Consider the following 136,266-nt stretch of genomic DNA (forward strand, 5'->3'; position numbering starts at 1 on the left):
AAAGTTAATCTCTAAGGATAGTGTTGTTGTTCTGTACAATAAAGTCTATTTTAGACATAAAACTCAGATATCCTATGTTTATTTGTTCCTTTGTTGTAGACTAGTGGGTGGATGTCTTGTGCACGGCTGTCACAGGACAAGATAAGAGATCGAAAAAGTTCTAGTCAGGTCAAGCATGTGTTATCTCCATAGGCCCAAGCATGCACCTTTACCTTTTCGTTTAGGCTATATCCCTACGATAAACACGGCACTCAACAAGAAACTGGTTGTTTTACACGTATGAATGGTGAAGTGCTTCTTTCCGATCTGACATCCTGAGCTCAAAAGTAGTTCGGCCGTCGGAATAAATTGGCCCCTCTCTTTCAAACCCTCATATGAGAACGTGTTCAGTCTATGTTCTGTTTTTTTTTTTTATCTTTTCACACTATTGGTGTTCTTGGTTAGTGTAGCCTAGTCTATGCTTTGTCTAACACATGTAGCCAAGCTTTATAATGTGACTACATTTAAGCTATAATATATTACAAATAAATACAAATAACATACATTATGAGCAAAGCAGCTGTCAGTCCGATATTTTGTCTTGTTTCGACAAAAACGTCGAAACGGCATCAGTTTATGCCAAAGGACAAAAAAAATCTACGATACAATCGATAAACATTAAACCATTAGAGAAGGTGTCTTTAAGAAAAACCAACTACATGGACACTAAAACACAGACTGTGAAGAAGATAACTTAAGAAGTATCCATATAGGCTACTATAAATCATTTGGATAGCCTACTGCATGGACCTATAGGCTTATTTTCAGTGCTATTCAGATAACTACACATTTACATTTTGTCATGCTCCGGTGAAGCATGCAACTTTGGGCGTCGAGGAAATTATGGCACACAAATTGCCCAAAATGCACTGTTATGCTACCAATTCGAATTGATAGCTGCCTGCTCAATCGCTTTGGTAAAGTAGGAAGCGCTGGTAGTCTGCATCTCGCAGTGCTCATCTACTGACTGGAGTTGCTGGAGGAGAGTGCAACCGAAGACAAAAAAAGAGACCCTCCTCCGGGGTTGGGGTATTGATGATCTCCAACACACCGCTTCTAATTCCCAGGCTACCCTCAGGAATGGGACCACGTGACAGCGCGGGGCGGTCGAACTACAAGCCATTTTGGGGACGGTGTCAGTTTCCACTGAACCATCAGATACGGCATTTTTTAAACCGCTGAATTGGGCGATAGACCACAACAGTTCGATGAGAGAAGTGAAAAAATTGATTTGGAGATCAAATCATTCCGTCACCAAGAATGTTCAAGGCTAACCGTGGCGCGTAAAAGGCAATTGCGTAACTACAATGAACTCGACGGTGGTGCGTTAGAGCTCTTGCAATTGACAGCGTCTGCAGCTCAATCCAAGATGGCCGCTTTGGCTGCATTCATTTTTCTCTGATCGACTTTCAAGTTTCATTGTCTATAAATATCGCTTGGATGCCATCTTAGATAAACCTGGTGAGTACGATGGAATTCGCCTTAAAATTCTGACGAGCGATGAAGATATAGCCTAGGCTATATAAATATTCGTACCGCTATAGGGAGTAGCTGTTGTTGATTGCTTGGTTGGTGCGAACATGCTCTTTGCTCTATGCAGAAATGTTTAAAATTGGTCTGTCTTTGATACATTTCACTGTAATTCTCTCAAAAATAACGCCGCGAGTACATGCGCATCTTATCCAAAACATTCTAATAGTGATAGAATTATGTTTCGCGTTCTTTGACACGAGTAGAAGACGTCAGGTTGAGGAAAGCCAGTGGAGAAATGAGTTAGATCTCAGGATGGATCACATTTTTAACAGTTATTTAAGTCCTACTACTCAACATGATGTGCTGATATTATAGGAATGAGAACTCTTGGTGATGTAGTGATGGGCAAAATTGACAGCTGGACATTCGATGATTCTTTTAGCATTTTAGGAACTTATGTTCGTAGGCAGAGGTTTCTCGTTAGATGTGGATGCAGTAGGAAGTAGTGGTTTCCAACAGTGTTAAAGAATATGCTTTTTATATCAGCCTGTTCGCTCAGGTCATTTTGTATAGATTAATATAGTTGCCCCATATGTTTTGTTTGCTCGTTTTAGGACGCTTTTGCTTCTTCTTATAGACTATTTGTAGGCTACTGACGATACGTTATCTTATGCTTCAGTCAAATGCCAGCTTCCACAATAATTTTGTATCATGCTGTTCCGTTTTCACTTTACAATCACAACAATTATTATTGTTGTCACAACAATAATTTATTTGTGGGTGATGGTTTTGGCACTAGTGTTCTGGTCATAAACGCTTTAGAGCTGTGACAAATCATGTCACACAAAAATCACACAAAAATATTTGGAAAACATGGGGTCATGGCTGTGGTAGGCCAGTTATGTAGGCCTAGAAGCATGTAAAAAAAAACAAAAAACAGTTTTGTAATATGATTGATTTTATCGGTAAACTGGTAGCCTAGTCGTGCGTCAGGTCTTACGCATGATTTTAATAATAGTGTCGCCTTCTCAGACGGTCATCCAATCATGTTTAAGTCTACAACAGGATATTTCATCATGTATCTGGGCACACTTGTGTCATTCTTATCAGCTGCGTGTGTAGCCTATAACTTAATGCTGAAATTCTAGATGCCCCTCCTCGAGAAACACTACTATAGTTTAAGCTACTGTAGGTTATTGCGACAGGAACTTTTCAAAGATGGCTATAGCCTTTAACAAACGCCTTCTCTGTCCGTTTGTTCCAATCAACATGTGGATAATCTGAAGAAATCTGTAGGCTATATGTCAGTCATTAACATGCCTTTGTTGGGCTGAAGTGGTGGCTATTGGTTGACTGCCTAACAATAAGTAATTGTTTAAGACATTACAGTTAATTGCATCTTATTTCTTGTCTTAGTTTGACAAGGCAATAATGTTTCTAACCTTATAACCCTGGTCTCTACAACCTTCCACCTCCCTGGAAGGGGAACCAGAGTTGAGGCTACTCTTGCCGTGTTCATTTTCTAAATCGATGGGAGATTAACATAACACCAAACCTGATTGCGAGTAGGCTACTAACGCTTGTTACAGTAAAATATTCACTATTAGTTTGTTGAACATTCTCTCAAAGTTATGGTTTTGGCGCCAATGCTGATTTTTTTTCTCTCCGTATAATACAGCCGTGCAACTAAAGCCAGTCATTTTCCTGTTACGCTACTTTTCTCGCCAGAGTAATGCTACCTATACATCAAAACACTTTGACAAGATTTTGGAACGATTCTTGAAAGATTTGAGTCTTTTAATGCCCCCCATTCAAGCTTTACTCAAAAGACTAGGCTACAATCTTTCAAAAATCTTTCCCAAATGTTGTCAAAGTCTTCTGGTGTAAGGATGGCTCAAGGTGCGATACGGGTCTTGGTTAAAATCTGTATTTCTAAATGGTTGAAGGGCGTCTTTCTTGGAGAAAAAAAAATTGCGTCTCAACTTCGGATCTAAGCAATTGAAACCCATTGCTTAGACATGAGTCTGCAAATAGGCCTAATAGGCTACGTTGCCAAGGCACTAACCCGAATTTAGTTAGGGTTTTGTTTTGTTTTTTAAATTGCGCTGAATTCGTTTATCAACTCAGGAATATCCTGTCCCATAGTAGGACTGTATAATTTGGCCTTCTTCACAAAGAGAAAGACTGTTTTCTGGAGAACCAGTCAAGGGTCAACATTGTAACAATCTGAGCTTTTGATACTCCCTCCTTCCTGATGGGAAAACCACCCGCTGAAGATCGTTATGTTTTAGATAGGCTACTTAACTCAATCGTGGACTTATTTCTGAATTCAGATATATATTGACAGTAGAACATCCATCTTCCCTTATGGCGTAGGATATGTAATGTCTATGCATCATTTTAGGAATATCAGGAAAACCTTGGATAGGCTATCGTGCTCGCACACTCACGTGAACAAACTCGCGCATGCAATGGGCAATATGGCAGCCACTATGCGCTGCACGCCGAGTGTGACTCCGAGAACCATTGCGTGTGTCGATAAAATGTAACGGATTATGTGGCAGATATGGCATTATGTGTCGTCACATTGGTCTACGCCATTAAGACAAAACCCATACCTCCGAAAGACTCACCCCTCAGTTGGCATGGTGCCAAATATTACCGGTTGCTATAGCAACTGTTAGTGCTGGTATTTTGGCATCTGTCCATTATCCTTACAATATTGGTGCCTTCCTACTTTGCTTCCTACCTTGCCTTATCCAGGTAGGCTAATATTTTTGTTGATGGGTGTCTTTGCGCAACTGATGTGTTTAGGATTTTTAAAAAACATCAGTTTACACTGCTTGATAGCTAAGCTAAGATTTCGGGTTGTTTAAGTGCGTTTTCATACATTGCTGGACCAGTTTAAAATGATTGGCAGGCCATTAGAATTGTAACTGGAAGAATATTTGGCACATTTTAATTAAATATATTTTCTGCAGCAGACTTTCTGATTCCATGATGCACAGAACAACAAGAATTAAGATAACAGAACTGAATCCCCACTTGATGTGTGTGTTATGTGGAGGTTACTTCATAGATGCCACCACCATTGTTGAATGCCTACATTCTTGTAAGTTCCTCCTTTCAACTCATTTTCACTGCCTGATTTCTCATAGGCTACTTGACTGCAATGTAAAGTTACAAAACAGATAAACCCGTCCTAATTAATTATGTCTGTGCCCCTAGTCTGCAAAATGTGCATTGTGAGGTATCTTGAGACCAGCAAGTACTGCCCTATTTGTGATGTTCAGGTCCACAAAACAAAACCTTTGCTGAATATAAGGTAGGCCTACAATGTATCCTGTTGAAAACATTTATTAAGTTGTAGCTTTGAGAATAGGATATAACATATAATTTACAACAAAACAGAAGGGACTGTTTTTTTTTTTCTTTCTCTTTTGGAAGGTCGGACAAGACTCTTCAAGACATTGTGTACAAGTTGGTTCCAGGTCTTTTCAAAAGTAAGTTTGTGTTTTATACAAAAACTACTGTTCTGGTTGTCTGGAAGATAAATAACTGCAGTGTATTTTCTCAGATGAAATGAAACGCAGACGGGATTTCTATGCTGAACATCCTTCAGTTGATGGTAAATGAATCAAAAGATTTCACTTGCATTAGGCCTACTTTAACCTGCATGTGTGTATGGGGTTAAATTGTTGTGTGATGTATGTTTTTTGTTGTTTTTACTGACCTCCTGCCACAGCTGCAAATGGATCGAATGAAGACAGAGGAGAGGTGGCTGACGAGGACAAGAGAATAATTACAGATGATGAGATTATCAGCCTCTCCATAGAGTTCTGTGACCAAAACAAGTAAGGCTCATCTGGTTTTGAAACTTTCCAGTCAGCTTTTATGTCAGCAATCACAGATGTCATTGCATTAGATTAGAAAAAGGTGTAAAAATATTTGGGCCATGTAGGTGTTCATTGTGTAGGAGGTTATTTCTGTCTAAACCTTTTTTGCTGTTGTTTACAGACAAGAAAGATCTGGGGAGGCTAAAAGTGTCACTAAAGAGGTGAAAACACTTATTATCTGTTCTCAAACTCAAAACTCAAACTGTTACTGTTTTAGTTGGTAAAATAAGACTGATGTGCTGAAGGTTTGAAAGTCAGTGTTTGATTATGTATTTCTATTACAGAGTGTGAAAAGGTACTTGCAGTGTCCAGCTGCAATGACTGTCCTGCATTTAAGAAAATTTCTGAGGAGTAAGATGGACATACCATGCACATTTCAGGTAGGATTCTCGAAATCATTCCCTTCACAAATGAGTTACCGGTACATATGTTTTTCACACGTTTTATGTGTGTATTATGTTAAATGAGCCAATATTTGTAGGCCGTCTTCTAGTCAAATGAATGTGTAATAGTAGGTATTGTATCTGGCACACAAATTTGTGTAGTATATATTGCTCATGTTTTTCTCTTATTTCCCTCCAGATTGATGTTATGTATGAAGATGAACCACTTAAAGATTATTACACATTAATGGACATTGCTTATATCTACACTTGGAGAAGGGTATGGAAACTGATTTGTCCACTTATCCATGCATTTTTGGTTTTGAATGGTTTGACATTTCAGTAACAATTTAGATACTGTCCATCTATACATGTTTTACATATTTAAAAATATATTTTTAATATGTTATGACACCTGAATGACTGCATTCATCTTCCAGAATGGACCACTGCCCCTGAAGTACAGAGTGCGGCCCAGCTGTAAGATGATGAAGCTCTGCAGTCCCAGAGAGGAGCTGAGCAGTGGCAGTGCTGGCAGCCGGCCCGAGGGGGAGAGTGATTCGGGCAGTGATAAACCCTGCAGCCCTGCTGCCAGAGACCCCTCCACCTCCACCTCCACCACCCCACCCACCAACCCCAGCACTGCGCTGCAGTCGGCCCAGTCTGGACTCCTACACACCTCCACGATCAATGGCCTGTGTTCCTCCTCCTCCGCCACCACCACCACCAACTGCAGCTCTGGTCCAGCAAACAGACAGCTAACCCTGAACAGCAAAGCCTGCAAGCCCTCGGCTGTGAATGGCTCACCCCCTCTGGGATGACTTGACCAAAGACTGACCCCTGTTCTGTCCTTGTCCATGCCAACAGAGCTGATCTTTTTGTTTGTTTGTTTTTTTAGTAGTTGCATTCATTTGTGGGAGAAAAAAAATAATTTGACATCACATGAATAAGTTTGTCAATGTAGGCCCTAAATGAAAACTGAAGTGACCCTGGTGTTGTACCCGCACATATGGGTTTTTTGATTTTGAAGTTGAAATTCTGAAGCTTTTTCTGAGTTTCAGTCAAGTTTGCTGATTTTGGTTTTAATTTGCCTTTACATAGATAATTTATATTTAATTTTGGGACTTAAATTAAATCCTGGGACTTAATATCTTCTCAAAAGATTTTGATCCAGTCAGGACCCAGTTTTCCCCCAGATAATTTTAAGTTTATAATATAGCCTTATTATTGAACTTTAAAGACAGTATTATGGTTTTTTTTAGACTTTATTGTGAGTGAGATATCTCTTCAGTTTTATTTTATTTTTACTAAACTGAAAAGATCCGTTATCAGATTATTGGACATAGATTATTGTCAGATTGGAACATCAAGAAGAAAATAAAAGAAAGGTTGCAGTGAAGGGGTCACCATGACATTTTGATAAGATACATCTGTGTAAACATTTGAGGTGATTGCTCTCTCTCTCTCAGTGTTTAGTGTTTGCTGTCATGAATACTTGTACCCACTAGTTATTTGTTAAATGTATTTACTGTTGCTGCATAGAGGGCGAGGAAACCTGTAAAATAAACATTTTACATTTTGTTATGAAACCCTACTGCTTGTGTGTTGGCTTCCATTTGACCCTTTCTGGGAATAGACCAAAATAAAGCAATGGATAATCACTGTGTCCTAAAATTGCAGTCATAGCCTAGGCTAAAATGACAGTAACTGACCACTTCTAACACTTCCTGGTCCTGTACACATGGTAACTTTACGAGAAAAACAAAACGTTTGTGTTTTTTTTGACTTAAACAAATAATATAAATAAGTTGCAGTGTTTTATCTAATCCCCACTGGTAGGATCTGAAGAATTATGAGATATTGGCCGTTATTTTCATTTCGCTAGGCCTAGCCTATATGCTGCAACCAACAGCACCAGTTTTCAATTAAGCAGCATAATAGGCCTAAACTCCATTGGTAACGATTCACTTGCAAGTTTTTAAGTTGCTCAATAAATCCGCCCTCCTTTGTGTGGCGCCTCTTATGATTTGTCTTTGCTGGTTTGTTTAGGCCTAATATCTGTTTAATTAAAAAAAAAACTTAAGTTTTATATCATGTTTTTACCTTTCAGATGGACGATGAGCATAACCTGAAGCGGCGAGGCTGTGCATGTTACGTCATCGATTTGAAATCAATCTGCTTCATATTTATTTGATAAACTATCGAATACAAATAATCCACAATATTTTATCAGCCTATTTATATGTAACATAGGTTAGCCTATAAGGTAGGCTAATGTATGTAGGCTATTTTATATTAATCAGGAAGATATAAAATAGCCTAAGTGGACACTAACATGTGGTGAAGACTTTGTAGGCCTACCTATTTATTCATCAGATTATTTTATTTTTAAGACATTTTTTTTTATTTTGGCCTCATCGGTGCTATAGCCGTGATTCAAATAGGCTATAGCCTGTTGATATCAGAACAACCTAATCATGCCCTGATATTCTGGTGAAAACGGGGTGTTTAGGTCCTCCACATTGAGCGTTTGGCTCCTGCGATCGTGACCTATAGGCTAGGCTATGGGGTAACCTCGTAGAGTTCCGAGCGGAGGGGATGTTCACTTTGGTAAATTTAGCCAATGTTTTGAAGTCAAATAGTGCGTCGACATATTCACCATTAAAAAAAAAAGTCCGCGGGTCTGACACAAATATACGTTTTCACCAGAATATCAGGGAATGATTAGGTTGTTCTGATATCAACAGACAATATTTGAAACACGGCCGCAAAGACCACAGGGAGAGATCCATTTGTTAATCATCCATCAGTTGGTCCGTCTTAATCCACAGCCTCCCAAGGCCGATATGTCTCAATACAGCCTATGTATTTTAGTGTAGGCCTAGGCCTGAACGGGAAATGGAATAACCTGTTTAGCCCAAACATTTTATGGGAAATTATGAAAATATGTGACAAACGGTCTAGCCTTCACCGTAAAAATAGCTGTGGCATTATGATTAAAATATAGATCACAAGATGTGTATAAATTGTTGTTCATGTAGGCTAGGCAATGACTAGACTAGATTGGGCCAAAATGTGGAACAGAAGTCATTCGGTTGCTTATAGGGTCAAGCATGACCCGTCATCCCCAGTCTGAATAGTTTTGGCTAAATAGTTAATTTTTTCATCTTTACATTTATCTGCTGTAGTAGAGAAACACAGATTAATGACTCCTTTCTGGTAACTCCTATTTATGCCTTCGGGCAAGGGCATGACGCCAGTTTGCGCACTGATTGACAGCGCTCCGGCCTGCGCACGTGCCATGGAGCGCTGTGGAAAAATCTGTGGCATGTCGCCTCCTGGCGGTAACCAACACACCTTGCATGTAGATCAGATTCATTGCACAAAGCAATATACAGTATTTCGATCCGTTTGTGGCCATACATTTGTCATTTTCACGCATTCCATTTTCAGAAAGAGTAGTCTAATGTCGCCTAATGCAATTCATTTGGATCTTTTAAAAGACTAAATGACTTGATTTCAGGTATTGTGGCCATACCATAATTTCTTTATGTAATTCTATTTATGTAATATGACAGACATTACAGATGATATAGTATGCTTGCAGTGTTATTCTCATCTACAGTCGTCAGGACATCCAATGTATGACACTAAAGAATGCAGGCATTCAAAATGCCCCAAATCACTTGAGAAAAAAAGAGTTGGCAGAGCAATGATCAGTTTTATTGAGTGTCTTGAGAATGGGGTGCATTACAGCACATGAACATGAGATTGACACTGGCTCCCACAACTGAATTCACAACAACTATGATGCATAGACAACAATGGATTACAATGTTCTACCTTTCACCAGATAGATGATGTACATCACCTCATTATCATTTACATGCTCCTCCTCAAATTAAAACCACAAGTTACTATCACCATGGGGGGTGGGGTCAGTTTGATGCTCCTATTCAATGTGAACTTACTGTAACCTTTTATAAATTTACAATGCATATAGGGTTACAAAGTCAATTACTAAAGCCGGAGCTCACCTACTGCTAAAAATGAGTTCAACTTTGAGTGATAAGTTCTTAAGTCAAAGTTGAGAGGTTCAAATTTATGTATAAAGACATTTTTCCCCACAAAGACCTTCTGGCAAACCCATTGCACCTGACATATCTGAGGGTTTCATTTTTGTATGAGCTACACGTAAATGTAAATAAGTTTTGAAGGGGTAGTGCAAGCTTTAAACTCTTCAACGTCCAATGGGATTACAAACACCAATGAACTCCAACAATTCGGGGTTCAATAATCCAATTTTAGACAGCCATCGGCAGAAGCAGCAAAACAGGTACAAGCTGTTAAAGTAGACTAGTAACGGGCAATGAACCCACAGCAATTAAAGTCAACATGTTAAAGGTTTGCTTGATCATTGAGCTTAAGGAGTAACATTCAATGATAAATCACAAAGTTAACATACACTATGTCTACACCAGAATAGCAGAGCAACCTCAATATTCTTTCGATATATATATCCATTTTTTAAAAAATAACATATATTCAATCTTTTATTTTTAAAAAAGAAATATAAAATTAAACAATTCAGAGTAAAAAAAAAGGCACACCCCTCGCACAGTGTAAATATTTAGAACATTACGTAGCGTATTTTTAGGATTGCTTAGAATTGCAAATGAAAATGCCGAGGAAAACAAGTATATCCACATACTTCACTTAACACTATGTCAAGACTACACCAGATTATAACTACGTAAAGAGAAACATGAACAAATCCTGTTGTTTTAGGCAACATTCTCTCATTCTTTGATGTGCTGCAATGTTTCACAAAGCATTAGAATTCCTTGAAAAGTTTTGCATTCCCATCAAGAGAATGGCACACATATTAACACTTGTTCTTATGGTATTAAAACAAAGGTAAAAATATATATTATATTGTATTATATAAGACCAAAAAAAAGCAAACAAACAAACAAAACAGCAACGCAACAGACCATATCTCTTTTCAACTCTCTAGACTATACTATGTGATTTTATGCCAATATGGTATGTGGATTACAGCTTTCTATGAACTAATACACATAGTACAGTACCACTACTATTGCATTTCTTTTAGTTTTGTTCTGCAACCAGTTTCATTTGCATAAACAGTTTGGTGCGTTAGAATAAGTGCAAAGTATAACATTGTCATTTTTGGAGTCCATTTCAAATGGGCACACATCCATAAAATCTACACTCTGAGTGTAAGCCCTCATGACACAGAGGGAGTTTAGTTTGACAATGTAAATCTCTTTCTCTAATATTCCCTTCTTTCCTATTCCCAAATACAAAATATACTGAAATGTTTAACTTAAAATGAATATCACTTAGCTATTTCAATTCCACAGGCAAACAGCAACATGCTTGTTCATTTAAGATACACCATCTCAGCAATATATATTTTTAAAAAGTAAACAAAAAGAACATAATATAAAGCAGCTTTGACAATGCCAGTGAGGATGTCAAATACAGTAGAACTCACAAGAACATCACTCAAATTCCCACTCAACAATATCTAACATACAGGTATATATTTGACACATATTACATCTTCCCACCCTTATAGTTTGAAGAAACTATAATAATAATAATAATAATAATAATAATAATAATAATAATAATAAAACACAGGGAAAAATGTAAACGGCCCTGGGTTTGGGGTCCAAGGTGATGGGTGTGTGCCGGTTCCGTCCCCCTGGGGCAGAAGCTTGGTTGCTGGGCTTGCTGCTTGCACTCTCCCCATCCAACCCTGCTGAACACCACTCACAGTTCTAGCTCACGCCAGGTTAGGACATGATGGTGCTGATGAAGTCGTAGAACCTCTTGGAGTATTGCTCAGGGTTGACGGTTGAAATCTCTGCCCCAGACTGCATTGAGAGAGGTCAGTACAAATGAAAATTGTGGTAGTTTCTACCACCAGTCAGCTACCTGTTTGTGAAATTATTTAATCTCAAATTTTAATGGTTCATGTATACCACTATATCCCTTCTAGTTTGGCAGATGAGCTATGGCATATTACCTCATACACTTGCTGCAGTTTCAGAAGAACCTTTCAAATGACCCGAACAAGGCACCTTATACAGTATGTCAGAAGTTAAGCATCAATTCATTAAAGCAAGTTGATACACTATTAAATTAGTATTTGACACAATATTATTGTCACAATTTAACATTGCTTTACCTCCTTTTCACTGTCAAAAGCACATTCAACAACTGACAATAAACAGTAATCTATGACCTAACCATACTGATCTTCTACTTTTGATTAAGTGCTACTGGAAGTGCAAGGAGTGCTCGGCTATCTGCTTCACCGAGACCTGGCTGGATGAGAGCATCCCAGATGCGGCCGTCTCACCTCCCGGCTTTACAACATCAAAACTTTCTCAAAAGTCTAAGGGCAGTGGTACAGTATGCTTCATGATCAATGATCGCTGGTGCACCAACTTCACCATTGTACAACAGTTCTGCTCTCCTGATCTGGAGTTTATTACTGTCACATGTAGACCCTTTTACCTTTCAAGGAAGTTTGCATCCGTTGTGCTGATCGGTGTTTACATTCCACCGCAAGCAAATGCTGATGTTGCCACCAGTGAACTAGCGCAACATATACCTACAGTCGAAAGACCACATCCAGACTCTACTGTAGTACTGGGTGACTGCAATCATTGCAATTTGTCCGATGATCCCCAACTATCTTCAACAGTTGAAATGTCCCACGAGAGGAAATAACGTACTCGAACATTGCTATTCCACAATCACTTCATAGGACAGTATAGTCCACAGATGCCATTAAAACTCTTAAAGCATGCCAAGGGCCAAATTATGTCAATCATGCCAAAGGGGGCATAAGGGGCAAAGCATCCAGGATAAAACGCATACACCCGCAAACATTTAAAAATTGAAAAGTAATCATCCTAACAGTCACGCAAATTTCTGTCCTTCAGCAATAAGACTCTTGAACACAACTAAACTGAGATTAAAATGTTTTCCTCAGTGACAGCATGACATGGCTATTAAACTATGAGTGTAGTGCTGCCTGGTTTGATCTGGATGAAAATGACACTCACCCCATGCTTTACTGTTTTGGCTGCATGAGCGGCTTTCTTCTTTGCGTCATAAGGAGTGAGGATGTCAATCACTCCCATGAAGTAGACCTCTCGTTTAGGAGCATCTGATGGAAAGAGAGACAACCTTGTAAAACATGATCTGTCTGAATAGATGTCACAAACCACATTATTAACAATTGGACTGAGTAATTATAAGCATGATCTCAAACCCTTGCTCTATGCATAAATAACATATTTTCCAAATGTACTACATGTATGGTGGATACCATTAAAAACCACCTCAAATGTTTAGTCATACCTGTTGAAACCATCAAGATATGCCATGAGATTACTGAGCACAGCTGTCATGTTGTTCCTCATAGATGGACATGTGATTAACTTTTTCATCAGTGTAGTTTTTGAGACCATTATTAACATGACTATCACATAAACAACTGGATGAATCAACCTACACTGTCAAGTTTCCACATTGACAGTTTATCTACACATTCATATGTAAAAACACCTTAAATATTTACCTTCCCTGCACTTAATCATTAATTGTGCTCTTTGAGAATCAAACAACTGAAAATTGGTGCTAAACTTTTTTGTGGAACCTTTGTGCAATTTTCACATTTGAAACCATTGCAGCATTTTGTCATCCAAAAAAGGTTTATTCCCATGTAACAATCTCGATAGAAAACTTTCAGAAGCTCTACAAATTTAAGGAATTTGATTAACTTTAAGTAATTGAAGCTAAACCTTGGACTTGAAAAAGCAAAACCCCCAATGAATCACAGCATTTTCATACGGTACCTGTGCTGGGAAAAAAAACACAAAGGACTCAAACTCAAGCTGGACTTCACTCACTGTCATGACTCCGGATGGCATACACATCAATGGTGGGGTCAAACTCGCCGGGCCCGAGGGGCTTGTTGCTGTCCAGGGTGTTGCTGGGGCTGTCCGGGGGAGTGCCTGTGGCCCCACCATCACTCTCGGCCCCCTCCTCCTCCCCGGCATCGTTGTCCTCGCTCTCTTCCTCGGGCTGCTCCTGCTCACCACGCTCCACGTCATGGATGCCCACCAGCAAGCTGTAGTCCATCAGCTTCAGCTGGGACAGGAACTACACAGAGGAGGAGCGAGAGAGACAGACAGGGAAGAGAATGAGGTGCCGTTAGGGCCAAAGGGAGAAGACAGGGTGCAGTTCAAATAGTTCTGGAAGGTAGTTGTAGTTGTGTGGAAGGAGGGGAAAATGAGGGAAGGAAGGAAGAATTGATTTCATGCCAATGAAATCAGGAAGCGGAGGAATGCCAATAGAATTCTAATGTCACTTGTAGTGAAAGCAAACCTCAACATCATTCTTTAGCTTCTCCAGGAAATTTCTTTTGCTTTCTTCGTCAATGTAGATCTTCTGGCCATCATTGATGAAGTCATTGTCTTTGTATGTAGGGAGCTCTTTAGTCTGGACATAAACAGAATAATACAAAGCATACAAAAACATCTAAATTTGAATATGAAGATCTTTTTCATTAATTCTAATTAAACAATGTGTATCTGTGGTGATACACTAAATTATATTAAATTCGAAGATATTGTTGATTTACACTGAAAATAAAAGAAACTACTATATGTTGTTGACTGAACAGATCACTTTTCTGAATATAGCATGGCACACATTAGTTAACCTTGCAATGAAAATATATAAAACACATTCAGGTTATAGACCATGAAAGATGCTGGTGAGATCATTGGATGAGAGCTACGTTATCCGCTCCCAACACTCAGTCACCCAGGAAGCTGAACAGAGACACTGTGCGGGGAACAGGAACAGTTTCATTAGTGGCCCTTGGCCTCACATGTCCTACACACTCCATAGCTCTACAGATCTAACAGGCCACATGGCTCCCAAACACACGGCTACTTGGTCTGCTGTGCTGTCCTCTTACTCGCTACTCTCTAAAGCCCAGCAACTGGCAAAGCCCCCTCCAGGAGAGAGGCAGGCAAGCCTGGAGACTGCAGACACATCTGAGTTGCTTCTATGTGGAGTAAAGGTAAGGCAGCTATGAGGCCTGAGCCCAGGCTAGAAGCGTGAGGCTTGCTGGGGTGGGGGTGGGGTGGGGGAGGCACACGTCCTGCCGGCGGGTCCTTACGTGTTTGATGGCACAGTAAAATCGTGTGGCGATCCGGATGGTTTGCAGCTTTTGGCTCATGCGAGACTTGGGCGCAGGCGGAGCACCCTCCTCGGGTTGGCGTGGTTGCTAAGGAAGTTGGGGGAGAAGCAGCAAGCCTGGTTCATTATCAACTCACAACCTCAGGGGCCTGTGCTGCCTGGAATCCCATATGGAAAATGATAGAACCAAATATAAACAGCTAGGAGTGCATCTCGTTTAAAATAATTCCCCAGTGTTTGTTACCGTACTTTCAAAGGGAATTCAGTATTCAATATAATGCTATTTGTGCCTAAAAATATCCATTAGTTTGATCATGAATACATTGTGATTTTAACATACGAGTTGGAAATATTCTATTTGTGGTAAAAAAAATAATATTCCAGAAAGCACAAGCTTGAACAGCCAATTTCAGCATTGGCTTCTTGCAAATAAGAAAGCTTAAAATGACAGTGGGTATAATGTAACATTATCGTATACAATACTAATCACTCTATAATGTGCTTTATAGTTCTGCATTTGTTTGATATGGTAGTTATCACAGCATTAATCTTTAGCGAGTTTTAATTGCACTTTCCTCCTAAATGATTTCTTGCATAGGCCTACATCATCACTCACTTTCAACACTAGTACAGTCAGTTTGCAGTAAAAGTCTTCTTGTGAAATGAAATATTAGCATTATTGGCCTAATGGAATACATTTAGCACCATGTCTCAAACTTCAACAGACTGTAAAATACATGCAGTATTGTTAATGATCACCTTTGCACCCTGACTGCCATTTTCAAGTTATTTGAAATATTTAATATGAAGTATTTTTATTTATATGATAATTCATGAAAACTATATAATGAACAAAAACATGTATGGCTAAGCATGATGAGTAAAAATGTCATGCTTGGATTTTTTTCTGAGACAGAATATACACAGACCAGAAAACAAGGAACCAAAAGCAGAGTTGCAATTTTCCATTCCTTGAATTTTGCACTAACATAGTAGTTTTATGATTTCAAGCAATGCAGATAACTGTATGTGACACGGTAAGACAACAGAAGTAGTACATGATCACTGAAACTTTGAGTGTAAACTTCAACAGACCTCAGTTCTAATTTCTACATTTAGATGCTATTTAGCTTATATTATTTGTTAATGCCTGGTCTGTCTGTCTATTATATCAATATATAGGGGTACAGAAACATTTTCAATCATATCAAAAGGGTACACATGCAAGATTTGGGGAAACAGATGCACATGCATTTCATCCACATGCCCATACATGATGCATGTATGAGAGAAACACTTAAACATTTCTGCTTCTGAGTAAGAGAAATAGCAAGTTAATTGTTGAAGGACCTTTACTGCTTATATATGTGTGCTGGTCTAGCAGTGTTGGGTTGGCAATAATATAGACAAAAAATATTCTTGCATTTCAATAGTTGTGTAGTTAGATCATGAAGACATTCTAAAAGGACAATTTATTTTGAGTTTTAACAAGAGAACTCATCCAAAAAAGCGATATACAGTGCCCTCTACATTTATTGGCACCCTGGTATAAAAAAACTGGTATAAAAATCATCTTTGGCAGATTCTTTTTATTTTCAAAATGGAAACTATGAGGCCACAGCACCCCCCAGAAACAACAAACAAAAACGACAAAAACGTGCCACAGTTGGGCTCCCAAGAAAATGGTTCTTACTCTTCTATAGCATCCCATAACACTGGAAAATAAAAGACCATTTTGAGACCATTCTTCTTTACAGAATCTCTCAAAATCGTCCAAATTCCTAGATCCTCTCTTGTGTATTCACCTCTTTTGCTCATTCCACTGGTTTTCTATGGAGATTAGATCAGGGGACTGAGATAACCCTGTCAGAAGACTCAGTAAACCTCATTGGATCATTGACTTGATGGGCGATCCAATCATGTTGACTCACTTTTAGTATCTTGGCAGAGGCAGATTTCCAACTGTGCAACTGGTTACAGTGCCCATACCCCATTCGAGTCCGACCCAGGTCATTTCCCAATCCCACCCCATCCCTCTCCCACATGTTTCCCGTCACTTTCTTCACTGTCCTGTAGAATTAAAGGCATAAAACAAATATACAAAAAACAAATATATAAAAAAGTCCCGGTATTTCATGGAGTTCATGATATCATGCACCATAACTAGGTTCCCAAGGCCTTTGAAATAAAAAGAGCCCCAGAAAATCCTCCCCCCCAGATTTATCACTCGGCATGTGTTTCTCTTCAGTCATTCTGTAGTCATTCTTCTTTGTTTGCAAAACCCACCTTGAGTGTGTGTTGCCAAATGGCTCTGATTTAAGCTGACCATAGACCATAATTCAAGTCCTCCTAGCATTAAGCCACGCCAGAGAGCCATTTACATGGCATACATATTGACAAAAAAGCCCTTTTCCCAACCTATTAGCATGGCGGTCACTTCTGATGTTTGTTTTAAGCCTTGGTGACCCCAAGATGCATTTATTTCAGTAACTCTCCAACAGGCAGTATATAATGCCTCTCTTACCACCCTCCTCACCTGGGGGCAAGATAAACATGGGTTCCTTTCCATGCAAATTTGTCACAGTACCAGTTGATTGGAACTTCTTCATTACTGTTTTAACTGTAAATATGGGCCTTCTCAGGTGAGTGCCTATTTTGTATTTATGTATTTATTTATTTATTTTGTAAAAAGTATTTTTTTTTTTTGTAAAAGCATTTTTTCCCTCCTCAAAATAAATGTGCTTGGCTGGATTTTCCCTCACTGTTTTCATTGTGGTGCCAAGATGAATTGTCAAAAGATGATTTTTAATACCTCTTTTTACTTGAGTTTCCCAGGGGTACCAATAAATGTAGAGGGTGCTATATGCTCATTTGTAGATGTCATTTTCATTTTCATTTTCATATAACGGAATGAGGGTTACAAATCATTCAATATGTGCAGCTGCAGAGAGCTTTAGTAGAGGGCATACTGTATGCTACAGCAGACATAAAATGTCCCACTGTATAGTCACACACCATCTTTCCTGTGTCAGGTATCATGTACTAGTTAACAGGTTTTCCGTTCAAGGCTTTACAAATATTACCAACATAGCAAGTGTAAACCAGAAGTAATGCCAGGATAAAAACAAATGAAACCAACAATGGAAAAGAAAGACAAAGGAGGAGACGACAAAAAGAGAATGATCACATTATCAATTTTGTTCTTCTGCGTAATGTTGTTATCACAGGAATGGAACAGGGGGTTAAGGGGTACCCTCCCAAAAACAGATCTCTTACTGGCCACATCACCAAAAGCAGACATGCAATGGATCTCACATGCAAGTTTCATGCCCTATATCTGAAGTGTTTCCAGATGCATACATGCAACATAAGCTGCCTCTGTCACAAATTAATTTTGGTCAATTTTCAAATGAAAAAAAGGTTTACCTTTTCCTTGTCACTAGCCTCTCTGGACACAGTTGATCCCTAAGGCAAGAACAGAAACAGATCACTTGGGAACTCATTTCATAGGTATAATTCATTGCAGTTTTATGGCCATGGAATATTGTTTATTTTAGAATACAAGATTCATTATATTAAGGGAATCAGCACTGTTGTTACAGTATTTTGGTGCTGCATCCCCGATTTTCTTTACCTTGAGGTCGTATTTTTTGTAGACAGCCAGGCGGTGGCTAAACACATTGCGTGTGACGATCATGTATGTCTCATCACCGTCCACTGTGAGGCGGTACATGCCCAGGAACTGAGGGAGCAGTGTGTTGCCATGGCACTCAACAATGTACTAGAAAGGATGCACACACACACACACAGACAGGCACACACGCACAAACACAAACACACACCGAAAACATGACTAAATGACACCTGAGATGGAAAATGCCTGGCAGCCTGCAGCAGATGCCCGTAAAGCATGGACGTTCCATCTCACCTGGTGGTACTTCTTGAGGATGTTGTGCATCTCAGCCACGTCCTCGCTGGTGATGATCTTGATGACGTATCTCTTGTTGTAGGACGTGTGGAAGCGAGCACCGCTGCGGCCCTGAGCATCGCTGGGGATGGGAGCGCTCCGAGTCAGAGAGTTCTGCCAAGGGTGAGAGTGGAGGGCAGAAGAATGGTGTGTGCATGTGTGTGTGTGTGTGTGTGTGTGTGTGTGTGTGTGTGGGGGGGGGGGTACAGGGAGAGAGAGAGGGAGTAAGAGTGAAGGAAAGATGGAGATTATTCAAAATCATATTCCAACCCGACATCATGAGCGAAACCAAGAGAGTATTAGCCATCACATGAATAGATTTATGTAAATGCCACCGAGCGAGAGCTTAATAATCGGCAAGGCCACCAGAGTGTTGTTATCCCGCAGCTCTGGAACACAGATGGATTAAAGGTTACTGCCGCGGAGGCACAGTGGGACATGCCATGGTGTGTGTCCTGAGGCATTCTGGGAGAGGAGCCAAATCCACCGTACATTTTCTGTTTGGGCATCTGGCTATGAATTTGGGGATTAATTTGCTGTCCACCTGCACAACCCAAGCTGCAGACTGAGTCTAATGTTGTACACATTATACATAACATCTGACAGTAATGCTATTATGAAAGACAAGACCTAATCTGTCCTATTTCGGGATAAGCTGTAAAGGTAAAAGTTATGGTTTACCCCTGTGGGACAAATGCCAGGTGTCACAAGCAAAAACACCAGGATGAAGCAGTGCAGCCATGGCTTCTCTGTGCAGAGCGGTTACCCTGGCAGCCTACGCACTTGAGGAGACTGGGAGCTTAGCTGACAAACGACAAGCTGACACTCCTTTTCTCTGTGTGGCTCAGGCTGATGAAAGCTCTCCTGCTTCAAGGCTGCTGCTGCTCGCCTTTGATTTAGAAGTACTAGTGCATGTGTGTGTGTGTGTGTGTGTGTGTGTGTGTGTGAGAGAGAGAGAGAGAGAGAGAGAGAGAGTGTGTGTGTGTGAAAGACTGTGTCCTTCTTTCTGCATTTTTCCATGCATGCTTTTCTTTGATTTTGAAGAATATTGCTTGTGTGTGTTTATGTATGTGTGTGTGACAAAGTATGACATGTCATGTCATGACAAGTATGACAATGTACTTTTTTCCTTTGATTTAGAAGAATTCTGCTTGCATGTTTGAATGTGTGTGTGTGTGACAAAGACAGACAGTATATGAGTAAGACTGTCTCTTTCCTTCGTTGTTTTTTCTTGTGTGCTACTGTGTGTGTGTGTGTGTGTGTGTGTGTGTGTGTGCGTGTGTGTGTGTTTGCTTTGTTCTACCTGTGTTTTGCATGAAAGAAGAAAAAAGCAAATCAAGCTTACTTGGAACTCCTGGTCATCGATAGAGAATTTCTCCCTGAGATTCCGGAAGACAAGGGGACAGTACTCCTTGAATTTGAAATGGCTTGGCATGTTTTCCCTTGGGTTTTCAACATCACAAAAACATCCATCACAATTTGCACGTCACAAAATAGTAAATCACAAAATTAGTACAGGAAAAATAATAATTGTTGTTAACTGTTACACTAACATAATTCAAACTGTTCATAATGCATTGCAGAGTCTGGACATTACTCACTACCACACCTCACCTGACACACAAAACTATTCAAGAAATCTGTAATATCAGAGCAATTCTAATTTTCTTTTCAATTCTAAATTGGTTGGGAAAACTGTGATGGGATAAACTAGTTTCTCACTTGTTGAAGAGGTGGTTGTCCACCTTGATCTTCGAGTTGGCTTTGAAATCATCAGGCATCAGCATGATGGGAATCTGTATGTGACTGAGTTCATTAATCTACAGAGAAAGAGAGAGCGAGAGAAAAGAGCAGAACCAACATGTTTACCTGCTGAACATATACCAAATACCTCTCACCAAAGATTCAACATGCTGTAAGGATTTACGTAATTCATTAATTCCCTAATCTGAGTCAAAAGAGAAAATGGAATTGTAAGTGCTCTTATTCACAATTATGGTGTTTGAGATAACAGGGATGTGAATGACTGTGTCCCTGACCCTGTCAACGTGTCCTTGTGCAAGACACTAAACCCCAAACTGCTCCCGATGTGCATGTTGGCGCCTTGCATGGCAGCATCCGCAGTCCACTCAATTAATCTATCAAATGAATCACCAACTATTTTGGAAATCAACTGATTGGTTCTAATTTGTGTAGAAAAAAGTTCTCTGACTACAGCTTAGTAAACTTGAATCTTGGTTTTTGGGAAACACTGATCAACATGTTTTCACCATTTCATTTTATCAACCAAGCAACTAATTGAGTAATCGAGATACAAACCAACAGATTCATCGACTAAGAAAATAACCGTTATTGCAGCACTAGCACATCTATACTAGGCATTTCTATTTCTACTCCACTTGTCATGTGACTTTGCATGAGAGCATCTGACAATGATGTCTTGGTAATGCAACAGTTTCAGGCTTCATGCTCAACAGTTATTTCCTGTCATAACGGCTAAACTGTCTCTGAATATATAGGTGATGACAAAATGCTGCTTTCAACTAGCAGACAGCAAAGATTTACTGTCAGCAGACTAGGAGGTGCACTGTTGGCCCAGAGTCAAAAAACACCTTCTATTTCCATACAATACTTCAACACACAGGCAAAAAACAGCAAACACAATGTGCAAGTACCAATGACAAAGTCCTTAGTGGCCAGGCAAGATATAAATATCTCCCTTCATAAACAAAATGGCTTCAACAAAAAGGTCAAACCCTTCTGAAAATGTCACATATACGGAGAACTGAATCTTCTTATTTGCCAAGACTGATATTGTCTGAATGACCTCTGATAAGGGTGACTGCTCACTTCGGTCCATCTGGCACACACAAACACCGGTCGAGCAAGCATTTCCCCACCGGTGACTTTGGTATCCAACCTGCTCCTGACATGCTCTCCATCAAACATCCTGAACACACACACACACACACACATTCATGTGATGTGCTATTTCGGCACTTCCTGTAGCCTCCATCTGTCTGCGGCACCAGGGGGCTCACTCTCATCTGTGAAGTAACCACTCCACCAGCCCTGGCTCTTATGGCCGTCTTAACACTACAAACTGCTGCTGCTGGAGCTGACGCAGCTACAGATTATTCTCACTTCCTGGACAGCTTTCATACAGGCAGCATGAAGGGCCAGCATTTTTATGTCTTCTTTGGGGAATATGACTCAGACTTAGAACCTAGAGGTGACTGTATACCCAGATTTTTGAGTATGCTTTTGAAGGCTGTAGCCTAGTTGTAAATAACAAACAAAGTCTGAAAGCATTGTTAACTCAAAATTCAACAGCAGTAATTCACAGCACAACTTCACTGAACACAGATCCTACTGTGTGTGGAGGTAATACAAACACTAATGTTATGGTGAAGTGTCTCAGTTGTACACTGATAGCAAGGTATAGTAATATAGTATCGCACTTCTTCTTCGCACTTCTTCGCAGTGGAGGCAATAAAACGGTAGCAACGGCAGCAATCAAAGAACTGCAGTCATAAGAATGTGTAAAAAATGTGGTTTATTATCAGTTTGCAAAAGTTAGTGGCGAAGTAGGCAGTAACGTTAGGAATCCTTGATCAATGCAATTGGCTAGGCTGGACCAATGATTTCAAAGTTAACATAAAGTCTATGCCCATTAGAATGCTACGATTGGAGCAATCACAGACCCTTTTCCCGAAGAGAATGAATTTGGTAATACCGGAAACAAAGAGGCATAAAAAGCATCTTCCCTTACACAATCAATACATACCAACAGCATTACATGGTAGTAAAATGTGATACAAAAAAACTGTACTCTCATCTAATTAGTCATCACACCCCAGAAGATACCTCCTCACTTTGTTTGAGGCTATCCATTATCTCTCATCATCACCATCTTCCTCTGTGTCTCACCTATAGCCTGACTTATGAGCTGCTCATGGGACTTGTGGTTCTGGCTGCAGTCCCAAGAAATGATTCAGAGGGTCTTCTAGTCTTCTGACATGCTCCAGATTTGCTGTGCCACAGACAGTATAGGATAGTAGTCTTTCACCCAACCACTCACATCAGGCCCACATACACAAATTGCTGCAGTCATTCCCATCCCTTATCTCTAACACCCCCTCTATGAATGTGAAGTGGAACACTTCAAATTTGATATCCTCTCTCGTCTCATGGAGACACATGAAAACACACTCCTTACAGCAAATAGAAGCTTTTTGTATCTTTAGACAAACCTGCTACAACTCTATCCTGCCTGTGGTGTCCAATGTCAAAATAAGTCTATACACACAACCCACACAAAATGGTAAAACATCTAATATCATATCTGGCCACAGTCACACTGGTGTCCCTTTGCGTTCAGTGTGTTCCCTACAGCTCCACTAAAACACCCACATACTGGCATAATCTCACATCAGGGAACACATTAACACAAGACAATAAACACAAAACTGCAGACAGAGGGAAGGGGACTGGCAGCAGTGCAGCAGCAGAACCATGAACAGATCAGCAGCATCTCTGGGAGGCCAGGCCTTTAAACAGATAGAAAGGGTGGCTGCGGACAGTGATTACATTTACTGCTAAATTATGATGGAGACCACCGAAACTCAAAGATGATAAATGTTCCACTGTGGTATATTTTTAGATTGTATGATAAAGGTGTACATCAGCACAGGAGGTACTTGCATTTGTATAAGACAACTTTGTCATCAATTGCCTTGAACTGATTGATTGCCAAGTGTGGTAAGAAGTAGTTTGAAAATGGATGCGTTTAGCATCGGAAGTGAACTCTAATTTTGGTGGTGTTGAGGAGTAGGTCATTGTCACAGAACTTTGCTCTACATACACTACGTTTTCATGCAGCCAATAAACGGTTTCGAATCAGTTTATTGGGAATAAACCAAATATGCGTGTCTTGTAAACACCTTATTCTGATTGAAATAAACAGAAAAAGGCCATATTCGGTTTATTAATAAACCGTTTGCACACCCTAGCATATACCTGTTTTAAACAGAATATTGGGTCATGAAAACACCTTAAACAGAATATGCTCCCAGAAGGAAGAGTGTTGTAGGCCTGCACATGCTCAATTCCCACAGAATTAGGATGAAATGAACCAATTGTCTCTCACGCACTTTCCTAATCAAACAACGCACACACTTTTGGAAAGACGAGGAGACAAACTTGCGATCATGTAAGACTTAAATGTCATGGAGTTCATCGATGGGAGAAAATGCCGTAATAACGTTTTTAAAAAGATTTGTGAAAAACGTTATGAGGCTGGCTATCGACGTACGCCTGAACAAGTGAAATATAGGTGGAAGACCGTGGAGACGTTGTATTATGCAGCCAAAAGAGGGAATTCCACCAGCCTCCGGTTCAGTCAAAGATTTACGTCATGACTTTGGGAACCTATTTGTAGGCTGCGTCGCTGACTTATTCGGTATAATGTCGATTGCTATGTAAACAGGAATATGCTCAAAACATGACATTCTACTTGCTTGTAAACAGGTTAACGGAATTTGGGCAATAAACTGATTCAAAACCATATATGGTTATCCAAAATGTATATCCAAAAGCCATGCACGTATTAATGAAATTCATATTTGTATCACCATCATTAGTATCATGGGTTTTATTCAAATAAACAGAGGTTTTAAAATTGCTAGACAACCAATAGAGACATCTTCTCAGACTGTATAAGGCTACAAACTCAGGCCCTGTTAAACAGCCATGACGTGTCTGTGCAAATTAATTGTCTTGTATAATGTCAGTTTCGCAACGAGACCATAATTAACCTATTTGTAGAGAGACTCAAGTATCTCATGTGTTGGCTGACACCACCTCATCTTTGTGCTACAGGGAAAATTGGAATATCGAGTGCAAAGGAGTTGGACTGGTCTTTGTCAGCCCATTTTTATAATGTTTTGATGTGACGTTCCAAATTAGCATTTATCACTTCTCAAAGTGATGCTGTTTTAGAAGTGCCTGTAAGGTTTCATACAGAATTAACTGTATATTAATATTGAGTGAGAGGATGAATCAGAGCCAACAGCTCCACCCCTCTTGGCTGTTTGAAGCAGGGCCTGCCATCTCTGATTATGTCAGTGAGCAGGGAAGCTGGACCTAGCACACATACACACACACGCACGCACACACACACACACCAAGGCCCACAGGGAGCGGTATTCAAGCTGCAGCTGCTTAGGCTGAGACAGAAGAGGACAATCCAGGGTCAACCTTTTTTCTACCCCTCTCGCTGATTCTGTCCATCTCTCTCTCTCTCTTTCTCTAACAAACACACACACAGAACAAGAGAGAGCCCTTTCCACAGAACATTTTAACATTCATTGCAGCTACCTGAACATTTATGCAATCATTGCAGACTGACTGAAATGAGTCAGCTCTTCATTTCAAGAGTACAGTAGCGGTGTTTCATTTCAGTGCTGTGGGCACTCTATTCTTTAGCCTGTACCACAGTTCTGTGCCCATTAAAATATCCAACTCCCTGGATATCTACACATACTGAACGCTGACTACTGTATGTCAGGCAAAATTCTCTTTCAGCTAAATCCAAATCCCATGTAATAGTCTAAATCCTGTCTGCATGGTTTCTGCATGAATTGGTAAATGTTTATGCACTAGTTCCCTTTGGTCACATAAAGTTATGTAATCAACATACAATGTGGTCTGAATGAAGCAATTGAAATCAAGCAGACTGGAAAGGCACAGAATGGCCAGCGACACCATCAGAGTAGAGTGGCATCCTAAACAGCCATCAGCATGTTCAGCAGGAGATGGCTCGGCACCTGCTGCCCATATGGACCAACCCACCATCTCCCACAGGCTGTGTCGTCAAAACAAACAGACGAAAACCACAACACTTATGTCCATTAAAGGCAGGCATACCACAACAACAGAGTCACTTGTAGCCGATTAGCTTTTCACAAATGAGTTATTAGAAAGCATCAGAGCAGATCTGTGATTGTGAATAATTGAGCACAGTCTCTAGTATTTTAGTCAAGTATCCACACTCCAAATGATCACACATCAAGAGTTGTAAGAAACTGCAGCACGTTTCTACAGGTTTTCCCCCTCTTGTTCCTTTAGAGGTTGCCTAGGGCTGCTGGTTTTGGTCACCAGACGGCCTTTAGGTTTTTCCCCTCTTGTTCCTTTAGAGGTTGCCTAGGGCTGCCTTTGGTCACCAGACGGCCTTTCCATATTCTCATCCTTTCCAGAATGCATTTGCCCTTGACTCACCACCACATGCTCCTATTCTCTCCAAGAAAAACAAAGAAAATCTGTGCCAATACTCCAGATATTCTCCATCAGAATGCAGCTGCCATCTGTTAGGTGCACAGGCTCCTTCCCTTTGCTGATTTCCTGCCTATCCACACACAACTTTTTGAGGCATTTGAGGCCTGTACTTTCAAACTATTTTTAGGTCCTTAACCCCCTTGGGTACTGCTCTTCCTATGGATCTTCAGCTCAGGTTGAGTTGGCTTGTAATTAGGGCAATTCATTAGCATTCATAGGTCGCACTCCTTTTAAAAAAAAAAGGAAAGACAAATGAGGGTCATGGGATGTGGATAGAGAAAGCGGAGGATGCACAGAACAGGCTTAAATGAAAATGTATAATGGCAGAAAGCAGAGATAACAAAGCCCGCATGTCACCCACCATCAGCATAGATAAGATGAGAAACAATCGGATTCCAAGCCTGATATTGATTACATGGTTTCCAGCTGTAGCACCGTTGGAGCAACATAACCAACAGGATAAGCTGAGTCTGCAGCATTCAAAACATGTGTGCTGCCATCTGGGAGTATCCAGCTGTTTGTTTTAACAGACAGCACTACCACTAGTAGTAGTAGTAGTAGACTAGGGTAGTAGTTGCAACTAGAAAAGCATTTCCTGAAGGAAATACAGTGCATGAAAATGCAAAAATATGATGTAAAATATCATACAGACTAAAAACAAACTATATTGGTTGCTAAGTAGATAAGGTTTAATATAGTTGGAATGACTGAACAGTTAAATAGGTGGATAGTTTAAATGGTTAAATTATTTAGGTAGATAGTTGACGATAACTGACAGTTGGAATGGCTCTAATGTTTGCTAGCAGTTATGCTAACTATGTTAACAAAGATAATAATGTTAACAAAGTTACTATGCTAACTAGCATGCTAACATGCTTGCATGCTAACTATGTTAACCATGTTACTTAGCTAACTTAGCTAATCATTTTTAGCAGTTTTGCTAAAAATACTAACTAACATGCTAACATGCTAGCGCTAGCATGCTAACTATGCTAACCACGTTACTTAGCTAACTTAGCTAATCGCTTTTAGCAGTTTTGCTAAAAATGCTAACTAGCATGCTAACATGCTAGCATGCTAACTATGCTAACCACGTTACTTAGCTGACTTAGCTAATCGTTTTTAGCAGTTTTGCTAAAAATACTAACTAACATGCTAACATGCTAGCGCTAGCATGCTAACTATGCTAACCACGTTACTTAGCTAACTTAGCTAATCGTTTTTAGCAGTTTTGCTAAAAATGCTAACCAGCATGCTAACATGCTAACTATGCTAACCATGTGACTTAGCTAATCGTTTTTTGCCGTTTTGCTAAAAATGCTAACCAGCATGCTAACATGTTAGCATGCTAACTATGCTTACCATGTTACGTTACTTAGCTAACTTAGCTAATCGTTTTTAGCAGTTTTGCTAAAAATGCTAACCAGCATGCTAACATGCTAGCATGCTAACTATGCTAACCATGTGACTTAGCTGACTTAGCTAATCGTTTTTAGCAGTTTTGCTAAAAATGCTAACCAGCATGCTAACATGCTAGCATGCTAACTATGCTTACCATGTTACTTAGCTAACTTAGCTAACTAGCTACAGTGGGTAGGAGTCATAGTTGATGACAAGTAACAGTTACAATGGCTGAACAGTTAAAAAGTTCAGTAGTTTAAAGGGTTAAATTGTTTAACAGTGAAATATTGTAGTGAGGACTTTTATTTTGAAACAGTTTTTGGCAGAGGAAGCAGTTGAACAGGATGTGTAGTCTTAATAGGGCCAGTTTGTATGCTTAAAGCCTGAGACTGGCAGTTGGTCCAGGTGGCCTGAACACCTGCCATAGGATTCTAATTGCTTAACGGCTCTATTGTGATGTCATCAGCCCATGTTAAGTCTATGGGGAAATTTTGAACAGTTTTTAATTAATAGTTTAAAAAGTATAAAAGTTACAAATACATAGCACCCATGTCCTAAGTAAGACCTACGTAACATAGTTTGAATGAAGTTTCTACGTTAAACGGTTGAAGCTGCATTAAACGCGTTAGAAGAAGAAGAAGAAGAAGCCTAGGAAGAACAGTACAGTGCATTTTCATGCACTGTAATAATACTACTACTACTACTAATAATAATAATAATAACACTAATAATAATAATAATAATAATAAATATAATGTTATTATTGTTGTTAACACTCATAAAATGCAAATGCGAGGGCATCTGTGCGCTAGTCTGGTTAATTAGCACTGAGTGCTCTCCAGAGAGGTCTGAAGTGATCCTCCTCACCCCCTCCAGGCTGGAAAAGGAGGGAGGATGACTCAGCCCGTCCTCTCTGCACACACGGTACACTAATCCCCTCCAACTGGTCTAAAAGGAGCGGCTAGCCCACTGGGGAGAACAGCCAAGGCCAGAGCACAATCAATCTGAAGGGGACGGGGGGAGCAGAAACAAATCTGTCTGTTTTAGCAGAGCAAAGATTTAATCCGCCAAATGGAAACCCAAACTCAACAAGCCCTGTCCTTAGGTTAAGGTTGAAGGATAGAAAATTAAGTATTATGTTGTTTTGGGGTTGGTTGGATGAAAAAATTACTTCTCATTGTCTGTTATGATCCGAAACGGCTAGAATAGGTGAACATAAGCACAAATGTCATCTATGTATAATTTAGAAACAAACAAAAGGGAAGCGGAAGCTATACAGTGTTAGCTTTCGATGATTCCAGCAGGCTAAGAAACAGCACTGTTGTCATAAATGCATCTTGCAGTTAATGAGATTAATCTTGCAAAGTCCAATGAGTCTTGAGTAAATATAATCACTTGAAATTAGGCCTGATGCTGGTCTGGTGCTTGTAAAAATGTAATTAGCAAGGCATTAATGCAATTGTATGACTGGTGATGAAACACTTGTGTTCCTTCTTGCCACCACATGGTTGCAAATGTTACTTTTAAATTCACATAATAAATTATAGTTTGCTTACATTTTAATTATAAAGCTGCATACTAGATAAAAAAAACCTTCATGCCTCCTAGGACAAAAAAATGCAATTCATTGCTGCTGTGTGATTTGCTGCTTGAACTCTGGGTAATCCCCTATCGTTAAACACATAGTGTAGTCTATATGTTTCTCTGTCTGGCACATGTTGTTTTGTTTTTGTTTTTGGTTTGGTGGGCACCCTCTCTAACCAGACGCAGCAGGTTTGTAGATTCCTCTCAGCCCCGTATTCCTCCAGAACCGCAGGGGGAAGGGGGTGGTAGTATCCAAATCAAGCTCCTTTTTGGTAAACTCTATTGTTTAAATTCCAGCCCTCAATTTCCTCAAACTGAATAATTCTGATAGCCTAGAAATCTAGACGCAATGCAAATGTAATTTGCTGCCCGGGCTAGTCTAGCAACTCTCCGTTGGCTTGCGAGCTTGAAAAATTAAACTTTGATAGGGCCAATCACATCGTGTATAGAAACATTAGGCAGGCTTAACATAATGATTGATGGCAGAGTTGCAACGGTTTGGCTTGAATTCCCTGCTACTTGAAAACAAAGAAGATGGATGTTGCTGTTGGCGAACAGTGTGACACGAGTTAAGCTTTCTTTAAGTTGGCAAAAGTTTGAACTAGCCAACTAGCTCCGCTGGTGGGAAAAAACGCATAGGACTCATAGCGCTGTCCTATTGCGTGCAGAGTAAATTTGAAAGGCAACCGATTATCCCGCCCCTCGGACTAAGCACTGCCAACGGTGAGTGCCCAGGCCCTACATTTTAATGTGGGTCTGGCTCGTCAGGCTATAATTCTGGTGAACCAACACGCAAAGTTAGCCTGTGTTTTTACTCCTTACCGGCAGAGTTCAACACTGGGTCCCCATTGCACCACACAAGGATTCTTGAGAGGACTTGTGGCCATTTTTTCACAGGTTTATTGGGGAAGATTTAAGATTAGCTCGCTCCACTGGACCTTCCTACAGATGTTACTTCTCTGGGTTTTTTAGCCAATTAACATTTGATAACCCACAGATCTGCTATGGTTCTCCTGTGACTCCTGGAGAATTGGGTTTTTGGGGAGATTATGTCCAGAGGGTGCGGTTATTGGATTTAATGGCAACCAGTAACATCCAACCATCGAAGGTCAGAGCAGTCACAGAGTTGTTGAAACCCACCTCTTGTAAATAGCTAAAGGATTCTTTTGGGTTTTGCCAAGTTTTATAGATGACTTATACATGGCTATAGTTTGATTGCCACACTGCAATACTCACAGAGCATGTATTTCAGAGCCTCATGCAGTGCAGTTTCTGCCTTCAGTTCTGTTTTCACTCTCCCAGACTGCAGTCAGCAGTTCATTACTGAAGTCAATACTTCTGATGTGAATGGGCGCTGTGCTCTCCCAGTGCTCAAAGACTGACAAGAAGATCCATCCTCAAGCTTTCTTTCTCAGAAAGTGTCATTTTGCTGCAAGCAATTATTATGTTGGTAACTCAGGACTGAACACAAAATCTGCTTGCTTGACTGTGTGATACCCTGCTTGCCTTGCTGTGCATGACCTCTGGATTACTTAGTAAAATTATCTAAACTTCACTAAACCTGTCTGGTCCATGCACTTGAGTCAATTCCGTAGTTTCAGCTGTTGCAACTTGAAAACACATTATGAATAAACTTAAAAAGCATTATAAATAACACTTTGATCCAGACCAATCAGCGACGAGAGGGGATGACATTAGTTTTGAAAATCGAACGTGGCTGTGGTAAACGGTAGTAGCAATGCCTGCAAACATAAAAAGTCGTATGAATGTGTAAATTTATACAGCAAAGGTAAATACATTGTTTCCTGACTGCGACTGCTCCATTGAAGTCTATGGGCATAGCTCAAAATTTCACCACATATGCTAAGGTCTTGGTTCTATAGAGTTAGGAATGTGAATTTCGGGCACATTTTCATGATCCTCAAACCCTTCTGATGATTTCAGGTACATTTTTAGCATTTTTGAGCAATCCAGTCTGGAGAAAATCAACCTTATATCAGGTGTGCGCCAGTTATTTATGCCGCTGCTGTTGGCCGGTTGCAACTTACGCTCGTCAATACGTCATCGACACGCCTCTTTATGCAGACAGGATTCGATCCCCATTTCACGCCTATAGACATGAACTACGACGAAGTATCTTGCTCCGCCTTAACAATCTTTCCTAGCGATCATGGGCTTCGGAAAAACCTTTCTCCGAGTGAAAACATCATCATTCCGGGTCATTCACGTCACTTAATGTGTGAGTCAGAGGTCGGAAACTGGGGCTAGATTTTGCTAACAGAGTTGCCCAGTTAGGGGCTCGTCATCACTTTTGTCGTCACTTTGTAGTTCGTTTGTAGTCCATGTGGCCTTTCATGTCCAACAGTTTTAATGTGAACTTGGGAATTTGCCGTTTTTGTCACTTGAAAGCTGCATATCTTTCTTTTACGAGCATCTTACACTATATTTTAAGCAAATACAGTTGTTTGTTTAGGATAAGTGAGTGTATGTTTTAACCTTTGTTGTGGCATCCGTGTTTGTCACACATTCTGATGGCAAAGCACATGAACACTTGCTGTTGGAAAAACAAAGTACAAATGGGGGCAGTCCTTGTCATTCCGAGGTGCTCTGAATGCACCATTAGATACAGCACCGAAGTGTGATGTTCGGTTTCCATGACTGCAGAATCACTGGATCTAAACAAACTTTCGAAGTGTTTTAAATAGCATTGAATGTATACATGTGGCATCATTTCTAGCTAATAAATTGTTTTAAATGTAGGCTATAGCCATTTGAACGTGTTTTACCTGCTAGGCAGCAGCTTAGCCACATAACACGGATTCCCTGGCAGGTGTAATAGAAAGAAACAAAATTCCAGTGGATATTTCAAGTCTTCTCAAAGACTGGCGGCTGTTGAGAGTGACGTTGACTCATGTAATTCACCAGAAGTTGCTGTAGATCTGTAGAACATTTACTTCCGTGCTTTAACATGGTCTGCTACTACATACGCCAGTCGTTACTTTTATAATCATGGGTCAATGGTTTGGGCGAACAAGATGTAACTTAATTCACAAATGAAAAAGCCATGAGAAAGGTGATTTTCTGACGTTTCAACGACGAAACCGAGTTTGCCATCATTGTGAGAAGTTCCAAAATTTGTCGCTAATCGCTAAAAAGGTTTTCTATCGTTGGAGATGGCCAAACGTCGCTAAATAGGTAACACTGACAATACGGGGGAACTAGTTTAGAGCTTCAGATCCCCGCTCCAAGATGGCGGCGGTGTTGACGCATGCTGAGAAGCCGAAGGCGACATCTAGTCAGCATATATGCACAGGTGGGACTAAAAAGTTAGCCCATAGCTAGCTATCATGATGCTTTATATTCTGATCTTCTGACTAAGTTTGCCCGGTAGCCTACTTATCTGAACTAACGACATGATCACTATCACTAGATATAAAGAAAATGTTGACTTTCACTCGGTGCTGTTCACTGATAGTAACAAAAAAAGTGTCGTAACGTTATAAGCATAAGCATGGAACTGAATAGGTGCATTATGTAGCCTCATAACTCACTTTTCTGGTCCCGGTTGACTTGTGCCTTGAATTACCCATATGATGTTTGTCAATTTTAAAGACAATTTTTCATGTAAAGACATTTGCAGTTTGTTTCGTAACTATTGAATTACAACATTGTGAAAGATCGTAATATCAACGACTACAAACCCATCAGTCGCGCTAGTGACGTTAGCTCATTCACAGCCACACTAGATTGTACAAGCATACCAGCAACAGGTCTTAATTGGGCTTTCCTTGCCGAAGAAAATACCATGAGTCAGAGGATTAAACACATCAGGTAAGTTGTATTCGTCCATAGACTGTACATTACATACTGTTAAGTGACATAGCAGGCAGCAAGATGCAACCGTTAACTAGCATAACAGCTCTTATCGTTTCATTACGTTGGTGACGTACATCGTTCGAGACGAGAGATGTAGTCCACTGAGTGGATTCGCACAAAACTAACATAACTTTTTAAGTCTATCGAACAACAGTACTTTCTTGACGTGAAAAATTATCTTTTAAATTCACACACATCATATGTGAAATTTGTTGCACAATTCAAACTGGACCAAAAAATAATTGTTATCTCTCCATTAACTCCCGTTCATAATTTTTTGAAAGATAGGTCCCATGGACCAAAAGTAGAAGGGGCGGGACTTCACCACTCTATTACCATTGGTAGATCATAGGGTAGCTGTGATATAAATGCTGTGACGAAATTCGAAGTGTAAATATACAAACTTTATGTTGAAAGTGTAACCGCGATGTCCATTGAAATGCATTGAAATGAATGAAGTGCAGATCATGTAGTCCCCAAAGTGACGTCATCACCGAATTGCGTAAAAAAAACCCGCTAATGCTAAAAACAACAAAAACTGGCATTTAACACCATTTGGAGACATTTTTAAAAATGATATACATGTATTTGAGTGCTTTATGTACCCATTAATCAACAGTGGTGGTTAACCTGCAACACAGGCTTTAAGGATTTTAACCGCATGCTGTGAAGTTACATGCAGGTCTCTTTTACGGAGAAAACCCATGGTAAAATAAAACTCTGTAGTCACAAATTTGATCATGTTGGTATGAATATATGTTGTAGTATGTGATTCATACAGTGTAAAAAAATATATACTTACGTCTTAGAAACGTTGTAAAATTATTGAATTAGATTAAGAAAGCCACCGCTATGGTGATTTTAATGGTTAGATTGATTTGTTTAGATCCAGTGAAATTGCTGCCTTGACAACGCTACGTCATGGCTTCGGTACTCTATACACGGATTTCCCGTTTACCAACAAAACTAGATGCGCGCGCAGCCGTGAGGCAGAAGACGCTTGGTGGCCGTCCACAACGTTATAAACTTAACCTAAATAGTCGGCTACAATCGGATTTTATTGTATACCCCTGTTGTCTCAATGATAATAACATCTCATTTCAGACTATATTTCAAAGTTTGCCGTTCATTTGCATTATTAATATAACATCGTATTTTGTCATTTTTGGCGAAGACATGCATTCCGTTAGGGATATTGAACATATTTAACATTCTCTAACCATCGTGATTTCAAATTGGTGCAGTTTTCATTTTATTATTTTGCTCTTTTGCATTGCTCTATGCTGTTCTATGGTGCTTTCTGCCTCTTAGTCTGCACAGAACCTCTTGCGTCAAACAGAATAAATAGGCGTCTCTTCTATTCTCTAGCTGGGTCGCGGTTGTAACGCGGTTCAAGCCGCACCTAGACGCGGATGTGAACACACAAGTCATATAAGAGTGTGGACGTCTTACATTATGCAATTTTCCTTTCCAATCACACAAAGGATCACACTGTTTAATGCTGTTAACGATGATAAAAAGCTAATGTTGACGTTTTTACTGTAAGTAAGCAACCACCCCTCCCCACCAATAGGAATAGGCCTATAAGTAGAAATTGGGGATGTCCTCATTTTGCCCAATTTGTCCTCACTTTTAGACACAACTAGTCCTCCTTTTCCAGGTCTGGTTGGTGGTCACCCTATTTTTGCTACTTTATAGTACACATGTAGCCTCCATTTCCCCTTTTAGCAACACCAAAGAGTTTTTTGTACCTTAAAATAATGTTTCCAAAATCGTTTCAGTGGTTCATCAACTTGTAACAGGGTGAACGGCACTTCTGCATTCGCTTCACAGCCCTCTATCGTCTATAACCGCACTATGTAAGTTTGCCAGATCGGGTAGCGGATCTGTAGTTCGATGGAATGAGACATAAGAAACTACAAATTTGCGTTTGATGTCGCAATACATCGTACTTTTACATCTAAACTATTACATCTTATTTTAAACTATTACATCTTATATTTTTTTATGTAGTGTGTAGGTCTAATTGAGTACGCATTGGTGGTGTGTGTGACTGAGTGCCTGTCACTAAGAAATACGTGAGCGCATTTAGCCTTCAGTCTCATGGTTTTAGGCTAGTGAAAAATAGTTGCGGATAGACCATAACAAGGATATGTGGATGCGATTTGTTATGTTTTTGGTGTCATTAGATAAAATTAATTCAAGTCAAAGAAAATCTTTCTGGGATCATAGAAGAGATAAGTTGTCTTGCAATGTTCATTTACACAATACACAAATTACAGACATGACCTGAGCTAGTGGAATAGTTAGCAAGGAGCTCTCTCCAGATGTAAAAGTTTGCCAAGGTTTCGTCGCAAGGTTTCTGAAATGACATTAAACCCAACAGTAGGCCTAGATGACCTAAATCCCATAGCCTAGGAAGGTTATCAACATAAACTTCAGAGATGTAAGTGAGCAAATCAACTTGATATTAGACTATTATTATGTGTTGCTGTGTGGCCACAGCATCACTTAAACTAGCAGCCATGTCTCGCTGTTTATGGCACGACAGCTAAACGTGTGTGTGAGGAGAAAAGACGCGCAGGCTAGGGGAGGCACTAGAAGCATGTTACTTCAAAAGAACACGATCATTTTTAAAAGTATCAATAGTAAAATTAAGTATTGTGACCTTTTTTATTTGAGGGTATTGCGGTACTTTTGTAGTATTGGTGCACCGTGCAACACTACTGTAAACAGTGTGCAAAATGCCATCATAAAGCATACAGTAAATACCTTGAAGGTTATCGTAACATTGGTGTTTAAGGATAAGTACAAAGGCCTGATGCTATTATTCATAATAATTATTTTATTGTATAAGAGCCTTTCAATAGAATACCAGATAGCCTATTTAAACACAATGACCCACATTGATCAGAACTTTTCAGTATGCTAAATATTAGAATACATTTTTACATTGTGTTTGTTAGAAATAAATATCAGCTGATTAATCATTTATTCGAGATTTTTTAAATCCTCTAATATCGAAAGGTGAACCTAGGCTACTTGAAAAGCATTAGTGAAAGTCTGATTGAGGGAACAGTGTTGGACAGTCTTGAATATGGTGGATGTGTTCTGAAAGAGGTGAGGCAGTCAAGGACACAGGATGACCGTGAGCGGTCTGCTGACAGTGGCCTTTCTGGTCTGCTGCCACTGGGTCAGTGGCTGACTCACTGTAATGCTGCTTTGAGATCAATCCCGCTTATTCCCCCCCTGGTATACTTGCTTCACTTATTTACAAACAGGAAAGTGAATGGGCTCTGCTTCTAAATTGGTGGTTGATGGATTTGTGCTGGTGCAGAGAGCACTAGTTTGTAAGCACTTGCACTAAATCAATACATCGCTAGATACAAGCTTTGTGTGTTATACAAATGGGCTTTGCTATATTGGTGGCAAACCAGCTAATCTATCTTTTTTTATCAGGTGCCTCAATTTAGTGAAAAGCATGTGGAAATGTGAATACAGTATGCCAGGGGTCTTTAACGTTTTTCAGCCCAAGGACCCCTTGGCTGAGAGAGACACTGAGCACGGACCCCCCCCCCCCCCCCCCCCCCCAATTAGGCCTGATATTTGGAACTAAGTGTCAAACACACACATACACACACCCCATGTTAACATGTACATTATCTGTAACATGGGTAATTTATAAAACTAAATTTATTCTGTTTATTATTGACATTTTTTCTACCTTAAGGAGATTAATCATGGGACAACAATTTGGGCTATTGCTGAGCGACACTCGCATTGAGATTGGGCAATATAATTTCTATCTGAACGATTTGGATATTTATGGGCAACGAGACCATCCAATCAGAGTGCTAGCAATGAATCACACAACCAACCATCTGTGAAAAAAATGCTTCAGATGAAATAATTTGGCGGACCCCCTGCAGTACCTCTGCGGATATCACAGCAGTATGCTATTGCATCACCTTCCTGGACCTTGATTACATTTTTAGAGAACACAACACTGTTGACCATTTAAATAGTGTTCTATAGATGGTTCCAGAGGTTAAAGCTTAAGGAAAACAGACCACTGTCTGATCATCAAACAGTTGGCTGTGTCCTCTCTGTGCACTCATGCCTCAACAATCACAGTAATCCCCGTTTATGTAAACCCATGAGCTGCATTTGGGTTAAGAATATCACCAGTTCTCAAAGAAGACCAGATGCTTTCTTAAGCTGCCTCATCTGTGGGAGTTATACCTAGCTAGTAGCCAAGTAGATAATAATATGTCAGTTAGGTAGATCAGGTTGAATCTCAACAGACCTACGATGCAAGCTGCATTCTATAGTCAGTTTGAACAACGTTGTTTGAAACCTCTGCAATGCTAAATAAACAATTGGTTAAAGAAGTAGGCATGCAGCATTTTCTTTACTCCAGATATATTAAAGGGACACCAGGCAAGCCTGATGCTTTTTCTCTACGAAACTCCCCCTCGCTCGGTCTGAAGCTCTTTTCCTTTTCTTTGCATCTTCTGTCAAGGGTTTTCGCTGCTTCTTCGCCAGCTCTGCCATTACACGTTTGCAACAATCGCTAGCGTTTCGTTAGCCTGCCTCTGTGCTGTGGATGCAGGATGTAAACTGATCCTGCTTCAGTCGGCGGGTACGATACACTGAACTTACAAGCGGGATATTCTTCCTACAGGCAGTAGGGGCGGGCGAGAGAGTCTTCATTCACCCTGTAATGAGTCATTTAACCATATAACGACTTACGAAGATGAGTAATTAACACGAAAACGTTGCCTGGTGTCCCTTTAACTTCATGAAGGGAGACGTTTTTTCGGAGGCATGAGACGTGGGAGTGGAGAAGAGTGCAGGGGCACTAAACTAGGCTAAGGTAGGATGAAGTGCAGTTCAGTTAGTGTAGTAAGCTTTACATCTTTTATAACAAAACATTTCGGCAAGATGTATTCAGGAAAACCTGTGCGCATACATAGGCTAGCAAGAATGTCACCTAATGTGATGTGCCTATTCTAAACAATGATAAACAAAACACATGGCCTATTTCCACTTTAGCTGGTAAAAAAACCCGGTTAAGTCCATTTAAACTTAATTTTGGCAAAATGTGAATAATATGACACATGCAAGCGAATGACCCATCATGACAATGAAGACCCATCATACCAACAAAGTGGATAAAATATTTTTTACAACTTAAAATAGGCTAAATCTTTTTTCCATTTTTGAGCGTGTGTGTGTGTCAGCTAGCCTGACGAGCCAGACCCATATTAAAATGTAGGGTCTGGGCACTCACCGTTCGCAGTGCTCAGTCCGAGGGGCGGGATAATCGGTTGTCTTTCAAATTCCCTCTGCACGCAATAGGACAGCTCTATGAGTCCCATGTTTCCCACCAGTGGAGCTAGTTGGCTAGTTCAAACTTTTGCCAACTTAATAAAAGCTTAACTCGTGTCACACTGTTCGCCAACAGCAACATTACCTTATTTGTTTTCAAGTAGCAGGGAATTCAAGCCAAACCGTTGCAACTCTGCCATCAATCATTATGTTAAGCCCGACTAACGACTCTATACACGATTTGATTAGTCTAATAGAAGTTTTATTTTCGAGCTCACAAGCCAACGGAGAGTTGCTAGACTAGCCCTGGCAGCAAATTTAATTTGCTGCCGCTAGGGTGCGTCTAGATTTCTCGGCTATGTGTCAGCGACATTGAGAAAGAGAAAAACAAATGTTCAATGCACTCGTAATTGACTAACCCCAATAACTCACATTAGTTCATAAAAGATACAAATCCCATCATGCCCTTGAAACAGCTTGTACATCTCTACTCATCCCCTGCTTGTAGCGTGGAGCTTCAGTATGAGTGTCTAAATGGTCTAAACCATCAATTTACAGAGCGCCACAATGGCAAGTTCTAAAATTGTAGTAGGCCTAACTCAAGTCACGCACAAGTTCATCCATCAGAGTATGTATGCTTTCTATTGCTTTGTACAAGTTCATACATCAGAGTATGTATGCTTTCTATTGCTTTGTACAAGTTCATACATCAGAATATGTATGCTTTCTATTGCTTTGTACAATGTTAGAAATGGTAAGATAATATGAACGTGGGTCCTTGGGAAAACTACTTGGTAAATTAAATGGTTTTCGGAAACTCCACCCCACAAGTTAGTCAGAATTGAGTTCCATCGATTGTCATCCAACTATGGACTGTTCTGATTCATTATTCTGAAACGTCAACTAGTGCAATGCCCATCTAAACCAGAAATACTCAGACCTGGCATTTACTGTTTATAAGGCTATTGGTTATTTCTGATGTCTTTTTTTTTTTTTTTTTTAAACTATATTTTTTGGGCTTTTTATGCCTTTAATTAGATAGGATAGTGGAGATTGACAGGAAGTGAGTGGGAGAGAGAGTCGGGGGGGGGGATCCGGAAAGGACCACGAGGCGGGAATCGAACCCAGGTCGCCGGCGTACGGTGCAGGTGCCCCAGCCAGTCGCGCCACTGCTGGGGCCCTGATGTCTTTTGACACATAAGCAACACCTTATTGACATGTTAAAAAGGTTAAAAATGTGGTCTCTTGAAAGCATATCTTATCCCCTTAAAGGAGAATTCCGGTGTGATATTGACCTAAAGTGTATCGAAACATGATACCGAGTGTGAACGTATGTCTCATAGCCCATCTCGGCTTGTCCCCTGCACTCCAAAATCTGGCGCTAGTTAGCCGATGCTACCAACATCTTTTTCAATAGTGGTGCTTCGGCATCGGGCTAGCCATGCAAATAAATCACTGTTTTACACCCATTTACGAGGCTCAATGTATCTCCACACTTCATTGGTAGACTTCCGAGGGCCCTGACATTTAAAACGAGACATTGAGAACTTTGAAAAAGCACTGGTAGTTTACTTACAAGACGATTTATACAGACAGTATCTTCACGAAGTTTAGCGTTTGCAGCCATCTTGAATTTAGTCACGATAAGTCGAGCAACGAGTAAGAATGAACAGCTATGATAAGAGATCAGATTCCAAAAATAATTCAGTGGAAATGCATGGATTCCAGTTGCTGCTCCTGGAAGAAACTGGAATCCATGCATTTCCACTGAATTATTTTTGGAATCTGATCCCTTATCATACCTGTTCATTCTTACTCGTTGCTCGACTTATCGTGACTAAATTCAAGATGGCTGCAAACGTTAAACTTCGTGAAGATACTGTCTGTATAAATCGTCTTGTAAGTAAACTACCAGTGCTTTTTCAAAGTTCTCAATGTCTCGTTTTAAATGTCAGGGCCCTAGGAAGTCTACCAATGAAGTGTGGAGATACATTGAGCCTCGTAAATGGGTGTAAAACAGTGATTTATTTGCATGGCTAGCCTGATGCCGAAGCACCACTACTGAAAAAGTTGTTGGTAGCATCGGCTAACTAGCGCCAGATTTTGGAGTGCAGGGGACAAGTCGAGATGGGCTATGAGACATACGTTCACACTCGGTATCATGTTTCAATACACTTTAGGTCAATATCACACCGGAATTCTCCTTTAAGAAATGAGAAATTTGATCAAAATCTATATCAGTATCATCTATCTATAACAAAGACGTCACAGTGAGAATGAGCCAAATGTGCATTGATTTGCAATATGTGCTACACTTATAAGGCCCTTTCACACAAAATATTTGCACAAGGTCATGCACATGTTATGAAAGATTAATTCGGATCCGTCTTGTTTGATGCAAAATTTCACATGCGAAAAAGAGTGCCCGATCAATCAAACAAGGATTTCGGTGGGTTCCATTGATGTCACAAATAGAACAACAAGAAAAAGCCGGCGGAATGTGTGATCTTGCTGCTCATGAGCCCGTCTCATTAATAGGCTTATGCCAAAGTCACAAAGAGTTAACGTAACATCAGACTCTCCCAGGTGTTCAAGAGTGCAAACTCCACCACAGACAGTCTAGGCGTCATGCATTCCTTCCCACCACTGCACACTCAACAACAAAAAATAAACAACAAAAAAAGAAAGCTCACTAAATACAACAGTGAAATGCACCATGCATGAGCACATGAATGAACAACGTGTAGGCGTATCTGCTTCAAATCTAAAGGAGTTCAAGCTCTCCCTGTTGCATCTCACATATAATAACTCTTCGTGCTCATGGTTTCTGTCAAATTCACTGAACAATTGGATTGTAGAGAATAACCAATCTAACAATGTCTAGCATTGTCCATATTGACAGAAGTTTAGCCATTTAGGAACTCTGGCTAACACTGCCTGTCTTTCTTCAGTGGGAAATGCGTGTTTGAAGCAATGCTGCCAACCTTTTGCCAAACTTTTGGGTGTGTGATCTAAGCAGCATAGAACAAGCAGGTGATCTAGTGGGCATTGAGAGGTTTTATACAACAAAAAAACTTCCATACAAACCAGACCAGACTTCCAATTCAGACCGGCCTTTATTTGCCCAAACCTGTAATACAGGCCAGTAAAAGGGGCCTGCATCTAATTGGAATCAGGCGTTTAATCTAGTTTTTACGGTACATTAATTAGCTTAACATTACATGGTCTCTTGTCCCTAGTGCTTGTAGTCTGAATGGTACTTGATAAAATGTTTGTCTTCTTTCCTTTGTTGCTAACTGTAATCTAGCTTTGCAGTTTACATGAACCTGGTATAGCCATGGCTAGCTTCATCTAACTATTTTCCATGATGGCAATACATTTAATACAAGCACATCCAAACTTGTATGACTGCGTGGCTGCAGCCTTATGTTAACATGTACATTAATTTTTGTGTAGGAAAAAGGGAATGAGCTCTGTTGTCAGCCAATCCTATGTAAAAGTATTGTTTACAATGGTGGTTGCTGCATTATTTGTGTATATGATATTCATTTGTTTATTATGCAGCACATGATAATCACTGATAAGTTAGGATCTCACTGAAGCTTATGACAGATCTAAGACTGTACATTTGTTATTACCCTATAAAAAGATGATAAAGAAACGTCCAAAAAATGTTCTTCAATGTGTCATGGCGGTCACCTCAGTGCCCAGGCACTGAAGATGGTGAGTAGTAGCCTAACAAACTAGTTAAGTATGAATTTATTGACTGATTTAAAGTGACAGCCATTTCAACTTCAACTTCAACGCTTTGTATGCATTGGACTAAATGGTTGGACTTTTACTTTCTGAAGCTGGACTTTTCCACATCTGGATATTTGTGATTAAATTAATCTTGATGTAGGCTACTTCTATTACTTATACCGTAAAACAGCAAAAAAGGCCATGTGTAATTTCCAATGCATTTGATTTATCTAGCCTTTTTTCTGAGATACAAAAGCAGTAGACTTACAGAAAGCATAAACAAAACAAAAATCAGAAGCTCTACTGGGAAACACACAAAAATGCTCTCTTCCGTGCTTAGGACATATAGCCTACTGTTAGTAGACTAGACATGAAAATCACTGTATCTTAGAAATCAGATTCAAGTTTGTGCCATATAGAGTGCACAAAGTCCCTGTGGGCCAATTAAACATACCTTGGAAACATTTCTAGTTCTTTCCTTTAATTAACTGGCCCATATAATAACAATAATTATTATAAACTAAAAATTGCATCATTCATAAACTCTCAAGGCCACGTTTGCAAGCGCCAACGACTGCAGCCTGAGGAAACAGATTAACTCCCATTTTTGGTCTCCAGGCATCAGTGCCACAGCCTCAACATTATCCAAACAGCTTTCGGCAATGGTAAGCCGTCATTAGGCTACTAGTGCTACATAACATACCACAAAACTCACATTTACTGGGAGCGTTATAGTTTAATCAACGTAGCGACAGTGTAACAACCATGGCTATATGTTATGTTATTATTACTGATGGTCAGATCATGGATAGTGGCAGTGCAATGTGCCATCTGAAAACGTTTGGACGAGTGTTCAAATACCGAAATGTGGTTTTGCGTTGACAGATAAATTGCTGTAACGTTAGTCAGCTAATCAAGTGCCAGCTGGCCACACCACTGCAAAGTGTCACTCCTGAGGTCAACCCAACAAACTAACCGTTGAACATCCCACTTTGCATGTTACGTTTTCTTACAGCATAGATCTATGTTCTGCAATTTAAAGACATTACAAGCAGGTTAGCCTCACAGTTAGCAAAAGATTGAGTAATCTGTTACTCACCGAATGGTTTACACCCCACATTAGTACACTGAGGAGCGGGTCACTGGCGCGAAATAATTTCACCTTTTGAGCCACGAAGTGTTTCTTCTTCGTTTTGGTTTTACTGGCAATTGATGCAGCAAGGTTGCTAGCGGCAGAAGCCATGTTTGGTTCAGCTGTTGAATTGTTAATTAACAAATGAATTTACAGTAGAATTTTGAAAAAACTGGCGAACTAATGTTAGCTATGTTGGCTAACTGTGACAGTCCAAGCTGCACATCAAATAAAGTGTCCGATAGAGTAAGTGATGTGTCGCCCCGTTCTTTAAATCTTCAAGTCCATGCATTCCTCTTCAAATGAGTAGACACATATCCAAATGCAGGTGATTTCACAGGGTTCCACTTGAATGGCTCGTTGCAAAGTCTTTCCCGTTACAATGAAACGTCAAATAATAGAACCAGGTAGCCAACGTTTGACAATGTAAACTGTCATTGACATAAGCTTGAAGGTTATCGTTTGTTAGCAATCTGTGCGGCTAGCACGTCTTCATTCCATCTCGTGAATTTGATTTCGGCAATAATCACACAATGAGAATCACTGCAATATGAAATTAACATAGAATAAAGTAATGTAAAGCAAACGCATCATAGAAGCAGTTTGCACGTTTTACGATGAACTGCCTGAAAAAAAAGGTTTATCACCTTAAGGTTATTTATCTGCGCTTCGACGACCGTATTAAAAAAAATACTGCAGATCAATGCAATAATGTTTTAAAACATTTTCTCGTTCAATATTAGTCTAATATTCAAACGCTATCCGACTTTCTTCATCGAATGGCTTCGCTAGAAAGCTGCAGCATACTGCCCCATTGAATCTGTTCGAATGCTGGATTGATGCTGCAGCTGGAAAAGACCGCTCAATGCACGAGAATGGCTTTGCTCCGCACGGTGACATTTTAGTTTTATGTTTGATATACATTATAGCCCTGTATCCCCTGCTCGGTAGGCTAAATAAGGCTACAGATATTTTCCGTTAAAACATAAACCAAGGTAAATATGGCATTCATTGAAATTAACCAAATAAATGTATTATTACAAATAATAATGATAAATACCAATTGTGAAAAAGATTGCACTGTAGCCTAACCTTGTCATTGGTATGCTATAGTCTGTTCGCGTAGTAGGCTAAACAAGCAAACACAAATGAGGTTGTCAGTAACTAATCAAAAATAGAACAGAAAACAGATAGCATGAGAAGAGGGTATTAAATCCCAAATCTCAGTAATGTCGAAGTAAGCCTAGACCTAAGTAATAGCCTAGGCTATTCTGTAGCCTACATTTTAGAGGGTCAGACACATAGTTCATAAGAGTTAGGCCTTTAGGCTAGCCTAATCTGAGAATAATTCAGTGCTGTGTAAAGAAAAGTTCACATAGTCTTTTGGGTAGCAGTTGGTCTTTGATTTAGAGTCCCTGTAAACCAAATTTGGAGATTTGGACACACACACCATTAATATACCTTTTTTATTACTACTAGTTAATTTACTCTCCAAAGTTGAGTTGTCTCTTTCATTACTGGTAAATCCTTGAGTACTTGACAATAAACTTGAACTTGAACTTATGCCACATGGGGCACTCACTAGCCCTTTCCCTTACACTGTCGGGCCAAAACCGGGCAGGGCTGTAGGCCTACAGTGCCACCACATACAGTGCATACGGAAAGTATTCACAGCGCTTCACTTTTTCCACATTTCGTTATGTTACAGCCTTATTCCAAAATGGATTCAATTATTTTTTCCCTCAAAATTCTACACACAATACCCCATAATGACATGATAAAAAAAAATAAAAAAGTTAGCAAATTTATTAGAAATAAAGAATTAAAATATAATATGTACATAAGTATTCACAGCCTTTGCTCAAAACTTTGTGGCACCTTTGGCAGCAATTAGCCTCAAGCCTTTTGGAATATGAAGCCACAAGCTTGGCACACCTATCTTTGGCCAGTTCCACCCATTCCTCTTTACAGAACCTCTCGAGCTCCATCAGTTTGGATGGGGAGTGTCGGTGCACAGCCATTTTCAGATCCCTCTAGAGATGTTCAATGGGATTCAAGACTGGGCTCTGGCTAGGCTACTCTAGGTCATTCACAGAGTTGTCCTAAAGCCACTGCTTTGATATCTTGGCTGTGTGCTTAGGGTCGTTGTCCTGTTGAAAGATGAACAGTCACCCCAGTCTGAGGTCAAGAGCGTTCTGGAGCAGGTTTTCGTCCAGAACGTTACTGTACATTGCTGCATTCATCTTTCCCTCAATGACTAGTCACCCAGTTCCTGCCGCTGAAAAACATCCCCACAGCATGATGCTGCCACCACCATGCTTCTCTCTAGGGATGGTATTGGCCAGGGGATGAGTGGCGCCTGGTGTCCTCCAAACATAACGTTTCTCATGGTCTGAGAGTCTTTCAGGTGCCTTTTGGCAAACTCCAGGCGGGCTGCCATGTGCCTTCTACTAAGGAGTGGCTTCTGTCTGGCCACTCTACCATACAGGCCTGATTGGTTGAGTGCTGCAGCGATGGACGTCCTTCTGGAAGGTTCTCCTCTCTCCACAGAGGAACCCTGGAGCTCTGTCAGAGTGACAATCAGGTTATTGATCACCTCCTTAACTAAAGCCCTTCTCCCCCGATCACTCAGTTTAGAGGGACAGCCAGCTGTAGGAAGAGTCCTGGTGGTTCCAAACTTCTTTCATTTAACGTGATGGAGGCCACTGTGCTCATTGGGACCTTTAAAGCAGCAGACATTTTTTTGTACCCTTCCCCAGATCTGTGCCTCGAGACAATCCTGTCTTGGCGGTCTACAGACAATTCCTTCGACTTCATGCTTGTTTTGTGGTCTGACATGCACTGTTAACTGTGGGACCTTATATAGACAGGTGTGTGCCTTTCCAAATCATGTCCAATTAACTGAATTTACCACAGGTGGACTCCAATTAAGCTGTAGAAACATCTCAAGGATGATCAGTGGAAACAGAATGCACGTAAGAATCACAGAGGCTGTGAATACTTATGTACAAGTGATTTCTTCATTTTTATTTTGAATAAATGTGCACAAATCTCAAACAAACTTTTTTTAAGTTGTCATTATGGTGTAGAATTATGAGGGAAACAAATTGTTTATTCCATTTTGGAATAAGGCTGTAACATAACAAAATGTGGAAAAAGTGAAGCACTGTGAATACTTTCGATGACCAGCTTAGCACCAGTGACACATGTTATCTAGAGGGTTAATCCCTTCCCCGTTATCACTTCTGGTGCTTGACAGTGCTTTTCATCTGGGATGTTGTCTCCGGGTTGCTGGCCTCACCTTTACCCTCTGGTCAACCTGTGTTTAGTTGTGTCAAGGTAGAAGTTGGGATTAAATAAGTCAGGTAAGGGCGATTCAGTTCCAAAACAAAATAACCAGTCACTAAATAATCACTAAGTCAATGTAAATAGCATTAAAGCTGTTAACGAGGCTAAAACAATCATTAAATGATTATCCTATTCCTAATAGAGGGTCTTTGTAGATAAACAGAAGTATTTACCTTTGTAATTCTAAGACAGGGTATACAAAAATGACAGCCGGTTTGTGCAGCCAGTGCATTGCCTCTTTTTATGTGGAGGGAGTCCATATAGGCTACAAGTCGATTACCAAATACGGCACAAGCGAACTGTCAATGGATGCAAAAGAAGGAAAGTTCGGTAATCGACTTGTAGAGACACACACACACACATACAGCAGGCACTACACTCTATCTCTCACAAACACTGGCACACACAGAAATATGGATGCACAGCACAGCAATGTGTAACATGAACATTGCATACAGATCCCCCTCAGTTTCATCAAAGTAGTCTATTGCTTGTCTTAATAGTTGTCACACAAACAAACAAAACAAACACACATATACACATAGTTATGCACATAGACACACACACACACACACACACACACACACACACATGCTGACTGGTTTGGTATTTACAGTTAGATTTACAATTTTAAAATCAACATAGCAACATAGTGTCAGGTTAATGAAAACTAATAATCTATTTAATCACCTGAAATCAATAGTTACTATTCTACTCCTGGGTGGTTTGCTAGGACTACAGAAGTACTTAATTGTGTTCAAGGACATTGGTGCTGAAACTGAATAGCCAATAGGGGGACAGAGAACATGGTTCAGCTGATGATTTCTGAAAAGTAGGCTAACCCTCAGAAACCTTGCAACCAACCATGCATTTCCTTTTTATCCAATTTTCGGCAATGTCATGTCAAGAAATTGAGACAATAAGGAACATTGGCCTATATTAGTGAGAGACAGTCTGCATCTGGGAATGAAATGGGGTTCGAAACTATTTGATAGGCTATTAAATATACTCGACTTACCTTACTTACTCGGCTTTCCCCAGCGCTGATGTTGAGCCTAGGCCTCACATCTCTCGGTTAGACTAAACATAAATTCATATTTGACTTGGGTAATTACAGCCTATCATTGGGCACTTCAGATGCTACACAGTGAGTAATGGGTTTGGCTTGGACCGGTTTCACAGTGTATTGCACACTGATCCCATGTTGTGTTGCAAGTGCCAGCTCACAAGCTGGTAGGCAATAGGCAGGAACGGAACACCGAATGTGCAGTGCGCTTTTGCGCATTATTTTGCCTCGTATTTGTCTAGCGGCAGTGCTAAACGACGGGGAACCACCCATTGAAAGCCTTGCATGCTATTCCAATATACGACTTATTTGTCGACTACATTTTGGCATATTTTGTGCTTACTAGATATTAACTAAAATGAACCCATCCTGCGCACGGTGTGGCAAAGTTGTCTACGCGACTGAAAAAATAAATTGCCTAGATAAGGTAGGCTATCTGGTATTTTTCTTTAGATTACTTACTCAACAACATTATTACACATTTTTATATACATTTGCCCTCGTGACATGGTGTTTCACTGACTGAAATTCAATCTGAGTTCTCATATTGTAGGCGTTTACCAACTTAGCAACTTTGAGCTACTCGACAACATAATTTTGTTCCTTTAACGATTATCTCAGTACTCTGTCTTTAATTTTCTGTAGTACTGGCACAGAGGATGTTTCCACTGCGAAGTGTGCAGAATGCCTCTCAACATGAATAACTATAAAGGCTATGAGAAGAAGCCCTACTGCAATTCGTACGTTTAATGATGTGGGGAGGTCTTTATTAACTAAGTACAGAAATATTTCATCTCTGATATTTCTGCAAACGTGATGCCAATTCGCTTTCTCCCTCTCCAGACACTACCCAAAACAAACATTCACCACCGTGGCAGACACCCCAGAAAACCTGCGGCTGAGACAACAGAGTGAACTGCAGAGCCAGGTGAGCCCCCTGACCTCTTGCACAGGCTGGTGCTGGCTATGCTGTCCACTGCACTAATATTACACAAATACCAGTAATTTTAGGATTTAATCTCAAAGAATTATTGAAATGCAACAACAATTTGGTAGCCTATTGTAATTCTAATTCAATCACAAAGTGAGAGTGTGGCAGTAAGATATGTGACAGGGCGCGACACTCTAAAATCAGCAGGAGATGAACCTGGCAGCTGCCATCACTGCAGTGTGCTCCAAGATCCCCTCCAGCATGTCCACCTGACAGCCTGGACAGCAATGCCGGGCCTGTACTGTAGGGGTCTCACTCTTAGTCCAAATAGAGTAGACTCAACCAACCAAAACATAAACAAACCAGCAGAGACACTCCCCCTGTTCTGTTCTCAGGTCATTTCCATTTCATTCGACATCACCCTCCGCAGGGTGTTACAGGATGGTGTTCTCTCTCTCACACACTCTTTCATACACACACAGGTCAAATACAGGAAAGACTTTGAGGAGAGCAAGGGGCGAGGGTTTAGTTTTGTCCTGGACACACCTGAACTGCAAAGACTGAGGAGGACCCAGGAACAGATAAGCAATGTAGGCTGGCTACTGACTCATTTCTACCATCATATCCACAAAGATATTCCCAAGACCCTGATATGTAACATGTTGCTTTTCATATAGGCTAAATACCATAAGGACTTTGAGCTGTCAGGTGTTCAAGGTCTCTCTCAGGGGACGTGTGGACATTACCTGGTTCGAGCACAAGTGAGGCCAAGTAAGCAAGAAGTTGGAAACACATCACACAAGGGTGTGCACCAGTACATCATGGAGATGGACCAAAAGCCAGGAATTATTGTGGGTATGTCACATGAAAGTGAAAATGTAGATTGGGTGTCACACATTTTATGGTTTAGCGGTGTCTTTTATTGTGTGTAGCACTTGATATCCTAGGCACTGACTCAAGGCTTAAAGTACTCAGGCACAGGGCTGGAATTCAGACATTAGCCAGGCCATTTAAGATTTTAAAATAGTTAATATAAATATAACGGCTTTGAAAATGTCTGATAACTTAGGGCATAGATATTTTCATTGCTTTAAAAGCCCTGCTGACCCCGTGACCTTGGTGTTGCTACAGCAACAGTATTCGGAGCAACCATTACCACCACAGGCTTTAAGTTGGCTCGTGTCTTCATCAGCAAGAGTGGTTTTAAATGATTATATATTATGTAGAGAAAATCTTGCTCTGGTAAACAACACGCTAATAAGCTTCTTATGATCTGTCTAGCTCCAGTTCTCCCAGGAGCTTATTACCCAGGCGGACATACTCAGGGCCACAGCTATATGCACCAGACCAGCATGCATTCTCTTCGATCAGTACAGCACAGACCACATCCCACCATGGTGAGAAGGCTGATGTTGGATATAATGCATTCAACCATTTTTTTTTTTTTACTTTTTGACGCAGCTGAAACTTTTCAAGAACTGAAGAGAACATACTGTACTGTTCACATACTTTTTGTGTAGTATTTTACATTTTGTGTAGTGCATTTCACATTTTGTGTAGTATTTTAAGTACATTTGAGATTTGCAATTCTTAGATTATTTCTCTGTAGACATTGGTTTCATGTTTGATAATCTGGCAATATAGTTCATTTTCTGTGCCGTCCTATGTTCCTGTGTCCTGAATAGACTGTGTACAGAGCTCTGTATGACTACACGGCACGGGACACTGATGAGGTTTCCTTCAGGGATGGTGACATCATCCAGCACACACAGCCCATTGATGACGGTTGGATGTACGGTACCGTAAGGAGAACTGGGCGCTCTGGCATGTTACCTGCTAACTACGTAGAAGGCATCCGCTAATGCTAGAGAGACCTAATCGATTAGACAGCAACTGTTTCATAAGCATTGGGCCCATTTGTAGACAGGACCAAATTGTAATGTACCGGTCGTGTTTAGTACGGTTACATATATATTTCTGTATGTGCATTATTAGCAGTGAACAGAAACAGTGTTTCATAACAGTCTTTGGGCTCATTTGTATACAGGAATAAATTGTAATGAAATATGTTACTGTTCTTTGATAGCCTGTGATAAGGCTTTCACAATCTTTCCTGACAATATAAGTATTTTACAATCAAACTCATCATGTAAAGAAATAGACATAGGTTTTATTAAATGATATTAAATTGGCAGAAGGCATGTAACAGACCCTTTATCTTGATTGTGAAACCTGTATTTTCTTCATTTTTGTATTAGTGTGTTGCTTTTTCTTTTCTGAAGAAAGCAATGTCCCTGGTGCAGTATTCATGTTAAAATTAATATAATGTACCAAAATAAGGAATGATATTTGTTATAACATCTGCATATTAAAGTGGTTCCATTGAATTGACTGAATTACATGGTTTTCTTATCTTGATGTATATTTTAACACAATTCTTCACTCTGAGAATTCTTTTTGAGAATGCACAATGGAGTAACCTCCTAAAAATCTGTAAGAGTTTATTTAGCAAGTACTTTCCTTTCTCATGTGGTGTCAATAACCACGAAAGTGAAAAGTGGTGTGAAGTTTGGCAGAACTCAATGTCTTATCTTTTCATCTGCCCTTCTTCATCTTGGCCACTTTCTCTTTACGCTTCTTTACATGCTTTGGAACTTTATTCTTTCGTTTCTCCCTTTGGGCCTCTTTAGCCAATTTCTTTCTTTCCTGAGAGGTGAAAACAGTGAGGAAAAAAACACAGACAACACGTCAGTCCCATGCAAAACAATTTGTCTGTGGGCATGGGTATTTAATTATTCATTTACATGAAAGAACAAATTAGACTTATAGACAAAGTTGGACATAACTAAAAACTATTGCATGTTTTGCCCTTGAGGGCTACTACATGGACAAACTCAGGGGAAGTAATAATCTTGAGACTGGTAACTCAACTCCACAGACTCACTTGAGCTGAATATGTCATCAATATGAATAACAGGCAGACAAACACAAAGCAGGCTTACCTTTTTGTCCACTGCTGATTCTTGACTCTGGTCATGTTGTGTGGGCGCATCCTCTTCATCTGAGCTGTCTGAACCCTCCTCTTCTTCGGATGAACTAGAGTTTCTCTCTTCTGAACAGCCCTCCAGCAAAGCAGGCACCTAGGATGAAACAATGAAATGAACACTCAAAATGAAACGGTGAAACACTCAAAACTTTATGCCTAATTTCTTTCTCCCCAAACACAGTCTGAGTCATATTAAGTACAGTTATGCATATTTGCTTATATATTTACTTCAGCAAATTTGAAATGGCCACTTAAGTTGAACAAAATGGGACCAACAACTACAAACAGTCTCGATTTGAGCTCATACTTTCGCATCTGTGTGGAAATTATCCACACAGATGACTCATCTACTAATTTATTTCAACATGTCTTTGTACATTCTGACATAAGGCAGTATAATATATAAACAATGTCAATAATGGTAGAACTTGGCACTCACCGTTTGAACTCCAGACAGGTCTTTCCTCAGGCCTGTGACGGTCTGGTACAGGACCTGCAATTCAGTCTTAATTAGTCACGTCTTACGTTATGAATGTGGTACATACATCAGCCCAGAGTCCCTGATATCAATATGGATGAAAGACAGAGAGCATGACAGAGCAGGTGCCATAAGATGTGTTGAGTGTGAATCTCATGTGCGTGTTAAGCAGACTCACGTTGTCGTTTTGTGTGCCTAGAGAGGATTCTTCTTCCTTAACCCTCAACATGGAGTCCACGTCTCGTTCGTAATGGCTGACTTCTGTAAGAGTGCGTGGAATGTAGGCGTTCTTGAACACCTAGAATAAACACAAAGACAGAAGAGTTTAGACAAATGATATAACACTATTACACCACGGGACTAAGAAACTAATGTTTAGTTTGGCCATTAAAGTTCTGTTCCTTACCTCATCGTCCACTTTGTCCTGATTGGACCTCTCCTCTGCAGTCCTTTCAGACGATATCTCCATAGCCTAAACCAGACATAAGTTCAAGGTACCAGAGAAAAGGACTTACCATGCTTTGAACATATTTAAATGAATAGATACCAAACTAAGGGGCACATTATGCAACAAGGCTTTGACAAACATAATTAAGCACAACACTCCACCCAGGGTTGTGCACAATTCAAATTGCAATTCTGCTTCCTGTTTGCTACCTCAATTGAAATGCAAGTGAAATTCAAGAATTGAATTGGAATTTAAGAGCCAGTTTCAATTCAATTCTGGAATTTTGCATAAGCCTGACTCCACCACGACAGAATGCCACTGACCTTTTCCAGGTACTGATTGATGTTGTCACTGTTGATGGAGGGGTCTGTGACGAACTCAAACAGCTCACGAACGGTCATCACTGCCACGTCATGCTTCAGAAAGAAGTCTACAAAAACAGAGGTTAGAGACAGCATAATAAGGAGGCCATTTAAATGAAAGATATGCAGTTATTATCAAGAACAACAAATAATGATCCACTGACCATTAACATTACTGCAGTCTTTCCGCAAAAACTCCAAGGCATGAGGGTGGTCATGTTCCACAGACTGTGATACATCTATAATGTAAGCATCTCCATTGTGATACCTTGATAAATAAATGGATAAATCAATTAGTATCAATTGTAAATACACTTACACTAAAAGTCATAAGTAGAGTAAAGAGTAAAGTATAAGTATTTCCTTAATGTACTCTATGCAATATGTGCCTAACCAAACAGGGAGTAAAACCGGGGATTTGTTTCTCTTACAACATATTGAACTCGCTGAGATCGGCGTGGACAAGCCGGGCCTCCTGATACATCCTCCGCATGTTCTGGATCACCTGCAGGTACAGCTCCCTTGCCTTGGACTCCGACAGCGCAGCGTTCTTCAGCAGTGGAGCTGGCCTGATAGAGAAAGCACCATTCATTTATGCCATAACAAATATACCACTGATAAATAGTTAATGCATAAATAGTCAAAAATATAGTCAATATATATATATAGGCTGGAGACAATCAATTCACATAATGAAAATAGCCTACATAAGGCAGGATAATTGAACCAAAGTCATGCTTTTGAACATACATGTCATCTTTGCCGATGAAGCCCATGACGAGGACGTGGCTGCGTAGCATGATGGGCTCAGGACTGGGTATCTCTGCTGCCTGAAGCCTGCCATTCACACACACACACACTTTCAGTTATCTACATCACACACCAACATAACTCCCAGGTTGTTTGACCCTGCTTTGCATGTGCAGGGTTGGATATGCAGTTTGAACATGCTATACATATATGGACACTGATTTTACAGTCTGCTCACCTAATGAGATTCCTCATCTCTTTTTCTGCCCATGTGCGCACCATCTTCCTTGGGTTACCTTTACAATAGCCGTGCCTGAATCTAAGAAAACAAGCACATTTAAATCAGTGCACATCTGATCATCTCTGACTTACCGTACCTGCTATGAATCTGCAAAGTTACAGCTAAACATCAAAATACACACTCCTTACCGGAACTCTCCACTGACATATTTGTCTCTGTCTTTGAAGAGTAAAATGGACGTCTTGTAGATTTTGATGGCGCGGTTTTCTCCATTAGCAGTGTTTGCATGGTAAACGTTTGCCTAAGAGAGAGTGTAAAGGAGAGCAACCTACAGGTCACAAATTGATGTACTCACTGCCCAAACAATCCAATGCACTCTCAGTAGACCAAAAATACCAATAACAAGAGCAAGGGTTAAACAAAATATCTTAAATAGACGTTTTATTGTTTTATTGTTATATCTGTTACATTACCCCATCTCTTCAGGAGAGCTTAGTAATGGAGATATTTACCTCTTTTCCTGTGCTGATACAACCGTTGATCTCTGAAATCACACCCCTACTAAGCATCTTGAAAAGAATCATGCGTGTTCTTGGATCCAACACCTGCAACAGAAAGACATTCATGATGAATAAATAACTTCGCCTACATGTTTATTTTCAGTCAAACCGTATCAAGTTGTAGACTCTCACAGTGAACAACCGCTTAAATAGGCTTATGCTAAGTAAATGCCATCAAATATTCATGACAACAACTGTAGAAGTCAATACAGCATGGCTCATTATTACAACCTCAATGAGGGTTAAAAAAATGGCTCGACAGCAGGACAAATCTGTGAGGGTAAGACTAGCAGACACAGCACATGAGCTCTTACTCACCTGTTCCACTGTGAGGGTAAGACTAGCAGACACAGCGCATGAGCTCTTACTCACCTGTTCTACTGTGAGGGTAAGACTAGCAGACACAGCGCATGAGCTCTTACTCACCTGTTCCACTGTGGCACGGTCGGATTTGTCCTTGACCCGAAACCTGAAAATGAGGAGACACGCCCACGCTTTCAATGAAAGAGGACATGCTTAATGTTTACATTTCCCATTTAAACATCCAGAGGAATGGACTTACGTGTCTGCATCTCTCTGTCTCTCCATCACCTTCACTTTGTTAATGACAGAGTCGGCGTAGTTCAACTTATCTGTGAAAGAAAAGCAAAGGGCATCTTCAGATTGGTTGGAAACATTTGAGCAACTATTGTCTGAACTGGAAGTTAGCAGCATATAAAATAAGCTTGAGATGCTTATCATTATTTGAAATATTCTCACAGATCATCCTCCATTAAGTAAGTGGGTCCAATGTGGAGATGTTTGCTACTGCAGAAGTAAATAGAAAGTGGACAGGCAGCACATTTTGGTACATACACTACCATGGACACACATACTGTATACTGTATGAACAAATAAGACTCATGGCGGTGGTAGCATATTGGTTAAAGAGCTGGGCTAGCATGCAGTACCCTGAAAAGTTGTGGGTTCAATTCCTGGCTTCCACTGTAGTGGCCTTGAGCAGCACTTAACCCTGAGTTGCTGTGGGGACAATGGCCCTTGTAATATAGTTGACATATGTAAGTCGCTTTGGATAGAAGCATCTGCTAAATGAATAAATGCAAATGTAATAAATGTCATGGGGCCCATGGAGATGACGCGATGGTCTGTGCTAAAGATGGAGACATTCAGACACTTACAGAGGAGGGGATGTCAATAGGACGGGCAAACAGTGTCAAAAGAATTCATGAATTCTAATAGGACTTGTTCTCCCCATACTGTACGTTTCCTTGTCCCCTTTGGGTATGTGTCCTTTTTCCAGGATTCTGATCATGTCCTTTCTGTGGAATATTTTGTATGCCTCCCTACCTATTCTTCAGAGGCCTTCTGTGGACACACTGGCTTTTCTGGTCATTCTATATAGACAGCATCACATGTCCAGTCTACTATTGACTAAATTTAATGCACCCGCAATGGCTCAAGTGGTAGAAAAGTCGTCCAACAGCCTAACTCCTCCTGAACTTGTTGAAATGTCCTTGAGCAAGACACTTAACCCCAGTGCTCCAGATGAGCAGGTTGACGCTTACATGGCAGCCTAAGGGATACACAGAAAGTGTTGTCTTATTTTTCTCTTCGACAAGAAACCACTTTGTGAGTGGCAGCGAGAGCAAACGCAATGTTATTGTGACATCACAAAAGCATTGCTTCCTTATGTACTGCTCTTATGCTTAACACAACAGACTGCACAGGGCAACACCGATAGGGATTCATTATTCAGCACACTAGGGTTAGACTATATCTGAATGATTGAAAATGTTTGGCACATAGAGTCGCTTTCTCTTATTCTGTCTAAACAGAAGATTAAGAGTTAATAGAAGACACATTTAAGAGAATATTTGTTGCATAGGGCCATGTGCAAGCATATGATAACAAGTTTGTCATGAGTCTGGCTAAGGGCATCAGATGGGAGGTGAAAAGCTTTCTGATGGTGACCAAGTATCCAGGCAACTGATTTGCACAGAGAACACTTGACAATAGACATAGAACATTTTACTTTACCTAGGTTAATCTTATGTTCGAATTTTCTTAGAACTTTGTCTGAGGGAGTGGACATCTTCATCGATTTGCTGCTTGGATTCTGCCGGTTAGCCTACATAAAAGAAAAATACTGTTAACATGGTACTACTCAAGCACTTTGAAATAGTGATATCTTGAATTTCCCCTTGGGGATCAATAAAGTATCTATTTATCTTGAATGAAAACATATTCTTGAACATTAACCTCCTGGTATAAGACAAAACTATGAAGATTTATTAAATGCAGTCCTACATTCTGGTAAAAGTTTGATGATATCTGAGCTAAACAACCAGTCAAACACCAGCTATGTGTTGATTGACTGGTTGGAATAGTATAGGGCTTGGTTGAGATAACATAACACTTTACATGTTACATAACACTTTACAAACATTGTTTCTAATTTACAGCGCCAAGACACCGCTTTTAGTCATAGCTAAACACAATTGTTGAAAACGTCCACCCCATCTGAAATTGTTTGTAGTTGAAAATCAGTGTCGCTGCTACCACCACAGCATCACACACTGTGCGTAGGTCACCAAGGGACAGAGAGGTCACCGACATTTTAGCCAAATGAGCTTTACTGCAAACCGGGGTCCTCTCTCAATCTCCTTTATGCAGCAGATCTAACTTGAACGTTATGCTTTTTAATTGGGAACGTGTCTCAGCGCGCAGAGGGAGGGAGAGGTTTCAGATGGCTTGCATTGTTGATAATTGATTTCTTTATTTTAAATATAAGAAACATAACACTAGGCTACTGACCCTTTATAAACTATGAGGGCACTTTGACACTTTGAGTTCTGCTTTAGGCACTCAAATGGACAGCAGCGGCACTGTTGAAAATCGTTTATTGTCAAAAGAGTGATAATGAGTGTCAATGTGTTCGGCCACTGGGTAATTGGTTTAAACTAAATCGTGTTTTATGAATTGAGAACAACTGTAAAGAGCTTTCTTAGCGCACACGGATTATGACTAGGTAAGAGGAATGTGTGGAAAATTTCTGAAACCTGGCCAAAATCAATATCAAAGGACATAACTTATAAGACAGGCAACCTGGTGATTGTGTCCTGTCCTCAAGGCGGTGTAGCGTTTAGTGAAATCTCTCCCTCCGGAGTCATCCAGGTCCCATTCATCCTCGTCCTCTTCGTCCTCATCTTCATAATCCTCTTCCTCGAATGTGTCAGCTACAGGAGCGTCCTGGCTTGCAACACTGACGTCGACCACAGCCTGGGATGTATCTTGAAGTCGCTGGCCGGCTTCTAAGTCACTACAATGACATGAATGACGAGCTAGATCAAGCATTTGTAGCCAGTAAAAGTGTAGGCCATGTATGTCCTGAGAATAAGGTCAGCTTGTATCAGTGGTACATCAACTGGGGCTGAATGTACGCAGTTAGCCTGCTACAGGCTAATTATGAGACACTGATGTATTGTTGCAATAAAGTCACTCCGTGCAAGAAACAGGTGTATGATATTTCTGTTTGCGTGTTCATTGCGTGTCAACAGGTATACAACAATAAAACGCCAGTCAGTGGCGTTGACATCAGAAAACAAACTTTACGTTAGCGTGCTACAGCTAGAGTGCCAGTAAACAAGTCAACAAGTCTACCTTTCCGGTCCATCAGCGTCATCAAACTGCCCGGGTACGATCAGATCGGCAGCCATCATGAATAAATGAAAACTAATTAAACGAAATGTACATTTACGTTGTTCAGATCAGAAAAATCTAGATAACAATGGAATCACAACAACATGGGATAGTTACATGCCCCATGCTTTGCTTGCTCCGTTTTGCCCTCATGTGAATTTCCGGCCATGTGTTCACCGGTACCGAGGAGGGTCATTTTCTGAAACGCAAACTGGAAATTGCTTCAACGCCATTTTGTGTATTTTATGATGGGCCCCTTCACAACATTCTCTACTGTTCTGTACAACAACTTTTGCTTTCAAAGGTCTTAGACCCTGACATGTATTTGAGTGAAGTGAGTTCGACAATTGACCTATGGAAATAGAGAAGAAAATATCCCACAAATGACCAACAATTTCTTAGTGTACATTTATTGTTTAAATGATTTCAACATAGAATAACATTATACAAAGAACCTGTACAGAAGAAAAGAAAATAGAAAATCAAACCATATGTCAGAACCAAGATGTTTCAAGCACACTTGTTTAAAATGTTGTGTGGTGATTTAAACAGCCAATTTGGATAGGCTACAAGAAAAGAAGGCAAGAGAAGACAAAAATGAGCTGAGATGAAGCCATTGGCAAACTTTCCTGAACAAATTCACAGTCAAGTGCACATGTTATTGTAGTGATTGCTTTTCTCACTATAATAAAGATCATGGATTTCCCCAACAAAATAATGATAACATAGAGTATGCATATTCAGAAACGCCCCTGAGAAAGAGAACTGACAAAAGAACAAAATTATAGAATAACATGCAAACACTATTCTAAGAATCAAACTTAAACATGTCTATGCAAACTCATTCCAATACCTCTTTTTTTTCTTTAGCTTTTTTAGTATTAGAGTTCAACTAATTGCAACAAAACAAGACAAATTAACAAATGTAATTTAAGGCCTATACAGTATCTCATGCTTCAGAACCCACGGCTAATAGAAAATCCAAACATCACTCCATCTCTCCAACCCCTCTTAGCAGCATGAACGTGACATCTCATGGCTTCTCAGGATTGCTTTCAGCGCTTTCTAGTTTCCCCAATAAATAGATTAAAACAATTCAGTGTGTTTTTATGATCAGACTAGCTGTTACCATGCAGGCTCACACATACACGCGCACACACACACACACACACAAAGAAGAGATAGGCTAGATTAACTTTTCCCCCCAGAACAAATACAGTCCAAGGGTGAATTAACAATGTCTTCTGGTTACCTTGCAAGACAACCAGCCAAAGTCATGGCCAAAGGGAGTGTCCAAATCAACCACTTCTCTATTAAATTATGAATGGAAGATGCTATGCGTTTGTATAATACCATTACATGCTTCAGAATTATATATCTGTTCATCTGAGATGCTGCATATTACTGTTTACACTGTTGACCGTGCAGGACTTGACTTTTCTGCAGCTCCATTTTGTTCTAAGTCATTCAGACTTGGGCTTTCTTTGCCAACTCATATTACTTAACACTCCAGCCATAACCTACACATTATCAGCTTCTGCCGACAGACATCTTGAGGTTTGTTTCGTTAGCTACTGAGGTTGCTTATGTTAGCTACTAAAAAGGCTTATCTTAAAGACTGCAGTACAAATGAAGACAGGCATATTCTGTAAGGCAACAAAGCCAGCAGGGCACACAGAATACAAGCTAACCCTTCCAGCTCAAGACAGCATTAAACAGATGCACGCAGTGCACTTCAGTTAACACAGTAATGAAATACTTATCGTTGTCAAACACACACACTGGTGTCTAATACACACTGAATTCAGCCAGAACACACACACACATAAACATACACACAGTCTTCCCAGCTGCAAGACCAAGCATCACAGCTAGTGTCTTGACATAAAGCATGACGATCCCAGCCACCAGGGGGAACAGTCCCACAAAAGCTTGTCCACAACTGGGATTTCTTTTCTCCATCTGAATGGCTCAAAAAAGAGCAAATATTGCCAAAAATGTTCCATCAGTGAACTGTCAGACTTGTTAAATTATAAACTGAGCATCATTGCATTTGTATTTTTTTTTTCTGTAGGTCCAACTCCTTCAATGAGCATCTGCTCATTCAAAGATGATGCAAATGTCCCAGGCACTTCAGGTCTGCCTTGTCCCGCATGGAACAAAACACATTCAAGCCAAAGGTCCTTAATACTAAAAACAAAATGGATTTTTTTCACTTATCAATAATACATCTTTAAATGTTTCTATATCTCTCTCCTCAATCTTATTTATACAAATAGAATGTGATATAAATGCTGGATTATCATTTCATTTCAAAATTATAATCAACAACTTTAAAATATTTGTAAAAATCCTATCCAGTTAATAGAAAATTATCTGATCTGGGAAAAATATTAAGGCACTTTTAAAAATGATCTTTGAGCTGATTGTTTTCAATTTTTCCACATGCAGAGAAATAAATGAAAAAAGTACTAAACAATGTCAAAACCCAGACCCATTTTGCACCCGCTCAGTTGCTGATGTATGGCACAAGAACAACACAAAGTTCTGTTCTGATGACTGGGCCACTGCCCACAGCAGTCTGGAGGGCACTCCACTCACTGAATGGGCTCCTGATGTTTCTCAGCCTCTGCCATGTCATCAGCCTGGCCCGGACAGGGCTCACTAGCGCCACCTGGCTGGCCTTCTGAGGAAACACTGTTGTTGGCATTAGACTCTTTTAAGGGCTCCTCTGTCGACACCCCCGTCTCCTCCACAACTGCTTCCCCTGCCTCCTCTTTCTTCTTCTCTCCAATCGCCAATTCCTCCTTCTTCTTCTCCACCTCCTCTTCCTCGTTCTCCTCCTCTTTTACTTCTTCCTGGTTGTCGTCTCCTTCTTTCTCATCCCTGTGTTCATCCCCTGACTCCTTCTTCTCGCTCTCCATCTCGCTCTCCGTAGCAGGGTTGGTGCTGCAGGGGATGGACTCGCTCTCGCTCCCCGAGGCGCAGGGGAATCCCTCTCCTTCCTCGGAGCCCAGGTCGTCCCTCAGCAGGGCCTCGCTCATCTCCTCATCCTCGTCTTCGGCGTCACAGCCCTTGCTGTCTTGGGGCTTCTGGTGGATGCGCTGATGCCTCACTAGGCTGTGCTTTAGGGTGAAGGTCCGCTCACATGTTTGGCATTTAAATGGCCTCTCACCTAAACAGGAAAGACACAGAGAGTATATGTGATGTGAGATTAAGAACTGAGAATGAAACATTCAGACTTGAATTTGTTCCATATTAAGCAACAGTTGTCACAACCTCCATCTAGTGCTCAGTGCTTCAGCCTAAAAGGTGATGATACATGGGCCAACTTTTTGAGCAATGCTGCTGTGCAACCACATAACCAGTCCCAGATAATCATGATGATCTGCCTACTGATGATTAAAGTTCTCCAAAAAATAAATTGTTGTCCAATATCAATGGGAACATGCCAGAATCACAATAATGAGGAACATTGCTCAAAAAGTACTGACTCACTGGCTCACTTGTACTGACCTGTGTGTGAGCGCATGTGTCTAGTCAGGTCCTGAAGGCTCCAGAACCGTTTGTTGCACATGTTGCAGATTTTCTTCCTCTTGTCCGTCTTCCCTGAGGCTCCGTTCTCGCCGTCGCCCCCCTTAGATTCGGAGGAGCCGCTGTCTTCCTCCTCATCACTCTGCTCCTCTCGGTCCTTCTCTCTCTCGTCCTCCTCGGCCCCGGACGTCTCCACACTGCTGCCGTTCACGTCCTTCTCCGGGGTGCCCCCGTCCACCTCCCCAGCTTTGGGAGAGGAGCTCGGGGTCGGCCTCTGCTGGCGGCCCTTCTTCTTGGCAACCTCTTCGGCCAGGGCCTCCTGCAGGTGGGACTTCAGGTGGCGGCTGAGGGTGGCCGCGTGGCGGAAGCTCTTCTTACAGGTGGGGCAGGTATGCTGAAACTCATCTGAGGAGCCGCTCTCCGGCTCCACCCGGGCTGCGCCAGGAGAGGCCACCGCAGCGGGCTGCTCCTGACCGTCGGCCGACAGCTTGAAGTCAATGAGCTTACAGGCCAGATTCACATCCAGACTTGTGTTGCTCTGCGTGTCGTCACCGTCCTCGACTGTGGCGCTGTCCAGTTCGTCTGCCCTGCTGTCGGCGTCATCTGACCCACTCTGGGCATTCTGCTCCGCTGCGGCCGGCTGCTCCTGCTGCGTGGGCTCGTGAGTCTCGGCACTGCTGCTGGACCCATCAGAGGAAGGGTGAGCGTCTCCTGCATCTGTGTGCACTCCTGCCTCCACATCAGATATGCTCTCTGGAAGACACAAAACAGTGTTAGAACAGAAGAGCCACAAGTCATTTTTTGACATAATGATTTTTGCTGCTGGAGGAACATCTGTTCCCTGTTATATTTTGAAATATTATGTTGTTTTTGTATTTGTGTGTCGCTTTGGACAATGGCGTCTGCAAAGTCCCATAACCATAACATTTCTTTGTCCATCCTTCTAGTGCTCCTTACCTGCGCTTCCTTGGGACCCTTCCTCTCCTCTGCCTTTGGAGCGCTGCCCATTGCTCTGGAGCAGGCGACTGGTCAAACCGTGCTTGCGGAGCAAGTGACGCTCACAATTAGACTTGGTGGAGAAGAATGCATCACACTGAGGGCATGGATATGGCTTCTGACCTAGAACGCACACACACATTCATGTCAGTATTTGAAACACAAAATTGACAACTGCTACTGAGTAAAGATGTCAGTGATGGAACAACTACAAGACCAAGGGAAAAGATGTTAACGAGCTGTCTACTATCTGCCTATTGGCTGACCATCATTACACACCTGTATGTGTTAACATGTGCCTCTGCAACGAGCTAGCCCATGGAAACACCCGTGGGCAGTAGGGGCAGGTCATCTTCTGCACTGAATTGGAGTAAGCATTCTTCTTCCCTTTGCTCTGAGGTCGTGGCCTCTGCTTGTCTTTATTCCCTTCTTTCTCCTCTTCGCTGGTGGACTGCCTCTCTCTCTCCATCTCCTCCAGCGCCGGCTCCACGGGGCTAGGGCGCAAGTAAGGGCTGAACTTGTTAGCGTCTGTGGTGGCTAGCATCTTCTCCACGCTGGGGAACTCGCCGCTGGACTCCAGGTCCAGCCCGACGGCCATGCCGAAGCCGCTGTCGTCCATCTCCTCCGCGGCAGGCTGCTTCTTGCCTTTCTTCTTGGAGCTCCCTGTGACCAGAGAGTCCTCCAGAGTGGAGTCCAGGCCAAAGGCGCTATTCAGGACGTCCACCCCCATCAGCCCTCTGCCGCTGTCGGCTATGCCGGGGCTGCCCGCTTTGAGCAACCCTGGGGCAGCGGACACGGAGGAGATGATCTGCGCAATAGAGGCCAGAGGGGGAAGCTCGGTGGGGTTTGCCACCGAACACGGCTTGGGCAGCAGCGGCTTCAGCCTCGCAGTGGACTTGAGCTGGTCGCTACCGAGAGCCGAGGCCAGCAGCTGTGGTGGAGAGATTTCAAAAGTCCTCTGAAGGATGGGCCTGTCCTCCAGCGCTTTGTGCGTGCTGGACGAGGGCATCTCCTTCTTGATGTCCGCCACAGCACACAGGAGGGGCACAGGGTCCGTCGCCTCACGCTTCATCCTCTTCCTCTCTGGGTCCTTGGGGATGGACAGGTCAATCGGCTCCATGGAAAAGTCATACGGCAAGGGCTGTGGCGAAGGCGCCGCTTCCCGTTTAATGGTGATGCTGCTGGACTTGTTGGAGAAGTCTAGAGGCTGGTCCTGGTCAGCGACGAGAGAGTAGGGGCTGGCGTCGAGTTTAGCAGACTGGACAAGGGTGCCATTGGAAGATGACAAGGGCTGGGTGCTCTGGAGAGCAGCAGTGGTGGTAGTGGTGGCCATCACTGGCGCCAGAGCGGTGATGTGATCCTCGATCTCCCTCTCGGGGACCTCAGGGTGGCACTTGAGCAGGTGGTGGATGCAGTTGCGCTTGGCCAGGAAGGCTGCTCCGCACTGGCGGCACTCATACGGTTTGCGCTGGCAGCCGTTGTGCGTGCGCAGGTGGATCTGGAGCGCCCGGTAGTTGTTGAGGTCCTCGCCGCAGTAGCGGCAGGCGGTGGTGCTGGCGACCGCCGGGTCCAGGAGGTCCAGCGTGGACGCGGGGCCGCCGCTGCCGCCGCCCGAACTTGTGGACGTGACGTACTCGATGTTCTTCTCGATCTCCTTGCGTGTGTTCTTCATGTGCTTCTTGCGCAGGTGCCGCTCGCAGTTGGCCTTGACGGTGAAGGGGTAGTGGCAGAGGCGGCAGACGTAGGGCCGCTCACCGCTGTGCGTGCGCAGGTGGCGGATGAGCGTGGCCTTGTCCGGCGCGGCGTAGCTGCAGATGCTGCACTGGTAGGGCGAGGCCCCCAGGTGGTGGCGCATGTGCGCCTGGAGCCCAGCGGGGAAGGAGAACACCTGCGTGCAGAAGCGGCACGGGTACTCGGTCTTGGCTGGCACCTTGCTCTTTTCCTTGCCGCCCGCCTCCTCGCGCTTGACGCCGCCCGGGGCCGCGTCGTAAGGCACGGTGGTGGTGGCGGCGGCGCTCTCGGAGCCCATTTGCACGTTCTCCCAGCTGTAGCCCTGGTTGACAGGGGAGGAGGAGGACGAGGAGGAGTTGGAGGAGGAGGAGGAGGAAGACGAGGATTGCTTGGGGGTCCGAAGGAGGTGGCCCGTTGGCGGCGGCAGGCTGGGGCTGATGTAGCCGGGCGAGGCCTGCTGGGCGCTCATGGGCGGTGGCGGCGGGGTGGACGTGCCCACACTGGAGCGCGGCGTCACGAGCGGCTTGGGCTTGAGCGGCTGCACGTGTTTCCCCTCGCCTTGCTGGTGCTGAGGGTGTCCGGCCGCCGCTGCCTTGGCCATCTGCGACGACACGGACGTGGCCATCTTGAGGATCTGCTGCACGTCCACCCCGGCCTGGCCACTGATGGGATGCACCAGCAGCCCGCTGTCCGGCCCCAGCACGAAGCCGCGGGGCAGCGGCTGCAGCGAGAGCAGGTTGAGCGCGCTGCTCTGGCTCAGGCTGCTGCTGGCCTCCTGAGGTAGGCTCGTCACGGCGGGCTCCACGCGGATCACCCGGATGCTGTCCAGGATGGCCTGCTGGATCTCAGCCTCCGACGGCACCGGCTTGACCTTGGACTTGTGCTGCAGGCCGAGGTACTCTAGGAAGCCGGCCTTGCGCTCCTCCTCGGAGGGAAGAAGGCTCTTTGGCACGGCCTCCCCCTCCCCCTCCTCCTGCTTCTCATCTGCGGCACTAATCCCGGCTTTATCTGCGCCGGTGATGTCACTGGGCGTCTGAGCCCCACCTGTGGCGATGGTGGGGGATTTGTGGGTGTCTGTGTGCAGATCCAAAGACTCCTGCAGGGGGAAGGCCTTGTTGCAGACCTCGCACACAAACCGGTGGAACTTGCTCGAGCATCTGCGCAGGTTTGTTTCACACCAAACCTAAAAACATGGACAAAGAATCTAAAGGTAGGGAAAAGGACAGCTTTCGAAATGGATGATAATGAATGCAAAGCCGCTCCTTTTCTGTTCAGACAAAGAGTAGCAAGAAAGGGTAGTGGCCAAACCTGGGCAATTTGAGGAAACTTGTGGCAGGAGAAGTCGATGAAAGCCAAGTCGCTGAAGCCGAGAGGCACCGAGGGGTTGCTCTGGATGAAGGGTCGTCCCGAGGGGTCAGTGGGTAGCTGCTTATGGATGACCGAGTTATGGCGGAGAAGGCCTCGATGAGTGCGGAAGGTGATGCAGCACAGATTACACCTGGAGCCGTGAACAACAATTTGTTTTAATGTCTTTCAATAAAGTGTTGATTGAGAGACCCCACAGACATTAAAAATTTGATGCATGTGTGCTTGTCAAAAAATGTGTGTACATGTTACTTGCTCTTACTTGATCCTGGCAAGCAGGTTGCGTAAGAAGGAATTGTGTGTGCCTATCGGTGTATCTGTGTGTGTGTGTGTGGATATGAGTGTGTGTGTGTGGATTTGAGTGTGTGTGTGTGTGTGTGTGGATATGAGTCTGTGGTAAGGCTCTTACCTCAGTGTAGTGTCTGGATGAGTCTCCATGTGGGACTCGAGCCCATATTTACAAATGAAGGTCTTGAAGCAGATGGGGCAGTGCAAGAGCTCCTCCTCGCGTTTGCCTCGACCTCGTTCCCCCGCCTGATCCTCCATCATCACCTGGGGGGAGGGAGACAGCGCAACATGCTCACTCCAGGATACAGGGCCTGTCCTCCTCACACACTCCAGAGGAATTACACTAGTACATTGTTGTAGACTGTAGCAGAGCTGAGCCAATCTATACTCTCTGACAGTTTCTTTGATTATCAATTATACCAACAAAACAAACAATCCAAAAACAATAAAGGGCTACACACACACACACACACACACACACACACACACAATTGCATAGATTAATTGATAAATGGATACTTGTGATGGGTTCTTTAGTACCTTTTTATTGGGGGACTGGTCAGTTAACTCTCCATCATCGTCCACACTGGGCTTCCTCTTCACAGAGAGGCGTCTGCGCTTGGTTGGGGAGGGTGGGTTGGAGTTGAGGACAGTGCTTGGGTCCTTGTCGTGAATTTTCATGTGTCTGCAAGGTCATACATAACACTTATGGTCATAACGGCACTTAGCCACAACTGATGCAGAGAAATGAAAACATACCTGTGCTTTCAACTGCACGTGACCCACATAATTGGACTATCATTAAAAAAAAAACGTGCCAATATTATTATCAATTAGACTTAAAAAAGGAAAAAATGGGCACATCATATCCGTCTCTGTGCAACAGAGTCTACAGTATGTCCAACAGACAGTGTTTCCTTTATATGACAAGCTCCATCTTGACACAAATTTGCAGATACTGAAATTCTGATGCAGTTTAATTGGATCATCTAAAATCACAGACTGAGCTTTCACACAAGCACTCGGTAGCACCTTTGCCTTAATGGAGTCTCAGCTGCATTGTTTATATTCTCAGGTATGCCAAAATACAGGTCAGCATCACCTCAAATGCAGCATACTACAGCTCTTTGTCTGAGGAGCCACAGTCATCATCATCTCCATAATGCTCCATTTACAGAAGTCACTGGTTCACTTGAGTCATTTCTGTTTCATAATAGACTTTGACTCTAGGCAAAAGTCTGCTGGTATGTAAAACAGTGTGTGTGTGTGTGTGTGTGTGTGTGTGTGTGAGTGTGTGTGTGTGTGTGTGTACACAAGTGAGTGGGGAGGAGAGTGTGGGAAGATAAAAATGCAGGGCATAAACACGGACAGCAGAGGGCTTTCTCCTCAAGAGGTCAGATGCAGAGAAGAGTCACATTACAACATGCTGAGACGTGCCCCCCTCCTCTACTCTCCTCTCCTCTCTGCTCTACTCTCCTCTCCTCTCCTCTTCTCTTCTCTCCACTCCTCTGAGCTGCAGCTCTTCCCAGCCCTCACCACCACAGAGTGCCTGAGCAGAACAAACCCACCTTTCAGGTTCTACCACATATGAGACTCGCGACTGCCACTGGATGTGGGTTCAGTTAGGAGCCCTCACAATCCCTGTTAAATCGAGTGTGCTTCGGCATGCTCCTATTCATTTGAGAACAGCCCCCTCACCCCCACCTGCCCCACCTCCCCTCAACAGTGCAACCTTCAGTACCAAAGCTTGTATAGTGTGCCATTATGTGTGTGTGTTTGTCACTCTGTGTATGCCCGCATGCCAGACTAGAAAGCAAGGGAAAGAGCGAGTGACACTGTGCGAGAGAGAGAGAGAGAGAGAGAGGAGGAGAGCGAGAGGAGCGAGTGTATAAATGTCAGCAAGCCCAGTGGTGTGAATCTTGTTTTACATTCGGCAGCCAAGGTTATTAATAGCAGACAGGCAGCGTGATGGCCGCCCATATGTGGACCCAACTCTGACAGCCCAAATCCTGTTCCATCTCACATCTCAGCCCTCTGGCCTTGCTCACGCCCCGTTGTCATGGGAGATATACTGCAGCACATTGGCCAGCTGCATGCTGCTACCGTTGGTCAAGCGACAAACTTTCAATAGATTGCAAGCGTGTGTAACTTTAAAAAAAAAAAAAAAGCACGTCTCAAACATGCCTGAGAAAGAAAAAAAAAACAGAACGGTGTGTTGTTGATTTACTTTAATAGAGGACCATAAACTTTATCTACGGGACTTTTACTGCAGTGTCTTGGCACATGTGCCAGAGGGCACTGTAGATTTCATAGCACACCTCTTTCTCCCTCTCCCTCTCTGTCTTTCTCTCTCTCTCCCTCTCTCACTCATTCTCCCCCACCAGATTTATCTCCAAGCTGCAGGGGGACTCGGGACAAGTGAGTGAGCGTGTTTATCTATGACCTAGAGTGTCCTTTCTTCAATGAATGGATTAGACATGATTAATTCTCTCTGTTGGGTGAATGAGTTAATATCCTTGCCCAACATGCTATGCAGTAATGAGCTTATGTCTTACGTGTACAAATGGCCTCCTCACATCCTCAACAAGTTTCCCATTTCCTCTTCCTGTCTTTCTATCTCTCTGTCTCAGAGTCTCTCTCACACACACAAACACACACCCCCATATATGGAATGCCTGCATACCAGAACTACACAAGGTCCTTAATTCAATGCATACCCAGAGATGCTAAAACAAAACAAAGCAAATCAGAGCACACAAAAGGGCAGCATGCTAACAAACAAACACGCCAAAAGTACCCCTCCCTTTTCTAAAGTAAACAAGTGCAATCACTCTGCAAGGAGAAGCAGGAAGTAAGCTGACTGCACACATGAGTGGGGATCCCCTCACTCCCCCCTTTAGTCACCCCCTTCCTGTTCCTCTGCTCTGTTGGCAGACCATTATCTCTCTCTCTCTCTCCATCACACATGTACACACACACACACACACCCTCTCACTCTTTATTACACAGACATTCTCTTTCTCTCTGTCTCTCCCCACACACACACTTAACAGTTCCCTATTCAGTGTTTCTAGTGGGCCCCCAAAACCCAATTCGACACCACATTTGAGCAAATCTCAGCAGCGGAGCCGTTCGTGTCCTCCTGGTGATCCTTGAGGTGGACGCTGCTCACCTGTGCATGTTGCCGTTGGTGGTGAAGGTCTGTCCACAGACGGAGCACTTGTAGGGCCGCTCGCCACTGTGAACCAGCATGTGGCGGTCCAGCGAGCTGGCCGAGCTCAGGGCCTTCCCACAGATGCTGCACGAGTGGTCAGTGGCGCCACTCTCAGTGTTGTGCTGGGGGACAACAGTGGGAGAGCGTTAACATACGGTGATGTGGTGCACTTTTTGCTTCTGTGTGTGTGTGTGTGTGTGTGTGTGTGTTTGCTTGGCACCACAAAGGATGAGCAGGGAAGCACACAATACTTAGTCATATTATCAGCTCAGGTCTCATTGTACTCCTATTTTAGTTACAAGTTGATGCAACATGATTGAATGCATATTTGAATGCATAGGTTCCTGTGTGCACATTGAATGCATAGGTTCCTGTGTGCACATTGAATGCATAGTTTCCTGTGTGCATGTTGAGTGTAGAGGGGGAGGGGTACCATATAGGACCTGTGTGTGTGTTTGTGTGTGTTTACCTGTCTGATGTGCATAGTGAGCTGGTGCTGGGAGCCACAGGACTTGTCACACAGCGGGCAAATGAAAGTCGCGCGATCCTCTTTGACCTCCTGCAACGTGAAGGCAGACAGAGCAGAGCAAGCATCTCAGTGAGGGCATACCATTCCAGTGAACCCCCCCCCACCTACCCCCACCTCCCCTGCCCTACTCCCCTCAGCAGCCTCTACACAACCCAGCCTGGAGAGAGGGAGAGAGAGGGAGAGAGAGAGGGAGGGAGGGAGAGAGAGAGAGAGAGATCAGCTAGGAGAACGATGCAGCCTTGTCCAACACCCCCCCCCCCCCCCCCCCCCCCCCTGACAGGCAACAACAGCTGACTCCCGTCCCCCGTTAAGTTTCCACAGGACATCAATCACTTTCGCATGAAACACATCAGGGCAAACACACGGGCCAATGACAACTCCTGCTGCAATGTGATTCAGTTACAATAGAGAGATAGCTAATCACAGCTGCTGCGTGTCATATACGGTCACATGCAGTTCAGGGTTTCATTGACTGGTGCATCTTCTTCTATTTTGACTCTCGAAGGTTACAGGCCAGCACATTTCCATGTGATGAACTAAAGTGACAGTGGTACAGCATATAATGCTACATCAATACAACCTTCATGCACACTATGCATTTACGTTCATGGATACTATGCAGATTTCATTGTAGATATACCCGATGTGGTGCACTATAAATATAGCAAACTTATATCAGTAAATACAATCAACCCAGAGTTTATGATTAGATGTTTTCCAGTCATTTTCAAATGAGTGTAATCTGAATGTGTATGTGCAGCCAATCTCATCATCTTGGGTGCTTAGTCTAAAGACACACAGTGTGTCGGATTCCTTGTCCTGTTGACTCTGGGGCTAATCATTAACCTGCAATGCCCCTGGAGCACTGTGCTGAACTCCCTATCCCTTACACGTCTCCCACATGGGCAAACACACAAACACACACTCTCTTTCTCTCAAACTTATACAAGAACTACGCCCAAGCCCATCACAATTAGCACCAAAGTTCTCTCAAAAGCAGGTCACGTCCACAGTCTCTTCCAGCCTGAGGCCCTCCTGGCCTGAGCTGTGTGTGTGTGTGTGTGTGTGTGTGTGTGTGTGTGTATGTGTGTGTGTGTGTGTGTGTGTGTGTATGTGTGTGTGTGTTGGGGGGTGCTCGTGTCAGGGTTGGGAGGGTGGTGGGGTATAAAACGGCAGGAGGTGTGTGTGTGTGTGTGTGTGTGCGTGTGTGTGTGTGTGTGTATGTGTGTGTGCTTGACGAGGTGAACACACGGGGTGCTGTGTGCTGGGAACAGTTGCTCCAGCGCTGGCGTTACGACGGAGCACAAGTGGCCTCCCCATCTGTCTGCGCTACGTTGACAAGCAGCACTTCTGGCCCGGACCCGAGCATCCCTAATTCACCACGCCAGGACACGGCCATCAGCCAGCCACCTACCCCACCCCCTCCTCCTCTACCCACGTGTGGAAACGTGCTTAGCGACACTGACCGGGCAGAGGAACGGTTGCTTGTGGGGGTGGGGTGTTGGAGCTGGGCAGGGAGGGGGGTGTTAGGGTGCCTGAGAAGGGGGGAGGGGGGGGCAGAGTGCTGAGGGGGCAGAAACACCTGTTGACTCCACAGAGGAGCGCTTCACTGGGAAGCGCACACTTTAATTGGAGGCATAAGACACACACAGGCCACTGACAAAGGGGGGATTGAGACGGCAACAGGGGCCATTTGCTGCCGCTCGTTCAGCCAAAGTTCAGGCCAGTCAAGCCTGTGAGCCACGCGGTCACATACACACACACGCGCACACACACACACTGGTCATGCCCATCCCTTTGTATCCAACCCATCCCTGAGTCTACAAACCCATAAGTGGTAACTGACTAAAGGTTATCCATCCATAAGCAACACAAGCATCGACTTCATGGTTTACTGAAGCAACAGTGAGACAGTGTGGGTGGGAGATTCTGTTAGATGGACAAAAAGGGAAATATATATGTGTGTGTGTGTGTGTGTGTGTGTGTGTGTGTATGCGAGAGAGAGAAAGTGTGAGCGAGAGAGAGAGAGAGAGAGAGAGAGAGAGAGAGGGAAAGAGAAACAGATGGGTGTGAGTGAGTGAATTAGTGGGCGAGTGAGTGAGTGAACGAGCGAGTGCACATGACAGAGGCTCATACCTGATTCCTCCTCCCCGTCCGATTGGCAGAGGGGGACTTGCTGGGCATCTTGACGGGCGTGGTGCTGGTGGAAATAGGCTCCACGCCGCCCCCGTTGATCTGCCCCGCGTTCATGACCGTGTTCATCATGGAGTTGATGGGAGTCAGGTCTCCTCCCTCCTCTCCTCCCCTCGCCTCCTCCGCCTCCTGGGCGCTTACATCACCCTGCCGGGGCGCCCTCTCATCATCTTGCAACTCGTTCTCTTGGTTGGCCTTCCCTGAGAGCAAAGGTGAGACAGCGGCAATTAACCCACTGATAAAAGAAGCAGTCCTTGTTAGTAGCATGGGTGATGATAGAACACTGACTTTTGGACTCCCTCCACCACCCCCCCTGGCCATTCAAGGAACAGGCTAGAATTGCCCGTTCTAATGTCATAAAAGTACTTGACATAGAGTTGTGTACTCCTTGCATAATTGCAGGCTTGGAGGCGAGATGGCCCTGAGTCGGGATAGGAGGGGTAATGGTGGATTGCTTTTGCCCCCCCCCTTCGGTGTACTATCTGGCCTTATCTGAAAGGAGCTGGCCCATGTGTGTCCATTTCCATCATTATCAGGCCAGGTCACTCTATTCCCTCACCTTGGAGGTCCTCGTGCGTCGTGTCGGATTGGACCATGTCCGTCGGCATGGCAGCGGTGGCCCCGCCTCCGATAGTCGTCTGTTCAGTGGAGCTGCTGTTCATGTCTAACCAAAAGAGGCAGAACAAGAGCACATGAGTAATGGTGTGAATGATCAGGGTCGGTGCACACAGACAGTGTGAGGACACACTACAGCCAGCTGTGATCACAGCATCAGAGAGAGGGTCCATCACTGGCTGTGTACAGCATCAAAAAAGACTGGGGGAAAAAAAGCTGTTTTGTATTTGTTTGCCACAACGGTACCAAAGAATTGACCACACTTGCTCAACATGATTCAGCATTATCAATAACTACACTGATCATAAAATATGATCACAGTCATTCCTTAATTATCAGTCATATCCCAATTTCTTGTGGTGCAACACATTTTTGTGTCTTGGAAGGAGAGACACAGTGTGTCACAGGAAGACATCTCATCACATCACCGAGAGTACATCACAATCAATCGCCCCATCCCTCCCGGTGACCGGGCAGCAGCCGAGGCTTATAGTGTGCGCGCGCGCGCGTGTGTGTGTGTGTGTGTGTGTGTGTGTGTGTGGTGAGGGGGTGCATGTAACTGAGACCATGCGGAGATTGGGAGTGTTTCCTGAAAGGATGTGGGTGGCTGTGCTGAGCTGGGAGCCCTGGAGGATGGGGGCTGGAAAAGGGGGGGGGGGGGGGGGGGTCTGCTGATCTGAGAGACACACTGAGGCAGCACAGGATCACACACGGCGGCCCCCTTACCCAAGCCCAGAGCCTAGAGCTACACCCACAGGAAGGACCTCTCTGGACACTTCCTCTTTTAGCACATGCGCGTGGTGCATGTTTGCACATTCCAGGAAGCTCTCTAGTCACTGTGGCTTTGAGTTTTTGTTTGTAATTCGCAGACATCTGCAAAACAGATAGAAGTCCATATAGATATGAAAGTCAAGTGTGGTATAAGCCCCCCCCCCCCCCCCAACCAAACCTCTGGCTCTCTTGGGGTCTATTTTCTTAAATCGAGACAATGTTTGAATTTTTTTATGGCAGAGGAAAAACTGCTGCGTTGTTCAACTCATCACCCTTGAAAGCATCTTCCAATGTTTACCCAAAACTGAGGTCAAAGTCGACCTTTTAAGATCCCACTCCACGGCAACATCTGAAACAGCAGCAAAATGTATGCAGAGAAACCGGGAGCAGTGAACTGCGATAGTCAACCCAGCTGGTCTGCTTCTCCCCACGGTCGTTAGTCAAACTTCAGGGTGACCATGTCTGCAGACAGACAGACACAGAGAGAGAGAGAGAGAGAAAAAGAAAGAGATAAAGAGAGAGAGAGAGAGAGAGAGAGAGAGAGAGAGAGAGAGAGAGAGAGACAGAGAGAGATAGACAGACAGACAGAGAGACAAAGAGAGAGAGAAAGAGAGAAAGACAGAGGAAGGTCCTTTTAGAGGCCGATGTGAGGGCTGGCCAGTTGGGTAGAAACTCGATCGAGGACCAATGAGAGCATCCTGCACCGGGCAGAAGCCATGCGAGTCCTGTTTAGGGCAATCTAAGAGGGGGGCTGCAGAGAGAGAACTTGCAGGCCCTGCTCTATCTGCCACAGCTGTGGGTGTTTCCATTGATAGCAATGTACAGAGCAGCGGCAGTGAGGCCCACCTCCCAGGAGAGGAGTGGAGGAGTGGAGGGGGGGGGGAGCAAGAGAGGACAAGAGCAAACAGCCTGAAACAGCCAAGGCAAGACCTTACTCGAGCACCAACACAAAACAAAAAACGGCAGTGAAGAGGGAGAGACAGTGGGAGTGAGAGAGAGAGAGAGAGAGAGAGAGAGAGAGAGAGATGTAGAGAAATAGACGAAGACAGAGAGGCAGGAATGAAGGAGAGAGGAAAAGAAGGCGAGGAGGCAAGAGGAAGAGGGATGGGGGAGGAGGAGTGGAGAGAGAGGCTTGGAACTCTTCTCCTCGCTGAGTGAAATACACTCACTCACACACACACACACACACACTGAGCTGAGGGACACAGAGGGAGGGGGGGAGGAACCAAGCTAGAGCAGGAAGTGGCAGAGCAAAAGAAAGTGAGTGAAAGAGAGAGAGAGAGAGAGAGAGAGAGAGAGAAAGAGGAGCAGAGACAGAAAGAGAAAGAGAAATGGTGAGAAAGTAGAAGAGATAGTGGGTGGGGGAGAGGGGGAGAGAGTGCGCCGGACAGGGCAGATTGTTGTCTGCTGTTGGCTCCCCAGACGTGCGCTGCCGTTACATGGGCCCTATCTTCAGCAGCCAGCAGCGTGCTGCTCCGTCAGGCTAAACCGCCCCTCTAGCGCCTGCAAAGGGGGCTGAGCTTCAGAGCTGCTGCACAAACCTGCCCACAGTCACTCAGTGCACAACTCTGCACCCCCACTTTGACTAGCCTCGCTCTGCTGCTGCTACGTCTGCTCACCACCATGCTGCTGCCTTTCAACATTATCATCGGAAAATGCAGTGTTCGTGGGTGTCCTAATAAGCACCACAAGCAAGTCCACAAAGCGCAGTATTATCCAGCTTTTAAGACGGAAAACCATGCCATGTGGTCAATGTGATGGTCAGTCCCTGTGCAGTGTTTTTGCTACTTTCTGCTGGCTCAACTGCCTCAAAGGAGGAACAGAAATCTGCAACCGCCAAAATACTCATATCTTCACTCTGCAGTGTTGCATTTAGAGTGTTTCTAAGTCCGTGTGAACGTGCACGGGTGTGTGAAGAACGTCTGTGTGTCGTTGGGCTTCCTCCCGGTGCCCCCCCGACAGAGAGCCACGCACTGGCCCAGAGGGGGCACTGGTGAGGGGACCCCCCTGGCTCCTCCATGGTGGCCTTGGGGTGTGAGGGCTAGGGGGGGTGGAGCTGGAGCAGGCCAGAGCTCTGAGATTAGCTCAGGATTAATGGCCTGTCATTAGCCCGGCATCCCTGCACTGAGCAATGGGGATCAAACCACGAGACGCTAATTAATTAGCGACTCACGCTAATCACAACCAGATGGAGGTCCGACGCTGCTCGAGCGAGACAGGAGCCCGAAAAAACGGGGGTGGGGGGGGGGGGGGGGGTGTGCCTGTCCCCACGTCTGTGCGGACCCACCTTGAGTGTATTAATGTGGGAATTATCTGGGAAGGGCGATGCTAGAAGCAGACAATGGGTGACAGAGCAACACGGACGTTGGGACAGAGAGAGGAGGAAGAGAGATGGAGAGGGAGGGAGGGAGCGAGGGAGGGAGGGAGCAAAGCGAAGGGAAAAGGAGGAGACTGGTCAGGGAAGCCACATGAGGGAAGTGCAGGCGAGCGGAGCAGCAGCAGCAGCTCTGATGGATCGCGCCCCGGCCAGGATACGACCTCATATGGCCAGGGGAAGAATGAGGGGAGAGGGCTGCAGCCCAGAGGAGCCCCCCCCACCACCACCACCTCCAGCCCTGCTAAGCCAAGATAACCCAGAGCCAGTGGCCACTCCATCTGCCCCATCACACGCAGTCTCTCACTCGCTCGCTCCCTCCCTCTATCTCTCTCTCTCACCCTCTCTCTTTCTCCTCCTCCTTCTCTTCACACATCCCTGCGAAAGTCAACAGCAGCAGGACAAAGGAGGCATGGAAAGTTTCCCCCCCTCAGTCCTGCTCTCTCTCTCTCTCTCTCTCTCTCTCTCTCCCCCTTCCTTTCTCTCTGTGTCCCAGCGCTCCATCCTGTCACTAACAGAGAGCAGGAGCATTTCCGGTTTTCAGAGTCGGCTCTGGAGGCATGGGGCACGCCTCAAACGTTCTGCTACGCTCACCTCCTCCCCTCCCCCTTCTCTCCCTCTCCCTCATCCCTTCCCTCTCCTCCCCCACTATCATCCCCCCATCTCTGCTCTCTCTCTCTAGAGAAGTTCTCCTCACATAACTCTCAGCCTAAGTTTAACTAAAGTCGACTTCAAACTCTAACATTCAACAACTATCTATACTTTCTACATGGGAATTACACATTAACAAATTATCTTAGCCTGTTTTTCATCCGCCACAGACAACACACACACACACACACACACACACACACACACACACAATTCATAACCACCTCCTCTACAGCTGTGAGTTAACTAACTGCTCTGCACTGTTTTGTTAAGCAGTGTTTAGCAACCCTTGATCCCTTCTCAAAGTGTGCACACAAATACACACACACACACACACACACACACACACACAGCCACCCATACATGCGTGCACACGCTCCCTCCCTCTCTAAGACCAGTGGCAGAGCGAGAAGCACCAGCCAGTGGGAAGCTGGGAGGGGTTTGGAATGCAGCGTTCCTACCAGTCAGAGCCAGCAGATCACACAACGGCAGTTGAGCAACATCCACACATCTCTCCACACATCGAGAGAGAGAGAGAGAGAGAGAGAGAGAGAGAGAGAGAGAAAGAGACACAGAGAGATAGCCATCTCAGGAGGACCTGGAGGGCACACTCCTCTCCTCCTCCTCCCCCTCCCCCCGACCTCCTCCTCCTCTCCTCCTCTTTCTCTTCCACTGCCACCAAGCACTAATCTTAGAACTCATCTCACTTCAATGCCTTTTCACCCTCTTATCTAATAGTGTAGGGGTTTTGTGTCTGCTTATAAATGGATGAAGGATGATTACAGAAAATAAATGGGACCCACACCCACACACACACACACACACACACACACACACACACACACACACACACACACACACACACAGTCACACAAACAGACATGCAAAACCCCAAGCACACTCCTCAGTGAGGATCATTCGGTGGCTGTGGCATATTTACCCGTTTGTGAGTTGGGGCCGTAGGGTTCAAGGGGTCATGGAGTGGTGGGGTCACAGTCGGATAGGTGAGAGGGCAACGCAGAGAGAGAGAGACTCAGCAGCTTCTGTTCATACTGCAGGAAGAAAACACACAGGCCAGATTTACACTCCACTTCATTCCACTCAGCTCCATAAACAAGACGATGTCACAGGGAACAATACACACATCACTGAGACAGGAGGACATATTGGCAACACATGATTAAAGGTCAGATACCAGCAGACATTTCAACACATTGGCCACATTTATTTAGTTTAATGATCATGGTCTAAACAGTTGACATAAAATATGTTTGACGTTAGCCCTACTAGTGTAACATTACTGCACTAAAATTACTTTGTGTCCAAATATAACAAAATAAATACATGTTACGTTGTGAGCACAATAAACAGACAACATTTCGGCAGAGAGGATTTCAGTAAACCAGAACCAAAGACACCCCTCAGACAGAAATGCATCCTGTTGGTTTACAAGACTGTGCTTGTAGAACACCGGGGAAAAGCCTGGGTGACTAGGATGCAGGAGGCCCATTTGGCGAGTCATGGAGGGTGACGTCACACTGACACATCTCCGCTGAGCAGGCCACGCTGCCGCCCCAGCAAAGGTAACAGGAGAGACTCGGCCCTGGGCTCTCGGTCCCTTGTTAAGCCGGTAAACTGAGACTTCCTGCCATCCCATAACACATCAAAGCCCCGCTGCCTGCCAAGTTTCCTTTCCAAGGCGGCGAGCAGACTAACCCCAAGGCGGCCAGCAGAGGCGTCGGCTGCTGCAGCCACCGCTCGCCCGCTATGCCATGCACCCCAACGGACGGGAGAGGCAGACCGGTCGATAGGAATGACAGGAAAGAAGAGATGACAAAGGGATACTAGGAGTGGGAGTAAAGGTGCTGGGGCAGCAGAGAGGCAGATGGGAGGCAGATCAGAGGGATTTGGAGGCGAGACAACGGGCTAATTAAAGTCTGACGAGCACAAACATGGCGGTGGTGGTGGCGAGCACTTTCTGCTCGTCATCACTTTTCCCCAGTCGCTGCCCAGGGAAGTGACCAAATGGCGGCCAGGAGGATTACAGAGGACCTGCAGAGGCTGGGGGGAGCCAATGGACTGAGCTACTGGGGAAGAGAAAAGAGGGCATCACTTCTAAAACTACATTTACGGAAATGAGCATGTCACAATAGTGCGAGTAAATTCTCTTTAAAAAGTCATTCTTGAAAATGAAAGGTGACCAACTTCTTTCCTCTCTCACTCTTGTGTGCAATCACGCTGGATGATGTCACAGCAGAGCTGGACAGTAGGAGTGAAGAAAAGCCCAGACTGGGAGAGTGACTACGTGAGTGAGTGAGGGTGTGTAAGCACGGGAGAGTGAGTCAGGGAGTGAGGGAGTGACCGACCATAGTGAGGCGGAATGTCTCGGCAGACGGCAGCAGCCGCCACATTGGCCGGTGACAGGCACAGGCAAGTGCAGAGGGCCCGGGCCTGGGCAGGTGATGCATCGTGTTGTGCTTGTGCTCTGCCTCCTGGATCAGTTTCAGCACAGCCCCACACACAGCACAGCACAGCAGAGGAGAGGGGAGCAGGGGGTGTGTGTGTGTGGGGGTGGGGGTGGGGGGGGGGGGGGGCAGTAGTGATGGCATCCGGCAGCACGGAGAGGAATAACACCACAGGAGAATAAGAGAGAGGAAGAGAAAATGAGGCAGAGGAGAGGAATGAGAGAGAGAAAGAGATAGAGTGAGAAAGCGAGAGAAAGAGAGAGAGAGAGCGCGAGAGAGAGAGAGAGAGGAATGAGAGAGAGAGAAAGGGAGGGAGGGAGAGTGGCTTGACTGGTTCGGCTGCTCTGTTTGCCTCTGAAAGCCTTGACTTAACTTCCCCTTGTTGTGTCTCTTTATCTGCGCGCTATCTGCACAACACATAGGCACTAATGTATACATGTATACAGACACATGAGCACAAGCACAGACAGGAACAACCACCACCACAAACACATAGACATACACATACATACACACACACACACACACACACACACACACAAGACACAGTGTGATGCACTGATCTTCAGACAGCTGTGCTCAACTACTCAGATGGTGAAAAAAAGAACTCACAGCGCATCAGCTCCATCAAATAAACGAAAAACATATTTAAACAAGAAAACAAAAAAAGTGCAGAAAAGCTGAACGTCTTTTGCATGATAGAAAAAACAAGAGCAACAGGGAGCAAAAAGATAAGAGTGAAGCATGATGAAAAGGGAGAGAGAGAGAGAAAGAGAGAGAGAGAGAGGGAGAAGAAGGAGAGAGAGGACCCCTAAGGGGTTAACAGTAAGAGCAGTGAGGGGCGGAGCGGGAAGCCCTTGGCAAAGCTGCACTCAGCTGTCAGTCCGAACAGGTGGCCCTGACGCGACCTTTGGCTTCTTTTGCATACAGCCTCCATTTTGTTTGAGGCTTCAAGGCTTAAAGCTCAACCAGCTTTTCTTAAAAAGAGAACTCACTTGTGTCCAGACGAACTGATGCTATCCAAATGTTGCTACCCCCCCTCCATCCATCCCCCATGGATGACTCTGTGGGTGTGTGTTTGTGAGTGTGTGTGTCCGTCCGTGCGTGCCTGTATGCATGTGTGTGTAAACAAATATTAACCAACATCATATTCCCAGTGTGGTAGGTGGGAGGAACATACTAGGTCAACCTCACCTGGATAAAGACCACAGCATCTTTAAATAACAGCGTTTGGCTATTTGAAGGAAAAGAATAGCAAACACAGTCACACACACACACACACATCAACACACAAAACACTTTCACACATGATGGTGTGGTTGATGGTGAGGTTTATTTCGTCCAGAGAAGCTCTTGAGCACACCACTGTTGACACAGACACAGACACACAGACACACACACACACACACACACACACACACACACACACACAGGCTCTGGTCGTATAGCTGCACAGCCCGGCAGCAGCCCACTGCAGAGCCACCCATTTCCAGCACTGTGCATTCCAAGCTATTTTAAAACTCAGCCTGCTTGCAGATTTACCCAAGCGTACACTTCTGTTCATTATTTCATAATCATTCCTCTCAAGCCCCTCATCCCAACCCCCCCCCCCCCTCCCTCTCCTCCTCTCCCTCCATCTTTCTCTTTTTATCTTTTTCCTTTTCCCGGTCCTCACCTTCCTCTCCTCCACCCTTTTTCTCGACACAATGAGACGACACAACGGGCCACAGACGCGAGCTGAGGGCAGCGGAGCGGCCGCGGCCCATCACACAATCCAGCAGCAGCAGCAGCAGCAGCACTGAAGTTGAAGTAGGTCAGAAAGTTTATTTGGCAGCGTGGAGCATGTTTACACGCTTAGATCCCTCTGCCTCTCTACTATATTCCCCACAGTCTGACCAGCCTCCCACCCCCCTGGTTAGGCCCTTGTGATTCACAGCTCTCTCTGTCTCTCTCTCTCTCTCTCTCTCTCTCTCTCTCTCTCTCTCTCTTGTGGGCTCTCGCTCACTTCCCCTCCCTCAGTCCCTCTCTGTCTGTCTTCCTCTCTTTTTCTCTCTTCTGCAACATCCTAGAACCCAAAAGCTCATATGTTCCAATAGTTTGAGCTTCATTCACCCTCTCTCTTCACCCCTATTCTTCTACTTCCATCTGGTAGACTCTTTCAGTCCCACAGTCATCATCATGTTTTGTTAGCGTCTTGCTCCTTTTCCCCCTATTCTCTTGTTGTCTTCTTCACATTTTGCCACTTTAGCCTGCATTGTGTTTATCGTTCACACTCTGTTTTTCTACTCTGTATTTAGCTCTCTCTCTCTCTCTCTCTGGTCTGTGCTGCTGCTGACGAGTACTCTCTGCTCTCAGAATCACACTTACACAGGAATATGAATGAAGTCACTGAGCTGACTAAATTATTAACACAAGAGATCCGGTTTTATTGGTTGAAATCATGTGTTGTGCTGCACTGCACAGCAATAGCTTTTTACTTCCTGTTGAGAGTGTTCTTTATCTAACTACTTGTTTTTAACTCATTCATCCTTCTCTCAACTTCAGGACCCTTCATTATAGTGGATGGCCACATCATCAGCCAGGGCCTGAGGTTCCCATAGAAACTCCCATCCACTGACCTACACCTTCAAGCTGCCACCTCCTAGCCCCTCCTACACACTGACTCCTCCAATCTCCACTCCCTCTACTCATGTCATGTGACCCTTCCCTGGCCAATCCAGTAGGGGCAGGTCAGATGACAGAGCCTGGGCAAGCTGAGGAGTGGGGGTTGTGTGAGAGGGATTGACACCTGGGAAACAGCAGGAGACAATCCATCAATCACCATGTGTGTGTGTCTACTACTGCCACAACAGCAACAGGCCTGGGCATTACACACACACGCATATGTGCAGTCGCTCTCATTCATACACAGACACATGCCGCACACACACACACACACACACTCCAAAACTGCCACTCCGAAATAAGAGTCACATTGTGCTTGGGCAGCTCTGCTGTAGCAGTGGGCTTTATGAGAATCAGAGCCTTGGGACAAGCTCCTACTGTATAAGAGGGCAATTCATCTGGAACAGGGGAGGGGGCAATAGCTCTACTGCCACTCTGGAGGAGGCAATTCATTTCAGTCTTTTGGGGAATACACATGAGCAGATCTGAGGAAAACTCATGCGAGCCTATAGCTAATTGTACATGAGCCATGCAGTTACCACATAGAGTTTTTAGAAAGCTCATCTTTTCACCATCTTTCAAACATCTTTTCTTCTCATACAGAAATGGGTTTCTCTAATCATAACACTGCATCACGTGACAAGCTTGTCACCTCATCCACATCCGTCTTATTTCATTTTGTTGCAGAGACATCATACAGAGTAGAGGATAGACACCAACAAGTTATTCTTAAACTAAAGGCTAATTATTAATTCATGCTCTATCACTATTTTGTGCTCCATCAATGGCTTGCACTGGGAGCCAAAACAATTACCTACCTCTAATCTCAGATCTATGATATGAGCACAGCCCAAGATCTTCAGATCATGATTCTTCCACTACATTCAGATTTGTTATAGGGTACAACATGTCTACATCAGCCTATTTGGCAAATATTATCTAGTTTATCTAACACTAGTTTGAGGAATATGACTGAATTCAGTTTAAAATAAAAAATTTAAAAAAAATCACATTTCCAAAATGTTGAATTCAGCGCAGCCAGTCCCAAAGTTACCAAAGCGAAACCATCCTGCATTGACACTACACTAATACCCGCGCAACAAATGCTATTTCCACCTTGTCTGTCATTACTCTGGATCACAAAGAGCAAGAGGGTAAGTGCCAAACAATAAAAATCAACATGCCATTGCTCATTTTATACAAGAGCCAGTTGTGTCCATCCATCCTACAACAATGAGGCCTGATTCTGAACACACTTTAAGCTGATGATGACTCCAAATATGAAATATAATCTCTTGTACTTTGACCTGCCTGGCACGCGGGTGAGATTCACAGGCAGAGGAACGTTGGTCGGCTTTCTATCTCTGACAGCACACTCAGTTAAAAAACTAACAAAGCTCAACAAAACCAACACAATCAAAACAAAAACAGTGATTGCTCAAAGCTAGGGTCATCATGAGGAACCTGCAGAAACCCTGACATCAAGGAAAGGCTCTTATCAACACAATGACCCCCACCATCATGATGGAACAGTGGAGATACCACTCTATTTTAAGTGTTGCTAACTCTCCAGTGGCTAACTAACCTACTTTATTACTAACTGTGTGGTTATCCCTACACCCCTTGCCAGGATGTTTGGTTCTGATTGGGTAGAGGATGCTCCACACCGACCAGGCATCAAGCCCTGTACATTGACAGGTCTCTCAGCTGCCCTCAAAGTGATAAACAAACCACAGTCTCAGGACTGTGCAGCAGGACACTGATGGGCCATGTTTGTCCCGGGGTGTGTTTAGCCAACAGGGCCTCCATGGCTGCGTTTTTTGTGACACATCATGTGTCAGCGGGTCCATCAGGGAACTGGGCTGCTATGTCAGGTCACTGGTCAGGGTCAATGGCTTAGGGAGTGCAGGAAGCCATGCTGGAGAACTGGATACACTGTAAGCCTTCAGTTTGTTCCCTAAAGTCTTTAGCACAGCATAGTGCTGTGGCTCCGACACCGGCACACCAATTCGACAAAGTAAAAGTTTGTAAATAAAACTACACTAGATAAGTTAATTATTCGAGTGTGGTCACTACTACGTTTTTGTTTGTGATACTTTACTTCCTTACTGTGGCTACAATGCAGGGGAGCAAGCCTAGCCTAGCCTACCTATCCATCACTAAAACAAGATAGGAAAGGCTTCATTCAAGGTTTCCCTGATAGTGTGCTGATTCACTATCCAACTGCATGCAAAAAGTGCTGAAGACCTCAGTGTTTTTCAGTTTTTCATCTTTAAAAATGAGGTAACAATATCCACTGAGATATAACTGGTGCATTTAAAAATGGGAATCACATCATTCATCCTTTAAGAAAGCTAAGATTATTGATGGAAGTGAAGTTTAAACCTAAGGTTTATGACATGGAGATACACATTTAAGCAATTGTTTTTTTTTCTGTTTGCAGGTCCTTGTCATAAGACCCAGGCTGGATTTCATGCTCTCCTTTTGCTCTGATGAGTGCTCTATTACATTCCTCTGAACCAGGAGCACAAGTCTCATACCCTGTGATAAGGGAGTTAATATTTACAGGAACTCTGGAACGAACCAGGCTACAAGAGGCACAAGTGACCTTTGCCTCGTTTCCATGCTTCATTTTATATATTTTTTTTTCACCCACTGAAGGTCATGTTATCCATTTTCTCTCTGAAAGAAGCTTAGGAGGTAGTTTGATGCTACATTCATTCACTTTCATTCAGAAGTCCTGAGATGAATTGTTTTTGACCACAACAGTCTCTGGCTAGTTTCACTTGATTTGCTTAGAGAACGCTGTGATTGTTAGTAAACTTTTAAGATGTTTGCACATCACTTATGTGCCCAACAGGTTTGAAGACTTGAGGGCTGTAAGTCAGTGCTTCAGGAGCATCACTAATCCACAGCATGTTGCATGCTAGCAATCCTCCATTATGTGTGTGGGTGTGGGTGCGTCTCAGTGTGTGTGTGTGTGTGTGTGTGTTTGTGTGTGTGTGGTTAGGAGACGGGAGCGGCTGGGTTTCACATCACTGAAAGCAGGCCCTTTCTGGCCCATTGTCTACACCACCTCGGGGCATGTTGGGATAGGCTGCTAAAGGGCTGGCTGCCTTGCCTTCATCCCTCGGGATGGCGAGAGCAGAGCGTGAACATCCTCCCGCATCCATGCCTTTCTCTCCCCCTTTCACCAAACATCTCCAGGTGTCTTTTTCTATGGTGGACTAGGGACAAAAGAGGAGGGAAAAGGCGACACAGAGGAGAGCTACTCTGGAACAGGAGGAGGGCAGAAAGATCTCTGTGCCCTTCATTTTGCAATGACACATAAAAATGCGGTCCTGCCTCTTCATCACAATATTTTAAATCAGTGATCCTTATGGCGTTGTGCTTTCACAGCAGTGTGTTTCTTGCTTTAAGAATCGATGTTGCAAACTTAACCGAATTACATTACACTGCCAATGGTGGAGAAGCTGGGAGGGGGGGTGCTTATTTAATCTAAATCAAAACAATTAACAGTGGCAGCCTGATGAGTTGAATGTTAAGAGTTTTAGTAAGGTCTGGGATGGAAAGCTCTATGAGAGGAGTATTGAGCCGAAGCTTCGAACACATCTGGTTCCCATTGCTCAGCCTTCTCAGAGACACAGAGGAGGATCTGTCCAACCGGAGTGAGAGCTTCGGCAGCTCCCTCGGAGTCTGCTCTTGGCTGTTAAGACTCAGCATGGCCGCCGTGCCAGATTATCATCTACGCCTCCTCCTGACTCCAACTCCAACTAGTCCAATCGAAAGCTATGGACATTAAGAGCTTGATGTGACGACTTCTACAAGTTTTTAAATGTCACCGATATATAATGAGTCGTAACAGAGGAATGTCATTTGTTAGTCAGGATGAAGATATTAGCAAATGGCAACTGCTGCCAAATATGCACCTCTCCACCATCCTGGCCCAATCACCCTCCCTCTCCTCCTCTCCTCCCTCCATTCACAGTCCTGTGTATTCTACACTACAATGGTGAAAAATATTATCAAAAATATGCATTTTGTCCTTGAACAACAAACAATAACAGTACTGTGTCAATTTGCAATCTTGTCTTGTGACAAAAGTAGAAGTATTAATAACTTAACGGGGTCATCACTTTTGGGGCAGCTGACATGCTGACCTAATGTTAACTTGAATTGGATCACTTAAAACACTCTACACCCATTCATGACTAGGCTTACGAATGCATTACTAATACACCAGTTACAGGCAGAGTCAACTTCACACTGAAGATGGCCTGTTCTAGAGAAACAGGTTATACGATGCTGCTTTGCCTGACATCCTCCCCCATCTCTCTCTCCACCTCCCTGCCTCCTTCCCTCCCCCTGCACCGATCCCAAATGAGCAACAAGTGTAGCTCTTCTTGAGTACCGACCCTCCCCCCTTTCTGTTCTACCTCGAGAAGCTATCACAAATCCACAGACTGTGAGCAACTGCCAGCTGACAAAACTGTTTAGTCAGCAACAGAGCCAGGGTGGGAGAAAAGGGGAGGGGGAAACCAGGGGAGAAGAGGAGAAGCCAGTACGAGTTGTGGGTAATCTGTTCTCGCTCTCTCTCCCTCCTTCTTTCTATCTATCTTTCTTTTCTTTTTTTCCTCACACACACAAAAAAACACATGCATGACAGATGAGTTTACAGGACTCATGTTAAAACCTTCGGCAGGACCACAGAGTTAAAGTGGGAGGTTACTGTATCCAACTTCCTCCATCTTCCTCATACACAGACTGTTTCATTTCCTGTCAACCACATCCCTACTCTGCTCACAGCCTCCATTTTCAGATTAGTCCATCTCTCTCTCCTCTTCTCTCCATCTGAGCATCAGTGATGGTCTTTGAGACCACAGGAAAGAGGTGTAGCAGAGAAGCATGTTACCCCTAGTTGCTAATTAAGAGGGAAGTTGTTTCACAGTAAATGGCTACACCATATCCTGAACTACATGGCTAAAATAGGCCAAACATCATCTGTTAGAGCTTAAGAGTTTAACTTATATTTAGGGAAATTATTGTGTGCTACTCAAACCCACTATATTAAGCTTTTTGGTAAAACACAGAATTGAGCAATCATAATATAACGTCAATGTGCATTTTCCAAGAGCATATATAAATAAATGGTCAACTCGCTATTGCAAGGAAAAAAAACACAGCACAAAACAGTTAGCATCCTTGATGAGAAAAACCAACACAACAACTCTTCGACATCTCCCCAACCCACGCAGGTACAGTAGCACATTCTACATCATGTCTAGCACCTAAACAGGCCTCCCATCCCCTGTGAGAGAGAGGGAACATAATCTTATCCAAAATAGGCGCGTTAAAAATAGGTCCCAAGCGAAAGAGGATGCCCATAGTACCCGTGGACGAGTGAAGAGAGCGCCCATCACTGGGGAGAAAAGGCCTGCTGAGGTGACCCGCCACTCTCCATCCTCCACAATTTAGCTCTCTGACCCTCTGGCCTGCCAGATTGGTCACTTATTAGTAATTACATTCATCATTTACAAATTACACAAGCACATTTGTGCATCTGCTGCTTCAACCTTGACTATATAGTTTTGAGAAATGCCCACCAGTAAGGAAGGAGGAGGCCAAACTTCATTTTATAACTTGTATTTTAACTTCTATGGGTGTGGCTCCTCAGTTGTGGTGACCAAAGCCACAGATTCATCACAGGTGTGTGGGCCACATTTGTTTCACCAGACACCTGAATATGCCTCATATCTGTGGCATGTAAAATCAACCAAGCCTGAAGTTATTCAATGCTTTTGAAATTGTATGGGATTTCGGGTTAACCAGATGCTTTTGGCTTCTGGTTCTTGTAGCCTATTGACAGCAGTTTGTTTCTCACTATCCTCTGTTGACTACCCATTTAAAACAAGGGAGATTATCCCCCAACCCCATTTCATGTTGTACCATTGAGCTTAATGTGCCTTAGGCTTTTCAGCCTGCCTCAGGCTTCACACGTCTGAATCGCACCGAACAAACAGATCTCCACCCAACACCTAGCTCTATTGTGCAAGCAGCCTTTTCAATGGAGATATAACTGGTACTCTCTTCTCAGTTTATGTCTAGTACTGCTTCAAAGGCCTGCTTGAAAGGCCAAAACTGTAATGGGAGTTCCACTTTTTACACTTGATTATAACCTATTTTATAAACACCCAGCATTTGTTCTATGTAGTCTATCTAAAGTTAGTCTATCATTACTGCATCCAACCTTGAAAAATACCTGGCCACCGCGTTTCTTAATACACATCATCTGAAAGCTGATGGTTTAAGAATCAGCGCTGAGCTGGAGTAAAATTGTGGATGATACTGCCTCCCTAGGCCTCCTGGAGACCCGTGTAGAATTTCGTAATGGAATGTGAACTGTTCATCCGGATCTGCACTCTGCTCTTCTATGACTCTCGAAAGTTAAACGATCATGGGAAAAAGATGGGAGGAGAGTGATCAAAAAGCCAGAGGCAGGACACTCATTGTGTACAACATGTACTAAACAGCAACTTAACCTGTTCTACAGTATAAAACTACTTACTTGTTTACTAACAGTAGCACCGCGTCGACAACTTGTTTGTCTAGACTCAACCTTGCAAACAATAGTTCATATGTGTTATATTGTCCAGGCTACTGATCAGCAATTACATCTTCCATGTTTAGTTCCATCTTTGAGGAGAGTAGCCTATCTGATGAGGAAACTCGCGCCGTTGACTCGACGCCCGCATTATACTTCCTCCTTTGGGACGACATTTGTTCCTAAATATCCCTTTTACTTGACGGGTATATAAAGTCACAATGCAGAGATGATGATAACGATATATGATGTGTACAGACAATATGAAGACAACCCAAATAAACTATTTGTAAAACATCTCTGCAAGGTCAAAAACGTAAAAAGGACGCGTGCCCCCCCCCCCCCCCCCACACACACACACACACACACACGTTGGCTCAGATCAAAGTACACTGAATGATGTGGATGCTTCGCCGCTCCGTCGACACAAACTTGGTTTCAATCTCAAGTTATCAATCAGTCATTCGGTCTCAATATACAAGTTAAATTGAACCACGAAAGCAAAATACAACAAATATATTCTCCAATCCTCCATCTCGAGTTACCGCAGCCCAGGTAGTTATAAATACATGTGCGCAAAGGACGGACAGTCAAATTCCTGTAGTCAGGCGATCGAACTATGGATGAGAGTGAAACTAGGAAGCGCTGCCGACCTGTAAAGAAAGCTAACTTTATCCACACATCTCATTCGAAACTGTTTCAAACTTCAGTAGCCTAGTATCTATCTTACAAACTCATATCGTTGAACATCTGTCAATGTGTATGGCAAATATGAAACCAAGAGATGCCTGTTGCATTGGCAAACTTTTCAAACTAGCCTACTTACATTTGACTTTGTCGGGGTTGGGCTGCTTGCGCCGAGGCATAGATGATGGTGAATGGAGATGATGGACTTAGAAAAAACTGCAAACTTGTTCCGGAGAGCAATCAAAATGGCGTTTCAGATGATGTTCAAAGTTCGTCAACTCAATAATTTAACCCCCCTCAGGTTTCTCCTCAAAAAGAAGTAGGCCTGCGATGGAGAATGTCGACAGTCGACAAGGGGGAGAAAACTCACTTTTTCTTCTCTTTCTCCCACTTAGGTCGTTCCTAGGCGCTGCTCACTAAACCTGATAAGTAGACACATCACGTGTTGCTCCTAGTCTCCAAGGGGACGTGTTACTGAGGCTGCTGCCACTGCGGTTCAGCATGTGAGCATCTCTACGGGAGGGGTCTCCATCGAGCTGGGAGGAGGGGTGGAGAAGTTACCAAATTGTTATCTTCCCTGTCTGAAACTGCTCCGGTGGCGTCACAGAGTGGGGGATGATTGTCAGAAGTTTCACGCAGCATCAAATAGTTGACTTTACAAACTATTGTGTAGACTAGGCCTGCGTTTTAAGTTGGGCTACCCGACTAATCATCCACTGGACCAACTTTTATTTAGAGTAGGGTAGGCTATGTTAGACAACTCAGCGAAGTCTTGCGCAAAAGTTTTTTTTTACCGTAGTGAAGAGTCGTGTTGAACCTATATTTTTACATTTCAATGTCAATGATATTCCAGGATTTACCATTCCCCGTGTGCTATACGCTATTGCAGAAGTTCACCCCATTATCTAATTCATGTTGATAAACGTACGTTGCCAAGAAACGGCTAACCTACCTCACGCTAAAAAGTTATGTTGCTTGCACGTCATCAGTGTATTGATTGTCAACTATATTATGCATTTATATGTCGAGTTTTGGTAGTAATACGTAGATGAAGGTGGGGGAATTGTAACGTATTGATTAAATAAGTGTAGCTTAGAAGTCTTCTTTCGATGCCATGTTTGTTACGGTGATGCAATCTTCCCCTAGCCTCGCGCTCTGGCGCCTCCAGCCCATCACATGAGACGAACACCTGTTGGTCGTTACGGTGCAACAGAGAACATCACTCATCTTAGTGATACTCTGAAAAGAAAGAAACAGCATTTCTGTTCACTTGAAAGACCATTCAAAATTAATACAAGTTATTGATTTGCGCGATACTCTAATGTTTTTCAGTGTTTTCAGATTTGGTTTGTTCGCAAGTCACAATTCATCACATAGCCTAATGCATTCCTTATTGTGCTGCTCTAAGTGAACAAAACAAAACTCTCATTAACAATTAAGTTTCACTATAGGCCTAATTTTTCCTTTTCTTGTGGATAATAGCAGCCAAAGGTTACCTTGCTTATGACAATAGGCTATCCTTTCATCTTAATAAACCTCAAAGATGCAGGCTTACATTTATCATAGGTTTCTTCTTTTCATTTAGGATGTAGGGTGTTGTTCCCTCAGAATATCCTCAAATCATTAGGTCACCAACAGTAAAAGTAAGGCTTTTATCCTTATACGACATAGAGTTTGTATTTATTCAGGGAGAAATCAGACTATCACGATTAACATAATGTACAGACTAAAGAACAAAGATAGGCCATGTTGGCAAGAAAACAAGCGAAACACTACACCTTCAAGCAAAGCAAATCCATGGCTCAACATATTCACAAATTCTCTTCATATTTGACATTACTGTATGTCATATGTTCAAAACATATGCAAAGAAAAGGAAAGTGAAAGAGCCATTGATACTGTGAATGAAGGAGTTGCTCTTGTTATGTGTTACACACGCCCTTTGTCATCTCTGTTATCAAGCTTGCATGGCATCTGGTTGGCCTGGTCCTTCTGAGGAGACTTGTGGTGACTGACTCAGAGTGAAAACAGCTGGTCTACTGAAAACAATATTCTAGCACCAGTAGAATTCCTCATCATAACATATAAGTCTGGTCCTCTGTGTGTGTGACGGTGTGATCAGGGTAAAACAATGATATCTAGCAACTGGAATGTGCTCATCTCTGGATGCTGTTTGGTATTTTTTTGAGTGTTTGATGGTGGACTTTTCCGAAGGAAAAAATCTAAATGGCACATCATTACAGATGGTTGCTGACACAACTTCTGTCCACTCCTCCAATGGCAAACTGCTTCACAATTTCTCAAGAAGAAATCGAGCTCTGTTACAACATGAAATATACTCCCATTACAGGAATAGCTGATATTTTGACTGAATACATGGTATTAGCAGTCATCCATGCAAGTGACAATAATGAAAATCTATGTTCTACACCTATTATCTTGGATAAGAGATTGTCCACTGCAGATGTAATTTGACTAATATTGGGACAAAGCTTCCTAAAGTTATTTTTGTAATGTTCCTGTGAGGTCTCCACAGTAGCATGCATGTGCATTGTGCTGCACAATGGGGCTTAAGTGGGGAACTATGAGGACGTTCAAGGTGTTGATGTTTATTCAAGATTGTTTCATCAGATAGGCTACTGATCTAATCCTGTCTAACTCTGCCAGGTTAGATGAATGTTTTTAGCAAAGAGAGATTAGGAGGTGTGGTAGGGCAAATGTAAAAGGTTGATACTTTCTTCGATGAACAAAAGAATTGCAATTGTCATGGCTGATATCATAAGGTTGGGTAAGGATATGTAAAACAATATTAGCTATTGCTGTTGTAAGCTCTTGTAATAGTCAGCTTCTCAAGACTGTAGTGCCTAAAGGAATTCTGGGGGAATACTGAGTTGTGCATCTCTGTTAAATCAACCACTAGATGGCAGTCCTCCCTTGCATAGAGCTTATGTAACAGTACAAGCCCGACCTTGTATTTGCACAGCCTTTGACACACTACAACCTGCAGAGCTGCCTGTGGCCTACATGCTATTTCTCATCTTACCCAGCCAAAAAGGTTTACAATAGACATCACAGGGTTTATAGCATTGCACTTGTTTCTGTGTATTTAGACTAGGTGGCATGTGTATGGCCATTATTCATTTGTTTTACCTTTATCTGCAATAATACAAAATCTAAAACCTTACCACACCAAGGCAATGTATGTATAAGGTGACACATTGTGCAACTATGGAGGTCCTCCAATAATGAGAGAAATGTAATTACAATTTAGGCTATAAATACCATGGCAGTTAGTGAACAGACAATAGGAGGCATCAAACGAGCACATGCATGTGTTCTTGGAAGGCTGACTACAGAAACAGTGAAACACATTGCCCTCCAATGGTGATTTTCATGAACTTGTCAGTTGTATTCATATGCACTGATCTCCCCCAGTTACCCTCTTGCCCTTCTGGCTTTTGTATGAAAAGTGCTGGACTTGATTACATGCCACTGATAGTCCACTTACATATCCATTCACTGTTGCTGAAGTAATAGTATCTTTTGCATAACAGTGATGAAATTATCAAGAACGTACACAGCAGGCTAGTACAACCCCAAAACAGAAAAAGTTGGGACGTGTAAAATGTAAATAAAAACAGAATGTGATAACATACAAGTCTCGTAAACCCTTATTTAGCAGCAAAAAGGACATAGACAACATATCAAATGTTGAAAATGAAAATGTGGACTATTTCATGGAAAATATATGTTAATTTTGAATTTGGTGCCAGCAACATGTTTCAAAAAAAGTTGGGACGGGTGCATGTTTACCACTGTGCTGCTTCACCTCTTCATTTAACAAAATTCTGTAAATGTTTATGAACTGAGGAGACCATTTGCTACAGTTTTGAGAATGAAATGTTGTCCCATTACTCCCCGATATAGGATTTCAGTTGCTCAACTGTATGGGGTATTCTCAGTCCTGTTTTTCATTCCATTATGCACCTAATTTGACAAATCTGGACTGCAGACAGTCCATCTTAGCACCTGGACTCTTCCTCTATGGAGAAATACTATTTAAATATGTGCAGAATTCATTTTGCCATTGTTTTCCTGAAATAGTCAAGGTAGTCCCTGGAAAAGACATTGCCTGGATGGCAGTATATGTTGCTCAAAACCTGTATACATCATTCAGAATTGATTGTGGTTTGCCAAATGTGCAAGATTCCCATGCTGTAGGCATTAATGCTCCTCCACACCATCTATAGATGTTGGGTTTGGAACTGAGCACTAAAACAAGATGGATAGATTGGATACTTGGATGGGCCCTCTCCTCTTTAGCCCCGATGAGGCCATGATTTCCAAAAAGAATGGCAAACTTTGATTGGTCTAACCACATGACCTTTTTCCACGTTACCTCAGTCCATTTTAAACAAGCTCAGGCACAGATAAGAGGGGGATATTTTCTGTATCATGTCTCAATACAATTAGCTGTTACAATTTTGGCTGCAGTTTTTGAATTGAGTATCAAACTGTGCACACAATGGTTCTCAGCTGACTCAGAGGTTTTCCTAAGCTCATACAATGACAGGTCTGGAAACAGGTCTGGTGTCAGATGCAGTGCCATCTGAGGTCCAAAAGACCACGGCCATCCAATGTGTTTTTCAGCTCTATCCCTTGTTTGCAAAGATTTTTCTGGATTCTCTGAATGTTTTTATAATATTATGTCCTGTAGATGATTAACTCCCCAAATATATCACAATTTCATGTTAAGAAGCATTAAAATGACATATTTTTTTGCGCACAAGTTTACGCAGATGATGAATACCCCTACATCTTTACTTCTAAGAGACCCTACCTCTCTGGGATGCTCTATTTCATACCCAATCGTGTTGCCACTTACCCTAATTAGTTGTGAAACATTCTTCCTTTTGTTTTCTTTATCATTATACAACTTTTCCAGCATTTTGTTACCCCGTCCCAACTTTTTCTGAAACATGTTACTGGTATCAAATTCGAAATTAACATATATTTCCCATGAAATAGTCAAATTTGTATTTTTGAACATTTGAAAAAGTCCTTTTTGCAATTAAATATGAGTTTAAGAGATTTACAGATTATTACACTCTGTTTTTATTCATATTTTACACAATGTCCCAACTTTTTCTGTTTTGGGGTTGTATAATCATCTATGAAATAATGTACTGTACATAATACAAGGAAGTATAGTTACTGGAAGTAAGAAATGCAGTGAAATTATGTCTGGTGTCAGCCTATTTGTGCATTTATGGGGGGGGGGGGGTAAAAAGTGCAGTAGAAGAGGGGTTTAGTAGATTAAGTGGCAAGGGCTGCATAAGAAAGGTGGGGGAAGATTGGGATTGGGGGGGGGGCACCAACAAGGAGCACCCAAGAGCAACAGGGGCAAGGAAAAACTCCCTTACCAAGGAAGAAACCTTGGGCAGATCCACGGCTCAAGGGGCTATAGCACATCTGTAGTTGTGTATAAAACCAAAACAGTTGTTCTCCACACAGAGACTCCCAGAGTATCTGTTAGGCTGTTCAACATTAAATTATAATCTTAAATTGAGCAGCTGTTGAATTCATGGAGACAAACGTTACCTTTAATGATGTGACGGATCATTAATCATCAACATGCTATTAGTCATAATCAGGGTTGGGTAGTAACGGACTACATGTAATCTGGATTACGTAATCAGATTACAAAAATCAAGTAACTATAATCAGCCCAGATTGCAATAAAAAAATTGTGTAATCAGATTACAGTTACATTGTTGGGGATTACCCGATTACATTTTATCATGCAAACAATGCAACTTTTTTATGATAGCCTAGCTATCTTATAATTTGACAAGCAGTTTATTCGGATGTTCAGTTTTTAGACTTTTTAAAGATATAGTTAAGAACTGGCAAATATTGATTTTTCTCTTGACCAATATGTTTGTTCTTACTTAAAATGACACTTGCACATGCCAAAAGGTTGCAAGACAATGTGGTAAAAACATGGAATAAAAAAAAAGTGTTTTTATCTTTTTTAACATTTTTATAAAAAAAATTGCGTGTTCAAAATTGTTCATACCCTTTTTAAACAATCACTGGAAACATCTTTATTTACCACCACAGCTCTCAAAATGGTTCATATAATACCCACCAAGCCTCTTTTTAACAGCAATCTGGGTTTTGAGGCAGGAATGATTATTTGCCATCACTTTGGCCTTGTGCTCAAGTTTTTGACGGATTGAGGTCCGCTCTAAAATGTTGATATTGTTCTCTGTTAACCATTTCTTGCCTTGTTTGGCTGTATGTTTTGGATCATTGTGTGGTTTAATGTTCAAATGCTGCCTTTTGGGGCAGCCATGGCCTACTGGTTAGGGTTTCGGCCTTTGGGCTTGACTTCGACTTCATTAATTTACAGACTGGGATAAATGCAAAGACCAAATGTCCCTCACGGGATCAAAAGATATACTTACTTACTAACTTACATAGGCTACTACTGGGGCAGGTCTCTCGGCACACTGCCTGATCTTTTCCTCCTAATCTTAATGTAGCCTCTTGTTTTAGTGTTACCATTTACTTTGAGATAGTCACCAGGTCCCCCTGGTTGAAAAACATCCCAAAATAATAATTTTCTCACCCCCACAATTGAAACAGACATGGTGTCATTTGGGTTTAATGCTTCCCTTTTTTATGCCAATCTCAGGCCATGTCCCTGGGTCAAAAAAATCCAGCGAAAGCTAAATTATTTGTCCAGGTGTGCCCTTATAAAGGTTAAGCTGAGTTGTGCATGTTTGGAGAAGAGTGGAGAAGAAAAATAGAATGAGAATTCTTTCACCAATTCTGTGGTGGTGTCTTTTACTTAATGGGCATATTTATTGAAGTAATCTAAAAGTAATCCCAAAGTAATAAGATTACGTTACATGTTTTTGGTAATCCAACTGATTACGTTACTGATTACAAAAATTGCCATGTAATTTGTAGTCAGTGATGGATTACATTTCAAAGTAATCTGACCCAATCCTGGTCATAATGACAATCATAATCTCTGTACAAGGGTAAAGTTGACTTTGGTTTGGACATCACATAATGAGCATGACATAATAAATATTATAAGAGTAATTAAGTTATTGGGTTTTATGTACGAACCAGACATTTGTTCTGATGGTACTCCATCCATTTTCACCATCTGTTTACAGTTATTTCAGTAAGAATTAGATTCCCATTTTAATGTATCATCATTTCAAGTTAAAGGCAATTCACCAGCAGCTTGCCTGGTTTATAAACAAGGATAATGGCGGCAATGTTAAATTACATGCAAAGTTATGTGCAAAGTAATAGGAAACTGATGACACAAGTGTCACAAGGAATGTTTTCCTTCTTTTTGTATGAGTGCCTCATACCACCCCCTGCATGATGCCACACTGGAGGGCTGCCCATGTCGCCTATATTGAAATCCGCCACTGACTCTGTAGCCTGTAGGTTTGTGCTTTGTCTCCATCCCATTAAATGGCCAATGGCCTTTATCCTGCAATGCATGCAAATCAATACAATCAACAGAAACATTTAACTCTTGTAGAAATGTGTTTTACTAACCCTTTCAAGAGGACCGGTTGTAAGGTTTGATGAAAGCACTGGTTACTCCAGCGCATTTAGTTTATTTCTCTTTTTACTCACAATACTCTGCACTTATATGGTTTTAATTAGAGGGAAGCTGTTTTACAGCATTACTGCCATTGGTTCAACTTCTGGCTCTAATAGCACTCTGATGCTTTACATAAAAGTGCTTGCTAAACTGATATGGAAACATGAGTAATTATTTGCTGGTCGATGTATGTCATGGGTGACAATTCTGATGATCTAGTCCGGACGCATCTGCCATTGCCTCGCCTATGGTCAGTGATTTTTTTATTCTGTTAGTCATTTCTGTATGTTTTCTACGCATATGTTGTTGAATCCATTTTGTATCTTTCAGACTGTCTTAATAAGTCATGTTTGTGTAATGGTTACAGAAGCTTTAGGTTCTATCTTCAACATAACAACAGGTATTTTAAATGATAATGTGCAGCTCTGTGAGAAAGTTATGACCCAAGGACTTTCTCCATTTACTTTACAATTTTACAGGAAACAAACTTCTCATGGAATGTATAGCCACAAATGGCAAGGGGGCTTCTTAATTTGAAACACGATACTGTTTGTTTTGTTGTTGTTTTGGACACAGGAGTGTTTTGTATGCCATGTTGACTTGCTCTTATTGTCACGAGCCCCCACTACATCCTGTAAGTGGTGAATGCAATCTCGGCAGCAAATGTCAACGGACCCAATTACCTCACAGTCGGGTGCTTGCGCTCAGACCATGGGTCAGACAACATGGGACAATTCCCAAGCACATACCTTGCCCTACATGCCAAATGCAGTCGTTATGACAGTCATCTGAGTTTACCCAAAAGGTAGGGTAAGCTACTTCACGACAAAAAGTCCATCAGTTTATTTTTGGCGATTACCTGTCAAATTACCAATCACTTGAACTGTCTACGCACATATCCATATGGCACAACTCCCTGATTCCTGCTGTTACCACTCTGACTCGTGACCTTTTAAGAAAAGAAACGGCGAAAGCGTTGGAGGGTGTAGGAGGGAGTGCATCCGTCTAATATTTACGTCACTGAATCATCGCTGGCAACTCCACCCTTGTCTAGTGATGTGCACTACCGCTCACGCTGCACTTCGCCTCGCCTTATCAGCTGCAGAGACAGGCAGAGACAGGCGAAGACGACCAAGAGGACCTTGGGCATCCTGAACTCCTAGGAGATGTCTTCCAATATAATTACTTGTGTCTCCATGCAACACGTCATATTCGATTGGTTGAACTGATTGTACGATGGGACTAAGTTTGGCCAGTAAATTTATCTTATTACTCCTTTTTTTGGAACTGATAGGTAAGACGTTTTACTTTTCTGTCGAATGTCCACCCATTCTTAAATAATTGTGAATTGCAAAGTAGGTTATAAACTGAATTGTTGAATTTTAAGCATTATGACAGTTAAATGAAGTAGGCTATCGTAAAACTGGGGCATTACTGAAGACTGCATGGGCTTTTTTTGATAGCTTAGCCAATCATCTGACCTGCAAACAAAGTCTTCTAGACTGAAATGGGAAAAACGACATAAGATGTCGTCCCATCTGAAATAAAATGCCCTAATGAAATATTATGATGAATAGCCTACATCAATGGTAGCTTACACGTAATTAGTAAGATAAAAAAAAATGAGATTAACAATCTACAAGCCTACATTTAATAATGAACAAACTTTAAGGTTAAACCCAAAAACTTTCAATCCGAAAATGTAGCCTAGGCTGTCTCATCAAACTTCAGGCCTGTCATAGGCTACCCCAGATTTAATGACTAGTTTGCATGTGTAATTGGCGGTAATTGGTGTTTTATATGCCTTTGGGAGACCTAGGGTTGGATGACGAAAGGCATTTGGGGATCCATGTGAAATACTATTCAGCTTAATGTGATTGCAAATGTTCGCTTTATCAAGTTATTGATTCGAAAATACCATTCTGGAATTCCCTTTGTACAGTAATCACTCACCACGCCTAGTTGGTCTACTAAACTCTTTGCCCTTTGGAGACTGAAGTGCGTTTTCACGTTCCTTGTGTGCTTGTCAATTACTGCCTGCTTTTTCTTTGAAAGCAACACTTACATGACTTGTTATATTCAATCATATGACCATAACATAACCATATTGTGTAGGCCTATACCTTGTTAGGCTATGAACATAGGCTTTAAGAGCTGAGCTGCTCTTCGTCTCTAGATCCAATCCAATGAACCAACCAACTTTATGCATCTATAGGCCTACATATCGCCTTCAATCATTTTAAGGGAACTTTTCCAGTCTATTGAGTCTGTAGCCTACTAGATTCACATTTGACAGAAACTCAATGTAGCCCAATCTATTTAACTGCAATGATAATGTCTGTCATTTTTTGTCATCTTTTTCAGCCTCTAGGCCTGACTCGGTAGATGCTGCATGTGACGCGGTATTCAAGGGTTTCTCTGACTGCTTGCTAAACCTGGGAGAAAACATGGTCAACTACCCTCAGGCCCTCAACGACAGAGAAAACCTTCAGACCCTCTGCTCGTATGTATTATCCCTTTCGAGACTGAGTGTTTTTTTTGTTTGTTTCCGAAACATTGAAAACGTCAGGACTAAAAAGTAAAAGTAGGACTGAAAAGAGTGAGTGGGCGCAGGCGCAACCAGGGACAGGCCCATGGGTAACTTGCCAAGAATGAGGCAGATGGCCTAAGCACGTTTCAGTCTGCGTCACTGCAGGGCTCATCATACGATGACAAATACACCACATTTAGAGAAACATTTGCGATTTTATATTATTGGACAAGCATCTCATGCACCACATTCTTATACAACCAGGTAAATCATCTAACAGCCTGGGTAGCTTACTTTGCTAGACTGACTTATTGAAGGGATGGTCGATGACCAGTTGTTCCACCAGTCGTTGTGTAGTCATTAGGCTACCACTACCATCAGAACTTAAGCAGTCCATAGGTAAATCTGTGGCAGGGCACCATACACAGAATAATTCAGAAACATATTTGTAGTCTGGTCATCTGCAGCTGGTCATTAACTGTGTCAAGATGAAAATGTGAATAGTTATAGTCATTGTATTTCCCAGACTGAATAGGTCATCCATCCCTTAATTGGGAAAGGTCACTTGAGAGGTCCTTGCAATTTATTGATTCGGGTTGTCTGAGTCTACACACACACACACATTGGAATGACAGATATAAACAGAGACAAACAGAAAGACAGATAGAGAGAAAGAAGCACAGCACATTTCAGTTCTTCATATGTTGGAATTGTGACGTTTTTCCCCATTTTGCAGGTATTGGGATGACTTTCACTCTTGTGCCACCACAGCACTCGCAGATTGCCAAGAGGGGGCAACTGTGATCTGGGAGCAACTGAAACAGCAATCCAGGAGCTTGAACTTTGAGGGGAGCCTATTTGAACTGTGTGGAGGAAACAGCAGGGCATTTAAACATAGCTTGTCTTATGGAGTAACGATAATGTTTACAGCTCTTTCTACACTGGTGACATGGCTTTTTTACTGAGACGAGAAAACAAAATAAAACAAAGCCAAGGACTGCCATTAGGCAATTTTGCCTAATAGGCATCTACATCTCATAGGAAGCAGTGCATTAAACAGTAATTATGGAGTTATGGCATGGGACAACAGGCCATTATCGCAAAAAAAGTATTTACTGTGGTTTGCCAGGTTTTTAATGCATGATAAGATCGGCTGCTTTTCAAGCATTATTCAATGACAAGTGATTATAGTATTTTCTGTTAAAGTGTATTGCACAATTTTCTTTTTTTAGTTTGTTGTCAGTTTTGATGTTGACCTAATTGAGTTGAAAGCAGGCTTGTGCAAAATTCCAGAATTGAATTGAAACTGGCTCTTAAATTCCAATTCAATTCTTGAATTTCACTTGCATTTCAATTGAGGTAGCAAACAGGAAACAGAATTGCAATTCGAATTGTGCACAACCCTGGTTGAAAGATATCTCTAGAGTATGTTGGGGCATTTAGAAAATAAGTTCAAACTCAGGAAATATCAGGTCTTAAGAACTCACCTAAGTCAAATTAGCAAATGCTGTCTATTCTCACAAAAAATGGCGATATGTTTTCATGTGTATTGCTGTGGTAACAAAGAGTCCTGTGATTTACTTCAAGTTTGTTTGCTTGGACATACTTTGTTTTGCACTTTTGATATGCTTTACATGTCATACCTAATTTGTACATATATATGAATAAATTTTAAATTGCTATCAAATATGTCTGGTTACAATAACACCAAGGAAGGTAAAACATATTACACTTCTATGTTTCAATGGGTATCAATGTGTTTCTAAAATCTATGTTAGATAGACACAATGAAGACAAATTTAAGTTACAAATTACAATTCAGGTGACATTTTTAACAATATTCTGTATGACAGTGGATTTTTAGCATAATGTGATCAGCCCATTCAGAATAAATTATCTGAAAGGTTGCGCCACATTTTCACTGAATGTTTCTCTTGATGTTTTGTAAGCCTGGTATTGATATTGCACAAATAGCCATGTTCAGCACTTGGCTAATCAGAGTTTGGTAATAAATGTAAATGTAAATAAATGTCAATTATTGTAACTGCAGGGAAAACCATGAACACCTGTGACTCAGTTTAGGCTTATGCCTGCCCTTTGAAACCAACCAAAATCTGTCACTTTCATGGCCTAATTTTATGTTTAAAGGTTTTTTTTAAGTCATAATGAACAGAAATGTATTTCAGGAATGGAAGCTTATAAAGTTTGAATGAGAAATGAGCATAAGCATATCCCAAAAGTGACAGAACCCCTAGTTTCTATCGCATTGGCAGAGAGAACCATCTTGTATGACATATAACTCATCCCATGAGCATTAGGCGTATTGCTGTCATTCACAAGGCAAGTGATTATGCATTAGGTGAGTTAGAGAAGGCTTTGCACAAATGCATGCAATATATTGCAAGCTGTGGTCAATTCTGAAAGAGTGCATTGTTTTTCTTATCCATATTTTAGCACAAATGTCGATGTTCCTCAGTTGTGTGGAAAAGTACATGGTTTCCATGACAACCACTGTTCCTGTTACTCCAGTGATGTATGATGGAACAGACAACTTGCATTATTTCATGTAAAATTTACAATCTGTTCTCGGGGACAAGGGTAGCACGAGATCAAGAGCAATATTTTCAGTTTCGCTGTTGAATCTTTTTGTTGAGACCAGATCTGACTGCTTTCGAGATGTCTCTGCTGCTGCCAAAAGGACTGAATGCTCTGAGCATTGTGTTGCTTTTGGGTGGAAACCTCGTTACTCCATATTTGTTTTGGAGAAAAATACAATGGATATAATTGATTTAGACATACAAGGTTTCCACCCGACAGTAGCACTAATATGATATGTAAAGAGCAGCTAAGTGAGTTATATGAATGGGTCATGGATTCTTCTTTCATGCTTGGTCTTATCCAGACTGTTGCATAGGGGTTTGCCATACTCTGCATAAGGCACTCAAGCGCATAATTTTAAAAATCAATACAGAGCTATCAGGAGTCTGGTTTCCATCTCATCCGGTGTCTGACCGTGTGAAAGCCTAGAGCATCACACTACTTTCTATCCTCTGCATCATTCCTTGGCAATTCTCAGGCTGTTACTTTCTCTAGGTACATAATGTCATAAATTGAGAAGCCACTTACGTCAAGTGTTTGTGCCTGTCCTAGAGCTCCTGAAGCAGGGATGAGAGCAGTGCATAATCATTTATTTAGTATTGACACTAACTGCAGAGAGCAGAGCATCATGATTTGTGCATGTACATGATTTGTCTGTAGAATCTCTCTTTGTAGTCACAACATAACACCCAGCCACGGTCATGGCCCTGAAAAGAAGTGAAGATGTTGTCCATCCACAGGCAGCTCAGTCCCCCATCCCCTCCTCCCCACTGCAGCAGCAGCAGGATCAGTCCCACCTTAGCTATATATATATAAGAGCAGTCCTTAATAAAAACACATCCTCGGTTTAATTGGAAGGAGAGAGGCGTGCTGGGGTATTAATGGCATAGAAATTGCAGCTGCTCCCTCCTGTAAATCACCCCGCGCTCTCTCTCCCTCGCCCTGCGTGGCCTGGTTGCAGCAGCAGTTGTGCCGCTTGTGAGCTCCCCGCCCCCAGTGCTGAGAGCACATCTGTCCTTCTGGAGGTGTAAACCATGTAGACCACAGCACTGAAATAAGTTAAGGTGGGATTTCACAGTACACAGAATCTCACCATGCCGATGTGGCAGACTTTAATTAGAATATTTTACACTTGGCAGATATAATTTGAATGTGTGATTTCACATGGGCAAATCTGCTGAAGACTGAATAGCATTTATCACATACAAACATACAAACGGGAACATTTGGTCATATGGTCATATTTGTATTTTGGACAGGTAGTAGTGCATTCTGTAACAATATTCATTTTATCAACCAAGGACCTTGAAAATTACAAAAAAAAGATGTTTCAGAGTGCTCTGTTCAAAGGCAGTCTCAACATGTGCAAGAAATCACAATAAAAGCCCATGAAGAAGTGGAGGATTAAAATACTCCTTCTTCATATGTTGTTTCTCTATGGACTATTAGTACCCTTTACACTGTTTATCAGTTGTAGCAAGAAGATATTGGTAGACCTTGATGTCCGCAAATTAAAAATTGTATGCAACAAAAGAAAAAAAGCCCTCCCCTGCTGGGTGCAAGGTTACTGAAATATTGAAAGCCCTGTCACAGTGGACGGCGGATGTCTCTATCTGAAGTGGGGCAGCCAGCTCAGATATTGTGCACCTGCCATCTGCCTGAGAGGAACCCCATGGAACAAGAGGCACTCCCTCAAAAGGATCCTGAGAGAGTTGATAATAGCACTCTCAAAACTGCACAGAACCTTGTGAAAGCAATTGATACACAGAAGAAAAACATGTTTTAAAACATATTATGATATAATTTTATGTTATAACATTACATATATATATATATATATATATATATATATATATATATATATATATATATATATATATAATATAATATAATATAATATAATATAATATAATAATCATGGGTTATAAAATAATGACATATTTAACAATCAAAACAATGCATTGAAGGAGCGTGGAACGTGCCCAGTTGTGTAGGGCTGGAGGAGGAGAAGGCTGCAGCCTGCAGAATGACACGTGGACAGAAGACGAGAGCTGATGATGGATGAGTAGAGCCATAACCTCATCGGGTTCCCAGGAAGCTAAATATCAGTTCTTCCACACACAGATGACTGTGTGTGTATGGGTGGTGACAGTGACCTTCTAGTGGTGACGATGTCATGCTCATGCTTATAGTGCAAACACTCACGCAGAGTTCTTCTACTGGTGAATTTGCTGCACTGCATATTTAAAGAGCCAGAAAGGAGAGAGAGATACATGTGCGTTCATACCCAAGGGTTTGAACAATCAGTCACAAATTATGTAAAAAAATGTTTAACTACCTGAATGTTCTGAATGTTTGGGGGATAGTTGTCTGATGGCCACTGCTGGCCAGAATGAGTGGCACAAGAACTGAGGACACACAGGATGAAATCATCAATGCAAACACATTTAAAGATGACAAACAACCTCTGAGAACGTTTGGCAAGCCTGGATCTAGGATCTAAAGATTTACATCTAATGTTTCAGGAGTGTCTTCACCTCTATCTCCTTCCTCCTCTAAATGTTCTTTCTCCAGCATTTTTCATTCCTGTGGTCCTCTCTGCTAATGAATTATACAATACTCTGTGTAAGAAGGCTTAAGAGTGGTCACTCAGAGAGCCCTGAGGACATAAAAGAAGGGGATAGAAGTATGAATAATACACAGCTATCAGCACTATCAGAGAGGGCGGGGGGGTGTACAGATGGGTGATTCCCAGTATGTGGTGATATTTAATCTCCAGATGATTTGCTTACTCTTATTGTTTTCTAAATTGAGTCACAATAACAACAAAGATCTTGAATGATATATTTAGTGATTCCACTTCATTACTACAGTAGATGTAATGGTCATTCAAAATGATATATTTAGTGATTCCACTTCATTACTACAGTAGATATAATGGTCATTCAAAATTATATATTTAGTGATTCCACTTCATTACTACAGTAGATATAATGGTCATTCAAAATATATATTTTGTAAACACGCTCTTTAGTTATATGCATTTGATCTTATCACCCACAGTGCAAAGTACTCAACTTCCCTTCAAAATAACTGTCTCTATTCAAACAAATAAATGTAGGTGTTACTAGAATTATTTATTAGCATGTTCTTCATTTGTTATGTGGTCCTGAAGTCATCCTCTTTCACCCTGTTAGTATGTACTTTCTTGCCTCCAGAAAAGACTTTAATTCCAAAGGAGACTATTCTCAGGAAGTGAGAGCATTATTTATTTATTTATTTATTTATTAATTTTTCAATTGGAATTCAACTGCAAACTGAGTCAATTACTGTCACTTGCATCCTATGCAAGTTCTTAACATAAGCTTCTACGTCATTTTGAAGGTAAAGAAACTTGTAATAGGAAGAATGATCCATCAATCCAGCCATACCCTACCTGTCTACGGAGAACCAGCCTTGCAACTTCGTTCTCCCCCGATTCAGAGTTTCACCAATTGCTTTATGCCAAATGTGCAATAGCCTATTTGTATGAAATCATGTAATATTACATTGTCTATCTTTGCCGGTTTGTAAACAAATACACATGTACCATGTCTAAGGGGAACCTTACCTGTTGGAGAACCAGCCTTGCAACTTTGCTCTTCCCCGATTCAGAGTTTCACCAATTCACACATTGCTTTATGCCATTTGTGCAATAGCCTATTTGTATGAAATCATGTAATATTATATTGTCTATCTTTGCCAGTTTGTAAACAAATACACATGTAGCCTACCATGTCTAAGGGGAAGGGTGCAAGCATGAGTGATGTTTACCTCAATTGTGTAAAATACAAATACTCCACAACTGTAGGGGGAGCCCAGTAGCAGAAAAAAACACCCAAAACTGCACTGGATACCCTTAAAGTTCCACCCTGATTGATTATGTTATGGAGAAAGTCCAATCAAAACACTTTAAAATCATGTCTGAGATCATTATAAAAGTTAATCTCTAGAAGGATTGTTTTTTAAATGTTGATAATTCAAAGAGTTAGGGCTCAAAATGCCTCACACTGTCAAGCCCAATTCACACCAAAGATTCGCGACGAGATGAGCTGCAACATTTTAAACCAGCAACTTGCTGCAAAATTCTGAAACCTTGCAACTGCGACTAGACATGGTGAACACTTTGCGACTTGACTAGAAATGGTGAACACTTTGCAACTGCCACTAGACATGGTGAACACTTTGCGACTTGACTAGACACGGTGAACACTTTGCGACTTGACTAGACATGGTGAACACTTTGCGACAGCTTGCAACGACGTGCAGCATCTAATTGACACCAGTGCAACTCCTTTCTGCAACGGTTGTGTCTCGTTGTGAATCTTTGGTGTGAATTAGGCCTTAGACTTTACATTAGATTCTATAGATCTCGCAAGGTCTACAAAACACGGTGGAATTTGGAATTAAATTAGAATGTTATGTACATTCCGCCAAAAATATGTAAGGGATCTGGGATCATTTATAGAACGCCTTTTGAATGAAGTTTCAATGCTAGAAGTGACCGAACTACTTGCGGTGTGATATGAAAGACGTAAAGCTGTTGCCATTTCAGTGGTAATTACATGAATATATTTTACCGTAGAACATTGGGAAATCCCATTCAAGTTAATGGAGCGTTCTACAAGCATTGTGAAGAGCAGTGTAATATGTTAATAGTTTGAGTCAATAAGCTTACTAATGTCAACATGTATTCTTTAATAGTTAAACATGTCATAATTCGGATAGAATGCTACAAATATGACAAATATTGATTTTTTTCAAAGGTTATAAAGCTAAGATTTTGCCGCATGCCAGGAATCACCCATCATCCAAAGATGTATAGAACAGGACAGAGGTTCTCAATCTTTTTGGGGCACCCCAAAGGTCAAACCAAAATGCCAAGGGACACTGAATTATGCTTACTGATTATGATGAATATCACACACATTATTTCATTTTCATATGCCCATACCTTTTCTATACATACGGGTGTTCATGAGCTGAGCACAAAAGAAAGGCAAGTTATTATATCCACTGATTGGGACGGGTGATTTTATGCAGTTGCTCAACACTATTTAAAAAAGGTTGTGCATATGACTACCTAAAATCGTTTTTAATTAAGAAGCTTCCACAGATGCATTTAAACCCTTCTAGCATATTTCAAGATTTTGTACAAAAACATTGGGTTCCTCAAAATTCAATGGCATGACAACATCACTTTGCCTCACAGCATACACCTCACCTTAAGGAAAGAATATAGCACTCTGGTTCACTGCGTGTCACACACTTATTATTATTATTATTGGTAATGTGTCTCACATCACAAAGGTATTCAATCTACAACTTTTTCATACACGTGATCATTTTTTTTTTTTAATCAGATGAACTAACAGAACTCTTGATATAATGACAAATTCTAGGCTACAAGAAGAACACTAATGGTAGGTAATAGACATAATATTGTTGAGACTGTGTTATGATATAGGGGGGAAATCCTGAAATTTCAATCGCATTCAGACTACACACACATGCAGTCATTAAACATGGGGTTGGAACATCCCGGCCTTTGATATTGTTGAGATGTCTGATATACTAGTAATAATATACTGGTATTATGTTTGGTGATACATACAGCATATTTAAAGTAGCTTCATTTGTGACTGAACAACAGTAGGCAATTCATTCCTGAATCACTGGACAATGTTTAAGCATTTTTTTACTCACAAAAAAAAAGCCACAGATGGCTGTGAATCACCCATCCTATAAACAATTACACATTTCATTTTGGATATTAAACAGTACAGATGAAGTTGAATATTTTTGGAGCTGCCTATCGAAGATAGTGATTCAGTCATTTCGTTCAGCACATACCAACATTCAGCTCAAAATTCAACAGCAGCAGCTATTTTTTTGGTGCTTTCACATTCATCAGCATGTCTTCATTATTTGCACTTTGTTTTGAAATACCCCCATGCCAAATATACAGCAGAATGTCTCCAAGTTAATGGCAGGAAAAACCAAACCTAAAGCTGTCAGTATTGAATGGTATGGTGGTGAAATAGTGGTGTTTTTTAACACTCTGCATGCATGGTTCAGGAAGAAATATCATAAATCTAACTGTCACCAATTTAATGGGCACCAGAGATGTCATCCCTGGGATCCTCCAAGAGGTATCCCAGCAGCAGAAGTCAAGAGGCCCCCAGTTTGCCCTGTGCATTGTCTTAGACAGAGTAAACATTTGGCTTTTTCTCCAGTGAGCGAGCGGGACCTAGTCACAGCTCATTACTTACCCCCTGCCCAGTGCTGGCAGCGTGGAGAGGAAGGAGAGAAGGAAAGGGGGTGGGGGCATGAGAGCGTGGGTGGAGTGGAAGGGAGGGCTGGAGAGGGTGGGGGCATGAGAGCGTGGGTGGAGTGGAAGGGAGTGCTTGGAGGGGGTGGTAGTGGAGCCGCGCCGACCTTGAGCTCATGCTGCCAATCTGCGCATCCTAAAATACCACAATCTGTCTTTGCTTTGGACGGTCAGCCCCCATCTGTGTGAAACTGTCCCGTCTTGTTAGCAGCGAAACACATTGCAGCCTGGTGGAGTGCAGGGATAAGACGTTGCTCATATGCAGTAATATCCTGTGTACTGGTTTGCCTATCTGAGTAACAAAATGCTTACACATTTCAGCACATTTAGGATATAAAACCAAGATTGTACACAATTACTAAAATGATTAATCTATTTGACTAAATATTTTCATGAACTCTATATAGATTATCAATAAGAGAGTGCTTATAATGGCAATCCGAGCTCCACAGAACCTTGTGCAATCAATTCTGACTCACAAAAAAACATGCTTTCATCAATAGTATAAGACTGAGCATTTGCTTCAGCCTTCATGCACATCAGCTAATTTCCTTGCTAATACAAGGCTGGAAATGGCTGCTAAGAAGCACCCGACAAAACAAATATTTATCCTGGGCTTAACAGGCACTGGGGCATGTGGTAATGGAAGGGGGGTTGTGCAGAGGAACTGAGGAGGTTGAGCTGGTGGGTCTGTCCATATCCCTCCTGCATCGCAGGCTGTCCCTGGACAAAAACTAGGCCCAATGGAATACAAACAAGAGTGAGCCATCTCCTATCGGCATCTGTTAACACTGTCAAACAAAGGCAAGAACTGAATTTTATGAGTAAATAAAAGGCAAGTACTTTTTAGCTAAAAAATAGTGACTGAGACCGAGAACAGGGAAATGGCTGAACACGCTTCAAGCAAACTACACTTAAAAACTGGTGCTGCTTCAATGCTTTGACAAGAGGTCCTTAAGACAGACACTAGGCAGGCAAAGCCTGTGCCCTCCTGTGCTCCTTTCCCCTCCCTCTCCTCCTCTTTACCCCTGGGTACAAAACTGTGATGCTAGGGTGTGTGTGTGTGTGTGTGTGTGTGTGTGTGTGTGTGTGTGTGTGTGTGTGTGATTAACACTGGGTCCCATATGTTTCAGAAGAATGCTGGGGCACACCCAAGGGAGTCCTGCTGTCAGCCACTGTCAGATATGGGCCAAAAGCATACACTATACTCCCCTTAATGAGGGATAGCAGTTACAATTGCCTCAACTCTCTCTCTCACTTTCTCTCTTTCTCTCTCTCTCAACAGCTTTCAATCAGCCAATCCATCAATGGGACCTACCTTACAGATATTATTTCATCAATAATTGTCTTGTCTCCTACCTGAAATCCTAGCCCAACACTGCTACACAACCCATCCTCAGTTTCAGTTTCCAAGTGTTCCGATCCACTATCCTCCCAGCATGCCTTAAATCATGAGAATTAATGACGGTTATTAGGAGCAAATAATAACACTGCCAATTATCGAAACAACCTAGTCATCATTACAACATCACTGACACTAGAGATTTGCATAAATTGCTCATAAATGTCTCTTGGGAAAAAATGCTATGGACTCATATCCATGTGTGACACTTACAGTTAGTCACTAAAAATCAAACATGACTAAACAGCACAGCAACCATGTAAAGTTGGGTTAAGGCATATCTCAAAGCATGGCTGTGAATACAGACTGATCCACAATTATCTCTTAATGTTTGATATTGTGTGATGGAGTAGGCTACATTTTCCTTGATGTTTCTAGTGTAAATCCAACTCAATCAGTCTAACAAAAAAGAAAAAAAAAACAGAAATTGTTTATTGACAAAGATAGGTAAGATAAGATTCCTGAATTTCCCCTTGGGGATCAATAAAGTATCTATCTATCTATCTATCTATAGGGCCGATTGTATGTAAAACACTACATAATGCTCTGTTGAACTCCTGCAAAATACTCCCATCTGGTGGCAGAAAATGAAACATGTAAAGGATGCTGCAAGAAATTCTCTCTGCAGTAGAAGCTACCGGTACTTCAGTTATGGCTTGGGCCTATCTGTAAGCTAAAGGCTGACAGACTCTTAATGCCCAGACGCCAGCAGTGTGAGCACGTTCAGTTCCTCACATGAATTTTAACATCATTATGAGACCTGAGGGGTTTTGTCAAACCAAATTTGAATCCATATTCAGCAAAGACGGTTCTTTAGAAGTTTCAGATTTGACCTATGTGGTTTCATAATAGCATATTTAATTATTATGACCGCCGTGCATGCCAAGTTTTGTGAACTTTCGTTCATGGGGGGCCTTACAATAAAATGATTTATGTGTACATTTAGTGACCGTACACCAACAAGGATTCCTGGGACACTGAAAGACCGGGGTACACGAAACTTGGTGGGCATGTAACCCCACATGGATAGCATGGAACCATCGTTTTTCGTTTTGATCTGTAGCCCCCCCGCTGGACTGGACCCCCCGAAAGGAGGGTAGGGCAGACACAGTTTTTTGTGAATATCTGAGAACCGTGGGGCCTAGGATGACAATTTTTTTCTGTATGTTTGCCTCCAGGAGTCATGTTAACCCATTCCATGTGCACACATGTGCATAAACAGATACACACGCACACACATACATTCACAGTAATCATACGTATGACACATACTCACACAGTAGACATATGTACGCATGCATGCACATGCACATGCACAAACACACATACGCAGACAAACACACAAGCACGCACACACACACACACACACACACACACCCACACACATAAACATAAACGTGTGCACGCACACATGCACACAATTCAAGAATTTCTCAGAATTATGAACAGGCAAGATGGGGGTGGGGTTGTATAAAATGAATTTTACATGTGAAATCTATGAACTAATCGTGTTTTGGTACTTGTTGTCTAGCAGATACCAGTGAGAATTGAGTGTGGATAATGCAATTTAGTGAGACAGTTAGAATCATATAGGCCTTTCAGCGTGATTTATTTTTGTGGAAAAAATGTGCTGGACTGGGCGGCGGTCATATTTTGTACCGCTCTGCGGTACATCTAGTTAACAATTAATTAATTGCAGCAAATTCAAGTTGCATGAGAAGCCATTTGGCTGCAGAAATGTGAAATGTGTGGATTCCTAGAGTGTCTGTTCACATATAGGCCTAATCCATAGGCCTATGCTCCATAGCTCGATAGCCAACATGCTCAGAAGGGGTGACTTTCAAAACAGCAGTAGGCTACAGGAAGGAAATATCACACCATCCCAGAAGTCATTTGTCCCCAGGGCCAATGAACTGTTCAATGCTTCACTTAAGGAAAGAGGAGAGATAGACTTCTCTGCATAGTCTGTCTGCCTCTTCACCCCCTCCATGTTTGGATACTGTCTGTCCACTAGCCACTTTTTACCACTGTCTGTCTGCCTCACTGTTTGCGTGCTATATTAGCACATTAGCACATATGCATAACCCCTCCCTCTATGCCACAGTCGAACTGTGGCCACACTTATACCTTTTCTTAAAATAGTTATATATATAGATATATAGACTTTATTCTTGCACTGTTGGACTTACTCATTTGCACTATCACCATGACATTCACTCACACAGAGCACCTTACCTTACCTTACTATGCACAGAGAATCACAGGCTCAGTCCCTGCCTCAGTCATTGCGAGCGCTTCTTGATTGATTAATCACCACTATGTGGATACTGTTTTTAGAATTGATTTAGATTAAGTGTTAGTTAGTATAATTTGTATTTTAGTATATTCTTTATCTTCTACTGTCCTTATTGCTTAGTTGTGTTTTTTATATTATATACTTTTAATTACTTTTTCTGCTGTTAGTGAATGTGTTTGTGTTGTCTGTATGCTACTGAGACCTTGAATTTCCCCTGGGGATCAATAAAGTAGGCTATCTATCTATCTTACACCACTGAAGAATAGGATAGGCTACTCAAAATGCATGCAGTTTCCCCTTTGTGTGAATCTGTGTCTGAAACCTAGGCCTATGATCACCTCTTCAGGAGAATGTTGAGAATGAGTTCACCGGGTGGACTGGATTAAACACATAAATCAGAGTGTAGGCCTGCGTGTGGCAAACTGATTTTAAAACAGTATGTCCTTTTCTTTGTCTTTATTCTCAGTCTCATTAGCCCACATGATAAAAAACTGACGATACATCCATGTCAGCATAAACAGACATAACGGTGGCTGTTTTTTTTTTCCTGAAGGATATTAGCCTAGGCTATATCTTCTGTCTATTTTCAACCACGGTGCTATTCTCTTGGTAAGGCCTAGACTAGAATAGTTTAAAGCCGAAGCAACACGCTGATTTCACAAGTATGGATAGTCTAACAAAGTTTGATGACGGCTACATTGTCTCACACAGGCAATAATCTAACTTCCTATGTCATTGCATTGGGGTCCTCTTGTAAACATGGCGTCGTCCAGTAAGGCACAGGTTCTCTCCCTCTATCGGATGCTAATAAGGGAAAGCAAAAAATTCCCCTCTTACAACTACAGGTAAGATGAAGGTTATCAAATCACTAAAGCAATTGTGATTAATCTATGATATATTGACGACGTATTTGCGGGCGTGATGGCTAAACTAGCAACGTTAGCTAAGTAGGCGACCTAGTGTGAGCTGTTAGTGTTAATGTCAGCACTAACTGGCTTCTTCGCTGTCTAATGTCTACCTTACGAGCTTTATGGGTATAATGCCCTTGTTAAAGTCAGTTATCTAAGCAGTAACTGAGATCACTTACAAAAGTAATGCTGCTAGAAACAGTAACTGGTCGTTGTGGCCGCGGCTAACATGGTCAGAACAAGAAAACATGCGTCGATTCTGTTTATAGCGTAGCCTACCATTAGTATTCACTGACTTATGTAGCAGCAAGCACTAGGCTATCATGGAAGTTATTTAACATGTTTCGAGCCCATTTTGTAACATGTTATATGCCTGCGTTGTTAGCTTGGTGATATTAATCAACGAAACTTCTAAAAACGTAGTTATCGGAAACATAAATGTGATTAGAGTCGTTCATGTACATTATTTGTTGTTATTACAAACACCTCATTAATAATGATTATTTGAACACCTAGGACTTATGCACTTCGCAGAGTGAAAGATGGCTTTAGAGAGAACCTTGCCGTGGACAACCCTAAAACGCTGGATGGGCTTTTAAACCAGGCTAGAGAGAGTCTTGCAGTTATAAAGAGACAGGTAAGGAAGTTAAATAAATACTTCTCATATTAAATGTTAGGTTATTGGGTTTGTTTTGTAGCATCTGTTTTTCATTGACACACAAACACCAGTAACACCAGCTCTAGGCATTTTTAATTTGTTTAGATAATCCGTGTTCTAGTGATAAGTGATATGACAACTCCTGGACAATTCCATTTCCTACACTATTTGAACTTTCTGACACTAAATAGGATTCATGCATACCGGATATGTAACCCACCTCTTGTAACATACACCTCAGGTGGTTTTAAACACCACTATTCTCTACATCTGAATAAATCCATTTATCATGTATACAGACCTTACTGTTCTGTAACTGATCCTAGGCAGATGGGTCAGGCTCTTGAGTCGTGGATCTGCTCGCGGTTTCTTCCTATATGTATCTCCAATTCGTTTTTCCTCGCCCCTGTTACCCATGGGCCTTCTTTTCTTTTCTCTGATTGTCTAACATTTGTAAAGCGCCATGTGTAATGTTTTGGCGCTCTATCAGTGAAATTAAATTCAATTCTTGGTTCATGCACAGGAATTTCTGTCCCGTCAGTCAGGTATTGCATGGACAAAAAAATTACAACAATGTATAGTGGTGTGCATTTATAAGTTTAGGCACCCATGCTAAAGTTGACTAAAAAGAGGAATAAAAATCATCTTTTCGAAATTGGTCTTAAAGGTTGGATTTTTCCTAATTTTTTAAATTAAGGCATTAAGGATACCAATTTTTTTGTGAATGAATCATGTATCATAAATAAATAAATGTTATTCCTTAAAATACAGGGGGCATAAGTAAGGAAACCCTTATGTTAAATTCCCATAGAGGCAGGCAGATATTTATTTTTAAAGGACAGTTATTTCATGGATCCAGGATACTATGCATCCTGATAACTTTATCTTGGCCTTTGGAATTAAAATAGTCCCATATCATAACATCCCTTCACCATACCTAGAGATATCATGCTTTTATTTCAGTTAACCTAATAGCTGGTTTGATTTTGCATTGAGCTTTTAGGCTAACTGAATAAAACCATGATATCTCTAGGTATGGCGAAGGGTATGTTATGATGTGGGGCTATTTTAATTCCAAAGGCCAAGGGAACTGTACATTTTTGTCATTGTTGATCTTTTAGAGTGAATGCATTATCATACTGCATTGGTCTTACTGATTTAGAATAGATGCTGTAGCACTAACTAAAGTTGTGGCAAATTGTTGATACACTTCCACAAAAGAACAACTCTCAATTTTTTTTCTGAAATATTTGAAGAATCTGACTTTCATCATTGTTTATTCTATGTTTAATGCAAATCAGACTTCGCTTTTGACTCTTCATTTAACAGAATAGGAGCAATGATTATGGTACCCTTTACCTTATAAGTGAGTCGACAGGTAATTTTGAACTGGACTCTCGACTCATATGCCCCTCCCCCACCGTCGGGCCAAAGCTGGGGGAATTGCGGCTTCCCCGTTATCACTTCTGGTGCTTGGCCACAGGGCTTCCTCAGGGCTATAGTCCGCGGGTTTCTGGCCTCACCTTCACCCTTTGGCCAACCTGTACTTAGTGGTGCTTGAGACAGTGTCAAGGTAGAAAAGCGGGATTAACTGAGTCAGATAGTGGCAATTCAGTGCCAATTCAAGATACTAGTCACTTCCCTTGCTTGATCTGAGCTTTACGTTAATGTTGAGTTCATTCAGCATGATGCGAGCTTCTGGATACTCGAGATTAATGTTGAGGCAGAATTGTGGGCGGGATTTAATACAATAGAAAGTCCAATAGTTTATCTTCTTTTTTTTAGGGGTACTTAAAAATCTGTGGCCATTTTAGAATATCTTTGTGAAATAAACAACAAATAATCTCTTTTCAAACGTTCTTTGCTTTGTTTTAGTGCATACCAAAGCGTGCACTGCTATATATTTGAAAACTGCTTTGAATTTCATCCCTTTTAAAGGAGAATTCCGGTGTGATATTGACCTAAAGTGTATCGAAACATGATACCGAGTGTGAACGTATGTCTCATAGCCCATCTCGGCTTGTCCCCTGCACTCCAAAATCTGGCGCTAGTTAGCCGATGCTACCAACATCTTTTTCAATAGTGGTGCTTCGGCATCGGGCTAGCCATGCAAATAAATCACTGTTTTACACCCATTTACGAGGCTCAATGTATCTCCACACTTCATTGGTAGACTTCCGAGGGCCCTGACATTTAAAACGAGACATTGAGAACTTTGAAAAAGCACTGGTAGTTTACTTACAAGACGATTTATACAGACAGTATCTTCACGAAGTTTAGCGTTTGCAGCCATCTTGAATTTAGTCACGATAAGTCGAGCAACGAGTAAGAATGAACAGCTATGATAAGGGATCAGATTCCAAAAATAATTCAGTGGAAATGCATGGATTCCAGTTGCAGCTACTGGAAGAAACTGGAATCCATGCATTTCCACTGAATTATTTTTGGAATCTGATCCCTTATCATACCTGTTCATTCTTACTCTTTGCTCGACTTATCGTGACTAAATTCAAGATGGCTGCAAACGTTAAACTTCGTGAAGATACTGTCTGTATAAATCGTCTTGTAAGTAAACTACCAGTGCTTTTTCAAAGTTCTCAATGTCTCGTTTTAAATGTCAGGGCCCTAGGAAGTCTACCAATGAAGTGTGGAGATACATTGAGCCTCGTAAATGGGTGTAAAACAGTGATTTATTTGCATGGCTAGCCCGATGCCGAAGCACCACTACTGAAAAAGTTGTTGGTAGCATCGGCTAACTAGCGCCAGATTTTGGAGTGCAGGGGACAAGTCGAGATGGGCTATGAGACATACGTTCACACTCGGTATCATGTTTCGATACACTTTAGGTCAATATCACACCGGAATTCTCCTTTAAGGAAGAATTGGTCTTTCAGGCCCCGTCCACATGGAGACGCTTTTTGGGTTAAACGCACCGGTTTTGCTTCGTCTTGGCGATCGTCCAAACGAATCCTGTAAATGCACTGCCCGAAACCGCACTTTTTTTGAAACCTGGTCCCAGGGTGGAAAAATCTGAAACCGTAGCCCTTGTGAGTTCGTTTGGACGGCGAAACCGCATACTTGCGTATTGATGATGTCTTCGCCACACCTCCGCTGCCTTGGACTTGACACTTATAGTAGGTATTGCCTAACAATACTAGTTTTCATACATGACATTACGATTAGACTCAGTAGGATAAATATCACAACTGGTGCTGCGCAGCGCCATGACTTGGTGGACTGAACAGTAGGCCTTTTCACACTGCCAAAATCGCCGTGATTTTATGTACCAGAATCGCGGAACGACTGTCCCTTTCACATAGACCGAGGCGGAACGGCGGGACAAAGTGTCTCGCCAAATTTACTAAGCCCCCTAGACATTTTGCCGAGTTTTTTCGTTCCGGCACCAGTGTGAATGGGTCAAGGCGGAAAGGGGAATCTGGGCGGGCATTTAGATGCTATGTCCAGCCCACCACAGGAGATTGCAAATAAATCTAACTGATCAAAAGCAGCAATAGCAGAGACAGCACATTATGTAAATCTTTAAATTCACAAAGTCTCCAGTCATTTAATGCCTGCTAGAGTTGACTGTAGCTCGGTTGCCATAATAGGCTATCCTAAAATCCAGCGATAAAACAAAGCATGAACTCATGAGCGTCTGTCTGCCCTATATACGTATATCCTCTGATTGTAATGCTTACAGATATCTAGGCGATATTTGTAACATTTATTTTGCATTTGCCCTGTTATAAAATCATGTAGGCCTACTGAACAATTTAAACACATTGTGAACCCCAAAGTTGGAGACATGCATATAGACATTGCTGTAAATTTAAAAACGGATTAATCTGGAATGGCTAACTGTACAGGTGAATGCTTTACACCTTTGTGTTCGGTAAGGTCTGCTGTTTATTCTGATATATGGTTTGTCATGTGTTGAGGGAAAGTTCGCGAAGTATTCCACCAAGATGAATGGGTAGGGAGACGGCGCAGAAAATATTAAATTAAAGTTAATTTTCTCGCGAACCGTTTACCACAACAACTAACCGCTAACATTGTTTAAAAGCTGAGAAAAAGCTCTTTCGTGTGTGATGCATGTGATGTCTGTGATGAATAGGCTACTTCGCAAGTAGTTCAGCAAATTTGGGTGGGACAGAAATACCTTTACATAGCAGCAGCTCTGGCCATATCGGCTCTGGCTCACATGATGTGCTTTAAATGCATTATCGCTTCACTACATGCGAACAAGAAAGAAAAGAAAAAAGAAACCAATGAGCTTATGTCGCGATTTCCGATAGGCCTAGGCCTAGAGAAAAGACAGCTATGGTAGGTAACCTAACAATTAGGATTTGCTTAGCCTACACTGCTGTTTGGTTGTCCCAAACTTTGAGACGATCCATAGGCCTACTCGCATTAACTTATCAACCCGAACTGCGATGTTCCAAACAGAGTGACTGTAGGATGCAATGCCTAATAATTAAATAAATAGTGCGCCTATTGTTAAACACCTGAAAAATAGCATATTAAGCTGCTGTTTTCTTTTCATGACGAGCACTATGCTTGAATGATGTATGACTGAATGAAACGTTGCGTTTGTAAGCGCCAGAACTGTCTTATCACGTCGTGTGACAAAGTTTACACCAATCATCATCTTCATGTATACTTATGTTGAGATGTCCATTCTCTTTGCCCTAGGCTATCATTTGTGCGCGAAGCATGTTTCAATTAAGACAGTACACAAGCTATTTTTATTGTTGTAATATTGAATGATTTCATGAATAAAGCGTTGAAAAATTGTACGCACAGTGCGTACAGGATTACGGCTGGCGGCGCCACTGACCAAGGCCACTAGCCTGTGAACCTCTGATTTTCAATGGGGAATCACGGCCAACGCAGGGGGCAACTCTTCTCTTCTATTTCCCTTTCAAATTACTTTTTATTGTCTGAAGACATCAATCGCAAGAATCTAACATTCTAAGCAACAGCAAAGCAACTTCACTTGCATTTGTAGGGTAGGCTACTACAAATGCAAGCTAACCAAACTGCAGTCGGTTCTCCCGCCATGGTTTTGGAAATCACACACCTGCTGCATCTGAAGGCCCACGCATAATACGTTAGACCGGCACATCCGGGAACTTGACTCGTGACAAACGTTCCCGCCCCTTTCGGGGGGAAAACAAACAACCCCTCTCATTAACTCCAACGCAAATTAGGGTCAATAAACGTAATTCGTACAGAAATCGCAGGAGTAAATAATAACAAAAAAATACCACAAATCAATATGACCACTCAATACATAACCACTTTGCCGGTCGTTGACCGTGAAAGATACCTACAAAAGCTTAATTCAATTAATATAAAAACATGTCCCTTCAGTCTCCCGAGTACGAAGTGGTGCAACAACCCCACTCAGTGACCATAAGTGTCATACGGTCTTCTCTTCTTATGGCTTGTAGCCATAATTTTCTTCTGTCAGGATTTTTTTGAGGACATGGTAGGCAAAAGAAACTCAGGGAGGGGTTCTTAGCTGTGTGGTTGGTACATGTCTACCGGTTCACTCTGGCTTGTTCTGAGGGAATGTTTTCCCCTCAAAAGGGGCATGGCGCAAACAACCTGCTCTGTGTGACGCGGGTCCAGTTGTAAGTATAAGGACTATCACTCTACACGCCCCCTGTTGCACGTCACATTTTAATTTGCTAGCTGATCCTGCCTCCCCAAATGCCGCATCATGTGAACAGATAAGCAGGCCAGCAAATTTTCACCTTGCTTTCAGACACTTTGCGGCAAAAAGACGTCTCCTCTTCCCGCAAATTTAGCGTAATCTCTGTGTGAAAAGACCTAGTGACGCGAGAGAACTAGTCAGAAGTTATTAGGGAAGTGCGGTGTAAGTTTAAATTAATTTGTGCGTAGTGCCGGTGTCATTCATTTATTTTACATGTCTTACAACATAAATAAATGCATTCATAGTCTAGTGAAGTCAGATATGAACATACAAAGACCCTTAGAATCATGTTAAGCCTATGGTAAATGCGCACTAAATGCGAATGCGCGATATGATGCAGGCAAAAGTATCGACTGTTACTAACGAAGGTATTATAGCAATATTATAAATGTGCCGACGGAATAGCCTACAACTTGGGTAGGCCTAGCGTTTAGTAGCCTATGCACTTGCGGTGATAGCCAAAACTAATGTGAATCGTGGACTATCCTACAACCAAAGAAAGTAAAGGAGATTATTTGTACCTGCGTTAGCCGAATAAAGGACGGGACTGCACCCTTCACAAACCATAAAAATGAAGTTTATTAGTTTTACAGTTGACTACAGTTGACAGTTCACCGTCAGTCCACACAAACAATTCAGTTTTTTTGTACTAGACATTTTCATCGTAGCCTATTCTGTCTGTTTGTATAGCCACAGCGTGCAAGCTTTGGTCAATTTCTGTAAAGAAACAGTGCCACCTATAGGCCTGGGATATGAAGTAACGTGTTGGGTGGATCCGTTTGAACGCAAATGTTCTTGATACAGTTTCAGGGAAGACGGAGGAAAAAAAGATCGGTTTGGTACGTGTGGACTAGGCCTCAGTCTAATCTGTAAGGGTACCAATACATTTAGCTATGACGGTATCTTTTACCACATCAGACTATCTAAAATATTTTCTAGTAGACTAGGATAACAGCAGTGCACTGAGTCTCAAACTGTGGTCTAATAGCCCACATGCTTAGCTTTATTTTATTGTAAATTTGATAGCAATATTAACATTCTGGATACCCAGTCCACTAGCCTTGTACCATCTCTATTGAGAAACAGCTCATGCCAGTGAGGCCACGTTAGTCTATCTAGAGTATTTATTTTTGGTCAGTACTATACGGCAGATTTATAGACACTCAAAAGACTCTTCCTGCATTCTTTGGGTGCATTTTTCAGGTAGGCACAGAGTTAAGCTTAGGTACTGTGTATTCCCCAGATCTAGTGTCTGGTTTCTACGGTTACCCAGTCTAATGACCCCCCCCCCCCCTTCACACACCCAAGATTAATGGCTCTCAGCCTCTTCAAAGGACTAGCTGTTCCCAGGCACTGTTTCCTCTGTCCTCTAATTAGGCTAAACCTCATCCGATGGGAACAATGTGCATTATTTCCCATTTTTATTCATGCTACTCATTAATAGGCTAATCAATGGCAAAGCCTCTGGCTTTAAGCCGATTAAACATGCTTGGGTTATATTATCACAAGATTTAGTTTCAGTTCAGTGCAAGAGTTTCTTGCATTTTCTATTCTTGTTAATGTAAAGCAGCTTGATTAGCCTCTGATAATTCCACTAAGTCCTGCTCACATCTTGTAGACATTTTTTTTTATGTTGAACTTTGCCTCTTGCCTGACTTGTGCCACATGCTCTCTGCTAAGTAGCTTCTAGATGCCACTATGGAGGATCATAGAGTATGCATTTTATTGGCCTTGAAACTGTACTAGTCCAGTTCAGTCATCATCAGCACTTTACAGTTCTACCATTTGTTTTATTGTTACACATTCAATTGAGTCTTAACTCGACCTACCTCAACCTTTAGTTTACAGGTCATTTGTGTGTCTTGTCTAACTACCAGTTTAGTGAAAGATTATACATTTGCCTTTGGTGCCACCTTATGGACATTATTAGTATTGCATTAGTGTCATCTTGGCAATACATGGCAAGTGAATGTATACTGAATGCATATGCATGCAGGACACATATAATATGCATTGTTAAAATAGCTAGCTTGGTACATCTCAAAGTTACAGTGTAGGTTTAAACATGAAAAGACCAGTGGTCCTTCTGTCAAGTTGTGTTTATGTGTAGTGGGTGGAGGGGGCAATTGATTGCTTAGAGACAGCACACACCTAGCCGATGGTCAGACGTTTGGGTATGTCAAACCGGTGAGCAAGAGTAGTGTGAAAATGGCAAGTTAGCGCTGCTTTGATTATCCCAAGTTTTATATTGTACAAGTGCAGAATGTACACTACAGTTCAAAAGTTTGGGGTCCCTTAGAAATGTCCTTATTTTTGAAAGAAAAGCACTGTTTTTCAGTGAAGATAACATTAAATTAATCAGAAATACAGTCTAGACATTGTTAATGTGGTAAATTACTATTCTAGGTGGAAATGGCTAATTTTATTGGAACATTTGATGATTAGAAAACCCTCGTGCAATTATATAAGCACAGCTGAAAACTGTTGTGCTGATTAGAGAAGCTATAAAATTGGCCTTCCTTTGAGCTAGTTGAGTATCTGGAACATCAGTCAAGTCAGTGTCAGGATCTGTCTGGATGGAATGACTTTGTGCCACCCTGGTGGCAACTTTGTGTAGTGTCCTGTGTGCTGTGTTGCCTGGTTCCCCATGTGCTTTGTGTTACCTGCCTGTCACCTGTCTTTGTCTCCACCCCATCTCCTTATTTGGTCTGTGCTTCCTGTCTTGTTAGTTTTTCCTACGTTTCTGCTTCCTCACCTGTTCCCTGTTATTGTCTCGTTGGTTTTGTCCAGTCCTCTGTCTTTCTGTTAATTGGTATGTGTATTTCTACCCTCCTGTTTCTCTGTTCCTTGTCGGATTGTCTCTCTGTTTACACTGTTGAAGTCCTGCCGGTTAGTTAATAAAGTGAGTTTTTCTAATTTCTGCCTGGAGGAGTCTTGCACTTGGGTCCTATCCGTCAACCCTGACAGTCAGTTTATTTGTATAGCACATTTCATATGCCATACATAGACACAATGTGCTTTGAGTGGAGAATTGTCATTAAATTTTCTAAAATAAACAAACACACTTAGCAAAAGAAAAGAAAAAAACAAAAAATACCTAAATTCCAGAGGTAGGCTATTCCAGAGGATTGGGGCACAGTAACTAAAGGCACCATGTGCTGCATTACTGTTTACTCTGGGGGTCGTGAGGAGACATTTACTGGAGGACCTTAAAGAAGCCCTTCTTTAGCAAATTTTAGCAAAACCTACCTTAATTATGCAGATTGAGAGTCGTTCTGATGGTTCTACAACACTTTTTGGGTCGTTTGGTGGGTGGACCAAACGACCCTTCTCCGCGGAAAAAACGAATATGCAACTTTCTGGTCACGGTCCGAACAAATCCGGATGTGACTCAGCGGAAGTATCCAATCGCGCCTCGAAAATGTAGTTAGATTGTAGTTTCTAAGAAGACTGCAAAACGGACTCTGACTTGGCTTTGTTGTTGTTGAAATTGTAAGTAGCCTACCCTTGGGTGAACTTCGTTTTTGTAATGTGGTTTGATAGTCTCTTGAACAATGTGTTTGCTCGACCATTTTATTGTGAGCCTTGTATGTGTTTAGCTTGGTTTCTTGATGGCTAGCTCGTTAGCTAGTGGGGGTTTAGCGTAGCAGTCACTTGCTACTGAAGCTGCAGGGGGAGCTATGTCGTGAAAAATGCGAGCCCAAATCAGGCGCAAACCCAGAAACAGCGAAGGAATAACCAGACCTGCATAGGGCTTCTTTAAGTAACGGGTTGGATCATAAAAAGAGATCATATCGGAAATATAGGCTGGGGCAAGGCCGCTTAATGATTTAAAGACAAGAAGGAGCATTTTGAACTCCATTATTTGTTTAAATGGGAGCCAGTGAAGTGATTTAAGAATAGGGATGATATGATTGAATTTAGATGTTCTAGTAAGTACTCTAGCATCTGCATTTTGGATAAGTTGAAGTTTGTTTTTTTAGACCAGCACAGAATGCTTTACATTATTCTAAATGACTGGAGATAAATGCGTGTACTCATTTTTCAGAATCCTGTAAAGACAGGAGGCCACAGACCACAGAAAGGTTAGAGCAGAGAGGGTTAAAGCGGAGCGAGAGGCGCAAACGTTCGACAATTTCCGCGTTCGATTATTGCAAGGGGGAGGGGGGGAAATCCCCCCCGAGTAAACCCTCGCTGCACTAATGTCAATGGAGATTCCAGTTGCTGCTATTGGAAGAAACTGGAATCCATGCATTTCCACAGAATTATTTTTGGAATCTGATCCCTTATCATACCTGTTCATTCTTACTCTTCGCTCAACTTATCGTGACTAAATTCAAGATGGCTGCAAACGCTAAACTCCGTGAAGATACTGTCTGTATAAATCGTCTTGTAAGTAAACTACCAATGCTTTTTCAAAGTTCTCAATGTCTCGTTTTAAATGTCAGGGCCCTCGGAAGTCTACCAATGAAGTGTGGAGATACACTGAGCCTCGTAAATGGTGTAAAACAGTGATTTATTTGCATGGCTAGCCCGATGCCGAAGCACCACCGTTGAAAAAGCTGTTGGTAGCATCGGCTAACTAGCGCCAGATTTTGGAGTGCAGGGGACAAGCCGAGATGGCCGATGAGACATACGTTCACACTCGGTATCATGTTTCAACACACTTTAGGTCAATATCACACCGGAATTCTCCTTTAAAGGTGCCATGTGTAATGTCCGCCAAAAAAATCAATTCATACTCCACATTCCATAAAAGATGGGGACAGTATACCTCCAGAAAGTGAGTTGGTCTACCCTAGAGTAACAACTGAGAAACGTGTATTGCAGTTTGGCTGGCGGTTATGTTGCCCGCATACCGCCTCCCATGGCCGAAACTAGTATTATGACACCTGTCGGGCTGTGGCTAGTAATTTAGCATGCTAATTCAGGTTGATTATATCTGCAGCACTATACCTTGTCATTTTTTAATGACCATCGCCCTTATTTCTTCTCGTTCTTTTGATGTGTGTAGCTAATTTTTTGGATATTTCTACCTCAATTCTTACACATGGCACCTTTAAGCAGTCGCATGAAATAAGGAGACTACAGACAATTCGGTTTTCAATTCAACTGTTAAACTAATAAAGATCATTTTCAAGGTATGTGACTGCTATGTGAAATTTCAAATGCTTAGCCTACGCATTGCATTAGGTCTGAGCACCACTGGAGAAAACATTAACATGCAGTAAGCAAATGTTTAACCAAGTTAAGCTAACGTGTGCTTCTAACTTAGCCACAAAAGGCTGATAGGCTACATTGTGCAAATAAATCATGACAGGGGAAAGAAAAAAAACATTTTAATATGATAAATATATGGTTTAGTTTGTTTTGACAAGCAGCGTGTCAAGTCGAGTGCCATGGCTGAGTTGAGAGGTGGGGCTATGTCGTCATAAAATTGCCGGCTTCGCACCTACAGGCGTCTACACGGCGAAAGTTAGCCGGCGGTTTCAAAAATTCCCACTTCGGAAGCCGTTTTCAAAAACTATCGGTTACAGTCTCCTAAACTGCCGGCGTCGTGTACACGCAAGGCGTAACCGATAACAAAACCTCACCGGTTTAACAAAAACCGGCGTCGTGTAGACGCCCCCTTAGATCAAGGAGAACAAGAATCAACATTTTGTGATTGTCAGTCGCAATTCTAAAGCCCTCCTTACACTGAAAGGCAAATATTTGGAAAAGATTTTTGAAAGACTACAGTCTCAGACCCTCTCACATCTAAAGACAAGTGATAGAGTTGTTGAGTCACAGACTATGATTTTGCAACAACTAGGGATCATGCAGGGTCACTATTTACAAGACTGCTAAATTATTTCCATCGTGCACTACATATCAACAGGAACTCATATGATGGCCTACTCATATCAAAGTAATTTTTTCGTGTTCCTGCATGTGTGATATCCCTAACAGATATAATTGTTCTGTCACATGGAATAGCCGACTAATAATTTAAAAGAAATGAAATAACAAATAATCATATAGCTACAGCTGTCACCTAATTTGCCCCTTCCTGTTTGGTGTCGAGGTCACTATTGGTTTTTATATTGTTCATGTCACTATTTGCATGAGCCACGACTAAAAAGACTTGCGATAATATCAAACATGTTTGCTATTGTTGTAACGGCAAAACTAGAAAAAGACTGACTTAAAACCGCTAAGATTGGCACCTTACACTAAACGATCTAGTTGACGGGAGCGCGCCACGATTCCAGTACAACTCCCATGACTTCTGTCCGAATTTAGTCGCCGACTGTGAAAACAGACCAAAATCGTACAATGTAAGGCCGCCATAAGGTCATTTACAACTCTGACTAGAGCAGTTTCTGTGCTGTGATTTACCCGAAACCCAGATTGATAGGCATCAAATATAGAGTTTTGAGACAAATAGGTGCAAAGTTGCTTATAAACAACTTTCTCTAGAATTTTGCCTAAGAAAGGCAAGTTAGAGATAGGCCTGTAACTCACAAGCCAAGGGGTCAAGTTTAGGTTTTTTTAGTAGTGATGTAATAATGGCATGTTTGAGGCAACCAGGGAATGGTCCAGATAGTATTATTAAGGTATTAACAATTTGAAGTATGTCAGCAGCCAAGCAGCTGAAGACTTGTTTGAACAGCTTAGTAGGTACAGGGTCGAGGGAGCAAGTAGCTGAACCTAATATTTGGACTACTTCTTCCAGCTCACTCAGATGGATTGGAGTAAAATTGTGGAGAGTAACTGTACTATCGGGCAGAGGTTGGCTAAGAGGTTGAAGATTGAAACCATCAATGAAGGATGATGAGATACTTCTCCTGATAGTTGACATTTTTTCACAGAAAAATGTAGCAAACTGATTGCACTTCTCTTCAGTGTGGAGCTCATAAGGTATCAAACGCGGAGGATTGATTGGTCTGTCAATGGTATTAAACAGGACTAAATAGGAATTATTTGGACTATCTGATCTATAATCTGGGAGAAATACTGTCGTCGAGCTTTTTTTATTTCACAGTTGTACATAAGCAAATGACTCTTATAGTTCATGAGGTCAACCTGTGATTTAGCCAATACTATCACAAATAAAATCAGTAGAGAAATTCAGATTTGGGTTTGCAACAGAGACCTGCCTCAGGTCATAATGTGACCCAGCAGCATTAATATAAGCAATCCTTCGGAGTGTCTTCCCCAATGTTGCGCCTAAAAATAGTTTTTTGGCCAGATGTAAGTTTAGTTGGCTAGGCAACATTGAAAAAGATACAAAGATGATCAGAGATCCCAACATCTAAGGTACCAGTTATGGAAATGTCTAGGCCTTTTGAAATAACAAGGTCTAAAGTGTGACCACGATTGTACAGAAATGTGTTGTGTAAGTGCAAACATTGACAACTGATCAGTAAATTTCATAGCGTAACAGTCTGCTGTGTTATCAATGTGAATATTAAAATCACCACAAATGAGAATACAATCGTAGTTTGTCATAATATTAGACAGAAACTCACCAAACTTCGAGATGAAACCTACTATGTTCTGCGGAGGGTAGTAAATTGTGACCATTAGACAGGAGTTTGGTGGCTTTATTGCAATAGCTATCAGTAGGTATTCAAAGGTGGAGTAAGTACCAAAAGAAACATCCTTACAGAAAAAGAGCTGCCACACCGCCACCTTTCTGATTGGAGAAAAAGTAATGTGAGAAGGACAAGTCAGATGGTGATGCTTCCAGTGAAAAAGTAATGTGAGAAGGACAAGTCAGATGGTGATGCTTCCAGTGAAAAAGTAATGTGAGCAGGACAAGTCAGATGGTGATTCTTCCAGTGAGAAGTTCATAATTGCCTGAGACATCCAGCCATCAGTGAGAAAGATACAGTTCAATTTGTGGGATGTGATAATGTCATTTACAATAAATGTCTTCTTGGAGAGCGATTTAACATTAATGAGTGCCATCTGTAGGCAGGGAGAAAAACTAGAATTTTCCAAGTCAATAAGACAAGGTTAAAGGTTAGGGTTCTCTAGGTCTGTAACATGAGAGGGAGGGCAAGGATCAGCAGGACCCATACTAGTAGACCTGGGTATATTAACAGACTGAATTGGGTCATGCTGTTGTGTCAAAGTGTGCTAAAAGCAATAAACTGAATAAAATTGATAACCGGCTGGATTCCCTTTTTATTGGGGTGCACACCATCAGGCCTATAGAGACTAGAGTTTGTCCAAAATGTATCAAAATTTGGTATAAAGTCATGTCCAGCCGCAGAGCAGAAATTCTTAAGCCAGTTATGGAGACTATACAGCCTACTGAAGCGTTCAGATTCTCTGGAATTGAATGGAATCGGGCCAGACCCAATACAGTGCTTCCCCAAGCTTTCTGTGGTGAGACATAGCGTTTCAAGCTCATCCTGAAGTTTGATTGAACTTCTGTCCATGACGTCATTCGTTCCCACGTGAACGAGTACAATGTACATCAGCATTTGTGGGTTCGATTATACTCTCAAAATGGCCAGAAAAAGATAACTTTCTTCTGAAACTCAACAGTCTATTGTTCTGAGAAGGCTATTCCATGCGAGAAATTGCCAAGAGACTGAAGATATCCTACAATGGTGTGAACTACTCCCTTCAGAGAACCGCACAAAGGGGCTCTAACCAGAATACAAAGAGAAGTGGGAGGTGAAGTACATTCGAGTCAAGAGTAAGGTTGCAAAATTAACGGGAATATATGGGAATTAACAGGAATAAGTGGGAATTAATGGGAATAGACTGGGAATTTTTAATATGACAAGTTAGTCTATAACGGGGAACTTAAATGTAGTGGACAAAACCCCATCTTGCAGTCTTATATTAGTTAAAACAACCTGATTTAATGCAATTTCAGTCGAATTTCTACCCTGCCCATAAGTCAATCACATGCACACAGCAATCAGCATAGGCTACTAGACATAAAGGAAACCTATGGTGCGTTCATATGCATGGGGAAAAAATGTTCCAACAATCGGATTTTGTTGTTGAGTGGTGTGGTGTATCTTGGGCAGTTCAGTGTTGCTAGTTTAGCACGCTAGTAAACCATAGGCATAGAATGGGATTCCCGCTAGCATGCTAGCTAGCTTTGTATGCTAAGCTAAGCGAAAATACGAACATACAAATCATATTGCTTATTACAAAACAAAATGTTAATGTTTGTATACAAAACAGTTTGTATGAATTACCCAAAATGCCCAGTTAATTCCCATTAATTCCCATAATTTCCTTTAATTCCATGAAAGTTTCCAATTTGGAATATTTCCAAAATTCCCCATCTTAACTTCCCATGGTAAGTTTCCGGAAATTTACCGGAAATGTTCCGCCCCTTTGCAACCCTAGTCAAGAGGACAAGTACGTTAGAGTCTCTAGTTTGAGAAATAGACACTTCACAGGTCCTGGCAGTTTCATTAAATGGTACCCGCAAAACGCCAGCCTCAATGTCCACAGTGAAGAAGCAACTCTGGGATGCTGGCCTTCTAGGCATAGTGGCAAAAAAAGCCATATCTGAGACTGGCCAATAAAAGGAAAAGATTAAGATTGGCAAAAGAACAGACATTGGACAGGGGATTATTGGAAAACAGTTTTATGGACAGACGAATCTAAGTTTAAGGTGTTTGGATCTCACAGAAGAACATTTGTGAGACACCGAACATGTGAAAAGGTGCTGGAGGAATGCCCGGCACCATCTGTGAAGCATGGTGGAGGTAATGTGATGTGTCTAGGGCTGCTCTGGTGCTGGTAAAGTGGGAGATTTGTACAAGGTAAAAGGGATGATATGCCGGGAAAAGTGATTTTGAATAAGGAAGGTTATCACTCCATTTTGAAACGCCATGCCATACCCTGTGGACAGCGCTTGGAGCCATTTTCCTCCTACAATAGGACAATGACCCAAAGCACACCTCAAAACTATGCAAGAACTATTTAGGGAACAAGCAGTCAGCTGGTATTCTGTCTGTAATGGAGTGGCCAGCGCAGTCACCACATCTCAACCCTTTTGAGCTGTTGTGGGAGCAGCTTGACCGTACGTAAGAAGTGCCCATCAAGCTATTCATTTTGTAACTCATTTGATGAATAAAAGTGTGAGTTTTCATGGAAAACATGAAATTGTCTGGGTGACCCCAAACTTTTGAAAGGTAGAATATTTGCTAGTTGGATGTTGGCAGAAGTTTTTGCGGTGTGTTCCAGTGCTACATTTCAGTGCCACACAGGCAATACAAGGCACTTGGCATCGAAGTGTGTACTTTGAAGTCTGTTAGGTGCCAATCAGTTACAGCCCTCCCTTTGGTGCTCCTGAAGCAGTGTTGTTGATTGGCTGAAATAGTGATGACCTGGCTCATGCTCAGTTAGTTTCCTATTTACTAAGGCCTGGACTGTGCACTTTTTTTATCTGATTTGATTTATTTTGGATTTGACAGACAACAATCCAAAGGATAACATGTTAAAGTGCAAACACTTATTTCCAACATGGTCCTTGGTGTTAGGACAATTAACACATAACATAAGACCTATTGCAGGACAAAGGCAATAATATTTCATACATTATACAAAAGGAGTGTTCTAAAATCAGAGAATCCCCAATCAAATAAAACAAACCATCTACTTGTAACCGGAGGGTTGCCGGTTCGAACCCCGACCAGTAGGCACGGCTGAATTAAGTGCCCTTGAGCAAGGCACCTAACCCCTGTTGTTGCAGGCAGCTCACTGCGCCGGGATTTAGTGTGTGCTTCACCTTACTGTGTGTTCACTGTGTGCTGAGTGTGTTTCACTAATTCACAGATTGGGATAAATGCAGAGACCAAATTTCCCTCACAGGATCAAAAGAGTATATATACTTATACTTACTCTAATTAAAAAGATCTGTTACTCTATTCCATAAAAATGCCTTTACCTGATGTCTAAAAACCCCTCTGGTATTTAAAATTTTGAGGGAAAGCGGCAAATATTTCCACAATATGATGCCTGTATAGAAAAAAGCACTTCTGGCTGCATTGTTGACTCTGGCACTTTACAAGAACGGACACTGGCCCTAGTATTATGATTATGCTGTGAACCATTTCAATATGAGTGTGTAAATATTTGGGAGCAGAGCCATTTATGACACTGATTCAACTTTAACTGCTCAACTCTAACTGGCAGCAGTCCTACCCTTTTGAAAGCATCTCTACCAATGTGGGTCCGGGGGGGGGGGGGGGTGCAGTGCATTTAATAGATAGCGCGTAGTGGATAACATTATTTTGCATTACCTGCAGTCGGTTTTTAAGTTTAACTGACCTGGACTGTGCACAGTTAGGTTGAGTGGACAATCTGGACAGACAGCAAGAGGAACATGAAGAAAAGTTCTGTCAATTTGACAGCAGATTTAATGGATCATAATCAAGGACTGCCACTGTAATTAATAGCAAAGTACAGTGGCAGTGGTGTGCTCATAGTCAGAAAGTCTGGCCCCACTAGACCACTATTGAAATGGCAGTGAGCAGTTTCACAGCAGTCAGCAGTTCAGTGTACATTTTCAGAACCTTTTATTGAGTTTTTTTAATTTTTTTTTTAGTGAAAACAATTTTTAAAAACAAGCGCTGAGTAAAAGTTGGCCTACTTTATCGGTCACAACCTTTCCCTTGTTTGTAATAGTGCTGAGATGAGCTCATGTGCAAGCCTTATTTGTCAAACAAAAACCAAAAAAACACATCCAGTCTGCTGCAGTCACACTCTTGTACTTTCAGGTGTCCATTGGACAGTACTACACAACCCAGAAGACTGTTGTTGAGGATCAAAGGAGCAGGCATTTCTGACTGCTGAGCTGATGGTTTTGATTGGGGACCAGCAGCAGAGAAGGTTTAATGTATAGGCATCAGCCACACATGCACCTGTTATACAACCAGCCATGTATACATAATAGTAAAGTGTACATTTTGATGTATATTATTATAGTTATCTTTTGTTGTCCATGTCAAGATTATGTATGTCAACACCTCCATTAAAGATGTAATGCTAAATACTGTGTTTCAGGGTTTTTTCCCCCTCCTCTAGGTTCATGCATTAATCTGTTTCAGGTCTAAACATAGACATAAGGTAAAAGTACGTTTTAAGGCATCATGTATTGCCTCTTGGAAATTATAAATGTTTAAAGTTTAGTGCTAACAATGATAATGGTCAATTAATGCCCTGTTATATAGAAATATGAAATAACAGCATTTTTAGCATCCTGCTGCTGAAATCCTATGTATTATCCCATCTGAGGGTGTAATTCTGGCCTGCATTATTGTCCCAGAGGTCTCCTTGATCGGTGAGATAGTACACAGCAAACTGCACAGAGCATGCTGGGTTCATATACGGAGGTATGTAGAGAGTAAACACAAATTGATTCCAAAGTTCTTGTTCTGTTTTGCTAGACTCGAGCACCGCTTTTGTGTCCACAAATGTCATCCAATCATTGAATGTATACCTCACCCCGACTTCTTTCCTTGCTGAATCAATATTCATCGCTCGAATTACACCATTAACGTCAAAATGGGTGATGGACACTCTCTCTAAAGCAACCCCAAATTGCTGGAGGCGCATGTCGAAGTCCTCTGAATCAACAGGCATTGTGAAAGTTGGATTCAAACGGTACAGTTTTAAAGAAGATGAAAATGTGTCGCACAGGTCGACGACTCTGCCATCTTTCTCCTCATGAGGATAGCTCTTCAATCTACTGAAGACTTTGGGTGGGACGTGTGGATCCTCGGTGACATTGAAGTGCTTCACATTCGCCAAGTCGAGTCCAAACGTGTCTGCAAACTGTACCCTCTTTGCGCAGTTCTCGAAAAGGCACGCTTGTTCTGCCGATACAGGTAAGGACTTGGCTCTTCGACGGTCTTTAAGGCTGCTTTTCTGCAGATCTAATGGACACCTGTCGTCATCACTTGACTCGAGGTCTGATGGCTTGTCCTCCTTTTTGTGCGATGACGTTGAGAACTCTTGAAAAGCAGCAGGTAGTTCGGGGGGAACGAACGAGTTTGGTGGATCAGTGTCCATGACTTGCGGATAGCAGCGAATAGACATGCCGAAAGCACGGACACCGGGAACGGAGCCCTTCTTATGTAGATATTATGTACACAAAGTGCAGTGCTTGTGAAACCACACGTCAGTTTCACAGTTGCGTCATCTCTACGTAGATACAAAAATAAAGAAACAATAATATTGACAAGCCTAGGCTATCCTAGATGTCCAGATGGTGATTGTATTTAGACGACGCTTTTGTCCATAGCGATTTATAGATTATATTACAATATTAAAATTAGCCAAGCTTAAAAAACAGTTATTTAAGCCTAGGCTACATTAAGCAAAATACTAATAATGACAACATAACAAAATAACAAAATCAAATATCAATAATTCAAATAAACAAAAATATACAAACCATATGATTTAAGGCTAAGTAAGCTGAACAGTTGAGTCTTTACACCTCTTGAAAGACTCAAAACTATCGCAACACTAAGCAACTCATTCCATCATAAATATAGGCATTAGGCATAGCTCAGAAAACAGCATTACTTTTCATAATGATGAAGCAAATTAGCCTATAATACAGATTAAAACTGCTATGAATAAACTTGTTGGCTTAAATGGATTTCAGTTAGCAGTCACAATAGCCTATATGTTTTGCTTTTTCAGAAAGAAGCCTATTCTGAAAAAAAAGTTTAGCCTATATATTATATATGGGATAATTTTTGGTATAGGCCTATCCTGTTAACAACAAAGTACAACCCCAAATCAAAGTTGGGACGGAAAAAGTTTCAACATGTTATGTTACAGCCTTATTCCAAAATGGATTAAATTTATTTTGTTACCTTCAAAATTCTATACATAATACCTCATAATAACGACTTTAAAAAGTTTGTTTGAGATTTTTGCAAATGTATTAAATATAAAATATAATATAAATATAAGAAATCACGTACATAAATATTCACAGTGATCAAGCTCAAAATTGAGCACAGGTGCATTCTGTTTCTAGCCTAGAAATCTAGACGCGCCCCTAGCGGCAAATTACATGCTGCCAGGGCTAGTCTAGCAACTCTCCGTTGGCTTGTGAGCTCCAGAAATCGAAACTCAATTAGGCCAATGAAATCGTGTATAGAGTCGTTAGGTGGGCTTAACATAATGATTGATGGCAGAGTTGCAACGGTTTGGCTTGAATTTCCTGCTACTTGAAAACAAATAAGATGATGTTGCTGTTGGCGAACAGTGTGACACGAGTTAAGCTTTTATTAAGTTGGCAAACGTTTGAACTAGCCAACTAGCTCCACTGGTGGGAAACGCATGGGACTCAGCGCTGCCGCTGTCCTATTGCGTGCAGAGGGAATTTGAAAGACAACTGATTATTCCGCCCCTTGGACTGAGCACTGCGAACGGTGAGTGCCCAGACCCTACATTTTAATGTGGGTCTGGCTCGTCAGGCTATTCTGTTTCCACTGATCATCCTTGAATCTACAGCTTAATGGGAGTCCACCTAAATTCAGTTGATTGGACACGATTTGGAAAGGCACAGACCTATATAAGGTCCCACAGTTAACAGTGCATGTCAGACCACAAAACAAGCATGAAGTTGAAGGAATAGTCTCGAGGCACATATCTGGGGAAGGGTAGACTGCAGAAACATTTCTGCTGCTTTAAACGTCCCAATGAGCACAGTGCCTCCATTATCTGTAAATGGAAGAAGTTTGGAACCACCAGGACTCCTAGCTGGCTGTCCCTCTAAACTGAGTGATCGGGGGAGAAGGGCTTTAGTTAAGGAGGTGACCAATAACCTGATGGTCACTCTGACAGAGCTCCAGGGTTCCTCTGTGGAGAGAGGAGAACCTTCCAGAAGGACTACCATTGCTGCAGGCCTGCAGCACTCCACCAATCAGGCCTGTATGGCCAGACGGAAGCAACGCCTTAGTAAAAGGCACATGGCAGCCTGCCTGGAGTTTGCCAAAAGGCACCTAAAAGACTCTCAGACCGTGAGAAACAAAATTCTCTGGTCTGATGAGACAAAGATCGAACTCTTTGGCGTGAATGCCAAGCAGTAGTGCAGAAAGTGGGTATGGCCGCAGCACCAAAAATTAAAATTATATATATATATACTCCCACTCCCTCTATATGTCAAAATTCTGTGATGGAATCTTATGAGATAGGACGCCTAGCCTGTTAGTCCTCTAAAATGTTATGTAACATTGAGAAAATGTTGAAATGATTTAGAAACGCACAACACTAGCTACATATAGAAAATACATTGTTGTTGCAAAAAATGGGTAGCTGCGCCCCAGATGCCAAGCGTTATGTTTGGAGAACACCAGGCACCACTCATCACCTGGCCAATACCATCCCTACAGTGAAGCATGATGGTGGCAGCATCATGCTGAGGGTATGTTTTTCAGCAGCAAGAACTGTCAGGAATGAGGGAAAGATGAATGCAGCAATGTACAGAGACATCCTGGAAGAAAACCTGCTCCAGAGCACTCTTGACCTCAGACTGGAGTGATGGTTTATCTTTCAACAGGAAAAGGACCCTAAGCACACATCCAAGATATCGAAGGGGTCGCTTCAGGACAACTCTGTGAATGTCCTAGAGTGGCCCAGCCAGAGCCCAGACTTGAATCCCATTGAACATCTCAGGAGGGATCTGAAAATGGCTGTGCACCGACACTCCCCATCCAACCTGATGGAGCTCGAGAGGTTCTGTAAAGAGGAATGGGCGAAACTGGCCAAAGATAGGTGTGCCAAGCTTGTGGCTTCAAATACCGAAAGACTTGAGGCTGTAATGTCAACTGGTGATGGTTTTCCTGTTTGTATCTGTGTAAGTCAAAGTCAAAGTCTGCTTTATTGTCAATTTCTTCACGTCAAGACATACAAAGAGATCGAAATTATGTTTCCTACTATCCCACGGATAGACATATTTTACCAATTAGGTCCACAGACAAACATAACATTCAAGTAAACAATATAAAAAGTAAAAATAAGAAGGCACATACAATGAAGAAAATAAGAGCAGCAAAATTTGAGTTGAAATGGTGCAATTGTGCATACAGTAGACAGTCAATATAATAGTGCAAAAGTCAGGCCAATAAATGGCTGAGGTAGTTCTGTTTGACCTAAGTATGCAAGTAGCATAGTGGTGCAAGTTATGTAAGAGCAGCAGAAGTGACAACAGGACAACAACAACAAGTTGCAAAGTGTACAAGTGGAGTAGTGCAAGGCAGCCATTGTGGGTCCAAAGTCCAGGATGTTATGTAGCTGAGGGTGGAGGGGGGAGAGAGTTCAGCATCCTAACAGCCTGGTGTATGAAGCTGTGGGTGAGTCTGCTGGTGCGGGAGTGCAGGCTTCTGTACCTCTTCCCAGAGGGCAGTTGATCAAACAAATTGTGAGCGGGGTGACTTGCATCACTCACAATTGTGGTCGCCTTGCGGGTAATGTGATGTATATGTGCTGTTGTGATATATGTGCTGTATATGTGCTGTTAACATCTATGTGGGTAGGGTATGTGGTGGCAGGGTGGTGGGTGAAGAACCGTGACTGTGTGTATCTATGTATTTCATGTCTGTGAGGCTTGTATGGTATGTGAAAACAAATTTCCTATGTAAGGACAAATAAACTAACTAACTAACTAATTGCTACCAAAGGTGCCACAACAAAGTATTGAGCAAAGGCTGTGAAGACTTACGTACATATTATATTTTTGTTCTTTATTTGCAAACATTTAAAAAAAAAAAAAAATCATATTGTCATTATGGGGTGTGTAGAACTTTGAGGAAAAAATTACTTGAATCCATTTTGGAATAAGGGTGGTAACATAACAAAATGTGGAAAAAGTGAAGTGCTGTGAATACTTTCCGTATATGGATGGACTGTAGTATTTCAGTTGCTCAACAGTATGGGGTATTCTTACATGTTCTTACATGTTTTTCATTCCATGATGCACCTAATTTCACAGGTCTGAACTGCAGACAGGCCATTTAGCATGGACTCTTCCTCTATGGAGAAATACTGTTTAAGTATGTGCTGAACAAGTTATATAGCTGGATAGACCCTTTTCTCTTTAGCCAGAGGAGTCCATGATTTCCAAAAAGAATGGCAAATGTTGA

At 42.2% G+C, this 136,266-nt stretch overlaps 8 protein-coding genes and 1 long non-coding RNA gene across 13 annotated transcripts; 4 read left to right on the forward strand and 5 right to left on the reverse strand.

Moving 5' to 3' along the window:
- The first annotated feature begins 1,044 nt into the window (after nucleotides 1-1,044).
- bmi1b (bmi1 polycomb ring finger oncogene 1b) lies at nucleotides 1,045-7,380 on the forward strand. 4 transcript variants are annotated; one of them, XM_042073162.1, is made up of 10 exons: nucleotides 1,045-1,500; nucleotides 4,497-4,624; nucleotides 4,741-4,837; nucleotides 4,960-5,015; nucleotides 5,090-5,140; nucleotides 5,258-5,366; nucleotides 5,530-5,569; nucleotides 5,693-5,788; nucleotides 5,991-6,071; nucleotides 6,232-7,380. In XM_042073162.1, the coding sequence occupies exons 2-10, from the start codon at nucleotides 4,510-4,512 to the stop codon at nucleotides 6,610-6,612; spliced, it is 1,026 nt and encodes a 341-aa protein (XP_041929096.1). In that variant the 5' UTR covers nucleotides 1,045-1,500; nucleotides 4,497-4,509; the 3' UTR covers nucleotides 6,613-7,380. The 4 variants fall into 4 exon arrangements, with proteins under 4 accessions (XP_041929096.1, XP_041929036.1, XP_041929172.1 ...); XM_042073102.1 differs by having other exon boundaries at nucleotides 1,046-1,500; nucleotides 4,494-4,624; XM_042073238.1 differs by lacking the exon at nucleotides 1,045-1,500 and adding an exon at nucleotides 3,573-4,275 and having other exon boundaries at nucleotides 4,494-4,624.
- A 2,112-nt stretch (nucleotides 7,381-9,492) lies between these two features.
- On the reverse strand, nucleotides 9,493-44,276 carry pip4k2ab (phosphatidylinositol-5-phosphate 4-kinase, type II, alpha b). Of its 2 annotated transcripts, XM_042072268.1 has the most exons (11): nucleotides 43,381-44,274; nucleotides 20,736-20,833; nucleotides 20,359-20,455; nucleotides 18,975-19,127; nucleotides 18,681-18,827; nucleotides 18,473-18,511; nucleotides 15,027-15,134; nucleotides 14,225-14,338; nucleotides 13,747-13,999; nucleotides 12,898-13,001; nucleotides 9,493-11,697 (listed from the first exon to the last, which is right to left on the reverse strand). In XM_042072268.1, the coding sequence occupies exons 1-11, from the start codon at nucleotides 43,522-43,524 to the stop codon at nucleotides 11,617-11,619; spliced, it is 1,338 nt and encodes a 445-aa protein (XP_041928202.1). In that variant the 5' UTR covers nucleotides 43,525-44,274; the 3' UTR covers nucleotides 9,493-11,616. The 2 variants fall into 2 exon arrangements, with proteins under 2 accessions (XP_041928202.1, XP_041928280.1); XM_042072346.1 differs by lacking the exon at nucleotides 15,027-15,134 and having other exon boundaries at nucleotides 43,381-44,276.
- Nucleotides 44,277-47,787: 3,511 nt separating this feature from the next.
- On the forward strand, nucleotides 47,788-51,145 carry nebl (nebulette). Its single transcript, XM_042073536.1, has 7 exons — nucleotides 47,788-48,254; nucleotides 48,473-48,567; nucleotides 48,671-48,755; nucleotides 49,241-49,348; nucleotides 49,436-49,613; nucleotides 50,040-50,155; nucleotides 50,444-51,145. The coding sequence occupies exons 1-7, from the start codon at nucleotides 48,186-48,188 to the stop codon at nucleotides 50,618-50,620; spliced, it is 828 nt and encodes a 275-aa protein (XP_041929470.1). The 5' UTR covers nucleotides 47,788-48,185; the 3' UTR covers nucleotides 50,621-51,145.
- Nucleotides 50,909-58,504, reverse strand: riok1 (RIO kinase 1 (yeast)). The gene is made up of 17 exons (XM_042071902.1): nucleotides 58,304-58,504; nucleotides 57,749-57,962; nucleotides 56,681-56,771; nucleotides 55,206-55,275; nucleotides 55,070-55,112; nucleotides 54,596-54,688; nucleotides 54,272-54,384; nucleotides 54,081-54,161; nucleotides 53,843-53,929; nucleotides 53,524-53,661; nucleotides 53,257-53,360; nucleotides 53,054-53,160; nucleotides 52,689-52,754; nucleotides 52,461-52,580; nucleotides 52,244-52,297; nucleotides 51,761-51,898; nucleotides 50,909-51,464 (listed from the first exon to the last, which is right to left on the reverse strand). The coding sequence occupies exons 1-17, from the start codon at nucleotides 58,360-58,362 to the stop codon at nucleotides 51,354-51,356; spliced, it is 1,689 nt and encodes a 562-aa protein (XP_041927836.1). The 5' UTR covers nucleotides 58,363-58,504; the 3' UTR covers nucleotides 50,909-51,353.
- A 232-nt stretch (nucleotides 58,505-58,736) lies between these two features.
- On the reverse strand, nucleotides 58,737-90,259 carry rreb1b (ras responsive element binding protein 1b). The gene is made up of 13 exons (XM_042071186.1): nucleotides 89,160-90,259; nucleotides 77,544-77,655; nucleotides 72,752-72,856; nucleotides 72,136-72,392; nucleotides 69,940-70,029; nucleotides 69,429-69,592; nucleotides 66,797-66,941; nucleotides 66,378-66,520; nucleotides 65,912-66,101; nucleotides 63,152-65,786; nucleotides 62,834-62,995; nucleotides 61,859-62,629; nucleotides 58,737-61,517 (listed from the first exon to the last, which is right to left on the reverse strand). The coding sequence occupies exons 3-13, from the start codon at nucleotides 72,852-72,854 to the stop codon at nucleotides 60,940-60,942; spliced, it is 5,238 nt and encodes a 1,745-aa protein (XP_041927120.1). The 5' UTR covers nucleotides 72,855-72,856; nucleotides 77,544-77,655; nucleotides 89,160-90,259; the 3' UTR covers nucleotides 58,737-60,939.
- Nucleotides 90,260-97,726: 7,467 nt separating this feature from the next.
- LOC121694574 (neuritin-like) lies at nucleotides 97,727-100,876 on the forward strand. The gene is made up of 3 exons (XM_042074805.1): nucleotides 97,727-97,953; nucleotides 99,024-99,162; nucleotides 99,926-100,876. The coding sequence occupies exons 1-3, from the start codon at nucleotides 97,896-97,898 to the stop codon at nucleotides 100,152-100,154; spliced, it is 426 nt and encodes a 141-aa protein (XP_041930739.1). The 5' UTR covers nucleotides 97,727-97,895; the 3' UTR covers nucleotides 100,155-100,876.
- Nucleotides 100,877-102,869: 1,993 nt separating this feature from the next.
- On the reverse strand, nucleotides 102,870-113,270 carry LOC121695029. The gene is made up of 6 exons (XR_006025986.1): nucleotides 112,943-113,270; nucleotides 109,517-109,600; nucleotides 106,781-106,808; nucleotides 104,325-104,388; nucleotides 104,126-104,195; nucleotides 102,870-103,531 (listed from the first exon to the last, which is right to left on the reverse strand). It is a non-coding gene; the product is annotated as an uncharacterized LOC121695029 (long non-coding RNA).
- lyrm4 (LYR motif containing 4) lies at nucleotides 112,554-131,154 on the forward strand. The gene is made up of 3 exons (XM_042075036.1): nucleotides 112,554-112,700; nucleotides 113,280-113,400; nucleotides 130,882-131,154. Exons 1-3 carry the CDS (start codon nucleotides 112,585-112,587, stop codon nucleotides 130,948-130,950), a joined length of 306 nt encoding a protein of 101 aa, XP_041930970.1. The 5' UTR covers nucleotides 112,554-112,584; the 3' UTR covers nucleotides 130,951-131,154.
- Nucleotides 131,155-131,176: 22 nt separating this feature from the next.
- Nucleotides 131,177-132,287, reverse strand: ppp1r3g (protein phosphatase 1 regulatory subunit 3G). The gene has a single exon (XM_042073663.1). The coding sequence runs from the start codon at nucleotides 132,200-132,202 to the stop codon at nucleotides 131,378-131,380; it is 825 nt and encodes a 274-aa protein (XP_041929597.1). The 5' UTR covers nucleotides 132,203-132,287; the 3' UTR covers nucleotides 131,177-131,377.
- Between the last annotated feature and the right edge of the window lie 3,979 nt (nucleotides 132,288-136,266).

Source organism: Alosa sapidissima, chromosome 1 (genome assembly GCF_018492685.1).
Source record: "Alosa sapidissima isolate fAloSap1 chromosome 1, fAloSap1.pri, whole genome shotgun sequence".
NCBI classification, from domain to species: domain Eukaryota; kingdom Metazoa; phylum Chordata; class Actinopteri; order Clupeiformes; family Clupeidae; genus Alosa; species Alosa sapidissima.

Coding starts and splice junctions, on each gene's coding strand:
- rreb1b (XM_042071186.1), bottom strand. CDS start 72,854: ATGAACAGCAGCTCCACTGAACAGACGACTATCGGAGGCGGGGCCACC. Junction 70,030..72,135: donor GGACGGGGAGGAGGAATCAG/GTATGAGCCTCT, acceptor TTCACGTTGCAG/GAGGTCAAAGAGGATCGCGC. Junction 61,518..61,858: donor ACACATGCGCTCACACACAG/GTCAGTACAAGT, acceptor TTTCCTGTTTAG/GTGAGAGGCCATTTAAATGC.
- bmi1b (XM_042073162.1), top strand. CDS start 4,510: ATGATGCACAGAACAACAAGAATTAAGATAACAGAACTGAATCCCCAC. Junction 4,625..4,740: donor TGTTGAATGCCTACATTCTT/GTAAGTTCCTCC, acceptor CTGTGCCCCTAG/TCTGCAAAATGTGCATTGTG. Junction 5,570..5,692: donor CTAAAAGTGTCACTAAAGAG/GTGAAAACACTT, acceptor TTTCTATTACAG/AGTGTGAAAAGGTACTTGCA.
- LOC121694574 (XM_042074805.1), top strand. CDS start 97,896: ATGGGACTAAGTTTGGCCAGTAAATTTATCTTATTACTCCTTTTTTTG. Junction 97,954..99,023: donor CCTTTTTTTGGAACTGATAG/GTAAGACGTTTT, acceptor CATCTTTTTCAG/CCTCTAGGCCTGACTCGGTA. Junction 99,163..99,925: donor AACCTTCAGACCCTCTGCTC/GTATGTATTATC, acceptor CCCATTTTGCAG/GTATTGGGATGACTTTCACT.
- riok1 (XM_042071902.1), bottom strand. CDS start 58,362: ATGATGGCTGCCGATCTGATCGTACCCGGGCAGTTTGATGACGCTGAT. Junction 53,930..54,080: donor GAGATGAGGAATCTCATTAG/GTGAGCAGACTG, acceptor TGTGAATGGCAG/GCTTCAGGCAGCAGAGATAC. Junction 52,581..52,688: donor AGGACAAAGTGGACGATGAG/GTAAGGAACAGA, acceptor TGTTTATTCTAG/GTGTTCAAGAACGCCTACAT.
- nebl (XM_042073536.1), top strand. CDS start 48,186: ATGAACCCATCCTGCGCACGGTGTGGCAAAGTTGTCTACGCGACTGAA. Junction 48,568..48,670: donor AAGAAGCCCTACTGCAATTC/GTACGTTTAATG, acceptor CTCCCTCTCCAG/ACACTACCCAAAACAAACAT. Junction 48,756..49,240: donor AGAGTGAACTGCAGAGCCAG/GTGAGCCCCCTG, acceptor ATACACACACAG/GTCAAATACAGGAAAGACTT.
- lyrm4 (XM_042075036.1), top strand. CDS start 112,585: ATGTCATTGCATTGGGGTCCTCTTGTAAACATGGCGTCGTCCAGTAAG. Junction 112,701..113,279: donor TTCCCCTCTTACAACTACAG/GTAAGATGAAGG, acceptor TTGAACACCTAG/GACTTATGCACTTCGCAGAG. Junction 113,401..130,881: donor TTGCAGTTATAAAGAGACAG/GTAAGGAAGTTA, acceptor TTGTACTTTCAG/GTGTCCATTGGACAGTACTA.
- ppp1r3g (XM_042073663.1), bottom strand. CDS start 132,202: ATGTCTATTCGCTGCTATCCGCAAGTCATGGACACTGATCCACCAAAC.
- pip4k2ab (XM_042072268.1), bottom strand. CDS start 43,524: ATGGCTTCTGCCGCTAGCAACCTTGCTGCATCAATTGCCAGTAAAACC. Junction 20,834..43,380: donor TGTGGGGTGTAAACCATTCG/GTGAGTAACAGA, acceptor CTTTCTCTGTAG/ATTAATGAACTCAGTCACAT. Junction 14,000..14,224: donor AGCTAAAGAATGATGTTGAG/GTTTGCTTTCAC, acceptor TCCTCTGTGTAG/TTCCTGTCCCAGCTGAAGCT.